The sequence below is a fragment of the Mixophyes fleayi genome, chromosome 5 (assembly GCF_038048845.1).
Source record: "Mixophyes fleayi isolate aMixFle1 chromosome 5, aMixFle1.hap1, whole genome shotgun sequence".
In the NCBI taxonomy this organism is placed as follows: Eukaryota; Metazoa; Chordata; class Amphibia; order Anura; family Limnodynastidae; genus Mixophyes; species Mixophyes fleayi.
Window position 1 is genome coordinate 264,173,089 of NC_134406.1, and position 133,800 is coordinate 264,306,888.

Sequence of the window (133,800 nt, forward strand, 5' to 3'; positions counted from 1 at the left end):
AGAAACAACATTCACTAGTAAAATACATATTGGGTGTCTGGAACGCAAAACGAACGTATTGTGCAGTTTTTAGAAACTCATGTACATCAGGCATACGTACGTGCTTATTCTGCAAGGAGCGGATTTGAAGATAATTCTGTTCATAAATACTGGTCTAGGTGCGCTCTGCTCTAACGGATATTACACTTCAGGATACGTCCAATACTTATGTGGAATATCAAGTCACAAACGAACACACAGAAAAAAAACTATTCAACTAATATAATCTGTTAATAATATAATCATTAATGACAAAACCTAAAACAATTTTTAAAAAGTTTGTTTTTAAAATAAAATACATTTATTAGGGTGTTATGAATGTCTACTGTACATAAAATAAATGTTTACAATTGCTCCTGATTACAAACACGTTATAGCTAGAGATGCTCAGGCTCGGTTCCTCGAGAACCGAACACACCCGAACTTAGGGGATCCGAGTACCAAGCCCAGCTCGGAACTGTTGCGTGCCTTCGGAATTAAAAAAACGAGACAAAACGTCATTGTGACGTCCTTGGATCTCTCGAGTTCTCATTTACTGTTAAAGATCCAACATTACGAAGGGTGGGAGGGCTGATCCCCATTTTTCTTTTCTGCCACTGCTGTGTGCCAATGTGTCCTAGATGTACCAGGAACTGCCGTGTGTTTGTGTCATTGCTGTCTCTTACCATCCAGCCAGGTCGCTGCAGTATTTGTCCGAAAGTGTATGAAAATAATATTGTGATCTGTGAGGTGGTCAAAATTGACTGCAAATGACTTAAATTAATGTTATTGAGGTTAATAATAATGTAGGAACAAAAAAAAAGAGCAAATATATGTGATTTTAGCAATTTTTCTAAAAAATCCAAAACCAAAACACACAAGGGCAGTTTTGCCTGAACCAAAACACGAAGCTAATCCAGATCCAAAACCAGTTCACAGAGGTTAGTGCGCATCTCACAGCTGTCAACACCAGACCTGTAGCTGGTGCAAGGGATACGATAGATAAACATGTACCTGAGAGATGCCCAAAGTTTGTCAGACGCTGCTGCGTGCGCCCGAGCTTGGCACACCCTTACTGTACATTGACTGCGTGCATACGCCCGTTCCCCTCCCCATTCCGCCCCTGAAATTGTCAACTGTCCTTTCCGCTCAAAGATTATTATTATTATTAATTTTTATTTATAAGGTGCCACTAGGTAGCCGTAGCGCCGTACAGGGACAGACAGAAACGCGATACAGGGTGAGACAGCACAGTACAGTTAACAGAAAGCACAGTAACTCTGAAGCTCCATGAACAGCTAGATTAGAGGTGAGAGCCCCCAGCGGGGTAGAGACAGGGGCCAGAGGACCTCACGGAGGAGACAAGGAGCTGGAGAGCAGAGTTAAGGTGGTGGAGAACAGAAGGAGAGGAGGCCCTGCTCGGAGGAGCATACAATCTAAGGGGAGGGTAGGACGGACAGAGACACAATGGTAGGAGGAGGGAATGGGGAGAGCGGAGGCAGAGACAGAGAGGGGGGGGGGGAGAGGGGAATGAAAAGGTGGGAAGAAGGAGGGGGACAGGCGAGGGAGGGGGGTAGGGGGAGACTGGGAGGAGGTCACTGGGTGGGGGAGTGAAGGGCTTTAAGGAAGAGGTGGGTTTTTAGGGCCCATTTGAAGCTGGACAAGTTGGGGGAAGTTCTGATGGAGCGGGTGAGCTGGTTCCAGTGGAGGGGGGCAGCGCGGGAGAAGTCTTGGATGCGAGCATGGGAGGAGGTAACCAGGGGGGAAGAGAGGCGACGGTCGTTAGTCGAACGTAGAGGGCGGGATGGAGCGTGAATGGAGATAAGGTTGGAGATGTAGGGAGCAGTGGAGTTGGAGAGGGCCTTGAAAGTAAGAGTGAGGAGCTTGAACACAATTCTGTAGGGGATGGGGAGCCAGTGGAGGGATTGGTAGAGGGGGGAGACAGAAGAGGAGCGGCGAGAAAGGAAAATGAGCCGAGCGGCTGCATTGAGTACGGAGCGAAGGGGAGCGGGATGAGAGCGGGGGAGGCCAGTAAGGAGGAGGTTACAGTAGTCTAAGCGGGAGATAAGAGAGTGGACAAGGGCTTTAGTGGCATCTTGGGAGAGGAAGGGCCGAATGCGTGCGATGTTGCGCAGCTGGAAGCGGCAGGATTTGGCGAGAGAGAGGAGTCCAGGGTGACGCTGAGGCAGCGAAGTTGAGAAACAGGGGAAATAGAGGAGTTGAGAACGGTGATAGAAAGGTCGGAAGGGGAGGGGGAGTGAGTGGGGGGAAAGACAATAAATTCGGTTTTTGTGAGATTGAGTTTGAGGAATCTAGAGGACATCCAGGAGGAGATGGCGGAGAGGCAGGCGGACACCCTGAAGAGGAGGGAGGGAGAGAGATCGGGAGAGGAAAGGTAGAGTTGGGTGTCATCCGTATAGAGGTGGTACTTGAGACCAAAGGAGCTGATGAGTTCACCGAGGGAACAGGTGTAAAGGGAGAACAGTAGGGGTCCGAGAGCAGAGCCTTGGGGAACCCCTACTGGAAGGGAGGAGGGGGAGGAGATAGATCGGGAGGTGGAGACGGAGAAGGTACGGTCAGCAAGGTAAGAGGTGAACCAGGACAGGGCGGAGCCGGAGAGGCCAAAGGATTGAAGGGTGTGGAGCAAGAGCGGGTGGTCAACGGTGTCGAAGGCCGCTGAGAGATCCAAGAGAATGAAAAGAGAGAAGTGGCCCCTAGCTTTGGCAGAGAGGAGATCGTTGGTGACTATGGCCAGGGCAGTTTCGGTGGAGTGGAGGGGGCGGAAGCCAGATTGGAGAGGATCGAGGAGGGAGTGATCAGAGAGGTAGGTGGAGAGGCGGCTGCAGACGAGCCTCTCAAGTATTTTGGAGGCAAAAGGGAGAAGAGAGATGGGGCGATAGTTGGAGAGAGAGGTGGGGTCGAGATGAGGTTTCTTAAGAATGGGGGATACAAGAGCGTGTTTGAAGGAGGAGGGGAAGATGCCGGTGGAGAGGGAGAGGGAGATAAATTGGATGTTGCTGCGTTCACGGGCGTATGGTCCGTTTCCGGACATGCACGGTGCGGTTTTAAAATACGACACATATCGGCATTTACGCTTTTTAATGAATCGCTCCCTTTGTGTGGAAATTGGTGGCGAAAATAAGTAAATGTCTAAGCTTAAAACGGCTACATACATGCAGTGATTTTTGCAGTTTACCCTTTATTAGTTTCTTACTTTTAAATATGTTTCTTTTATCTTGTTGAAGTTATGTCAAACATTTTGGCCAATCAACTATTGTGTTGCCTATTATCCCATCCGGCCTCAGTTTATGTTGTGTCATTGGTACACGTTCTCGTCTCAGAAATGCCACATTCTTAGATCTTAAATCCTCCAGATTTTAGTCTCCTTTTCTGGAAGTTGCTCAAACTCTGTAGCTTTTCAAGCGAGATGATTTTCTAAATTGGATTAATGTTCTTAAGATATTTCTTGTGTGAACTGAGAGAAAAATATCTTTAGTCTAAAGCTTCCAGCCTACATAACTATGTTGACTTGCAGTCAGATTCTATCATACAGTTATCACTTTTCGTTTGGGGATCATAATTGGGGGAATTGTCAGAAATGTGGTCATCCATATTTGCTAATTTTTTTAGGGTTACTTCAAAACAATTACAATGCTCTGTGCATCGGAAGATTGAGCCATCATAAACGAGCAATTTTCCTTAATGATTCAGCGACTGTTTGGATGCTTTACCCATAATTCTGCTTACTCTGCACTTCAGGTGCTGTGGCGGCTGGATGATTGCGCAGGATGCGTTGCGCACAGGAGGTGTGACTTAGGTGTACATCTCTATGGGTGCACACTGACTTTAAAAGGTTAGGTCTGGGATACACTAGATTTTGTTTACTAAACTTGCATTTAGCTTTTATCTGTCTAGTGCAAGTAAGACAATGAAAGCAAGAGTCTGGTGGCATTTAGATGCAAAATTTGCGCCAAACCGTTCTTGAAGAGCAGGACCACCCAATGATTTTCCCAGAATCCTTTCCTCTTCTCGTGGCAGCAGTCTGGTGCTTAACCGTCTCCCGATGCCACCTCCTTTCCCGATATACGGATCTCCATTGAATGACAAGGACACTTCTCTAGCGGCCTGACATTCACGGTTTTGATTATTCCGCAAGACCATGTTGTCTGATACCAGTTCTAGCTAGAAAATGTACAAAAATGGTATGATTGGTACAGAATTGGGAGAAGGTCAAGTCTAGGGCGAGATCTATGTGAATCACAAGTAGCCATAATCCTACTTTATATACATAAATATAGTGGAATAACATGCATACAATCGGGAAGTCTAAGGCTGGGTACACACTACAGAAAATTTCTCCCGATGTGATATCGTAAATGATTTTAACGACGACAGAAAGTCCCGACCAGCATGCCGATTCCTGTATACACACTATACACGTTTTACGATTTACCATCCGATCTGTGCTCTTCATCTGTCATAACCATCGGCTGAAAAGATTGTGACTGTAAACTCTATGAAGATCTACGGACACTGCTGGTGTACACGCTGCCGAATTTGCCCAACATCTTTCCATCGTTTGTAGAGATTTTTAGTAGGGATGAGGGCACTCGGATTTATGAAATCCGAGCCCACCCGAACGTTGCGGATCCGAGTCGGATCCGAGACAGATCCGGGTATTGGCGCCAAATTCAAAAGTGAAACTGAGGCTCTGACTCATAATCCCGTTGTCGGATCTCGCGATACTCGGATCCTATAAATTCCCCGCTAGTCGCCGCCATCTTCACTCGGGCATTGATCAGGGTAGAGGGAGGGTGTGTTAGGTGGTCCTCTGTGCTGTTTAGTTCTGTGCTGTTTAGTTCTGTGCTGTTTAGTTCTGTGCTGTTTAGTTCTGTGCTGTTTAGTTCTGTGCTGTGCTGTGCTGTGCTGTGCTGTGCTGTGCTGTGCTGTGTTCTGCAGTATCAGTCCAGTGGTGCTGTGTCCTGTGCTCTGTCCTGCTGAGTTCCGTAGTGCTGCTGGGTCCTGTGCCGTGTCCTGTTCAGTCCAGTGGTGCTGTGTCCTGTGCTCTGTGCTTCTAAGGGCATAGTTATTTCCCCACTATATAAAAAAAAATTAAAAATTAAAAAAAAAAAATATATATAATAATTATAACCAAATTTGCAAAACCAATCCAGCAGTATAAGTCCATTGGTACTGCAATATTACCAAGTTCACACATTCTGCAGTATCTTGTGCTACATATAATGGAGACCAAAAATTTGGAGGATAAAGTAGGGAAAGATCAAGACCCACTTCCTCCTAATGCTGAAGCTGCTGCCACTAGTCATGACATAGACGATGAAATGCCATCAACGTCGTCTTCCAAGCCCGATGCCCAATCTCGTAGTACCGGGCATGTAAAATCCAAAAAGCCCAAGTTAAGAAAAAGTAGCAAAAAGAGAAACTTTAAATCATTTGAGGAGAAACGTAAAGTTGCCAATATGCCATTTACGACACGGAGTGGCAAGGAACGGCTTAGGCCCTGGCCCGTGTTCATGACTAGTGGTTCAGCTTCACCCACGGATCTTAGCCCTCCTCCTCCTCCCCCCCCCTACAAAAAATTGAAGAGAGTTATGCTGTCAGCAACAAAACAGCAAACAACTCTGCCTTCTAAAGAGAAATTATCACTAATCCACAAGGCGAGTCCAAGGGTGTTGGTGGTTGTCAAGCCTGACCTTCCCATCACTGTACGGGAAGAGGTGGCTCGGGAGGAGGCTATTGATGATGTAGCTGGCGCTGTGGAGGAACTTGATGATGAGGATGGTGATGTGGTTATTGTAAATGAGGCACCAGGGGGGGGAAACAGCTGATGTCCATGGGATGAAAAAGCCCATCGTCATGCCTGGTCAGAAGACCAAAAAATGCACCTCTTCGGTCTGGAGTTATTTTTATCCAAATCCAGACAACCAATGTATGGCCATATGTAGCTTATGTAAAGCTCAAATAAGCAGGGGTAAGGATCTTGCCCACCTAGGAACATCCTCCCTTATACGTCACCTGAATAACCTTCATAGTTCAGTGGTTAGTTCAGGAACTGGGGCTAGGACCCTCATCGGTACAGGGACACCTAAATCCCGTGGTCCAGTTGGATACACACCAGCAACACCCTCCTCGTCAACTTCCTCCACAATCTCCATCAGATTCAGTCCTGCAGCCCAAGTCAGCAGCCAGACTGAGTCCTCCTCAATACGGGATTCATCCGAGGAATCCTGCAGCGGTACGCCTACTACTGCCACTGCTGCTGTTGCTGCTGTTAGTCGGTCATCTTCCCAGAGGGGAAGTCGTAAGACCGCTAAGTCTTTCACAAAACAATTGACCGTCCAACAGTCGTTTGCCATGACCACAAAATACGATAGTAGTCACCCTATTGCAAAGCGTATAACTGCGGCTGTAACTGCAATGTTGGTGTTAGACGTGCGCCCGGTGTCCGCCATCAGTGGAGTGGGATTTAGAGGGTTGATGGAGGTATTGTGTCCCCGGTACCAAATCCCCTCGAGATTCCACTTCACTAGGCAGGCGATACCAAAAATGTACAGAGAAGTACGATCAAGTGTCCTCAGTGCTCTTAAAAATGCGGTTGTACCCACTGTCCACTTAACCACGGACATGTGGACAAGTGGTTCTGGGCAAACGAAGGACTATATGACTGTGACAGCCCACTGGGTAGATGCATCCCCTTCCGCAGCAACAGCAACAGCTGCATCAGTAGCAGCATCTACAAAATGGCTGCTCATGCAAAGGCAGGCAACATTGTGCATTACAGGCTTTAATAAGAGGCACAACGCTGACAACATATTAGAGAAAATGAGGGAAATTATCTCCCAGTGGCTTACCCCACTTAGACTCTCATGGGGATTTGTGGTGTCAGACAATGCCAGTAACATTGTGCGGGCATTAAATATGGGCAATTTCCAGCACGTCCCATGTTTTGCCCACACCATTAATTTGGTGGTGCAGCATTACCTCAAGAGTGACAGGGGTGTGCAGGAGATGCTTGCGGTGGCGCGCAAAATTGCTGGACACTTTCGGCATTCAGCCAGTGCCTACCGCAGACTAGAGGCACATCAAAAAAGCATGAACCTGCCCTGCCATCACCTCAAACAAGAGGTTGTGACGCGCTGGAACTCCACCCTCTATATGCTGCAGAGGATGGAGGAGCAGCAAAAGGCCATTCAGGCCTACACAGCCACCTACGACATAGGCAAAGGAGTGGGGATGCGCCTCAGTCAAGTGCAGTGGAGACTGATTTCCGTGTTGTGCAAGGTTCTGCAGCCATTTGAACTTGCCACACGAGAAGTCAGTTCCGACACTGCCAGCTTGAGTCAGGTCATTCCCCTGATCAGGCTGTTGCAGAAGCAGCTGGAGAAAGTGAGGGAGGAGCTGGTAAGCCATTGCGATTACACCAAGCATGTAGCTCTTGTGGATGTAGCCCTTCGTACGCTTTGCCAGGATCCGAGGGTGGTCACTCTTTTAAAGTCAGAGGAATACATTCTGGCCACCGTGCTCGATCCTCGGTTTAAAGCGTATGTTGTGTCTCTGTTTCCGGCGGACACAAGTCTACAGCGGTGCAAAGACCTGCTGGTCAGGAGATTGTCCTCTGAAGAGGACCGTGACATGCCAACAGCTCCACCCTCATTTTCTTCCACATCTATGGCTGCGAGGAAAAAGCTCAGTTTTCCCAAAAGAGGCACTGGCGGGGATGCTGATAACATCTGGTCCGGACTGAAGGACCTGCCAACCATTGCAGACATGTCTACTCTCGCTGCATTGGATGCTGTCACAATAGAAAAAATTGTGGATGATTACTTTGCTGACACCATCCAAGTAGACATGTCAGACAGTCCATATTGTTACTGGCAGGAAAAAAAGGCAGTTTGGAAGCCCCTGTACAAACTGGCTCTATTTTACCTGAGTTGTCCCCCCTCCAGTGTGTACTCGGAAAGAGTTTTTAGTGCAGCGGGGAACCTGGTCAGTGAGCGGCGAAGGAGGTTGCTTCCTCACAACGTTGAAAAAATAATGTTTATAAAAATGAATAATCAATTCCTCAATGAAGTACAGCACTGCCCTCCAGATACTACAGAGGGACCTGTGGTTGTGGAGTCCAGCGGGGACGAATTGATAATGTGTGATGAGGAGGAAGTACACACTGTAGGGGGAGAGGAATCAGAGGTTGAGGATGAGGACGACATCTTGCCTCAGTAGAGCCTGTTTAGTCTGTACAGGGAGAGATGAATAGCTTTTTTGGTGTGGGGGCCCAAACAAACCAATCATTTCAGCCAAAGTTGTTTGGTAGGCCCTGTCGCTGAAATGATTGGTTTGTTAAAGTGTGCATGTCCTATTTAAACAACATAAGGGTGGGTGTGAGGGCCCAAGGACAATTCCATCTTGGACCTTTTTTTTTTGCATTATATGACCAATCAACAGTCGTTTGCCATGTTCAAAAAGTAAAACCAAATTTAAAAAAATACAAGAAATTAAACCAAAAGTAAAATGCCGTGTCATAATTTAAAACAAGAGGTATTGACGTGCTCTAAAACTACTGTATTGTTGTTTATATTTTATAAACACTACACTTGACAGCTTGAGTCTTTCAATAAAAAAGTAACTGTCCATTGCACGAATATTTGCAACTGGGATAATTTTAGGGTTAAGAAAGTCAACTAATAACACTTCGACGCTGTCTGTCTTTATAAACACTACACTTGGAAGTTGGAGGAGGTATTGTGGCCCCGGCACCAAATTTACTACCGGGGCCACTCCACTGTGCAGTCCATATTTAGGTGTATCAGATATTAAACAACGGTGACAGTTGATGCCCAATTTTTTAATTATATTGTGGCCTCGGTACCAAATTGTGTACCGGGGCCACCACACTACGCAGTCCAGATACTTGTTTGGTGGAATTCAGACCAGTTGAGGGTTTTATTATTATATTGTGTGGACCACTCTATCTATACCACACTACAACTCTATACCACTCTATTTCATACTTTAATTCTATTTCATACTTTAATTCTATTTCATACTTTAATTCTATTTCATACTTTAATTCTATTTCATACTTTAATTCTATTACTTATTACCATAAAGAGGAACAAAATAAACCAATTTTACCAAAAGTATAATATGACTTAGACTTACAAACACTACACTTGAAAGATCGTGCCTTTAAATGAAAAAGTCAGTCTTCATTGCACGACTATGTGCAACAGGGACAGTTTTTTGGGTTTACAAAGTCAAACAATAACACTTTGACCCTGTCTGTCTGGGATCTCAATGACGAATTGTCTGTACTACGCAGTCCAGATACTTGTTTGGTGGAATTCTGACACGTGGAGGGTTTTTTAATTATATTGTGGCCTCGGTACCAAATTGTGTACCGGGGCCACCACACTACGCAGTCAAGATAGATAGATGCGTATTGCGTATCATAGATAAAGTACATTCAGTGGTGTGGGGCAAATTGAAAAATATTCAAAATGCACTGACATTACCAAAAACAAGAGGTTGTCACACGCTAAAACTCCAACATGTATATGATGGAGAGGATGGAGGAGCAGCCGTATGTGTAGTGTAATGCAGATCTGTTGAAGGTTTTTTATATATTTTATTGTGGTGCCCAGTGCCCACTCCTCTAGGCAGTCCAGGTACATTTATTGGTGCGATTCATAAAAGTTCAGGGTTTTTAATATATTGTGGTGACCCACTCCTCTACACAGTCCAGGTACAATTATTGGTGCGAATCATAAAAGTTCAGGGTTTTTAATATATTGTGGTGACCCACTCCTCTACGCAGTCCAGGTACAATTATTGGTGCGAATCATAAAAGTTCAGGGTTTTTAATATATTGTGGTGACCCACTCCTCTACGCAGTCCAGGTACAATTATTGGTGCGAATCATAAAAGTTCAGGGTTTTTAATATATTGTGGTGACCCACTCCTCTACGCAGTCCAGGTACAATTATTGGTGCGAATCATAAAAGTTCAGGGTTTTTAATATATTGTGGTGACCCACTCCTCTACGCAGTCCAGGTACAATTATTGGTGCGAATCATAAAAGTTCAGGGTTTTTAATATATTGTGGTGACCCACTCCTCTACGCAGTCCAGGTACAATTATTGGTGCGAATCATAAAAGTTCAGGGTTTTTAATATATTGTGGTGACCCACTCCTCTACGCAGTCCAGGTACAATTATTGGTGCGAATCATAAAAGTTCAGGGTTTTTAATATATTGTGGTGACCCACTCCTCTACGCAGTCCAGGTACAATTATTGGTGCGACTCATAAAAGTTCAGGGTTTTTAATATATTGTGGTGACCCACTCCTCTACGCAATCCAGGTACAATTATTGGTGCGAATCATAAAAGTTCAGGGTTTTTAATATATTGTGGTGACCCACTCCTCTACGCAGTCCAGGTACAATTATTGGTGCGAATCATAAAAGTTCGGGGTTTTTAAGATATTGTGGTGACCCACTCCTCTACGCAGTCCAGGTACATTTATTGGTGCGATTCATAAAAGTTCAGGGTTTTTAAGATATTGTGGTGACCCACTCCTCTACGCAGTCCAGGTACATTTATTGGTGCGATTCATAAAAGTTCGGGGTTTTTAAGATATTGTGGTGACCCACTCCTCTACGCAGTCCAGGTACATTTATTGGTGCGAATCATAAAAGTTCAGGGTTTTTAAGATATATTGTGGTGACCCACTCCTCTACGCAGTCCAGGTACATTTATTGGTGCGAATCATAAAAGTTCAGGGTTTTTAATATATATTGTGGTGACCCACTCCTCTACGCAGTCCAGGTACATTTATTGGTGCGAATCATAAAAGTTCAGGGTTTTTAATATATATTGTGGTGACCCACTCCTCTACGCAGTCCAGAAAGATACCTTGTTGCAACGTTTTGGACTAATAACTATATTGTGAGGTGTTCAGAATACACTGTAAATTAGTGGAAATGCTTGTTATTGAATGTTATTGAGGTTAATAATAGCCTAGGAGTGAAAATAAGCCCAAAAACTTGATTTTTAAACTTTTTATGTTTTTTTCAAAAAAAATCCGAATCCAAAACCTTAAATCCGAACCGAGACCTTTCGTCAAGTGTTTTGCGAGACAAATCCGAACCTCAAAAATAACGAAAATCCGGATCCAAAACACAAAACACGAGACCTCAAAAGTCGCCGGTGCACATCCCTAATTTTTAGTCCTGTTATTAAATCAAATCAAACGATACAATGTACTTTGGAACGATAAAACATGATTGTTGGAGTTGTTTATTCTGTGACTGGCGCGATAATTGGGGGAAAATCCTGTAGTGTGTACTCAGCCTAACGCAAGTCTCAAAAAGAGTCACAGGCTCCCTGCTTCTGGGGTGAAGAAATACTGAAAGTGAAGTGTTAATTTATCAGTATTTCTAAACAGATGAAAAGATCCCTCTAGTATTGCTGTAATGTGAAGAATAGCCCAGCCAGTTTGATTGTGTAATGACACAGGCTGTAATATATTTGCCTGGTAAAATTCTAATGGTCCGGACCACGTACTCCCTGCTGTATAAACACAAACTTGGATCGTTCATCCTCCTAATATCATTTTGCAGATCAGCCACCAAAAAATGAAGTTGTGACCGTGAGAACTTTTCCACCCCATAGTGAACGCTAATCTGCTTGGGACTTTGGGAGATGACCAAAGCAATGAGCCAAACTTGCTTTTTCATTATTGAATTGAAAGAATACGTTGTGAGCCCTGCAATGATTCTAAACACAACGCGTCCTTTCTGAAACTACAAGTAATTACTTTTTGTAGAGTTTGCTGTCCGTTTACTATAGCTGGGGGAATTTGCATTCTGCTACCGTTAAACGCTGTGTTTTACATGCTAATTGCACCAAAACGTGACGTATCAAATGTGTAGGAAGATATACAACTTCATCTGTGCAACTATTCTAAGCAAAGCGTTTCCACAGGGCAAACTATGGCTCGCTTGTGACACTACAAGTCCCAGATCTTTCTGTTGTACTCGTTCACCTTTTTGGGTGATATAGACGCTTTGCAATCGTCTAAAAAGTAGGACACATTATTTCAAATGGTGTCGTTTACAGTGGGTCTGGCTTTAGAGGTCAGAAAATGTGATTGATAAAGCTATATAGTAATACTGTACTATGTATATTATAGAATGTTCATCCTCCTTGTTTGGATAGTATAAGGAATGCCCAATCTCATTTTTCAGTTGAGCACTTGGTTCTTGGAGAGAAACCAATATTTTGAAAGGAATGAAAAATATGAAATGTTTCACTTTTTCCTCTCTCTCCTCTCCTCTCCTCTCTCACTCCTCTCTCTCTCTCCTCTCTCCTCTCTCCTCTCTCCTCCTCTCTCACTCCTCTCTCTGTTCTCTTCTCTCCTCTCTCACTCCTCTCTCTATTCTCTCCTCTCTCTCTCCTCTCCTCTCTCTCTTCTCTCCTCTCTCTCTCTCTCCTCTCCTCTCTCACTCCTCTCTCTATTCTCTCCTCTCTCTCCTCTCCTCTCTCTCTTCTCTCCTCTCTCTCTCCTCTCTCCTCTCCTCTCTCACTCCTCTCTCTCTTCTCTCCTCTCTCTCCTCTCCTCTCTCTCTTCTCTCCTCTCTCACTCCTCTCCTCTCTCACTCCTCTCTCTCTTCTCTTCTCTTCTCTTCTCTTCTCTTCTCTTCTCTTCTCTTCTCTTCTCTCCTCTCTCTCTCCTCTCCTCTCTCTCTCTTCTCTCCTCTCTCTCTCCTCTCCTCTCTCTCTCTTCTCTCCTCTCTCTCTCCTCTCCTCTCTCCTCTCCTCTCTCTCTTCTCTTCTCTTCTCTCCTCTCTCCTCTCCTCTCCTCTCCTCTCTCACTCCTCTCTCACTCCTCTCTCTCTTCTCTCCTCTCCTCTCTCTCTCTCCTCTCTCTCTTCTCTTCTCTTCTCTCCTCTCTCCTCTCCTCTCCTCTCTCACTCCTCTCTCACTCCTCTCTCTCTCCTCTCTCTCCTCTCTCTCTTCTCTTCTCTTCTCTCCTCTCTCCTCTCCTCTCTCACTCCTCTCTCTCTTCTCTCCTCTCCTCTCCTCTCTCACTCCTCTCTCTCTCTTCTCTCCTCTCCTCTCTCACTCCTCTCTCTCTCTCTTCTCTTCTCTCCTCTCTCTCTTCTCTCTCTCTCCTCCTCTCTCTTCTCTCTCCCTCTCCTCTCTCTCCCTCTCATCTCCTCTCACTCCTCTCTCTCTCCTCTCTCTCTACTCTCTCTCCCCCCTCTCTCTCTCTCCTCTCTCTCCCCACTCCCTTTCTCTCCCTCCCTCTCACTCCCTCCCTCTCACTCCCTCTCTCTCTTTCTCCTTCTCTCTCTTTCTCTCTCTCTTTCCCCCCCTCTCTCTCTATCTCTCCCCCTCTCTCTCCCTCTCTCTCTCCCCCTCTCCCCAATCTCTCTCCCCCTCCCTTTCTCTCTCTCTCTCTCTCTCTCTCTCTCTCTCTCCCTCCCCCTCCCTTTCTCCCTCTCTCTCCCATCTCTCTCTCTCCCCCTCCCTTTCTCCCTCTCTCTCCCATCTCTCTTCTCTCTCTCCCCCTCCCTTTCTCCCTCTCTCTCCCATCTCTCTCTCTCTCTCCCCCTCCCTTTCTCCCTCTCTCTCCCATCTCTCTTCTCTCTCTCCCCCTCCCTTTCTCTCTCTCTCTCTCTCCACACTCTCTCTATCTCTCTCCCCTCTCTCCCTCTACTTTCTCTCTCATCCCTTTCTCCCTATCTCTCTCTTTCTGCTCTCTCTCTCCCATCCCTTTCTCTCTCTCTCTCTCTCTCTCTCTCTCTCTCTCTCTCTCTCTTTCTCCCCCTCCCCCACATGGTATGATATAATTATATACAGCTGCTAGGTCCAATCTCTCATTCGTTTTAGTCCCCATATAGCAGATATCTCTGTCACTGTGCTGTTGTCTGTAAGCATTTTATTATCTTTCCTTTTTATTATTGACAAAGTAAAAGCATTATTGCATTGATCAGACCTGTCTGTCAGCCAGTATGTACTCAGCCAGGCACTGTCCACCTGCAGAACGTCACTCACTTTGCACGACTTCTGTGGTGGAATGTTTAACAAAATCACCAAAACAAAAGTAATCTAGATATGGGGAATTAGTTACATTGTTTCAATATATAAATCATTTCAATGCTTTCATTACTCAGTGATATCACTACTTCCCAGAGAATTGATATGTTGCACTCTCATTAATATTGCTATATTAATCTATTTATTAATTTCAGTTTTCAAAATGTTTTATTAGGATTCATGCATTTGCTTTCGGACATGAATTGCGTTCATTGATATAAGTCTCTTCTGACACATGCGCAGAGCAAATTCATGCAGGATACAGCACACAAATGGCCTTACAACCAATCTTACTCAATCAGCATGACAGAGTGATCTCCAGCCTTGTCCTCGTCAACACTCTCACCTGTGTTAACGAGAGAATCACCGACCTGATTTCAGCTGGTCCTTTTATTGTATCGGGGGTGAAATTTTGTTTTTGGGATAAAGTTCATTGTCATGACAAAGAGGGACTTTGAAATGAATTGCAGTTCATCTGATCACTCCATGACATTCTGCAGTATATGCAAATTGCCATCATAAAAACTGAGGCAGCAGACTTTGTGAAAAATATTTGTGTCATTCTCAAAACATTTGGCCATGGCTGTATATATAAAACTTAACTTGCTCTTCTCTTACGCAAGGAAAATATTGGAGTATAGTATTAAGTGTAGGGGCGAGCGTACTGGTTATTCAATCCTACGTCTCAATTTATAGTGGGGCGGTATTAGATGAAAGACTTTAGAGAAGAGGTTAAGATCAGGAGCTGTGAATGAAAAAGGTTGAGCTAGGAGGGGTAGAGGAGGCTGAGGAATCTCAAATCGAAAAATGGATGGGGAAGAAAAGTGCATTTGGAAAAGGTGCAGTTTTAATCGCCATCCAAAATACAATCCTCTATCACAGACCTAAAGAGGGACCACATTTACTGGATTTTCCCTATGAGCAGCACGGTGGCTTAGTGGTAAGCTCTTCTGCCTCACAGTACTGGGGTCATGAGTTCAATTCCCGTCCATGGCCTTATCTGTGTGGAGTTTGTATGTTCTCCCAGTGTTTGAGTGGGTTTCCTCCAGGTGCTCTGGTTTCCTCCTACACTCCAAAAACATATTATTAGCTTAATTGACTGCTATTAAATTGACCTCAGTCTCTCTCAATCTGTGTGTAAGGAATTTTGACTGTAAGCCCCAATTGTGCAGGGACTGATATGAATGAGTTCTCTGTACAGCGCTGCGGAATTAGCGGCGCTATATAAATAGCTGATGAAGATGGTTCCAATGTAAATTATAATATACCGAAACTGGTTTCAATATTCTTATAGTCAATTATAATCATTTATTTTCTTTTGTTTTGATTTTAATCCTTTTCAGTTTTTTGTTAATGAATGATATGAATGTATTACTGTATCAAGCTGTTTTTCTGCCTCGGTCCTGACTATCATTTAATATTCATTTAATAAACAACATTGGGTATCCTGGGATTATTACAGCCACTTTACTGATGTTGACATTGGGATGAGATCCAAGCTTGTGACCTATAAAACATGATTTCAGATGCTTTGAATAATGCCCTTTTCTGCTTACATTACACAGACTGTGCTGTAGATTATACAGGATGTTTATTAGGCTGAAATAACCAAAACAAATAATATACAACATTTTGAGGATCTTGTGTCTTACTCATAACTGAGCTGTGTTGATAGGCAACATGTGAAAGGTCTGCGTTTCATCTTTGAACCTCCAAATATTTTTTTTCTTCATGAGTTAAAGGAGCACTAAAGCCTAATATTATACTTTATACCCTGGAGTCAGGAAGGTATATATACAGTGGTACTGGTAAGTTTGTGAATGATTTAGAATTTTCAGAATTTCTGCATAAATGTTTTTAGATCTTCATCGAAGTCATACAATTATATAAAGCTAACCCAATAAATCAAACAACAGAAAAGGATATACCTTTTCATTCCTTTATTGATCAAAATGATCCAACATTAAATTTCTATGTCGGGAAAAAGTATGTCAAGCTATGCTCTCTGGTGTGAGCCCCTTAAGAAGCAACTCTCAACGTTAACGGTAATTGTTGAATGTTATGAATCGCTGTGTAACTGAACATTTGAAGCAGGAATCAAAATTAAGTGAAATAATAATGAAGTTTATTATAATAAACATGTGATGACAGGCTTTGCAGAGTCCTTTGGGCTGGAGATGGAACAAATAGCGGTGCACAACAAGTAGTCCAAGATTTGGAATAAAAATAATAACCGCCACAATTACATAGAATCTAATGTCACTGGGGTGCAGATAAACACAAAATTTAAATAATAATATGGAGAACCAGGCTTACAGGATAAAAAGCTGGAAGTGGCTTCCTCCTTGCAGACCTTTCTTGTTCAGTGTTTTCCTGATGGTGGACTCATGAACATTGACATTAGCCAGTTAAGCGAGGCCTGCATACCCTTTGACAATATTAGGGATCTTTGTGAGCTCCTGGGATATTCTATGCTTTGCTCTTGGAGTGATTTTTGTTGGACGACTGCTCCAATGAATTGGTGAAGCCCAAAGTCTTTAAAAATTGTTTTATTGGCCTTTTGCAGCTTGATGGGCATCAACAAGTCTGTTTTTTGAAGTCCTCAGAAAGCTCGTTTTTATAGAGGCATGGCGTAGCTGTGTGGCAGGGCCACCCAAACTCACTCCTGATTGTCATCCCACCGATTGACACTCCAGACTCTTATTATCTGAACTGATATATCCTTTTGCTTGTTATGTGATTCATCGGGTTATCTGTATCTATTTATATGACTTAGATGAAGATCTGAACACATAGTTATGCAGAAATTCAGAACATTCTAAACTCTCTAGCACCACCGTATACAGGATTATTGAGACCAGCTCTGTCCTAATCCCCTGTCCTAATATTTTATGATTATGTTTATAATAATGTGTGGATTTATCTTTGATTGATCCACACTTAAAATAGTTCTGTAGTCTGATAAATAGAAAAAGACAGAGGCGCCAATCATAGTGTAAGTCTGAAAACCATAAAGTGAGTTACAATTCCATAGAAGTGGCCGCGTTCCAAAAATTAGTGAATTAGGAGCTTATTTTATTAGGTTCCCAGTTCTTCCTCAGTAATTTCTGAGCAGACCATTAATCCAATAGCATACTGAAACTCAAGGAAAAAGAATTGCCATAGCATAACACGTTTCTAGACCAGCACAAACCTCTCAATATATCATTTAAAAATATTTTATTACACAGTAAACAGTTAATTCAAGCAATTATTGCCTGTACATTATTTAAAAAATCAATAGCTTATCTGAAAGCAATTTTTCTCAGTCAGATGACTTGTGGAAGGAAACTCTCTGGCCAAGAAAGCAGTCTCCAACTTATGCTGAGTGCACTGTCAACTCCAGATGATCCCTTGACGCGTTTCGCCTAATGACTTCTTCAAAAGGGTTATATCCACAAATGAGAGGTCCTCCCAGGTAGAGGGGTTTACATCTAGAAAGGGCTGGCTGATTATGTTTATAATAATGTATAATAATAATGTGTGGATTTATCTTTGTTTGATGCATACCTTAAATAGTTCTGTAGTCTTGGCTTTCCTCTTTAAACAAATTGCTGTTTCCTTTAATAGTTCTTATTGAATGTTTGATTTAACTCAAGTTGATGTGCTCAGTTGTGGCTGCTTACGTTTAAGAACACTCACTATACACGTTTTCCTACTGCCTGAGGGAGACACCACTGTGATTTTAAGTATCACCTCTGTTTACTAGTATGGGATCGCAGCAGATTGATATCTGCTGTGGTCCCACTGTTATCGTACTTAATAACAGTCCCCATAGGCTGTCTCAGTATGTGAGTATTTTTTAACATTTATATATATATATTTTTTAAGTTTTACTATACTGAGACTTAGTTTGAATATGCTAGTGAGTCGTTTCTTAGCATCAATGTCTTGATGGGTACATATGGATTTAAAACCCTTGGATTTAAGAAACATCCATAGCTCTGAAGAAACCACAAGCTCAAAGTAGAGAAATGCGCCAGTATTCAGATAATTTGCTAATTAAACTGAGAATTTAATTTGGTGCTTGTTTGGCATTAAAGACACTTTGTTACAAGATGAACCAATCTCTGATTGAGTGCTTTCTATGAATGATTCCAACATTATCAACGGTTGTTTGTCTCAGCCGCATCAAATGATACAATAAGCTATTCACGGGGAAGTGATTTTTGTAGACCCTGTGACCTGTTGTGGCCTGTTTTTATGACCTACTCGTAGCATGCTTTAATATGTTTAATATGTTTATATAATTGTCAGTGTCCACATGCAACGTGAACTAAGTTTATGTTATTTTTTTTTATGACTGATCACAATGAAGTAAAATCTATTATCACAATGAAGTTTGCAACAAGGATTTTGAGTGATGTCCATGTGACACTGAACAGCTAAAAATAAGTTTGCTGGTTTCATATGAAAGACAGAGTCACATAGACCATAAATAAGTGATTCACTAAACTACTGTGATGTGCGACACGACTGAGTCCAGGTCGCATCTGAGGCTTCGTGAAGATTTACTCTTTGAATTGCGGATTTTCTTATATTTCAACTGGCAATACAGTGGAGTAGAACTTGTCTTTTGTTTACCATAGTATAACTAAAAGGATATATTTTCACTTAGAATTTGATTAATTTTTAGTTTTGTTGCCATATTTGCTAACTAAATGGGATTCTACTCATTTTTTTTTTAAAGTTTTATTTTTACAAGGTCATGATAACAACAAAGAACGATTGACAGTTTGCAAAAATAGACAAAGAGTAACAAGGTCCACGACCAGCGTAGAACATATGAAACGCTGAGTCAACCGATCTTTTAATTTTAGTAGTAACTAAGGACCCAAAGTTTTTATAAAGAAGAGGAAAGATGAATATATAGTGTATAAAAGAAGAAAAGAACAAGAGAAGTTGGAATAAAGAAAGGAGGGTAAGAGGTGACTAGATCCATTGTAAGGGGAGAGAAGTCCAAGAAGGAGATAAGGTTTTAGAATTGGTTTACGTAAAGAGTGGGCACGCCTGAAAGAAGGATAACCATGGATCCCAAACCTTGGTGAAAGCACGCGAGGAGTTCCGAATAATACTGGTCATATACTCCATCCCTTGAGTCTGCCAGACTCTATTAACTATGGCCTGCATGGAGGGAGGGGATTGCATACGCCAATCTGCCGCAATTTGGCAAGTAGCTGCTGAGACAATGTGCCTGATCAATTTATTCTGATGTTGGGATGCCGAGGGAGTAGAAAGAATTTGGGCTCCAGGGGAATGTCCACCTGGAGGATTGAATTAATCAGGCCTCTAATCTCAACCCAGAAGCCTGACAGTTTAGGGCACGACCACCATATGTGGAGGAATGTGTCTTCCTGGGAGCACCCTCGCCAGCACCAATCAGATGAGTCCTGGAGAATTCTGCAGAGGCGCGAAGGCACATAATACTAACGGTATAGTACCTTGTAGACGTTCTCTTTAGTTCTAACACAAATGGAGCTAGAGGCGGCATTTTCGTATATCTCGTTCCCAGGATAGTTCATGGGGGGCTCTAAGAGTTGAGGAGGAGGGAGCAAGTTCATAGTAAAGCGTTGATATATGCCCTTTAGTTGAAGATTGGCGTAGACAAAGGGCTTCAAAGGTGGACAGAGGTCGAGACAAAAGGCGATCTTTAACAGCGCTATGAAAGTGACTCATTTTTTTTATTAGCATTATTCTTTATTCTCATCTTATTAATGGTATGTATTAACATATGTATTAATTTGTGTTTATTTTCTTATAAATGTGTTTTTATTATTTCAATAGTGCAAACAAATAAATAAAGTGGTGACTAGCCGCGCACAATAAATCTCATCAAGGGTTCCACCCAATTACCCTTCATATAAACATACAATACATAAATAAGATAGGGCAACACGGCGCTGATCTCTTGCACAGAGAGATTATACCAATAGTAGAATGTCTTCAAGATATGTCTATCATGCTTCTTCATAACTAAAAGTGACTATACATATTAATGTCTCACAGATGACACTACTTCAAATCTTCCAAGTAGTTAACTGCTATGCTTGATGTTGCTAGATGATAGCTTGAATGGTGTTAAGACTCGGGTAAATATCCTCAAATATAAAGGAAAAAATTATGGTGCAGTATATCCAGATATATTTACATTCACCTTGTGTCAAATATCCTTTCACTATTCAAACACCAAAAGTGTGTAGAATATCCAAGCCCCCAAGACACTGAACGCCACAAAGTACAATATAAAGTGACTCAAAAGTACAAATTAAAATAAAAAAGTAGATTTCTTTCACCTTTGATTCAAAGGCCCTTTTGAAAATGGATTTGCACAAATGCAAATTAAATAGACATCTAAGCTGTTCCAATATTGAAATCCACACCGCATTCCTTAAGCTCCTCTTCTCAATTATATCAGGATGTTGAAATACTCCATATATATTCATAAGATGTGGAAAAAGGAGAGGGAAGGGAATAGCATTGTGCTTCATCCTTTATTATAAAATGTATAGAAACAGCTAAAATCATAAAACAAAATTAAAATAACAGAGCATATATCGGAGCGGCAAGGCCGCCTACTAGAGTCCAATATAGAAAACAGCGTGTAGCATGCAAATCCACACCGACCTCCTCCTGCACAGATGATGACTTGTGCCCGGGACCACGGTAATCACCTTCTACCACTCACAGCTACAAACGCGTTTCGACCCCTATATAATAGGGCTTTCTCAAGGCTTTACTATATATGCACTATTAACATCCTTATATATCATAATCGTTACCAGGCATCACGGTACTTCCGCATGTTCTATTCCAAGTCTCGATTTCAAAACGAGGTCTGGATTTCAAACATAATTTTATGAAGCACATTCAACCCGCGCTACAGTACTTCCGCCTAGCATCAGATCCAAGCCTCAATGCCAAAAGGAGGCTTGATACTCAAACACATTCTTATAGGTAAAATATTCCTATAAACAAGCATCGGAATTACTTCTATGTTACACTATCCAGGTCCTCGCTTTAATATTGTGGCTTATTACTAAAACCTATCATATTAAATAAAATATTCTAAATAGAGGCTCTGGGACAAATATTTCCATATTTACAGAGAACCGATGACATATAATGAATGAAGTCAAAATTATTATTGAGAACGATCAATAATAATAATAGATTGTATCTTTCTGTATTAGGAAAACAAATAGAAATAAATCTTATGAAAAATAGTGATCTATACCCTAAGCCTCAATTTAGAATACTCTTTCCAGCATCCTGTGTCAATTTACATCATAAGGCTTATACAACATTGTTCCTCAAAACAATATTTATGTAAGAATAAACTTGAATGGAGATCAATACATGTTAAAAGCCTTCCTTATATTTATATGTAATCTATCCCAACAGATTAAGTAATAGTTTAATTCAAAAACCATTTTAGTTCGAACTCCAGGTTCAAACCATCTAGAGATAAGGTATGTAGCTTGTGAATCCATTTCATCTCTGCTTGGGCTAATCGAGAAGAAGTATCAGTTATCCACCAGTTTGATTTAATATGTTGAATTCCCCAAAAGTTCTTTATATGCAATTCAGAACACTGGTGTACCTTTTTAAAGTGATCGGGGATGGAATGACTCTCTTATCCCTTATTAATCTTTCTTATATGCTCTGACAGTCTCGCCTTAAGAGGTCTAGAGGTCCGACCCACATAAAAGCATACGAGCAAATAAACCACATTTTTTGTGTGGCATGTGATGAAATCAAGAATTTTATATCCCTGATTACCGACCTGAAAATGAGTATATTTACTACATCCCTTCCTACAGGTTCTACAGGTAATACAGGTTCCACATCTGAAGAATAGTAAAGTTTTAATCTGGCCTTTTTTTAATAGGACTAGAAAGGGCCTAACTAATTTATTTCTCAAGAATGGAGCTTTACGATACACAGATGTTGGTCGTGATGGTAAGACTTCTTTGAGAACAGGGTCTTTCAGAAGGATATACCAATATTTCTTAATTACATTTGTACGGTTACAACTATATTGAGTGATGAAAGCCCAATTATATCTATTTTCATCTTGAGTTGTCCTAGTTTCATTTAACTTCTTATCCAACCCAATACCGGTTTTTAACATCGCTACTTTAGTTGCCGGCATCTGAATTTTTTCATTATCATATCCCTTCTGAAGAAATTGTACTTTAATATCCTTCAATTGATTTTCATATGCATTCTTATCTGAACAATTTTATTTCAATCTTCTAAACTGGCTATAGGGAATACCTCCAATCCATTTACAATGATGTTCACTATCGGCGTGTATATAACAATTAGAATCAGTGTGTTTGAAGTATGTTTTAGTACATATAGACCCATTTTCAATATATACGGTTAGATCTAAAAAGTTGACTTGTATAGTACTAACATCGAAAACCAGGGAAATATTGAAAAAGATTGTTATTTAGATATCCACAAAATAGTTCCAAAGATTCTTTAGGACCCTTCCATATAAACAGATGCCGTCTATATATCGATACCAGGATACCAGATTCACCCCGTCTGGATGGCCACTCCATACTTGTTGTTTCTCTCAAAATGCCATAAATAAATTTGCATAAATTGGGGCGAATCTGGTGCCCATTGCTGTGCCGAAATGCTGCATATAAAACAGCCCCTTAAAGCAATAATACTTGTTGTTCAAAATTAATGCTATACTCTCCATTATCAGATTTTTAAGTTGTTCTTCAAATTCACTATAATCTATATATATATATGTGTATATATATATATATATATATATATATATATATATATATATATATATATGATAATTGTGTAGAGCGAGCTAACATCTGCAGTCATGCAGTCCCCAATATCATATTATTGTTCCATTCCACTCTCAGGTACAATTTGTTCTTGACCGTAATTGGCTGGAGATGGTAATCGACAAATTCAGAAATATTCCTTGTAATTGATCCAATACCCGCTTTAGCAAACTTCATTTCAGCTGATACCTTACAGAACGGATGTATGGAACCAATGTCTTATCTTCAATCTAATAAGCTTTATTGAGAAACCTTTATAAGCCTGTATGTGACCCCTCATTGAGCACGCCTGTCTCTGTAAACACCCATGATCCATGTTTAAAATAAAATTTGTATTTATTTGATCTTTGTAAAGAGAACTTTATTGCCATAACACTAAAAAACAACAATATGCAGTAAGATATAGTAAAAAAAAATGAAAAAAAGTTTCTCAACTTCTATACTCTTATTTCAAGTACTCTACCTCTGCTTGACGGAGGCTTTTGGGAGCTATAGTTACACAAGAGCTGGAGTGTTAAAGTTATTATTATTAATTTTTATTTATAGGGCACCACTAGGTGTCCGTAGCGCCATACAGGGACAAACGAGATTACAATACGAGGTGAGACAGCACAGTACAGTAAACAATAATCACAGTAACTCAGTGAGCTCAAAGCACCGCTAGAGGGGCGGAGGAGGGGAGAGGGGAAGGTCCACCAACGACGGAGTCCAAGAGGGAAGGCACGGATGACAGGGAGACCCCTAGAGGGGAGAGGAGGGTGCGAGAGGGGACGCGGGAAAGAGGGTCCTCAAGGAGGAGGGCTAAGTAGCTGGAGAGCAGAGTTAACAGTGGTGAAGACAGGAGGAGAGAATACCCTGTTCAAAGGAGCGTACAATCTAAGGGGTGGGGTAGACAGACAGAGAGACACGGTTGTTTGGTTTAACTATAGACACAGCTTCCAGGTCCTGAGGTCTCATTATACACAGCTGCTATCCAGATGATAACACAGATATATAAGCATGTTTAGCATCTGTGGGCTTAGATTAAGAGTTTACAGGTCTGTGTGTGAAAACTTAGCATTACTTCCCTTCTCTTATTAATTAAAGGAGGTCCTGCACACATTTTCAAGGATTGTAACAATATTCTAAATAATTTTTTGCCTGGAAGATAGCCTTAGTAATAGCATTAAGAATGTGTTACTATGATCTCTGGACCTATCCCAGAGGCTGTAAGACTAAATCTGTCATCTCTTTGGCTGCTGGGGAGAGGTCGACTGTTTTTCGCCTTCCACAATTTATTTTAATTGCATAAGATGACAAATGTGGATCTGCACAGACAGCTTGCCATCAAATCATCCTATTTAGTTTTTCGTATGCGTTTGTGCCAAGTGAGTCTGACTTTCTTATGTACTCTATAAACAGGCCCTGCCCACTTGTGTCACATGACTCATCTTCAGAGTCTTCTATGATGGAGTGCATAACACCCATGGAACACAAAATGCATCACTCAGTAACTTGTTGTATTCACTTTTTGTTGTACATATTTAAACAAAATCTTATCCAAAGTGATAATTATGATTATTCTATTTTATTTATATACCACAAATCTGTTCAACAGAGAAGTTCAGAGTAATGAAATCAAGAGCTAGCAATACAAAGGTAATGGTAAGAATTAAAGACACAAGGTTTGGGGACAAATAATGGATATTAGACAGGTGCTCCCGATGACTAAGGAGGTACATAAGGAAGGGTTCTTCCTTATGTACCAGTGGACCCCAAACTCTCAGTTCGAGGCACCCTTAGGGTCTATATAATTTTTTCTAACCACCCTTAAGCCAAAATAATTACCAAGTAGTCCCCTGCCTTGCTTACCACTGGCCCTGTCCGTAGCACCCCTGTGACATCGCCGTGGCATTTGTGTCCCATCTGAAATCACAACCTGGCCAGAGGAAGTTATTTTATTCCCCCTGACCCACTTGTGTATTTTCTGATCTAAACAACGCAGACAGCCAGAGACTCATTTTTGGCAAACACAAAAAAAGGAAGCAGAGGCGTTTGTATTTAATTACCATTGCATAAGTCCCTAATAAGTTTTTTTTCCAAAACTATTCTCTGTCTGGAGCTGCATTCTGCCCATTTAGATCCATATAGGAGACGGTCTGTCACGGGCACTAGGAGTCTTTACCCAGGGATCACCAGATGGTAGGCTTACCAGAGCAATGTAGATGGTAATCGAATACTCTGGTAGCTAGGTGATCACGGAACATGAAATGATGGCCGATGAGATGCTCAGGAAAGTCTATGACTAGCAACACTGGTAATAATGAGGTAATAATACACAAGGAACTGTATGGACAAGGACACGTGAAGATAGTCAGTGGTCTGCGATAGCAAGTTGTACCACTGCTATAGGGAGGAGGAATGTCCAACAGAAACAAGGAGGTGATGAGAGTCAGCGGTCTGCGGGTAGCAAGTTGTACCGCTGTCTGAGTGAAGGAATGGAATCCAAGTGGAGGTATCCGGGTAGTCAGTGGTCTGCGGCAGCAAGTTGTACCACTGCTATGTGAGAGGATGATGGAACAGGTGATACCGGAAACAGGGATCAGTGGTCTGACATCAGCAAGTTGTACCACTGAATATATATGTGAGGAGGTGCACAGGGGAAGACTGCAACACAGGATATACACAGGCACCTTATACACGATCCACAGTAATATGCACAATATAGATATACATATAGATATAAATGACTGAGCAGGTCTGCAATCTAGAAAGTCTCTTGAAGTAGTCCAGCACAATTATAACACAGACAATGATGGCAATAGACTCAGCGGATAGCAGACTCCAGAGAGAACCAAACACAGTCCAGCAAGATATGCAATACACAGCACAGTCAATGATGGCAATAGACTCAGCGGATAGCAGACTCCAGAGAGAACCAAACACAGTCCAGCAAGATATGCAATACACAGCACAGTCAATGAGAAGTATGCATACCGTGGTTCAGCAGTAGCAGTCAGATGGGATAGCAGCGGTACCTGAGCGGCGGGAGGCCGCCTGGATAGGAAGTCCCTGGATAGGTGAGGCAGCGGTCTAGCAGGTGCAGCGCACAGGTGAGTAGACCAACAGGGACACGAATTCACAGGAGTCAGCAACACGTGGAACTGGACTCATAGGAGACCCAGGAGAATGGAGATGATCCAGCAGAGGGTAGTAGATGAGATACAAATCAAATGCTGACAGGAGGGTAGAGACCAGTGGAACACGTGAAGGCGTGGAGAGTGGATCAGCAGGAGATGGAGGATAGCGCTGACCACAGCAGCAGGACTCAGCGGCACACGGAGGTAACCAGTAGCAACCACAGGAACCAACAGCGATGGGAAACAGGAGTGCAGCGCAGGGCAGGAGCTGTTGATCACGAAGTGTAGCAGATGGTAATGAAAGCGGCAGGCTCGAGGAAGTCACAGCAAAGATGAGATGAGACTGTAGTGCACGGAGGCAGCGGATAGGAATCAGCAAACAGACTAGATGAGAAGCAGGTGAGTGAAGTAAAAGCTGGAGTGCACGGAGGCAGCGGATAGCAATGAGCAAACAGTCACATAGATGTAAAATAACGTAGAAGTGGTTTAGAAGACTGTAGTGCACGGAGGCAGCGGATAGGAATCAGCAAACAGTCATGATGATACAGTTGATGGTAGAAGTGGTATGGAACCACAGTAGTAGAAGTGGTTTGGAAACCACAGGAATCAGCAGCGCTGAATACACGAGAAATACAGGAACACCTTCAGAGACTCATGAGGAATGAGACTCCAAGATCAGGCAACGTGGTGTTGACCACAGGTGCTTAATATAGGGAGTGTTGCCTGATCTGCCAATTGAGTTAAAGGGGTATACACTGAAGTATAGAAAAGGGCTGCGCATGCGCAGACCCTCAGGATGGTGGACGGCCACGGTTCCTAAATGTCCGGGAAGAGGCACTCACGGTCCGGTGAGTGACACGGTCCCTTAGTGAAATTTTGACCAGGTTTTGGAGAAGATGGTTGTCAGTGCTCCCAGCACTATCTCTGGCTTGTCTTGTTTTGTTTTATTTTGTTTTAAATAGGGACAGCTTGGCTCCCCATTGCATGTGCTATAACTAGTCCCAGCGCTAAATGGCCATTGCTGATTTTACTAGAACAGGGAAACCACAAGCAGTTGTAGTGACCACCTGCTACGGGGCTTGACAGCTCTTTTACATGGGTGGAGGCGATTCCCCCCCCCCTCCTAGAGGCTAACAGCCCAGCGCTGAAGGTCAGTGAGAATCTGGTTAATAAGACACTACCACACGTAGCATCCTCATTAGTGGTCCCTAAGTTCCATGTTCATTATACCTAAACTGTAAAGTAAAAAATAGAGACAAACTCAACTTTTACAAAATAAATATCTACTTGAACTTCATACACACTACTCCACAACCTTGTTTAAAAAACATCTTTGTTTAAAAAAGTCTGTTTGTTTCGTCTGTTGAAGTCCGAGCACTGGCTCTGCTTTTCCATCAGAGCCTTATTCTTCACTCTTCTGTTTTGATCTGACAAAGTCCAATGGAAGGGCATGGATTTGTGGGTCAAGATGGGGGCATCAGCTTGGGAGCTAAATTTGCAATCTTCTGGTGGGTGGAGATTGTTGAATTGAGAGCGTTTCTTGCAGAGTGGAGGCTAGGTGCATGAAACTAAATCCTGTTTTTGCAAGTGGGTGCATAACAAGGTGCTTGTTATGCACCCACTTGCAAAAACAGGATTTAGTTTTGCAGGAAACAATTTTTTAAATGAGATCCAAAGGGCTGGAAAAGGGCATTTAGAAGGGCATTCAATGTTTTGTGGAGGACAGCACAACATTTTCCTCCCAGTTACAGGACTTGATTATATGGGTACTCAGGAGGCCAGTAACCAGGAGTCATCTTATACTTTCAGTGGCCCACCTTTTGAGCCTTCCAGGTACACTTTTATCGCAAAATGTATTTAGACCTATATAGTAACAGTCAAACGCACAAAAGTGAAACATGCAATAAAGACAGTGGAAATGACTAAACTTAGCAGTATTTTAGAAGATACCAGAAAAGTTGAACTGAATGAAGTGGGTGATCCTAAGGTGAATGTGCATGTTGTTCTTTGAAGTGAGGTTTCAGTCTTTCCACCAAGGTCGAAGTCGACTCCATCTTTTAGTGTGCTAGGCAGATATCCAGCTGCATGATTGAAAATAGAAAAGTTTGTTATATTGTGCAATTTCATAAACTACCTTTAGTCCATCTTTCTCATCACTTACTGGCTGCTGTATTTCTATAGTAGATTTGACATAATTTTGGCTTCCACTTTCAGCCTTGAATTCTGCGGAAAATAAACTTTTATGTTCCTTTATGGTAATCGTCTTAGAAATAATTATATAAAAACAAGTCATTGACCAATGTTGTTGGGCTCTTTTGATCAAGCAACGATGCCTCCGATACAACATTGATCCATAGGTACCGTAATTAAATGCGTTAGAAAAAGATTCCAGCTAGAATTATGTATTTTTGATAGATATGTTTGTTTATATCATGCCATAGCAATACCTATTTTTGTTCAATTCTATAAAATAGTTCAAAATATATTGAACTGCATCGTGAAGACTTGACAATAGTGCTCCTTTAAAGCCTCCATTGTACTTTCACTATCTTCTTTTTTGGCACTTTGCAGGAGCTGTCCTCAACCTGGCTCACTCTTAACACTTCCGTAGGCTCAGGATTGCTGATTGAGATAACCTCTTAGTTGGTTATTAAAGTAACTCTAGGCTTCCATATGGCCTCAGAATCAGCAAAAAAATATTAAAAAAATAAAACATATTAAAAAAAATATGTGGGAGGAGCTTTTGTCAATGACTTGGAAGATATTTATTTCAGGGATAAACTTCAGGGGTTTTCCATTGCCCACAAATACCCCCATCATACACACACAGTTGAATTATGATTTTTCAGTTGATGCCTGCATTATAATCTATAACACTATATCTGCATTATAAGACTCATTTTTGTGGAAATCTGGCTTCAACAAAATGGCCACTGTTTTTGATCTTTCATATGTTTTGCCTCTAGCGTTTTTCTGTGACCTTAGGAAAAAAATGAAAAGCAGTAAAAGTAAGACACATAAAACTGCTGAGAGTAATGTAAAGCACAGGTTGAGTAACTGTAACACTAATAGTAGTAATAGTAATTTTTTAAAATGTATTTTAATTAGATGTAAAGGGAGACTAGTATTAATTTTGTCGAGTTGTATTAATTTGCAAAGTATTTTATTCATTTGGTAAGATGGTTAAGATGTATTTAGGTAAACAAGGGTAATATTAATGCAGGTCTTTTACATTAAAGTACAGATTAATTTATGCCTCATTCTTTTTTTTTATTTTTTTTTATTTAACATAATATATTACATTTAATTACATTGTACTTATCTAATTCTATTCTATTATCATTATTGTGCAAAGTGTTATTTTTGTTGCTTAATTCCGATTCATTTGAAATCTCGCATTAACTTCTGACTTTTACTTTTAAAAAGACCTTGGGCTAGATTTACTAAGCTGCGGGTTTGAAAAAGTGGGGATGTTGCCTATAGCAACCAATCAGATTCTAGCTGTCATTTTGTAGAAGGTACTAAATAAATGAAAGCTAGAATCTGATTGGTTGCTATAGGCAACATCCCCACTTTTTTAAATCCGCAGCTTAGTAAATCTAGCCCCTTCTGTGGAATGTCAGGTACCCTGAAAAATGTATTTTACCTTCATGGTTCATATCTAAAAATGTAAATTTAGGTTTTTTTTTGGCCCTTTAAATGAATTAAAATATGTGCAAATTATGCTACGCGAAAGAATACAAATAAATAATACAAATAAGGTAAAAACAACCCATATAAATGAGTTAATCATACAGTACAGCTATGGGAGCGCAGCTGTTCACATAATGTAAATAATGCTCAATGCATCCGGATGTCTTTGCAAATGGGAAGTTTTTACTAAAAATCTGTGAAGACACAAATTAAAAACAGATACATACGGCTGTAATATTCTAAACACCTGAACAATGCTGCTCTTACAGTAATCCGAGTTCAAACATGCACTAAATACAGCGTTACGGTATCTACTATAGGTCTTCTCGCCACTTCCCATTGCCTCACGGGAATCCAGACTGGTAACACTAAAGCAAGTTAAGTTACTCCTCAAGAGCTAAACAACACAGCCACATAGCGGATTGATAACTTCCAAGACCTCCAAGGGCAAAATACTGAATCTCTGTTGCCAAATTGTATCAGATCTATTATAGTGCTAGTAAGTCTGCTTGCAAAGCTCAGCATTCTGCGCAGTTACCATTATTTCCTCTCTCTTCCCATAATTTCTTTAACTCAACCCAGTGCTCTCCTTTCAAACTTATTGATGTCTAAAAATCCTCTCACAATGCAACAGCATCTTGGCAACATTTTAACATAATTGTTCATGGGCGTATTGATACTGAGCAGAAAAGAATGAACCAAAGTGGAAGGGGGAGAAGAAAAGCAGAGAGAAGAAGTGTGAACCAACAGAATAGTAATAGTAACTTTTTCTTAGAATCTCTCTCCCTTTGAAAAGTTTGTTGTGCAGCGCAGAACTCCCCGGTCTAGCAACGCCGAAATGAGGCGAGATGATTTTTCGAACATTTGCACTACATCCATGTATTGACTAGATGTTTTGGACAGAGATACACCAATATTTAATTTAAAAAAGGGAAGGATCAGAGGCCCCTGTTTTTTGTTTTCGTTTTTGCAGGCCAAACTGATTGATTGGTCCCCTACTACAAAACGGCAACATTAGTTGGACACAACGTGGGAGGAGAATACGCAGTCCAATGTAAAACTACAAGCGTAGAGATGCGGTTTCTTGTTGGTCCACATTGAGCACCATCGCTGTTGGTTCATATTGAGCGCCATCGCTGTTGGTTCATATTGAGCGCCATCGCTGATGGTTCACATTGAGCGCCATCGCTGTTGGTTCACATTGAGCACCATCGCTGATGGTTCACATTGAGCGCCATCGCTGCTGGTTCACATTGAGCACCATCGCTGTTGGTTCACATTGAGCACCATCGCTGCTGGTTCACATTGAGCGCCATCGCTGATGGTTCACGTTGAGCGCCATCGCTGATGGTTCACATTGAGCGCCATCGCTGCTGGTTCACATTGAGCGCCATCGCTGCTGGTTCACATTGAGCGCCATCGCTGCTGGTTCACGTTGAGCGCCATCGCTGATGGTTCACATTGAGCGCCATCGCTGTTGGTTCACATTGAGCGCCATCGCTGATGGTTCACATTGAGCGCCATCGCTGCTGGTTCACATTGAGCGCCATCGCTGATGGTTCACATTGAGCGCCATCGCTGTTGGTTCACATTGAGCGCCATCGCTGCTGGTTCACATTGAGCGCCATCGCTGATGGTTCACATTGAGCGCCATCGCTGATGGTTCACATTGAGCGCCATCGCTGCTGGTTCACATTGAGCACCATCGCTGATGGTTCACATTGAGCGCCATCGCTGATGGTTCACATTGAGCGCCATCGCTGATGGTTCACATTGAGCGCCATCGCTGCTGGTTCACATTGAGCGCCATCGCTGTTGGTTCACATTGAGCGCCATCGCTGATGGTTCACATTGAGCGCCATCGCTGCTGGTTCACATTGAGCGCCATCGCTGATGGTTCACATTGAGCGCCATCGCTGTTGGTTCACATTGAGCGCCATCGCTGCTGGTTCACATTGAGCGCCATCGCTGCTGGTTCACATTGAGCGCCATCGCTGATGGTTCACATTGAGCGCCATCGCTGCTGGTTCACATTGAGCGCCATCGCTGATGGTTCACATTGAGCGCCATCGCTGATGGTTCACATTGAGCGCCATCGCTGCTGGTTCACATTGAGCGCCATCGCTGATGGTTCACATTGAGCGCCATCGCTGATGGTTCACATTGAGCGCCATCGCTGATGGTTCACATTGAGCGCCATCGCTGCTGGTTCACATTGAGCGCCATCGCTGTTGGTTCATATTGAGGGCCATCGCTGATAGTTCACGTTGAGCGCCATCGCTGCTGGTTCACATTGAGCGCCATCGCTGATGGTTCACATTGAGCGCCATCGCTGATGGTTCACATTGAGCGCCATCGCTGATGGTTCACATTGAGCGCCATCGCTGCTGGTTCACGTTGAGCGCCATCGCTGCTGGTTCACATTGAGCACCATCGCTGCTGGTTCACGTTGAGCGCCATCGCTGCTGGTTCACGTTGAGCGCCATCGCTGATGGTTCACGTTGAGCGCCATCGCTGCTGGTTCACATTGAGCGCCATCGCTGCTGGTTCACATTGAGCGCCATCGCTGCTGGTTCACATTGAGCGCCATCGCTGATGGTTCACATTGAGCGCCATCGCTGATGGTTCACGTTGAGCGCCATCGCTGCTGGTTCACGCTGAGCGCCATCGCTGCTGGTTCACATTGAGCGCCATCGCTGATGGTTCACGTTGAGCGCCATCGCTGATGGTTCACGCTGAGCGCCATCGCTGCTGGTTCACATTGAGCGCCATCGCTGATGGTTCACATTGAGCGCCATCGCTGCTGGTTCACGCTGAGCGCCATCGCTGTTGGTTCACATTGAGCGCCATCGCTGCTGGTTCACATTGAGCGCCATCGCTGCTGGTTCACGCTGAGCGCCATCGCTGCTGGTTCACATTGAGCGCCATCGCTGATGGTTCACATTGAGCGCCATCGCTGCTGGTTCACGCTGAGCGCCATCGCTGCTGGTTCACATTGAGCGCCATCGCTGATGGTTCACGTTGAGCGCCATCGCTGCTGGTTCACGTTGAGCGCCATCGCTGCTGGTTCACATTGAGCGCCATCACTGATGGTTCACATTGAGCGCCATCGCTGCTGGTTCACCTTGAGCACCATCGCTGCTGGTTCACGTTGAGCACCATCGCTGATGGTTCACATTGAGCGCCATCGCTGCTGGTTCACATTGAGCGCCATCGCTGCTGGTTCACATTGAGCGCCATCGCTGCTGGTTCACGTTGAGCGCCATCGCTGCTGGTTCACATTGAGCGCCATCGCTGCTGGTTCACATTGAGCGCCATCGCTGATGGTTCACGTTGAGCGCCATCGCTGATGGTTCACATTGAGCGCCATCGCTGACCCGCCCCCAGTATCCTTCTGCTTCCCACACTCTCTGCTTGTAATCAAACAATGGTCGGGACATGAATGCAACAGCGTTCAGGACCCCTCCTAAGAACTGGACCATCTTTGATGCTTAATAGAAGTGCGTACCATGGAGAACGTGTATTATATAATGTAATTTGCTCCATATCATCTCATACGCCCCTGAAGAGGACAGCTGGAAGGAAAGGAAAACTTTTTTTAGGACCTTTTGCAGCACCCGCTTTGTGAGGGACAAGTCCTAATCTTAAATGATATTGCATGCAAGCTAAAAGGATATGAGTACCTTTATCCTTTGGGTGTAATCTTCCTTATTGCATTTCTATTTGCTGCCTGGACAGGAAAACATAGATACCAACCTTCCCACTGCTGTAGAAAGGCAGGAGTAATCCCAGCGATATAAGAGAGATACCACCGATCCCACCACCATAGAGAGAGTGAGGAGTTATCTAAATGATAGAGAGATACCACCCATCCAACCACCATAGATAGGCAGGAGTCATCCCAACGATAAAGAGAGATACCACCCATCCCACCACCATAGATAGGCAGGAGTCATCCCAACGATAAAGAGAGATACCACCGATCCCACCACCATAGAGAGGCAGGAGTCATCCCAACGATAAAGGGAGATACCACCCATCCCACCACCATAGAGAGGCAGGAGTCATCCCAACGATAAAGGGAGATACCACCCATCCCACCACCATAGAGAGGCAGGAGTCATCCCAACGATAAAGAGAGATACCACCCATCCCACCACCATAGAGAGGCAGGAGTCATCCCAACGATAAAGGGAGATACCACCCATCCCACCACCATAGAGAGGCAGGAGTCATCCCAACGATAAAGGGAGATACCACCCATCCCACCACCATAGAGAGGCAGGAGTCATCCCAGCAATAAAGAGAGATACCACCGATCCCACCACCATAGAGGGCCAGGAGTCATCCCAGCGATAAAGAGAGATACCACCCATCCCACCACCATAGATAGGCAGGAGTCATCCTAACAATAAAGAGAGATACCACCCATCCCACCACCATAGAGAGGCAGGAGTCATCCCAGCAATAAAGAGAGATACCACCCATCCCACCACCATAGAGAGGCAGGAGTCATCCTAACAATAAAGAGAGATACCACCCATCCCACCACCATAGAGAGGCAGGAGTCATCCCAGCAATAAAGAGAGATACCACCCATCCCACCACCATAGAGAGGCAGGAGTCATCCCAGCGATAAAGAGAGATACCACCGATCCCACCACCATAGAGAGGCAGGAGTCATCCCAGCGATAAAGAGAGATACCACCCATCCAACCACCATAGATAGGCAGGAGTCATCCCAGCAATAAAGAGAGATCCCACCGATCCCACCACCATAGAGAGGCAGGAGTCATCCCAGCGATAAAGAAAGATACCACCCATCCCACCACCATAGAGAGGCAGGAGTCATCCCAACGATAAAGAAAGATACCACCCATCCCACCACCATAGAGAGGCAGGAGTCATCCCAGCGATAAAGAGAGATACCACCCATCCCACCACCATAGAGAGGCAGGAGTCATCCCAGCGATAAAGAGAGATACCACCGAACCCACCACCATAGAGAGGCAGAAGTCACTCCAGCGATAAAGAGAGATACCACCCATCCCACCACCATAGAGAGGCAGAAGTCACTCCAGCGATATAAGAGAGAGAGATACCACCCATCCCACCACCATAGAGAGGCAGGAGTCATCCCAGCAATAAAGAGAGATACCACCCATCCCACCACCATAGAGAGGCAGGAGTCATCCCAACGATAAAGGGAGATACCACCCATCCCACCACCATAGAGAGACAAGTCTCCCCCATGCTAGAAGAGAGATGCCACCACCATAGATAGGGAGGAGTCACTTCAGCGATATAAGAGAGAGAGATACCACTCATCCCACCATTGTAGATAGGGAAGAGTCAATTCAGTGATAAAAGAGAGAGATACCACCCATCCCACCACTGCAGAGAAGCAGGAGTCATCCCAGAGATATAAAATAAATATACCACCCTTCCCAACACCATAGAGAGGGAGGAATCCCCCCAGTGATATAACATTTATCCCACCACCATAGAGAGGCAGAAGTCACTCCAGCGATATAAGAGAGAGAGATACCACCCATCCCACCATCATAGAGAGGGAGGAGTCACCCCAGCTATATAAAAATATAGGGAGTATAATATTATTTGCCAAACTATGTTATGAGCTTATATGTATGTTAGTAAATAAATTATATTATTAATATATTACATAGTGTAACCCACTAAAGAACTATTATATATATATAATATAAATACATTTCCTTACATCACCAAATGAGTTATTTAATTGCCCAAATAATTATTAATTACCAATATTTACCAATTACTGTGATCCACAGGAGCAAATACCTTTATTCCACAAACTGTGAAGGGAATCGATTGAAAGGTAGCAACGTTTTCTCAGTGATACGGTGTTTAGATGCACATAACGGTCTCCACCTGTGAATATAAATGAGGATTCGGACCACACACAGCTTCTCTTGGGGTTAGGACCAGACTAGGGAAGGCAGCTGTTATTTACAAACTAGCGGGTTGGCTTTGGGTGCAGGGTTAGGGTAGGAGTGAAGATGGAGCTAATTTAACCTTTCCAAATCCTGACTCAAACCCTAGCAACTTTATTTAACTTCTATTTCATACTATAAACGCTGCCTGAACTTACTCTTCTATTCTGTGACAGATACATGTTAATGTTAATCCGCTGCTTAACGTCGGTCAATTCTAGAACTTAAACACTATATATTATGTTCACATTTGGTGTTTGCAGTGACTGTAAGCAAAACTTGGCACATCAACAGCCGCTTAATTTGCAGTCCAGCCTCCGGGCTGTAGTAAATTTAGTCAGACTTTGGCCACGTTTTGCAGTGGTAGCTTATAATATAATCATATACATTTCCTGTTTTCACCACAGTCTAGACACAACCCTATCACTGAAACAGAGCATTACATGAAAGAATGAAAACATAAGACGATACCTTGATTATATTTTCAGGAATTAACTGAAAAAACGCAGGACAGTTTTAAAATGGATAAAAGGACGTTCAGAATTTTATTTATATGCTATAAAGATGACCATGGATAATGTCAATAATATCCAAACAATCTTTGATTCCCCTGGATAATTCAGTAAATGGTATGGGATGATTTTCTGTAATAGAGATGAATGTAATGGTTGGGGATGATAATTTTAACATATCAAAGGCCATTTAGAAGTACTGTTGTAAAAGCATTGTATAGCTTCTATGAATTTGTTGTACTCGCATCCGAATGACTCGTCTGTGTGTACCTAATGACTGACCCTGGCTGTTTGTGCCCCTATTTTATATTTCAAGGCTTATACATACAGGGTGCGTACACAGCTTAAAGCAAACTGCTATTAATGATTTATAATTCTGCACGGTGTCATGTGGCTACCATGGCAACCACAGTCACTTGGTACAGGATGTAGTGAGCAGAGAGGCCTTGGAATGCCCCTCTGAGCTCAGCATGGAGAATATAAAATCCTCCCCCTCCTTCCCCCCCCCCCCCCCCTCTGTCATCACATGACATGCTGAGAGTCTGTAAATGTGACGGGCAGCCATACTTGGCTACCCTTCAGAGAGAGTTTAAAAAGGAGATGATTTGTAGGAGGTCAGCAAAGAAGTATGACTATCAGATGCATGATTAAAATGTACTTAAGTTGCTATTTAAAAACAAGAATACATCTATGTGGGATGCTGGACGGACATGAAATGTCTTGGATCGATGTTCCATGGTGACATGTATTATCAATATTTTCTTCATAGAATTCAATTAACCCTGTCTGTAATGCTGGTTAAAATACATGTTCTAAGGGATCAGGGCTTCCTTCCTTCCTGTATCCCTTGATGTCCTCAAAAAAACTTTAAATTTCTGTCATATCATAATTCCTCTCTAAACTTGCCCATTAGTTGTGTATGTTTGACCAATTTCTTCTAATTTTCTAGAAAGTCTATATTCTACCTCATTCACTGGGCCAAGTCTCATCTGATGAAACGCGTTGGTCGATTGGTCCTATGAGGCTCCTATATTGCACTAACAGGAAGTGAGCTGTGCATTCCATGTGTGTTTGGACACGAAGTACATTTTGACAGAGGAGAGAGTTTTGCACATGTTAGAAGTCCTAGCGGTAAGTCCATCTAGTAAGACCTTTCAAGGGAAGATTCAAACACTTTTCTAAATGGAAACAAGTCTAGCTCGGGACTTTGGATATTTGCTGGACAATTGCTGCTCCTTCATAGCAGGATTTTATCAGTATAATTAGGAGCACCCTGACTGGTTTGGGTAGATTTCGATGTGGGATATTCTTAGGATTCTTTCCTGAGTAGTACCTTTTTATCTGAAAATGTACATTGTTTAGCGCATTCATATTTTACTTCCTTTTTTCTAATAAACCTGTGTTTTTATCATGTCAGACAGAAGCTGATTCTAAATTGGGTTAATATATAATGAACTTGCTTCCCTAGAAACCAAACAGACCGTTTTGGTTACACATCGCTGACAGCTATAAGTGGTCCTTTCACCTCACCCCACGTCAGGGGCTGGCTAGCAAATTTTGTCCCGGGGAGGCGAGACGCAGCCTATTAGGAACATTTTAACAAAAATAAAATAAAATAATGCAGTTAGACCAATGACCCAGCCCAATGTAGCCCACAATGGTACCAGCCCTGGGAACAGATTCCCCCCAACCCAGCCAGCCCCTGCCGTAAGTCTTTTCTCCTTCAAAGCCCCATCAGTGCCAAATAGATATCTGATAAGAAAATAAATGGTTTCTAACTGCGGAAGAGAAGGGAAAGCCTTTCTGTTATATATATATATATCATATGGGGAAGTGTGATAAAAACAGTTACAATGCCTGCAATTAGTGAACACAAATGTTCCTAATTATTATTGTAGCTTTAAAAGGCGCTACAGTGCTCCGCAGCGCCAAACAGCACTCTTGGAGATAGTGGATCTGTCTAGGGCCCTGATTGGGGTTTGGTTCATCAAAGACTGTATGTGGTACCTGGAGCTGCATTGTCTACGGCTGAAGTGAGCGTTGTGTTATAGAAAGAGGCGGTCTGATTAGGACAGGACAATGCAGTCAAAGGAGAAATATTTATTTTAGTGTAGATGAGAAGTGAATTGGGTTAAGAGTACTTAGATGTCACTGTGTACATGTAGATTTGAGTGCGGGGGGGGGAGGGTATAAGGTTAGGTGAGGCTGAAGGAAAGGAGGTTGTTTTCGGAGAGTGGGAATGCTATGTTGGAGGAACTAGAGATGGAGCAGTACCGGGAGAAGACACGATCAAGGGAGTGTCCATCATAGTGGGTGGGCGATGAGGGCAACTGGGAGAGCCCAAAGGAGAGATTAACTGAAAGGAGTTTAGTGGCAGAAGAGACAGTGAGATTATCAATGGGAATGTTGAAATCGCCTAGTGGGAGAGTAGGGAGGTCAAGGTATAAGAAGTAAGTGATCCCCTTTATGACAGTTCTGTGAACAATTGTAAAATATAAAGTTTCAGGTATGTTACATTTATAGTTCCAGTTAAAGAATGTATTGTTCTTTTTTAACCAAATTGACGTATTCCCAACACTCCACAGGGACTGCACCGACTAAGGTGATCATTGATTTGATCATGGCTAAATCTGAAGGCAACTACTGGCTTCTCTTGGACCTCTCTGCTGCACTTAACTGTTGACATCTAACTTCTCATAGAATCGTTGGCTATCTTGTACACATACACTGTCCTACCGTGGTTCTCAACCTACTTCAGTGTTGGGTTCCCTGGATCCACCTCATTTCCACTTCCTCAGTTCGTGTACCACAAGTCTTGGTCCTAGGACTCCTGCTCTTCTTGATTTATACCACCTTTCTTAGAAAGCTAATGAAATCCTTTCAATTTCAGTATCACCTGCGATGAGGATACCTAAATTCATCTATCATCTCCAGATCACACACCATTGATATTGGCCCAAGTGGTCATCCTGGGTGACCTGTCACCACCTCAAACTCAATCAAAAAAAGCAAATATTCTTCCCAGAATTCAACAGAAGCATGACCCCAGTGCTATGAGTCAGAAGTGCTAACCACTGAGCCACCATGCTGCCCATATAAGAAACATTTCCACAATATGCATGCATCTCACACAAGACACTGCAAAAGCTCTAATTCATGCACTCATCTTCTGCTTTGCATTTCCCTCCTTACTGGTCTTCCCCTAACTAGACTTTCACTCCTACAATATATTTTGAATGCAGCAGCTAGACTTTTTTCACACTGTTCTTTTACTGCGACTCTATCAGTCCCTACTATTTGTTGCCTGTACTTAGCCAAATTCAATAGAAAATACCTCTACTAAAATACAAAGCTATTTACACCACCAACATACATCTCTTCAGTTGACCCCTCCACTTTGCCCAAGATCTGCATCTCTCTTCCACATGGTTTACATTCTCAAATTCCTGGTTATAGGACTTCTTACTCTGTGGAATGCCCTCCATTGTACAAAAAGGCTTTCTCCTATCCTCCAAAATTTCTTTGAAAACTTACCTCTTTTGGCAAACTTATCAGATTTCCAAACCATCTTCTTAACCTCCTTCGCCTATTCATCCGGACCACTACCAGTCTACACAAACTTGTATTTATTCTCCTTCTATGCCCAAACTACCCCCTTAGCTCCACTAAGCACTTTTTCCCATTGCAGTCTGGCTGGACCAATAAGCAATATGTGGCATTTAACCTCATGTATCAAACTCCTATTTTCTTGTAGATTGTAAGCTTGTGAGCAGGGCCCTCTTACCTTTCTGTCTGTCTGAGAATATCCATATAAAGTGGATAGAATATGCAGCTACAACCCACCTTACTTGAATGCATCACTTTCTCCTTCTTGGGTTTAGAAAGATAATAAACATGTTCTGGTGAAGCTTTGATCTCTGTATCTGCAGTTCTGTTGTCTCTTTATTCCTCCTCCTCTTTACTGTGTTCTTTCACTGCTGTCCATAATACTTAAACCCCATATTAGCCAACACCACTGCAAGGGTTTCCTTATTTATCTACAGATCATAAGGGGCCGCACAGTGGCTCAGTGGTTAGCATTCCTGCTTCACAGCACTGGGGTCATGAGTTTGATTCCAGACCATCTGTGTGGAGTTTGTATGTTCTCCCCGTGTTTGCGTGGGTTTCCTCCGGGTGCTCCAGTTTTCTCCCACACTCCAAAAACATACCAGTAGGTTAATTGGCTGCTACTAAATTGCCCTTAGTCTCTGTGTGTATGTTAGGGGATTTAGACTGTAAGCCTCAATGGGGCAGGGACTGATGTGAGCGAGTTCTCTGTACAGTGCTGCAGAATTAGTGGCGCTATATAAATAAATGAGGAGGAAACTCTGTACAGACCTTGGGGTGTATTTATAGTTCAACACATGTATTTTTTGTGATACTCCTTTCCGAAGTGCACCAATAAGGCATTTGTCCGTATTTAGTTTATCCTTACACTCGGAGAGGTGGCATGGGGCTGGGCAAGCGTAGTCTGAGTAAGATCATTAGGGTCCAAGAGTCACCTTTTGGTAGGTGAATAGATTGTGGGTACAACACAAGACAACGATGATCAATGCTATCTAGCCGTTTCGGATCGGTTGATTGCTTATGGACTTCAACTGATAAGTGACATAGTACGCGGCTATTGTATTATGTATCGCTATATATGAAGTGGTGGCCGTCTATTCGCCGGAATGGATGTTTCCATTTGGACTAATCCATTAGATATTTGAAATAGGGAACAATTAAATAAAAAGGTTTGTATTTAATTACATTTCATATTGAAAATGTAACTTTCACGTTTATCACCAACAATGTTAAGACAATATTCTCTCTCGGGCAGATGGTGACACTTCTTTATAATATTATGTTGTGTTTAATGCCATCGCTAGGCCATCACAGGACGCGAGTATACAAACTGTTTATGCCCAACGTACATCTGACGCAAACGCTACATTTTGAGCTCAACACATCTTGAGGTGAACATATGTGGGTAAAAACTTTTCTAGATGAACCAACTCATGTTTACATACAAGTTTGCTGATACTAAGCAGAGCCTGCACACTAGCAGCGCTACGAGAGAGCCTGACATAACCAGACATGCAAAGTTAGTGTTTAATTCTGGAAGTACTTTCTAGATAGTCAATAGAAAAGTCATAGTAAACAGGACAATAAATGGACTATCAAACGGACTACAGCAGAAAATAAATGAAAGAGCAATGGAAGATTTGTCATAATGTCACTTTTATTGCAGTGTATGAATTGCATACAGTAAAAATTTCACAGGTCATGGCGAGTCAACAGTTTTATGGTCCTTCTCATTATCATAACTACACAGCAGTAAACCATCTTCCCACACAACAGTTATCTGCCACTTACTAGAACGTGAGGAAACAAGGCCATGGTTAATAAAAAGAACCAAGTCCTTCTGCTTGTCCTCATTAACACGGTCACGCTTCCATAATATGTACAGATCTACTCCTATGAGCCAACGCGTTTTGTAGCATTCATAAATAGATACATGTAAAAGTTTTACATTTGAAAATGCAAGTGCGGCTTTTCACAAAGTGGGAGAATCCCTTTATCACTCGCTGCCCAGCTCCAATGGTAAATTCTTTTTTGAAACCTTTACAAAGTAAATATTTTACAAAGTGCACAGACGAAAAGAGAAATTGCAACAAATGGAAGCAGATCTTCTGAAATACTGTTAAAAATAAGTTTTCACTTTTAAAAAAAAAAAGGGAAAGATTTTTTTTTTAATTTAGGTTCACTAAAATGAACTTGAAACTGATAAACTAAATAAAGTTCACTAGCATGTCATTCTGCCAGTAAGGGCTCGTACACACCTATCCACTTTCTACGCATTCATAAATGCGTAAAAAGCTAATTAAAAATAGGACATAAGAGTTAAATATTTCCTACCATTTCTAAAATTTCAGAATGCAATACAACCCAATTCTCATTCGCTAATATGTTCTACCAGTACAATAGGTTGTTTTGGTTAAAATGGAAAAAACACATCACTAAAGTGCATGTTAGTTTTCATGGGATTTTCCCAGCACGTACTAGTGAAGGAGCCCCAGGGGTAAAGTGTGACATCAGGTCATAGAAAATCTGAACAAAAAAGAAAACAAAACAAAAAAAAAAATTAATCTCGTCAGGTGACACCTATAGAGAGATGAGTAAGAGCCATTCCTGGAGAATGACCTTTAAAAGCACAGAAAAGAATACAAATTTGAATACTGTCACATTCTTTGCTGTTACTGTACCATAATTAAATGTAGTGTAGCAACATATCACAAGGAGAATAAAAAAAAAAAAAAAAAGTACATCACAAACACTCAACACAACATAACAAGTCAATCGATATAATGCTATGTTCACAGAGGAGGAACATAACTATGACATGCAAGGTCAGCAGTGGCCATAAATTTATTTCAAATTCTTCCCTATGTACTGTGTAAGAGATAGCGCTCAACACCCTCCAATCATTATGCAGATGTATCTTAGTCTCTTATCTATGGGTTTGATCCCCAATGGAAGTCATCGCCAGCCCGTGGGCACACAACACTACAGCAGAGGTTATGTCTGCTGACATTGTCGCTTTAGCTGGCACAATCGTTGAGATCAAACACTGATCTACTCATGCCAGGACCCCTGTCCTGGCAATATATGTCCATTCGGGCTGCTCGAAATTGGGACTATCCCACAAAAATCAGGACGGTTGGCCGGCGAGATCCACTGGTCTAGAACATATCAGGTTAGAGACTATATTTCAGGAGAACGCATCCAAGCAGTTCACTAGAAACCGGTGACTAGAAAGGCTGCACTTTGTGGCTCATGCCTCCGTGAGGATGGGCTGCATTCCCGTGAATACCAATTCAGCTGGCAAAACGGCTGCCTTTAGTGTGTACGGGTACCTGCCCGGCTGCCCACCTAGAGCAACTAGTCAACATTGTCAATTCAATTAAAACACAAACACATTAGACTGCAGTATAGACAATTCATATCTCTCAACAGCACCAGGAATTGGGACAGGAAAGTGTCCATCTCGTGTTGGGGGTGTAGTCACATCATGATGGGGGCATGTCAAATCCCTTTTGAAACATTAGTTGTCCCTTTACCCCCCCCCACCCTAATCAGCTATTATTTTCCCCATGCACCAGTGGCAGTTGCGTACGGCATCCATTCACTGGTGCGGCGAACGGGAGATGGCTCCCAACATTGTGCCCCACGGGCCAAAGCTGTCTAGTCCGCATAATGCAACAGTACTCAACGCAAGGTAGTTGGATAAATTAGTGTTGTCTTGATCAAAGTTTCAAAACTTAAGTAACCAATTTAACAAATATTGGTATTTAGAGTCCTAATAAAAGTACCAAACAAAACCACACAGATGCAGATCTGTAATTACATTTCCCAGCAGGGCTGCTATAGGCTGTACTGAGACTTCAGCCATCAGCCAGTGAACCACAGCTTGCTTGACCCCCATTTAAGGGTTAAACCAACCAATAAGTGCTTTTTTTGGAATATACTTTAACTACGTTAAGTTTTATAAACTCTCTTTATAAAAGAGGGATCCCTTCCCACAAATCCGGTTATGGACAGTTCTACTACAATCCCATAGATTGTATGGTTCTATAAGAAAGATTGTCCCTTCATCTCCTAGACCAGGCCTGGCCACCCTGGGGTGCTCCAGATGTTGTGAAACTACAACCCCCAGAATGCTTTGACATTAGCCAGACAGCTAATAAGCTGCAGGGCATGCTGGGAGTTGTAATTTCACAACACCTGGAAAGCCACAGGTTAGCCAGGCCTCTCCTAGTCGTACAAGTGTCATTCAGCAATTCCTAGATTAACATAAGTAGCATGTTGTCCTAAAATCACATCTACCAGAAGCAGGCGATACATTGCAGGTACACAGTCTACAACCAGCAGCTTAGACTCTTATATTGTAAAATGTACAGAAATCTGCATGTTACCTGCCCAATATACAACAGATATATATATATATTAAAAAACAAAAAAGTGCATTTGTGTGAATATATACATACTATTTGTGCCAAAAGTGCTCTGTAAGTTCTCTGTATGGAAATGAAGCATCCCCTTTAAACAGGATAAGACACGGAGAAAAGGTTTACTGCTAAAACTCTATATTAAAAGACCACCTCCAAACCATGGATCAATAAACACAATGCAAGAACAGAAAACAGCCACACACAAAAAAAATAAAATAGATTACATAGTGTAACACATCCAAATAATTCACTTTCAGAATCATTTTCTCATATCACGACATTAAATACAAGTTTGAAGTTTTTTGAAATGTATCTTTTCATCACCTTCCGCAAAGCCTAACAAAATTATTTACCCTTTTTTTTTTTATTTCCTTCACACAAGACTGGTCAGTGCTTCGTCATTTAGGAAGTGGGCGACATCCGGTGGTTTAAGGTGAAGGATTATTAAGAGGTAGCGGGACGTGTGGTGTATAAGCAGTTCTACGGATGGCGTGCTAAAGAATAGCACAGTTTGCAGTAAAAATAACGAAAACAGCTCTTCTGGAGCAGTTTCCAATTAAGGTAAGACTTGTGACATTCACGTGTGCCCAAATTCTTACAAGCCGTTAATGGAAGATATCCTGGGAAAAATCCAGCCTCTCGTTTCCAGATCCATTCACTCTGCTCCGACCACTTTCTCCAGTCTTCCCAAGGTTCTCTTGTGAAACCGTATCACAGAAATTGTCATAGTTCACACCAGCATTTCCACAGGCTGAAATCAGTGGCTAAAAGTCATTTGAGAAATTTACAATATTTACAGGTTAAGTTCAGCCACGAAAATGTCTAAATCAGTCCGTAACGTTCGTTTAGCAGGTTCAGAACCGGAACAAGTTGATAAAGTCTTGTGGCGATAGAGAGACCAGGCAACTCTCTGGGTTGTTTGCTGTGCAGGGGTGCACTGTGCCCTGGGGTGAGAAATCGGGAGTTAGGTTTTGGTAGGAAATCAGAGTTAAAAAGAAATGGAACACATCAGTTAAGTCTAGTTATTGAGTCTGAAATCCTATGAAGCTTAGTCTTTGTTTTAAATTAAAAATAAACTTTTACTATGCAAACCACCGCTAGCCTATGTCCAATTGTTTGCTAGATACAGTTTAGCAGCGTGTATCTAGCACTTATCTGTTCTGCAGATTTTTCATTGTGATGGTCTAGGACAGGCAACCTGCGGCTCTCCAGGTGTTGTGAAACTACAAGTCCCAGCATGCTTTGCCAGTAGATATCCAGCAGATAGGTGGCAAGGCATGCTGGGATTTGTAGTTTCACAACACCTGGATAGCCGCAGGTTGCCTACCTCTGGTCTAGGGAAATGCAGTTCTGTCTAAGCCCATCCCTCCACACCCCCAATCAAGCATCACACACCAGATGCCATCAGGTTTGAACAGAGTAGTGTTAGTCTGGCCAACCCATGCTCTTCAGGTGTTGTGAAACTACAAGCCCCAGCATGCTTTGCCAGTAGATGGCTAGACAATAACTGGCAAGGTATGCTGGGACTTGTAGTTTCACAACACCTGAAGAGCCACTGGTTGCCAAAGTCCAGACAAGTGCAAATAGTGATTTTTTTCCAAGTTGGTAATACCCTTTTATAGCCAGCAGGTGTCACTCTTACTATTAAAAAATAAAACTGGAAGTGTTGCCCATAGCAACCAGATTCTAGCTATCATGTATCGAATACATTCTGTGATATGATAACTAGAATCAGATTGGTTGCTATAGGCAACACATCCACTTTTCCTGTTTACAAGCTTAATCAAATCTACCCTTTAGTTTTCGACAATGTTCCCCATAAAAGTCATTAATATAATATATTTCAATTGTGTTTACTTTTATACAACATCAAGGGGGAACATTCCATTATCCCATTGACACACTGCCCAGAAGTTGTCAGTGGAGCTTAAGCTGCCTGAAACGGGGATGGAAAATAAATTTTCCTTTACAGAGCTGCAGTGAAAGGTCAGCTTTACGTTCATGGTTCATATAGGATATAGTTCAACAATCTAAACTGAGTGCAGCAACATTGTTGCAACAAAGGTAAAAATAACAATCTTACAATAACGACTAGTTAGTCCTGGATGCCGGCCAAGTAGTATTGTCGTGAACAAGGAACAGAGGAGAATCTACACCACTGTCCTCTCAAACTCACTGCATACCTTGACTGAAATCTCTAGCTCACAAGTACATATGTTACAAACAACCTTAATATATGCTTCTTTTTTTTTTTTTTTACCCAGAAAGCAGCATAAATAGCTATAGTTTTTTTTATTTCTTTTTTAAAAAAGCTTATTTAAAAATAGGTGATATAAAGAACTGTCCCCCCCTCCCCCTAAAAAAAATAAAAATATTTTAGGATACTCGGAATATAAAGACATAAATTTGTACGGTAATAAGCTCCGGGCCATAAGACGACAGTACAAGTTGCTTCTCACCTTCCAGGACAGAATATGACAATGTCGGCAGAACTGTAGCGTATCCCCATACTGCTCTCTCCTGGGGTAACAGCGGATCAGTTTGAAGTACATTTTCTTCCAGTCCAGTTGCCCCTTATCTGATAAGATAAGCCTCTTGCGAATCTAAAAGTAAAAACATCAAAAAATATATATAAAAAAAGAGTATTGCATGTAAAAATTTGATCATTAGAACCACACAAAATGTAGTTACATTATTATTTGTGCTCAGAAAACCCAAGACGAATGGTCATTGTTTTAAAAGGCGGCCTAGAGCGAATGCCCCTTCCGTCCTCGCCTGAAACTAGTCCAGCTTAGTTTGCAGAGCTGACATTTCTCTTACAGCGCAGGAATTGAGGGTAATAGGTTTACGTATATTTAGACTTTTAGAGTGTCTACGTTTCAATTGTAGATTTTTAATAGGTGTATTTATTTAATAAAGGGGGAAACTAGCGTGTTAAAGTCACACAGACATCTGTCAAAGCAGGAGAGTAGAGATTGCACCCAGATTACACTTGTATTTTAAAATACTTCTATGTATCAGTTTGAAAGGGGGACACAATCCTGTCTATAGAGTGTTTTTTGAGAAAACATCTTTGATTTGTTGAGGACGAGTTTTTTTTACACTGCAGGAGATACTATGGTGCAACTCCCCGAATCATCTTTAATTGGATTTAATCCCAGGATGAGCACAGCCAGTAAATCTGCAATAATTGCTTCCAAAGAAGTCTGAAAATGTTGTTTTATGAAGCACTAATGAGAACACACTGTACAGAGCAGATCTGGTAATGTACTAAGAGCTACAGAGGACAGGCCAGGCTTTGTCATGTCTGACGTAACGCCGTGAGATGCCGTGTGTGTGTGGTTACCTGTCGCTCTGTAAAGTGATAGTGGCACAGTTCTTTCCACAACAGACGGTCTTCGCTCAGTCCTTGCAAATCCGAGGACACTTGGCCCAAGCACACGATGTCCCTCCCATCTGCAAACCGCTGCATGATGTTGAGTTGCAGACACAAGGGCAGATCGGTTAAGGTCATTCCCTTAACGGCCGGCTAAAGATAGAAGAGACAATGTGTTAAGCTCAGAAGAATGCAGAGAACTGCCCAACACGACACTGGAGATTTCCAGCACAAAACACTGAAGCATCATATCAGAAATATAGAACAGATTTTTAACACTTCTGAGGGGTTAGGCTGTCTCAATCCTCCCCCTCCCCCCCCTTTACACCCTTGAATTGCCTTTGCACCCCCCCTCCGAATTGGGACAAACGTGCCAGGCTTTAGGTCATGTTTATAAACACGTTATTATTAATAAGCTTAAAAAAAAAACAAAAAAAAAAACACAAACTTGAATTCTTCTTAACATCTAAAAACAAACAAACACTAAAAACACAACTACAAGAACCAAACAAGATCTCTGGTTGATCTCCACATAAGGATCATTTTACACGTAACCTGGTTCCATCTTACCCTGGTGATCTGGATGTTGTTCAGCTGGTGCTGCCAATCAACAATCGTTTCCATCCGGTAAACCCAGAAGTTGATGTTGCCCACCAGGACGGACTTGCCCACCCCTTGGACCAGCGTGCACAGCGACGTGTAGAGGTTCTGCAGCAATTCCTTGATCAGGCGAATGTTCTGCTGATCTTCAAGAACTGACAGGAGAAAGGAAGAGGGGACACAGTGATTAAGTCATTAAGACTAAGTGCATCCGTCACATATACAAACAGGACCAATATTCACACAGTCTATCGGTTCTCTAGGAACGAGGTATGAGGCACACATTGCCTTATGGCTCAATGAGATCACTAGCAATAAACTAGTAGGTAAGCTGCAGCCACCGTTACAAACAAGCTTTTATACCAGTGATGGGCAATACGCTGCCCTAGATCCACCTGTGGCCCTCTGAGTCTTCTCCTGTGGCCCCCAGCTCCTTCAGATGTGTATTATACCTTGTATAAAATGTTATTACAGACGGGTGTCGCTTTCTTTGATTAAATGTATTTATTTTAACATATTACTGAAATTAAGGGTAATGTGTGGCCCTTTGAAGGTTAGAGGGCCACGCAGGAGGCCCCTAAAGTGTATCAGGTTTGTCTATTGCTGCTTTATAAAATGATGCGGCAAGAATTGTGCCCGAGTCTGAGCGATGATTCTTTCTGAAGTGAGAAACAAAAGACATCTTGGAGCTCGTCGCTGTAAACGTGTGTTCCAGATTTTCTACCATCAGTTGCTTTCATATCTCCAATTCCCAAATATAAGTGAACGTCAAGCCTGGCTGTGTTATTCCTGGCAGCGGGAGAACGTCTGTAACATTTCAGGTGACTGTTTATATATAAAGCTTTTCCCAAGGTAAATATTTATTTAGCCCAATTCGGGGCGGTTGGATTCCAACCAGTGAAAACATCCTAAACACAACATTGCTGCAGAGACATTCATAGCCGGGGGGGGGGGGGGGGGAGGGGATTGTAGCGGACGCTGTACCTTTCTGGACGACCTTTTCCAATATATTCATGTAATTTTTCTGGGCAATGCCACTCAGGGACGTGAGCTGGGACTTTGCAATCAACTCCAGAAGCTGAGGAGAGAAAAATAAATAAATCCCAAAATGAATTATGTACATAGTCATACAAGCGAGTGCTGTAACCCATAGCAACCAGATATTGTCAAATAAAGGAGAAGAACTGTCTGATCGGTTGCTGTGGGATACAGAATATTTCAGTCATGTCCACCAGGTTATCAAATATGTTTTAAGTTGGATCCATAACTAACACAATACAAACTAATGTACATGAAAAGGCAGCTTATAAATAATCACTAGGAAAGAGATATTAGCGAGACACAGAGTTCAGCACACAAGGCCTGGCCAACCGGTTGCTCTCCAGGTACTGAAAAACTACAATCCCAGCATGCCCTGCCAGCTACAGGCTGACTATCTACTGGCAAAGCATGCTGGGGTTTGTAGTCTCAACACCTGGAGAGCCATAGGTAGGCCAGGTCTGATGTAAACAGGTCTACAACTCCCTTGTAACATACAAAAACCCAAGAGGGGGAGAGGTCAATAGAAAGTCCATCTTCAGGGAAGGAAGTGAAGCCTCTGAATGTGGAATACAGAGACTAACCAAATTCCTGCCGATATGGCCTTTTCGTTGTGCGGAAGCTGCTATTCTCTGATCCCTCAATATCGGCTGCAGTTTACTGGACTGGAATAGTCTTTATTGTTACACGAAACCCTCTATACTATTGCAAATTATTTTATTGCATACACACCGGTCTAACGGAGACAGGAGATAGCAGCTGAGTGAGTAACAGGCAGATCGTTGGCACAAGGTTATGTCACATGGAAAATAGTTTTATAATAACTGAAACCCCTGCGCCACCTGGCAGCGCCGTCCTCTGGTGACTCACACCTGCCCCTGTCACTCACACCTGCCCCTGTCACTCACACCTGCTCCATGTGTCTTGGTCCAAAGCATCATGACTCAGTGGTCGATCACCTTCCTTTCCACTACTTGAGCCAACACAAGTCTACACCAGGGGTCCTCTGAGAGAGCGAGGACACAAAGGTCACCAATCACTACCCGACTGCTGGGCTGGAGAACAGCCAGCCACCTAACACCACAAGGATGAGGCTGCATTCGGAATGCAAAGAGTCATTCTTTCAGTAATATATCTCCTTTTTTATCAAACTCCAGGAGAAAAAAAACAAAAACAACAAAAAACACAACAACAACATCTAGTTATGTATTAACTATATGCTGCCGTAGCATAGATGCACAACAGTCCCTTATTCCTGGCAGTGACTCTGCACTGACACAGGCAATAACATTCCAGCAACGATTCAAGTTACATGTTGTCAGCGGCCCGGTTTATAGATCATGTGACTTGAACTCTAGAACACAAACACAACCTGTTGTGTAATCACATGACCCCGCATGGAGCAATGTATTGATCCATCTACAGCCTGATGTCCACCGCAAAACTGAATGTGTCATCCCCAGCTGTCCCACCTAAGTGGACAAATGCCACTTGTGTATTCAGTGTACTGTGTGGGCTAAAGAAGAAAGGTCTGGCAGATATTTCAGAGATAGACTAGTTAGAGAAATATGTTGTTAGGAACACGTTAAATGATAATATGAGATTATTATGTGTAAAAATTGAAGGAGCGAAACTAAATCACAAACTTCAGATAGAACGAGAGGAAATGGTTTAAAACTTCTAATAAAAATAATTTAAGATCACATACAAAGAGACTTACAATTCAATATTTGCAACCTTTAACTATTCAAGTAGAGAAACACTATATAAAAGTGTTGCTACAAAGACAAAGAGTAGATATAGTATATATAAAAAAAAAAAAAATTGTTTAACTACATCTAATATTTCCTTAGGTAAATATATCCCAATTTTGTCCTGTGTGGGTGGATTCCTATCTCTTGGGAGAAGGGAGGATTATCCTGCTTTGTACTATGGGACCCGGTCAACACTACAGTATCTTAATGGGCAAAATACAGAATCTAAAACACAGTCCATCATCCCACCAATAGCTAAAACTAGAACTCCTGGGGGTAAATGTATCAAAATTCCGGCAGGCTTGAAAAGTGGAGATGTTGCCTATAGCAACCAGATTCTAGTCATTTATTTAGTACATTCTACAAGATGATAGTTAGAATCTGATTGGTTGCTATAGGCAACGTCTCCACTATTCAAACCCGCCGGACACTCGCAGCGCGATACATTTACCCCTGAGAATCGATTCTTCATTATCAATGATTCATAGTAATACTTGTGTGATCTGCACAAGCAAAAACAAATCATTTACCATCATAAATATGTTAGAAATTATATTTTAATGGATTTCTTATTAAAAGTTTAAAAAATGGCCATGGTGCTAAAACAAAATAGTTATGCGTAGAATATATCCAAGGCTTGATTAGGTTTTGGATAAGCCAATGATTTATTTAAGCAAGTGTATTCCCGGGAAGTGTTATTGGATTCATTTTGGCTTAAATATTAATGGTGTGAATCATTTAGAAGTTCTCAGGCATTGCTGAGTATTGATCAGTTAAGCAGCATTTCATTATTTGGCGTTTATCTGCCACACACACACCAGATGTTTTCCCCAAGTGCCGTGGATCAGAGAGGAGGGGATCCAGCATAGTGCTGGACTCCTAACCCATTTACTGTGCCTTATGGCTGAAATAAAGCATCTGTAGGTGCTGTAATAAATCTGCAAGTGGATCAAGCTGAAAACAACAGTCAATATCGACAAACTGTTTTGCACCGACCGCCCTCATTCGTGCTCAGTGTAGAATGCAGATAAACCCTTATTGCTGGAAAAAAAAAAAAAGTGGCAGCCGTTGCTTGTAGTCAGCATTGCTGTATTCCACCCACAGAAGAGACTTCCAATTAATTTCTTTATTTTTGTTAATGAGGGATATAGGTTTATTTTTTGGTGGGCGATTACATTCAGTGTCTGTTTATCTCCTCTATAATTACATTCCTCACGTTTATCTTCTCCCCACTGAATAACAGAAAAATGGCTTCAAACAGCTTAACAAAAAATAAAAAATGGGAACAGAAGTTCTGTATGTAGAAGGTTGACTAACAAAAGGTTTAATCCTCAGTGTTCCAGGTTATTGCAACAAAAGAAAGGAGCGTGTGAGAGAATGACATCACCTAGGGTGACTCACTGAGTGTTGGATCATGTGACACGTGGGGCAGAGATTATCCTTAGGCTGCATCATTTCTCTGTTCTTAGTGTTCCATGTGCACATTGTGAGCGCTACATGTGTTTGTCCTATTCATAAATGTTGTCGTTCAGCACAGAGGCCACATTCCATACACGTTCGCTCCCCAAAGACGACAACACTCTAGTGACTAAACAGGAGGACAGTTTTGCAAACGTTATCGTGCATCAGGAATTTACAACAAAGGTTGCAAAATACACAGAAAAGAGAAATAATATTGCTTTCAATTATTTCAGTGGTCAGGGAACAGGGGTAAATTACCCCAAATGGGGTAAAAATGAAATTCCTGGGGGTAATGCTGCCGATTCACATGCTGTCAGTTGGATTGTAGACCCCTTTAAATGTGAAATTGCTGTTGTACCAGAAGAGCCTCAAGGGTTGGCAGAGGCACTTCTTGATCTTCGATGCAATAATGAAGCACGTGTTGCATTTGAAAACAAAGCAGATCTGTCATATTTTTGGATGTCAACAGCTGCAAAGGCATCAGAATTGCACATGAGGAGGCAGTCAAAAAGTTGCTGCCTTTGCAACAACCTACCTTTGTGAACAAGGATTTTCCACTCTAACGAACATAAAAAAAACAAAGCAGAGAAATGGATTGGACTCTGAAGACTGTATCCACATTGCTCTGACATCAAAATGCCCCAATATTGATGCTCTCGTATCAAAAATGAAGCAACATCATTTCTCCAAAACCTGAAGTTTTGAAGCTGAAGCTTTCAAAGAAATCTTGAATATAGTCAATAAAATTTTTAATTCCAATAATTAATAATATATGATTCCCTTCCTTTCAAATCAAGGGGGTAACGTCGGTGTATCTAAATATATTTTGGGGTAAAAAGTAAAAAAAGTTTCCTGACCCCCGACTTATTTTCTACCAACTGATCGCTAGTGTCGTGCTGCCCTCTCTATCCCTACATGACCTAAACGCCACCATGTCTCAAACTGTGTGAATAAGATACATTTATTTTACAGATAAAGACTTTCCACGCCCAGGTCTGAATAAGGTCTATATACCTAGTATGCAACACAAGAACTCCAACTTTGATACATCAAAACTTTTAAAAAGGAAGAGTGAAGGTGTTGCCCATAACAACCAATCAGATTCTAGCTATCATTTATTCAGAACATGATTAGCTACAATCTGATTGGTTGCTATGGGCAACATCTCCAGTAACCAGACAATTTGTCTTATTGGTTTTGTTAGTAACTAACCAGAAGAAAGATTTTTTTGGGGAAACTGAGCATTCTTTGGGGAAAAGATCATCTTGTTTAGCACAAATTTATCCCAGATTTATCCAGAGCGGCCTGTTCTCAAGGGAGGCATCCAGAAGGACTACAAGGAAGGACGAAGCCTGAAGTGACCCATCACATTGTGTCATGTTAGTGGCGCTGCCGGAGTCTCGTTGTATTGCTGGTTTTGAAACTAATACAAAAAGCGTCTGGATAATCCTGTGCGATTACACAGACGCTGCCAGGATGGCAAGACGACAACTGTAAATTACATTTTAGTCATCTCTGCCAAGAGCAAGGTAAATATTATGGAGAAAAGTCCTAGAGCAAAATAGATCTTGTCCTATGTGCAAGTCTGACTGGAGGTCACAATAGAACATTAGGGATCATAAGTGTCCCTGATACTGTCTACATTGAGAGAATAGGTGTCATTTCATACAGAATTACGTCTTAAAACAACCCCAAACACAATAAACTTTACCTAAATGCTCAAAAGATTTAAGTGCTGGGACGTAAACTTTATATCAACCCCCACCCAGAGAAAATACATCATGGTGGTTCATCGACTACAGCAGAATATTCTTACAATACAGAAAGCATAATTAGGTGTCAAAGCATAAGAATCATTTTTGCTGTAAAAACAAACAAACCACAAGCACAAAACTTGTCCCAACATCCCACACCAAGTTATGCCGACTGAGGCGAGGTGTCTTGCGGCTTGGTAGAAAATGCCCCGCATAGCGATATAAATTATAGATACTCACTCTCACAACGTAGTTGAATCTTCGGGAGTCCAGGATGGCGCTGGAAAAATCCAAGCGGTTGAAGGCCTCGCCTAGCGTGCAATAGCCGTGACGCTGGAAGTGAAGAACATTACAATGACTTTTATTTGTATTTTTGGAAACAAATTCTGCAGTTAAAAGGGAACTCCACCGTCACAGAAATCTACTGTGCAGGCATATTTGCTAATTTCCATTGCCCTAGGTGCCAGAGAGGGGCGGCAGTTGGCCTAGTGACCTAGCCCAGTGTAGCCCACCACGGGGCTGGCCTGGGGGATGGGCCGGCCCCTCCTGCCCCTGCTAGGTGAATACAACAGATCTGCTGTGTAGATACAGCGATATCTAATACACGTATCTCTTATTTGTTGATCTATCCAATATGAATACAAATAAAGTAATCTGCCCGATACTAGAATTCACTGGAGGTGGAGATCTCCTTAAATAGTTTTTTTTTTTTTTTTCTTAACTTTGTTGCAAATACTTTACATTATTCTAAAAAACGAATACAGTAGCTGCATTTGAAGTCTGTGGTAATAACACTTCAGTAGGGGAGTAACAGTGTTGTGGCCGTAACAAGGCCCAGTACACACAATCTGTGGGGTGATGTCACCACCAGTATCACCAATAACCAGCAGAAGACACGGACTGTAGGGCCAACCTGTGCACCTCAAAGTGTTGTAAAACTACATGTCCCAGCATGCTTTGCTAGTAGATAGTCAGCCGATATCTTGCAAGGCATGATGGGACTTGGAGTTTCACAACATCCTGAGAGCTACAAGTTGATCAGGCCTGTTCTAGGTGGTATATTTACTAAACTGCTGGTCAGATTCTACCTGTCATTTTGTAGAATGTACTAAATAAATGATAACTAGAATCTGATTGGTTGCTATAGGCAACATCTCCACTTTTTCAAACCCGTAGTTTAGTAACTATACCCCATAGGACTTATTCACTAGCATTGAATTTAGGAGAAACATTTGCACTGAACCACAGCAACCAATCAGGAATCAGCTTTTATCTTTGAAGATTAAGTTAGACACTAAAAGCTAGAGTCTGATTGGTTGCTACCCCAAATATTGTAAATCAGTCCCAAAGTCTGTGAACAGATAAAGAAGGAACTGCTGATACCCATAGGCTCGCTGGAACGTGTAGTCTTAAAAAAAACTGAGCTTGTTATGGCAAAAAACAAATGTTGCACTGAACAGCAGATTCACAGAAGAGCTATGTTGGCCAGAGCTCTTATTAGATCAACACATATTTTCAGATTTTCCCATTTTAGACATATAATGTTGGAGAAAGTGAGGATCATGGTGGAGTCACTGCACCCCTTACTCTATGGAAGGCCCCCCCACTACTGGTTAACATAATTGTTTACAAAAATAAACAATGTAGAAGAGTTTCTCACCTCTTTGGTGCTCCCCTTGTGCACATAGATCCACTTCTCCTGATGAGAGTCTGTTAAGACATCAAAAGTTAGATGTAAGAGTTTCTTACATAAGTAGGAAAATTAATATTTTCATCAGTCAAACAAACCAAACATTATAACCGGACCGTCGCTCACAGCGCTCAGATACCCCCAATGTCCACACGCCTCATACAGACCCCAGTGTGTGACAAGGACAGCATCAGCCACTTACATTGTGTCTTTGTATTGTTGTTCAGATAATCCTTCTTTCTCTTCTTAGCAGCGACATCGTAATTTAGATTTTTGAACAGATTCTCCTTATTGTTCTCCACGTTGCAATAACTGTAAGTGACAACGAGGATAAGAATTACAACCGTATATTAAAATACACACTATATGTAGGGATTTCACTTGATTCTTATATTAATTGCCATATACTGTATATAAAAGAACTTAATACAAGATACAACCCTCAGATTGCAATAAAACAGCGCCCCCCAGTGGCCAAGTTACCATGAACAAACAGGATAATTGTCTGAAGCATTGCCAAGACAGTTACCCACACACTATAAATATATATATATATATATATATATATATATATATATATATATATATATATATATATATATATATATATATATATATATATATATACACACTCTAGTTAAACATATTAGCAGCTTGTTGTATGAAAATAATTTAACAGTCTTTATATTATTATATTTCCCTGCAGAAAGGCTGGTTTTGCATTCAAGAAATGCAGTAATGTTTTCTTCCAATAACTGGTAATGACTAAGTAAAGGCAGTGATCCTATGTAGCTGCATGTGGACAAGTCACAACATGTCAAACCATTATACACTGGCTTTCACTTGGTTCTCCATCAGTAATATTATTGAAACATTGCTGACCTCTAAAACAATCTGTCACCTCTAAATAGACCATTTGGATTAGCATTAATAAGACTGACGCCGAGTATCTCAGTATCGTTAGGTAGAAACGCCAACTATTTTTAATGTACTTTTTTTTGGCTTGTTTATATATTTTCTCCAAAGAGCCTATATATTCATTAGTAATTCAGGATATGGGCAACAGAGCACGCAGAACGTTTATAAACATACTGTAAAGAATGTTTTACCAGGAGCAAAGCAGCAAAAAAAATAAATAAATATATATATATATATATATATATAGTACACATTAACAGGTAGATGGCACGAGTAGGGTTAGAACCAATTGTAACCAGTCAGAGCACTATAATGTTAGCAGCAGCACAGAGTATTTCTGCTCAGCCAACTCTTGCGTATACTTGTGTACGCAATTTTGAAGTGGGAGGGGCTAGAGCAACACGTAGCCATCTAAATGTTCAGAGCAGTGATGTGAGGCTCCTGTCAAACTGCTGGTAGAAGATTGTGTTATCCAACATAACTCTGTATGAAAACAAAGTTCGTTTGCCGGGCCCATACTTGAGTTACACAGACAGTGCTAGAATGTTTACAAATAACAAAGTAACTGTTAGTAATCAGACTAACTGTATGACTCCGGGCAGTGATACATAATACAAACATCACAGCTGTCGTGTACAAGTCCTCTACTGACCAATGAAGCAAGTATTCGGCTGTCTAACCCAACATAGAACAGAATGCAGCCAATCCCTTTACCAGGGACTAGTGGCATCACTGGGCACGAGCACGGTGGGCAATACTGTGTACAGGGGAGACGTACAAGTTAACGGTGCCGGTTTGTGCTTGTTGAAGGATTGGAATAAAGAGTGTCAGGAGCCTGTGTTGCATTCATGAAAAGAGCCAACACGAAGAACAGCATGTAAAAGCCTGCTCTGTGGGTGAATGGTCTCCTCTGTTATGCCAAACGTTGCCCAACAATAGCTTACGTAACACAGCAAATTAACAGTAATATGTCAGAGCCAGACGCGTTTCACATCCAAAAAACATAATGCACCTTCTGTAGTGTGTACAGTCTGCTCCAGGAACCAGGAGGGGCTGCCAGGCCGCTGCTCCTGGTGTTTAAATTGTTTTTTTTTTATCCCCCCCACATACTTATAAGAGGTCCAAGGAAGATCTATATGATCACACAGCAGAGGAGTCACCTCCTGGTGTAAGAGTCGTCTCCGGTCAGTCCAGGCAGGATTAACAGATTTAGAATATTTTGTGGCACTGTAAGGAGACCACTAAGGTCAGAGGGGGGGGGGGGGGGGATCCAACTAAAACATTACACCCACATGGAAAAACTAAACGCAACTCACATCTCATATATATTATACAGGCATTACCTTAAGAACTCCACTTTACAACATTGTATAGCTGGTTAATGTCAGATTAAAAGAGAACACATAATTCAGGTTTCTGAACATATCCATGAAATCTAGAAGCATATATCTTTCAGGAATATGAAAAGCAATATTAGGCATACTTGCCAACTCTCCCGGAATGTCCGGGAGACTCCCGCATTTTGCGAGAGTCTCCCGGACTCCCGGGAGAGAGTGTGGCAATCTCCCTGATCTGCCCACTTCACTGGGCAGAATTCGGTTCAAACGCCACGATTCACCAGGAATCGCAGCAATTTCGGCGCCCCGCCCCCTGCACGCCCACGTCCCCGTCGGCATCTCCCGGAAGCTGAAACAAAAATGTTGGCAAGTATGATATTAGGCAACAGCCGACCCTCCAAGCCTCCACCTGTGGCCCCCCCGAGCCTCCACCTGTGGCCCCAGCTCCGTCCTGCTCTAAATTCAGATTTGTTTGTAATCACTTAGAACATTTATTTATCTTACTTTAAAGTGTCTGTATATTAATATGTTGTTATCACAGATAGGTGTCTCTTTCTTTGATTAAATATGTTTTAAGTCATCGCTATGATTAAGGATAACGTGCGGACTTGCTGGAGGTTAGAGGGCCCTCCCATGTGGCCCCTGATGTGTATCAGGTTGCCTATCATTGTAGAGAGCCCCAGAGACTCTGTACAGGTTCCTGTTAGGGCTCCTATCCTGATGAACGGTTATTAGGTAAGTAAGGACACATGTTTAAACTTACACATTTACAATGAATCACCTCTTGCATTATAAATGTCCTGTGACAATTCTCTGACACACACATCGCGCTTTACAAAACATCTGTCAATAATACACTGACGGCCTAAACTGCCTGGCACAAAGGACTCCTTTACGTCTATAAATAGTGTGTTGTTCTGCCAGAAAGACATACAAAGGCCAACTAACATGATCTGGCTCCTCGTTACAGCCTCAAGTGAAGTAGAGAACAGACACAGCAGGAAAAATACAGAAAATAGTTGAAAACAGCGATTCAGCACCAGTAAAATACACAGTATTCTAATCTATTGTTATTTTAGTTATAAAGCACCAATATAATCTATGGAGCTGCACAATGGAGAGAAAAAACTACCAACTGATATATATTATTATTGCACCATTCATATTATTTGTCTATATGTTCAACACAGATTAGAAGATCATGTACAATCATGCAATGGATTTAGAGCAAAATCCTACTTGCATTCATTAAACTAATCATTTGCAAAATGTCAGATCATACAGGGTTTATTAGGAGACATAAACCTCTGTGTTTCTGCACAATCACATCGTGCTGGGTATACATTGGCACACAGTATACAGTGCAGGATCAGCTGCCAAGGATTTGGGGCAATGCCATCCAGCCCATGATCTGCTTGACATATTCCAGGACCATTGCCAACAATGAGTGTAGCGCCATCTACAGGGGGGTCGGGGGTATGACAGGTCACATGCTTTCCTAAGAGTAACAAAAACAATCTGCTCTCCAAAAGCTTTTACAGCCAGCTCAGATCACGGGCAAAGGGGATCCAGATCTCTAGAAGGCTCCATGGCACTGTTTACATTGCCTTATTCTAAGCCTCACACAGGAAGCAGCCTTGGATTGTAGAAGTGCTGCATCACTGCCTATGCATAAGATCATCACTACAGGCACAAGGTTATAGCATAGTCCAAAGGAAAGCAATCCAAGACTCTCCAGCTGTTGTGGAACTACAAGTCCCATCATGCCCCACCAGCTGAGACTTGTAGTTCCACAGACAACCTGTCTTGCACACAATGCAAATATCCTTCTTCCAAAACAATATTGCTTCTTAATGTAATACAAAAAGACCAGACTTATTGCCAGAAACACAATGATAATACACGGATAGCAAAATCTGCTTTGTAAATCATGCTGATAGTATCAAAAACAAACCAGCTGTTACTAGATTCAAAGACAAAAAGGTTTAACAGAACACCGTGGACATCCCTTTGGTTTCTACCCATTTCGATTGTAAGCTCTTGGGGCACTGTCATTTTCACAAACGCATTCTTGATCCTTTGCATGATTGAATACAACCAAAATTAAATCTATGGGGTTGTGGTTTATAAACAGAAGGGCATTTTGTGACACAAAGTAGCATTGTTTATTATTATTATTATTATTTAGTTATTATTTTGTTGTTCAGGACTCACCTGTTGATGTCAGTGACAAAGTTGCTGTGTTCCTTCAAAAACCTTTTCCAGCCATCCTGAGTCTTCACCCAGTTCTGCCCTGGGGACCTCCAGTCCTGTCCTAGGAAAGGCATTGTCTGAGCTATTGTCTTGTGCCAGCTGATGGCTGCGCTGCTGTCAGCTGCTGCAATGTTTTCTATCTACTGTTCCCAGGACTGTGCTGTGATATTTATAGTCCAGGCTTTGTTGCCGGAAGCCCCAGGCCCGGCCCCATGTACTGACACGTGGCTTTGTTTATACCTCAGCTTTGTTATTGCAAAACTGGAAACTCAATCTGCAGATTCTGTGCAGAGAGCAACAGCTGCAGCTGGGTCACATTGTATCTTCCTCATCACAGGACACCCCCTCTTCCCTCCCCCCTTTTGCAGGTGAAACCCCCCCCCTTGTCCCCCTTCCCCTCAGATTGTGCTATAAACACTGCTGGGTTTAATGAGAATGCAACTGTAACTCTTGTGCAGCTGATCTGTCTTGTATACAGCGATATAATGACAGTATCACATGCATAGATCTCTGACAGCAGAGGGTGGTGTCATTTGTATGCTCTCAGTGTGTTGCAACAAGGGGTCATTAAGCTGTAAGTTGGTTGTGTCCAAGGAAAATAGAAATACATTTAGTGCATTAGATTAAGACGTTCGTTGAACAATGATTCAGAAAGGTTGTTTCCTCTCTCACCATTTGTGTCATGTGTTTTAGACCAGAGGTGGGTCGGGCCCCAAATGAGGTACTAGAATTTGCTTTTGGGGGCCCTTGTTTGATCTTGATGGTCAGATACACAATGCATTCTGTTGGAAAACACCTCTTTTGGATTTTTGAGAATAATGGCACATAGGCACTTGTGGTCACAGCTAGAATCTTGTTTTTAAATGATAATGGACAAGAGGATGGCACAGTGGTTAGCATTGCTGCCCCACAGTACTGAGGTCATGGGTTTGATTCCAACCAGGGCACTATCTGTGTGGAAAAAATACTAAAAATGTCACAAATTGCCCTATAAGTTAAGTTATCAGAACTTGTTGTTGACGAGAGCTTCCCCTTTAGCAGCCCCCTTTCCCATGGATCCAGATATGTTCACCAGTACTCAGTTGTCTCTACAGGCCCGGCGCTCCCATTAGGCAACGTTAGGCAGTTGCCTAGGGCGCTGGGCTCTGAAGGGCGCCACAGGATTAAAAAGCAGATATACTTTATATTGTAAAACTGTGGGGCGACCGCGGACATACCTTCCACGGCCGCCGCACAGCTATGGATCACCATCGCCCAAAACCGCCCCCTCCAACAGCACCTCCATCTCCTTCACTCCCCCTCCCCTCACTGACTGTCGGGCGTGACATCATCAGGGCCCGACAGTGTCAGTCAGTGAGGGACGGGACCCTGCAGAGAGGAGCAGCGTTATAGAGTTTAAGGTAAGGAAAGTCCTGGGGGCGGATATTTTGGGGGGGGGGGTGGATTTATTTTTGGGGGGGGCGGATATTCTGGGGGTGGGTGGCGGATTTATTTGGGGGGGGGCGGATTTCAAAATTGCGCCTAGCGCGCCGGGGATCCTAGCACCGGGCCTGTGTCCCTAGGACTTAATCTCGAGTAGTGATAACGTAACTCAGGTAGGCGGGCACCACACAGGACTAGGCAGCAGGATGCTGAGCAGAGATCTCTATGACAAGAAGGATACAGGATGCACCTGGACCAGAATATATACTGAGCTGCAATAGGATGTAGTACCAAGCTCCACCAGTATAACAGTTTGGCAGTGTAGAGTAGAGAATGGAGCTAGAGAGCAACACAGTGCAAGGGAAGGAGCAGGAGCAAGATCGAGCTGTCAATCTGGAAACACGAGTGCATCTAGATAGCATCTAGATAGCAATATACATAGTCAGGGAGCACAAGCAAAAGATCTATCCAGGTCTATCCCTGTATCTAATTATTTAGCGTTGATAACCAAACAAACTTATCTAGTATGTGAATCCTTTAAGAACAGAAAGACAGAACTTTAGTAAATGAGGTTTAATGTGATGAAAAATGACACAGTGCTTAAGGTATACAAAGGATCAAAAATATACATAAATTAATATATGGCAAAACAGTTTCTTAAAATAAATAAAAGTAGTCACGTCACAGGCAGAGGTCAAAACCGAACCTCAGACAAGAGCAGCATATACTCACTACCATGCACACAAAGAAGCAACCATGTGATCACTATAACATCAGTGAACCTGACAGGTATATAAACCAGTAGTAGCCAATCAGGGCTGGTGTCAGATTGAGCTGCAGGTGAGTAGAGTTCATGTGATCACACCCAGGCTGACAACAACACTGCAGCAGCCAAAATTAAAACAGTTACCTGCTGTTTCTAACATAAAATCCCCCAAAATGCTATGCCACCTTCTACCACCGCCAGGATTTGTTTCTAGAGCTGCCATTCTTACATGATGTCTTCTGTTACCCCCAGACGTATCTCAAACTAGAACACAAATTAAATTAATCAGAGTTATTGTAAACTAACAGTTCCCTGTATCTAATTATTTAGCGTTGATAACTAAACGAAGTTATCTAGTTTGTGATACCTTTAAGAACAGAAAGACAGAACTTTAGTAAATGAGGTTTAATGTGATGAAAAATGGCACAGTGCTTAAGGTATACAAAGGATCAAAAATGTACATAAATTAATATATGGCAAAACAGTTTCTTAAAATAAATAAAAGTGACAGCAGAAAACTATAATACATACTGTATATTCATGTAATCTGTTGGCCTGGGGGATGGCAAGAATGCAGACAGTTTCCCCAAAAGACTGACAACCTTAACATCCATTCTATTACACTGTAAGAATTCTTATTCTGCTCATCTCCCCCCTTCACTGTGAGGCCACTAGAAGAAGTCCGTGTCTATGGGCCTGATTCATTAAGGAACTTAGGCAAGAAATTTCTTACTTAAGTCTCCTGGACAAAACCATGTCAAAATTCAAGGGGTGAAAATTAGTTTTCTATTTTGCAGATAAGTTAAATACTGTCTGTTTTTCCATGTAGCACACATATATTAACTTTAAATTTTAGTGTACAAATAAGCTATCAAGTATTTGTGTGCTACATGAAAAAACAGCCAGTATTTAACTCATGTACAAAACAGAAAACTAATTTTCACCCCTTGAATTCAAACATAGTTTTGTCCAGTAGACGTAAGTAAGAAATTTCTTGCCTAAGTTCCTTAATGAATCAGGCTATGTTACTTGAGATTTATGACTCAAATTCAAAGCGCCATTCTATCCAGGAATTCTTCGAAATTATATGGGGGGTATTCAATTGTTGCCGTTAACGCGCTAAAACAAAAAAAAAAACGAGCGCTCTAAAAATATTAGCGTTAATACGTTAATATGCGCGTAAATACCGTTAATACGGTAGTTTACTCGCTGGATTTCGAGATAAAATTTAGCGAGTAATTACCGTATTAACGCTAATATTTTTAGAGCGCTCGTTTTTTTTTGTTTTAGCGCGTTAACGGCAACAATTAAATACCCCCCTTAATGTTTTAAACAGAACATCATAGAAACATAATAACACTTTCAATCAACTGAGTACATATACGCCCCTCTCCCGGATATAACTTGTCAAAGGTGCGCAAGTGTGAGATTAACCCATTCTTTACTTGCATTCTGTGAGTTCACAAATTACAACAATTCAACATTTATTTTCTTAACCCCTCATTATTCAGGACAGGTAGGGAATATAGACCATTAGGGACTTATGCAAATGATGAAATTCTCTGTAAAGGAATGGGTAGGCATTATATAAATTACTGTTAAAAATAAATAATACAGGCTAGTGTAAAAGGAAGAAGAAAGGAATCTGTATCTATGCCTTAATGTACTGTGGGCTTAAACAATGACCGTAGCTAAATATTACCAAACTCGTTATCTCCCGCGCTGCATAGTATAAGAGGGGGGCTGGGGGCGATCTATTAGAGACACTCTGATAGCTGATAGATTTCTGTATATTCTATACAAAATATGCAACAATTTTCTTTGTTTTTATTTCTATTTTTTTTTAAGTCACAAATGTGTTATACCATCGATAAGATAAATAATTCTTCCAGAAGAGACATTACGTTCTCTGGGCCTGATGCATGTTGGGACATATGTATGTTTGTGTAGTTTATTATGTGTGAAATAGCTCTGATCATGTTCAGAAATGAAATTACGCCAATGAATGCGGTTACATAAAAATCATGTCCGAATGCAAATGACATTTACTTCCTACAACTTGAGAGACAGAACAGGGCAGAGGGAAAGGGGCGGACTCAGAGAGACCATGTAGAATCAGGGTAGTCAAACTTCCACCGCAGGAGCGGCCGATTCCACTCCTGTGTTTGCCGTAAGTACACTTGTTTTCAGACATACACTATATGGACAAAAGTATTCGGACACTTGACCATTACACCAACAGGGACTGTAATGACATTGTATTCTAATACTTTAATATGGAGTTGGTCCTCCTCTTGCAGCGATAACAGCTTCCACTCTTCTTGGAAGGCTTTCCACAAGATGTTGGAGTGTTTCTGTTGGAATTTGTGCTAAGTCATTCTGTAGATCATTTATGAGGAGAGGCTCTGATGTTGGACGAGAAGGCCTGGCTCGCAATCTATGTTCCAATTCACCCCAAAGGTGTTCGATGGGGTTGAGGTCAGGGCTCTGTGAGGGCCAATCAAGTTCTTCCACACCGAACTTATCAAACCATGTCTTTGTAGGCCTTGCTTTGTGCACTGGGGCCCAGTCATATTGGAATAGAAAAGGGCCTTCCCCAAACCCTTGCCACAAAGTTGGAAGCATAGCATTGTCCAAAATGACTTGGTAGGCTGAAGCATTAAGATTGCCCATCACTGGAGATAAGGGGCCTAGCCCAAACCCTGATAAACAGCCCCATACCATTATCCCTCCTCCACTAAACTTCACAGTTGGCATAATGCAGTCAGGCAGGTAATGTTCTCCCAGCATCCGCCAAATCCAGACTCACCCATCTGCCAAACAGAGAAGCGTGATTCATCACTCCAGAGAACACGTTTCCACTGCTCCACAGTCCAGTGTCGGTGTGCTTTACACCACTCCATCTGACGCTTGCCATTGGTCTTGGTGATGTGAGACTTGTATGCAGCTGCTCGGTCAGGGAAACCCATTCCATTAAGCTCCCGCCGCACAGTTTTTGTGCTTACATTAATGCCAGTGGAAATTCGGAACTCTTCAGCTATGGAATCCGCAGTGCGTTGGTGACTTTTACGCACCATGCGCCTTAGCAGTCGTTGACACCGCTCTGTGATTTCATGTGGTCTTCCGCTTTGTGGCTGAGTTGCTGTTGTTCCTAAACATTTCCACTTTCTAATAATATCACATTTGACAGTGGAATATCCAGCAGGGATGAAATTTCATGAACCGTCTTATTGCAAAGGTGACATCCTATCATAGTACCACGTGTGAAGTCACTGAGCTCTTCAGAACGATCCATTTTGTATCACAAATGTTTGCAAATAGAGACTGCATGGCTAGGTGCTTGATGTTATACACCTCTAGCAACGGGTCTGATTGAAACACCTCAATTCAATAATTAACAGGTGTGGCCAAATACTTTTGTCCATATAGTGTATCTTTTTCATTCACTACAGGTCAGGTGTAAATGCCGACTGATAGTGATGACCAACATGGCATCGTCTTTGAATTAAAAAGTACACATATGTGTCATTAACTAGCACAGGACAACTGTATGCAAATAAGATGTAGTATAAAAACACATTGTATGTACAGTATGCAATGAAAGCATCTTTATGTAAACAGTCTGTAAATAGTGTGTCTAGCCAACTTTTTATATGTCACTATGTTTATTTATTATATGAATAAAATATTTTTATTTTACCGTAAAAGTTATGGCAGCGCTGGTGATAACCAAGCAGCTTCTGATTGAAATTCCTGCCACACTGCTTGATAAATAATAAGATCCCTGATGCAGAAGCATGGTGGCCCATTAGCTTGTGATGATGAGGTGACTAAATAGAGCAGAGCAAAAAAAAATCCCTATCGCTGCGTAAACGGTGTATTGCATTGATAAGGCTCGATTAACTATAATAAATCTCTTTATCAAACTAGCAAATACACATTATGCTGGCGGCCATTTTTTCGTGGTCCACATGTTCTGCAGGTAGGGCATGAAGATGAAACACAGACTCTCACTCTCCTCATTTCTATCCCTAGAATTTCTCTGGGAAAGTAAAAAAAAAGATGGATATTAAACAAGGACACTGCATTTAAGCAAATAATGCAGAGGAGTGGCAGCCATTTTTTTGTGGTCCAGCCACAGCCATTTTCTTGGGGTCCAGTTCATTTCTATGTAAAATCATTAATAAATCTTCAACTCTGGCAAATCATTGTAAGCTCTACATATATATTATTTAAATGGTATTAGCAGCAATTTTTTTCATCTAAAAAGTGGTATTCTAGGTGGGAAGGAATTAATTCAGAGGCTGGTTCACACTTGTGAGCGGAAGAAAGCGTCATAGTCTAACATCACTTCACATCTCCTTTATTCATTCACCTCTGACTTAATACTAATCTAAGATTAATCCCCAGGACACAATATGTATAAATAGCTCTCTGTCTTGCTACTATGAACTTGGAGTTAGTGTGAAAGTCATACGTAGCACACACATCACCTGGTCCACACATTATTTTACAGCACACTCTCTATTTTCTATTCATATTCTCCTTTTCTATTAGAGATGCTCTGGCTCAGTTCCCCAAGAACCGAACATACCTGAACTTAGCAGATCCGCTTAGTTCGGCAGATACTTTCGCGCTTTTTCGGAATCTAAAACGAGTCTAAATGTCATTGTTACGTCGTCGGATCTCAGATCTTGCGATTTTTGGATTCCTTTTTAAGATCCAACATCACGAAGGGTGGGAGGGAGGGTGGACCCGCATTTTTGTTTTCTGTCACTGCTGTGTGCCAATATGTCCTAGATGGGCTAGGAACTGAAGGGTGTTTGTGTCATTGCTCTGTCGCTTACCATCCAGCCAGGTCGCTGCAGTATTTGTCCGAAAGTGTATGAAAATAATATTGTAATCTGTGAGGTGGTCTAAATTGACTGCAAATGACTTGAAATTAGTGTTATAGAGGTTAGTAATAATGTAGTAAGAAAAAAGAGCACAATTATGAGATTTTAGCATATTTAGGATTTTTTCCATAAAAACCAAAACCAAAGTCAAAATACACGATGGTGGTTTTGCCAAAACCAAAACACAAAGCTAATCCAGATCCAAAACCAAAACCAAAACCGGTTCACGGGGGTCAGTGAGCATCTCTAATTTTCTATATGACTAATAGAACTGCTGTGTCTGACAACCGTTTACTAACAGCGGTTGTCAGTGTGTGCACCATTTGCTTATTGTAATCCCCTTTTGAAGTCTATGGGCTTTTTTTTTTTCTGTACTGCTGACCTAACGAAAAGATTTACTGTAAGGAACGGTCACAGAGATTCAGCATTCCCCCTCTTCACTCTGCTGAAGATGAGTCATACCTTTAACAGTCAAAGGATTAAGAAAATATTCAGCAAACAGTGCGGCTGTAGACATTAAAGGCATTGTAACCTCAAAAATGTTCTTTGCTTAATTGTGTCTAGCAGAGGAGACTACATATACTAGACAAAGGCTTGTTTTATATCTGTGGAGGCTATGAGCCAAGTTCTTGGTCCTGTGTGCCCTGCCCTCGGTGATGGTGCCCCCAACATCCCCCACTGCCCAGGGGCAAACGCAGGATTTGTAGAGGAGGGTTTCCACACCACGCCACCAGTGGGTGTGACCAGCATGCATGGGGGCGTGGCTATAATATGAGACAGTGCTTGGCTGCTCTCCAACTCTTCCTATCCCCATAATATACATGGGCAATGCTGCATGCACTACTGTTAGGTGCACGAAGCTCTCCCTTTTCAAGCAGAGCTGTGTGAAGCAGGGGAAGGGTCCAGCCCCTCAATTATACAGTGTCCCAGGATTGGAGGGGGGTTTCCAGGCATTAGGAAACCCCCCCCCCCCTCCTCGGTTTGCCAATGGTGGTGGGTTGGATCCTCCAGAATTATGTCCCCTGTCTTCTTTTGTGCTGCTGTTTAAAGGTCCAATTGCACCATGTGCATAAGGCTATTGGAGTTGGTAATATCCCGCGCTATCATAGGTTACAAAGACTCTGGCTACCTCCCATTCAGCCAATCACAGCTCACTGAATGAGGAGCAGAGAGCTGGCAATCTATGGTATATGTCTAGCTACACTAGACACCGTGCCTGCTACAGGCAGGAGTGGTTGGGTAATACTGGATTTGAACCCGCAGCTAGGCATTTAAAGTTGTTGCGTAATGTACTGAGATTATATGGATTAAACCTTTGATACTGAATGCTGGATAATTGAGCTTTATAATGTTGGGCTGTGAAAATGTTTTATTATACATAATAACCTGTGTATTTGCTTTTCATAGAAAAAAATCTTGTGAGTTCCCAGATAATTTTTCTTCACTGCAATATATTTATTTTCAGACCAATCTATTCACAGCCAAAAAAAATGTATCCTTACCATCACCCAAGGAACATACCTGCCCCAGCAATGACTACAATTAGTTCATTCATATACTGGCCTGGTAGATTCATATTCCAAACACTTGTAAATAACAGTTATCTAAATCCACTGCTTGTTACAGTTTCCATGTTAAAACAACCATCTGATTTAAAGTATCAAATACCCCAGTATTTGAACCGAAAATCCCAGCCCCGTTTCCCCCACAACCCATCTCTCTACCAGTCCCAATTCTGTATCTTCGACCTAAATCAACCCCAAACTTTCGAAGACATCTAGATGCCAAGATGGGACTGAAAACTGGGGCACCACAAGTTACCCTGCCTCTGTCAGAAAGAAGAAACGTCTTCATGGGCATAAAGTAGCATCAGTGACGCAAAGGAGAAATCAAAACAAACCAATAAAATAATATTTAAAAGTTTATTTATAATGAAATACATACAGGTCCTGATTCATTAAGGAATGTAAATGACGATACGTGCCATATTTTGAGTTAAATTGCTCTTTTCATGCACAGAAACGGACTATACGCCACTGAGCGCAACTATTTGCAATTAATCTTGGAGTGCAAAATGAAAACTAGAATCTGATTGGTTGCTCCACTTTTCACTTATAGAAAAAAATCTCTCCTCTGTAGTTTTCCTCTTCGGAAGTACCCCCGACTATCTGTACCCTAACAGTGTTCTGTTTGGCAATTTGTTTATGATGCTCTGTTGTTAATTTGTGATAATACAATTTAAGGTTTGGCAACAGCCAGTTGACCGAGTTGCCTTCGACATTATCCACGTCATTTGCATATTGGTAACATTATCCAGACACTAAGGACAAGATATGTACCAAAAACACGCAAAGGGTCAAAATATCAACTTCCCCGAGTGACCTGTCACCAGCATCTGCTGCATAGATCACGTTTTATGAAGTTTCCATGACACATGACCTCTCTCAGTCAGATCATTGTTGGAATCACATGCACTATATAAGTGAGGTTGTGTTTGCAAAGAGAGCTGCATGAATATACAAATATTGTTTACAAATGGACCCAATGGGGCCATAATCCACCCCTTCCCTTAGATTGTACGCTCCTCTGAGCAGGGCCATCTCTCCTCCTGTTTCCACCACTTCTAACTCTGCTCTCCAGCTACTTTGCCCTCCTCCTCGAGGACCCTCCTCCCCCCGTCCCCTCTGGGGGTCTCCCTGTCTTCCGCGCCCTCCTTCTTGGGCTCCGTTGTTTGCCGATCCTCCCTCCCCCTTTCCCCGCCCTCTCTAGCTGTGCATTGAGCTTACTGAGTTACTGTGCTTACTGTTTACTGTACTGTGCTGTCTCACCTTGTATTGTAATTTGTTTTGTCCCTGTACGGCGCCACGGACACCTTGTGGCGCCCTATAAATAAAAATTAATAATAATAAAATAATAATAATACAAATGAGCTCAAGCTCATTGGTGGCGGCATCCCAAATCCAGGACAGGAAAGCTTTATTAGAAGAAAACAAAACACATCAGCCGGTGACACAGATCACGGACATCAGTCTAGATAAATAATCCACAAATGCTAAGAATGTTATATAATGACCTCTCTATTACAACGTGACATAAACTGCTATAAAAATATGAAATGTCTCAGCCCGTAGTGATTGCCGCCTCCATTCTGGTTACTCTACAATAGCCAAGTTTTGTATTAAATTAACAAAAAACATGTGTTATTAATATAGTATTATTTTTACCCCTGAACCTTTTGACAGTCCATTTTTTTTTACATTTGTGTTCTTTTAAGTTAATTGCAACATTGTATTACACTATAACTTAAATGGTATATAGAAACATAATCTGGCTGTACTAGGAAGGAAGCGGCCCATGTATTATGCTTCTTTTACCCTGTTTGTTTATTTATTGGGTTATTTTTGGTTTGGGGGATGACTGATTAATCTATCGGTGTAAGTAACCTTGAAAGGCATCAACAATCAACAACAGGTCGGGGGTCTACAGCCAACCTGTAGCCAGAGCTTCAGAGAAATAGATCCTTCACAAGGTTGGATCAACTTGTAGCCAATCAGAGCATTAGAACATGCACAGAGATAGATCATCCTATAACCAATCAGTGTGTTGGAACAAACAGAGAATTGGAATGTTCTCAATGTTTGAGCTAATCTTGTGGGAAGCAGTAACCTGTACATTCATGTAATTATGTTGCTGCATGTGACAGGGGAAATTATATTATGTGAGGAGGGGAATGGAGGCAGCAGGAAGCCACAGACTGAGAGTTATATAGTGGAACGAGCAGGGTCCCCTAGCAGCACAGAGTATATCAGGAGATGAGTGATGTGTTAGTGAGGATTGTGCTGCATGTGACAGGGGCAGTGACATGATGTGGGGAGGGGAATGGAGGCAGCAGGAAGCCACAGACTGAGAGTTATATAATGGAATGAGCAGGGTCCCCCAGCAGCACAGAGTATATCAGGAGATGAGTGATATGTTAGTGAGGACAGGGCTGCATGTGACAGGGGCAGTGACATGATGTGAGGAGGGAATGGAGGCAGTAGGAAGCCACAGACTGAGAGTTATATAATGGAAGGAGCAGGGTCCCCCAGCAGCACAGAGTATATCAGGAGATGAGTGATGTGTTAGTGAGGACAGGGCTGTATGTGACAGGGGCAGTGACATAATGTGAGGAGGGGAATGGAGTCAGCAGGAAGTCACAGACTGAGAGTTATATAGTGGAAGGAGCAGGGTCCCCAGCAGCACAGAGTATATCAGGAGATGAGTGATGTGTTAGTGAGGACAGGGTTGTATGTGACAGGGGCAGTGACATGATGTGAGGAGGGGAATGGAGTCAGCAGGAAGTCACAGACTGAGAGTTATATAATGGAAGGAGCAGGGTCCACCAGCAGCACAGAGTATATCAGGAGATGAGTGATGTGTTAGTGAGGACAGGGCTGTATGTGACAGGGGCAGGGACATGATGTGAGGAGGGGAATGGAGTCAGCAGGAAGTCACAGACTGAGAGTTATATAGTGGAAGGAGCAGGGTCCCCCAGCAGCACAGAGTATATCAGGAGATGAGTGATGTGTTAGTGAGGACAGGGCTGCATGTGACAGGGGCAGTGTTGTAAGATGCTACAGACAGCTAGTGGGAGGATCTGGTACCCCAAAGTACTGAGTATTAATTTGAAGCTTCCGTCACAATGATGCAGGAAAATTGTGCACATAAGTCTCTCCCTTATCAGCTGGGAGACCATGCCACGTATTGATTACTCTTTTTGTAAAATTTGCTTTAAGTTTTCTTCCCTGTAACTTCAGGTCATATCTTGTTCTAACAAATTTATTTTCTTTCAATTAAAAAAAGTAGATAAAATCAACAACAACATAAACAATATCCTCCTGTCCTACGCACTCTGCAGATCAACTCTTGTCAGTCACATGGTCTCTCTTATCAACCAGATGCATCAGAGTAAAGGGGGCACAGATATTTAGCACAGGGGGCACTTGCACCCAGGCCCAGCAGGTAGTTGAAGTTGCTGCATTCACTGGGCCAGGAGTAAAAAAAAGTGCAAATTAAAGGTGTAGATGAGCAGTTATATCTCTCTATAGAGAAGTAATATTCGGGAATTAATGCTGAGTGCTGCTACTGAGGGTTATTGTCTGCAGTGCTATTTACTTACTGCAGGGGGGAGCAACGGCTACGTAACCCAGAGATGAGCAGGGGCCCGTAGGCGCTGCACTCCGTCCAATGATGGTAGTTCAGCCGCTCCTGCATTCACTACAATGTCAGTGCAAATGCAACAAAGCTCAAACAAGGCTTCTCTGTGTGTCCACTTGCAGCGGGAGGGTAGACTGCATCGCCCCCCAGCCTTCCCCCCTGCAATGTTTGCTATGGGGCCCAACAAAATAGTGTTCTGCCCTGGGATAATCACTTGGTACCACCATAGCAACATCTTTTGGGGTCCCCGACAATGCTTCTCCATCCCCTCCGTAGACCCCCTGTCTGCTCTTCTCTAGTTACAGTTTTAATTAACTTTATTCTTTTAAATTTATTATTGTACACCTGACATCTTAACTCCAAGTAACAGAACAATGTTGCTTAATAAAGCCTGTTGCTGTGCACAACATCCAGTGTTCTGGACATGTGAGCCGGTATTGACCAATAATTCTCACTAGACGTATTTGTGGAAAGTCGGTCTATAAATAAGGAACAGTTTGTAACATCTGAGAACCCTGAACCTGCGAATAGATAGATCACGCAGCTGCCGGAACAGCTGAATTATTAACCCACAATCCTCGGTAACTGAACACTGCAGGGAAAACATTGTAAATTTAGTTACCTTGATTTGAGATGATGATTAAAAGAGTCCAAAATACACATAAATAAAAAAAGTATTTTATGGTAATCTCTTTATGAAATGCATAATATATCTACTAGTTAATCGGATACGTATGTTATACCACTTTAAGCTACGTTCATCAGCTAGGCTAATAATTTTCCTAAACTATGCAACCAACTGCCAAGCCAACTGATTTTAGTTAATCATTGCCAAAAAGTTGCTGTATAAAAAGAAGTGTATTGTATACACAATAAAGCAATTATAAATAGAATTATGTACATGCTCAGACATTTCTTCAGGCTAATTTTAACTAATGCGTATGTTCCAAAATCTTTAAAAACAAAAACAAAAAACCCCACACACAGACAGTCTGCAAACCTGTAAGATAATATGTATTATAATTGTAAGTTGTTTTTTTTACGAGATCTAAAGATAACCAAAAGACTCTAAAATACAAATTGACAAGTATTTTATCTTAATGTGCTCTTGTGTTCTTCCAGAGAGTTTGCCTGAAGGGCATTTAAGGAGATAAATACCAAATGTTTGGCATAAATCAACTCCATCTGTAATCTGTATTTTTCCCTGTGTTCATTCTGCCATTGCTGAAGGAAGATGTTACATTGCTTCTTAGATTGTATTCCTTATACTGTTTGGTTATTAAACCAGAGAGAATTTAACTATGGAGGTTGCACAACCTGTCTCAACCTATTTACATCACATTAAACACCCTAGTTATCTGAGGGCAAATGTCATATACATTTTACCCCAAAGAAGACTTGTGTCCCCTGCCACATGAATGTTTACTTATGGGATCTCTACAACTCATGTTATGATGGAGAGGGGACTGGGAAAACAGGGGGAGAATGGGAGGGGGCTGGTAGGAGAAAATGGGAAGGGGGGGAGGGGGGAGAGGGTTACATGCAGAAATCCCCATGAGTTACATAATATTCATTTAAAGGAACTTGAGATTTGAGCAGCCATTTCTTTTTTTTAGTATTTGCCCACTATTTGGCTCCCTCCTATTGCTCTATATTAGTATAATTAATTATACATCTGCAGAACACATTAACACATAAATAAGGTTATCTAATTGACATATATGTAGTATATGTGGGCAAGAGTGCATGTGAGAATAAAGCTGTTTTTACAGTGGGGCATGTTTGAGGAAAAACTGGTGGGCAGTGGAACATGTGTGAAAAAGCTGGCAAGGGAGCCTAGGGCAGGGGAGAATATAATTGAAAAGCTAGTGGGCAGGGAGGTATGTGAGAAAAGCTGGTGGAGTGGGGGTAGCATGTATGACAAGAGCTGATGGGTACGGCTGGCATGTGTGACAAGAGCTGTTGGGTACGGGTGGTATGTGTGACAATCGTTGGGCAGGAGGCAAGTAAAGCTGGTGGACAACGGGGGGACATGTCAGTGTATAACAGGTGAGTGATGTCAAGTTTTTTTGCTTTGTTCTGAAATGTAACATTTAATCATCATCCAACAATTGGAGGCCCCCCCCTCCAGATATCCTGAGTTTGCTCCTGGGCAGCAGTGAAGCCTGGACAGCATTCTGCGCAGACATCAGTGTATCTGGACATCAGTGCATCTGGACATCAGTGCATCTGGACATCAGTGCATATGGACATCAGTACTTCTGGACATCAGTATATCTGGACATCAGTACATCTGGACGTCATTGTATCTGGACATCAGTGCATCTGCACATCAGTGCATCTGGATGTCAGTGCATCTGGATGTCAGTGTATCTGGACATCAGTGCATCTGGACATCAGTGTATCTGGACATCAGTGCATCTGGACATCAGTGTATCTGGACATCAGTGCATCTGCACATCAGTACATCAGGACATCAGTGTATCTGGACATCAGTGCATCTGGACATCAGTGTATCTGGACATCAGTGCATCTGCACATCAGTATATCAGGACATCAGTGTATCTGGACATCAGTGCATCTGGACATCAGTGCATCTGGCTATCAGTTCATCTGGACATCAGTGCATCTGGACATCAGTGCATCTGGACGTCATTGTATATGGACATCAGTACATCTGGACATCAGTGTATCTGGACATCAGTGCATATGGACATCAGTGCATCTGGACTTCATTCTATCTGGACATCAGTACATCACTGTATCTGGACATCAGTGCATCTGGACATCAGTGCATCTGGATATCATTGCATCTGGACGTCAATGCATCTGGACATCAGTGTATCTGGACATCAGTACATCTGGACATCAGTGTATCTGGACATCAGTACATCTGGACATCAGTGTATCTGGACATCAGTGCATCTGGACGTCATTGTATCGACGTCAGTGTATCTGGACGTCAGTGTATCTGGACGTCAGTGCATCTGGACATCAGTGTATCTGGACATCAGTACATCTGGACATCAGTGTATCTGGACATCAGTCCATCTGGACATCAGTACATCTGGACATCAGTGCATCTAGACTGCAGCCTTACCAGCCAGCCAGGAAGAGATAATAGTTACTATTTTTTTTATTTTTTTTATGTTAAGTATATGAGGAGCTAGAAAGTGGGAATTTGGGAGGGAAGTGGGTAGAGTGAAGCTTTGCCAAGGGCGCCGAGAAACCTTGCATCAGCCCTGAACGCAGCCTTTCCAATCTGGTTCTCCAGATGAAGTGTTAAATTGAACATTCTCTACCATAGAACCCTGTGCTTCATCCGTGGGCCCCCCTTCTCTTCCAGTCACTGTTCTTTATATGCCAGTGATGGCTAACCTGTGACACTCCAGTTGTTGTGAAACTACAAGTCCCAGCATGCTCTGCCAGCTATCAGCTAGTTATCTACTGGTAAAGCATGCTGGGGCTTGTAGTTTCCCAACACCTGCAGTGTAACAGGTTAGCCATCACTGTTATATGCAAACGTAAGTTGAACCTATCTTCACGACAGACAAAATATATATGTATCTCTCTGGACATTTGGAGCTATCACTGGCAAACTTCTATAGTCTATTGTTGATTGTCTGTCTCTAGCCCCTCAGGAGCTATTCACTGATTTCTCTGAAAGTGTCCAAAGACTAACGCGTTTTGGGAGAGCTGCCATTGTATTTCTCCGTACTGTCACTCAGGAATGTGCTACAGAAATCACAGATACTAAAGACTCCAGTTAGGAGTACTGTGCTTAATTCTTTATACTCAAAATACCTTACAGAAGCCTCAATCGCTTCCAACAACCCTAACTCCGGAATGTGTCAGTTACTGAAAACTAAGAACTCCTGTTAGTGGTAAAATTACTCTGTTTAAGGTGCTATACTTAATGGGGCATCTCCCCCGTGATACATTTGTTTCCTATTGAACTGGTACATTGGTATATATTGTAACAAAAGGAGGCATTTAGCTGGCAATATGCAGAGAAAGCAGGGAAGTAGAGTAAAACATTTGTGCAGTAATGCACCTAGATTGAATGTAAAGACCTATGTATGAAAAGCAATAGTTTAAATTTGGTTTAACTTACATGACTTGAAATCCTTTCTCTCAGCAAACAGACAGGGTGTGTCTGTTTGAATTACAGAGCCAGTGATGGGCGTTTCCTTTTAAAGAGAAGGTGGTTGTGTCACCTGTCCATCAAGCTAAGGCTGGGGGAGGAGTATCAGGTATAAAAGCTTGTTTATATCATTTGTGCACGGAGATCAACGCTGGGTAAGCTGGCTGGTCTTGAGAGAGCTGAGCTATGTCTAGCTAGCATTTAGGGTCTCCAAGTATTGCTGTGAAATCTGTACAGTGTCAAAACATTTACCATCCTGACAATAAAACTACATAAAAAGGAAGAAGTTGTTCGCGTGTGCTTCAGCAGTAGCGGGCTCTTGCCACAAAATATATATATATATATATATATATATATATATATACACACATATATATATATATATATATACACATATATATGTATGTCTTTTTATTTGTAGCAGTCACTTTAAGAACTCTCTTTGCTGAATTATAATGCTTTCACTTTACTGAAATACAAAGCCAAGTTGTATTAGGTATACATCTTATTGTCTTACTACTTTATGCATATCCTACTGACTGTCTTTTACCTGAACCCAAATATATTTTATTTTTCCTGTCTGTGCCAGGTGTACTGTTGTACTCTTACATCTATTGTCCATTTGTCTGTATAGAAATGTATTGTGTTTGTGTAATGCAGTAAATGAGCGTACTCATTTGTGTTCGGCCTGTATAAAGAATTTGATTGGGTGATTTAAACAATAATCCGTATTTCTTGTCAAATATATATATGTTTTTTAAATAAAAAGTCATTTACACAAATTTAGACAATAAGACACACTGAATGATCATATTAGACAACATACTATTATAACATGTATAATTTCCTCTCTTAGCAAATGTAAAGATTGACCTTGATGTTTAGCAACGTGGGCAGCTTGTATTAATTTTGAACATAATTTTGATCCCTCCTAAATGTAAATATAAATGAGAGCCCCCAATGATTTACCAGGCTCAATTATTTGCCAACATTAGTGAACGTAGGATTTAATTGAAGGAGAAAATGCTTTAAAATTGGAAACAAAAACTTGGATCAGTAGGTTTATTTTTAAAGGGTTTAGGTCTCTGAGTTTTCCTGAAAGTATCAGATAAAATATAAGAGAGATATTCATTTTCCTTAAACCTCTTTGTCATTAATTCAATTTAATTTGAACATTAACTGGGTTCACTACGGATGTCATGCGATGGTATTGACTGATTGTTAATCCCCTTAGTACATGTTGCGGTTGATGACTATTGTATCAATTCATATCAGTACTGTTATGGTAAGGTTTAACTTGTAGATAAGTGTCAGTTCTTGAGATATGTACTTCTAAGAAGTGAATCTCATTAGTATACCATTCAGGATTGAAGACAAGTCATGAAGATAATTTATATCTTTGATGAAATCCATTAGGATTGACTCCAGGTATGAATAAACAGCATCTCAAAATGTACTGTTACAAATGTTTAAATGTTTTGATCAAAATATGAACTAATATCTCATGTTTTCATTTTGCTAGACACACACAGATGTGCAGTGTAAAGGATAAGCGCTGACAACTGTCTTTTGTTTTGTATACATATATGGGCATTTATATTACCACGCAGCTGGTACCACATACAATGTGGGATATACCGAGCGCGTTGTTTTTTCTCTGGTACTGTTACAAATATGCTTTTATAGAATGGGGGGAGAAAGAAGCATTTCAGCCGGGAGACAGATGCAAAACTACCGATATAGCAATCAATGCAGCTGTATCGGAAGCAGTATATAGGATTTTCCATAAAACTTGTTGTCTGTGGACTTGCTAGGCATGGTCTATTGGACTGTCAAAGATGAGTAATATGGTGCTAAACTAAGCTAGCACCGTATTAATCTAATAGTGATGGTTAGAGATAAATAAACTTGGTAATTCTGTTGGTTTTTAAATTCGGGGTAGACAGCACTAAGCAATCACTTGCAGCCTTAAACCTACTCAGAAATCAGGAACTCACTATCTGGACCATCTCTCCTCCATCGTGTGCCAGAAAACATCAAGGTATTGTTAAAATGCTGGGCAGCCAGAGCAACTTTTAGGCAGCTACAACGGATGCCACCTCCCTATGCATGTATATAGAAAATATTAACTTCATAGAACAAGTCTTCATATCTCATGTTGTGATAACTCAGTGTGCCACTGATAATGCCAGAAAACACATAAGGTGCGTGAAGTATAGAGATCTTTTGGAATGATATTTAATAATGTTATATCTCCAGCATATTCGATATGTAAATGAGTGTGAGGTTATGACTGGTTTATTGAAGGGGGGATTATGTCTCTGTGATATGTCTGAGAAAAGTTATGAAAAGGCAAAGATTTTAGACTATTATTGACAAAGAATAATTGATGCCAAGGGAACATTTCTTCCCCCACATTTCCATATATACTGCGCCTTTGAATGCCCTTCCAGAGAAACTCGCTTGAACACCCTGTGTATGAGAGGGAAAATTGTCAGCTCTTAGGGACAGTCCATTCCATTCTGCCTTGTCCCAGGCATACAGATTATTATACATAATTGATTATTCTCTGTAATTATATCCAATTTGTTATTTGTTATTATATGTTCTTTTTTATTGTTTTCAAATGCCCTGTACCTTTGCATATTAAATCTAAAATTTAACACGTTTTGTCCTTGATACTCCATTAGCCTTTTATGAAGAATATTGCTTGAACATATTAACCCTTTGAATGCTGATGTGTGAATTGTTAATCCATTTGACTAAGATGCCTAGCGTGTGCCAACGTGTACATTTGTGTAACACGGTTGTGACGTGTTAACACTTTGGTTGCTGGTGTGTACATTATTGACCCGTGTGTAACCAAGAGCATAGTGTGTGCCGGCAGGAACTTTTGTGTGACAGTACCTTGGGGTCCTATTGCCCTGATTCAGTAGGTGGTGGCAGATCATAGGTGCATATGGGTGTGAGAGTGCTGTTGGGGGATAGGTGAGTGCCAGATTGAGCGCTTGAATCAAGTGTAGCCCCATACAGTAAATATCTGAGTCAGAGCACGCTCTTGTCTTACATAAGTCAGAACAAACACCTGAGAAATTGTTTATTGCTGGCAGTAATACAGAGACACATTACATCATCATCATGTGACGGGAGATTCCTGGACCTGCTGAGTCAGTAGATGACAAGCAGCGTAGCGTAATACTGCTGCATTACGTTGTAAGAGCACACAGGCATTTTTATATTTTCAAAACAGATACGCAAAATATTCATTCTGCAGAATTTGGCCTCAAGGGTTCCCAGTCGTACCTCACCACGCCCCAGAGCAGAATTAATGGAAAGGCATAGTCCAAGCTCTCTATTCGTAGACAGAAAATGCCACAAACACAGTGTGAAATATCTTTCCACGGAATCATGAAGCAAAAGTGGAACTTTGGACTTTGTCTCTGGATCTTTTGTGAAATGATCCGTTCCGCAGCGAAACTCAATTTGCATTAACTTTTACCTCAACTCTACATTTTGGTTATCGGAATATTAATCATCATCAGCCCTCACTGACTGTCATCATTGGTAGCATAAAACATACAGTGTTAGCGATCTTTAGTATTATTAACATTATTGTTGTTGGTTTGTAAGGTGGCACAGCAGGAGCTGACTGGGCAGGGGGGCAAGAGGGCATCTGCCCCCTGGGCCAGTCCCATAATGGGCTGCCTTGAGCTGGGTCACTGGGCTACCTGCAGTTTTTTTCCTTTAAAATGTTCCTATTAGGCTGCTGAGCCCAGTCTTGGTCCCCGGGCTAATAATTGCCAGCCAGCCTCTGCGCCACAGTGCTCCTCAGTGCCGTAACGTGGGAAAAGCAGATCATGTATAAAATAGGGAAATACACGGTAAGCAATTCAGACATGAAAATAGAGGGTAGGGAAAGCCATACTCTTAGGAGAGCTAGTGGGAGAGTTCAGAGCAGAGACAAGAGGAGCAAGTGTGCCTTAGAGTGGAGATTGGGACAACGGTGAAGATGAACCAGTGGGAGTAGTATCGGTGGGAGTAGGGTAGACTCTGATAAAGAGATGGGTGTTCGGAGGGATTGGGTACGTTTGACCGTTGAGGAAAAATCCGACATCGACAAGCCCTACATATAAAATCCGAATTTCTGCAAAGCCGATCCGAAAATAAACAGACTTACCTTGAAGCCGACGCTGGAGATCTCCGATTGGATCACCATACTGACAGCAAGTTTTTCTAATTGGAGAAGTGTTCGGCACTGCAGCTTGACGTCATCACGACGTCTGTCAATAAAAATTTAAAGCGGCAATGTGGGGACCCCTAAGGTTAAGTGTTTAAACACTTGACCCGACATTGCCGCTTTAAATTTCTATTGACAGACGTCGCGATGACATCAAGCTGCAGTGCCGAACACTTGTCCAATCGGAATAGCTTGCTGTCAGCATGGTGATCCAATCGGAGATACAGGATACAGGATAACGTGTCATGTCCTTAACCCACACAAACAATGTGCATCTATTTCAGGTGAAACTACCTCCCTTTTTCAAACAAAAATATTTTCAATGTCAAAATCAAAACTGCTGCTGAAAATTCAGGACTGAAAAACACATCACATAATTCTTTTTTAAGACAACATATTTATTAAGGAAATTAAAATATGTAGGGTTTGGCTTAACAAGAATTTCATCAGGTTTTTGGATAAAGACAGTCAATTTATTCATGAAAATTTCAATATGTTGGGGTTTAGTATAACCAATATTTAACTGGACATGTAACAGATTTTGATATCTATTTATAATCATAATGAAAATTGCGGTGAAAAGTGGATTTTTTTATCGCTGCGAAAAAGACCTATCACTGAGGCTTAATCATTACTTTATATCAACGTGGTTTAGTGATACTTATCTGCCACAACGAAAAATATCCAGAGTATTAATAATTTGTTGTTATACTAAACCCCAAAATCTAGTCATTTTCGGAATGAATTTTGCTGCGCTGAAAACAAAGGGCTCTGTTTATCAAAGGCTGAAAAGTCCAATTGCCGTAAAAACTAGAGTTTCTTCTTAGATTATTAAACTAGTGCTTATCGCTCTCCCTCATACATTAGAAATGTTGTACCAGTGTCATCATTGTGCTGTTGTAGTGTGACTGCAATATTCCCACCTGCTGCTGTCAATCTCTGGGATTTACACAATCCTCTCGTCTCTCCAAGACATTTCTTGTGTTGACCTGCTGTCTCCGGCTCTGTACAACTTTGTCACACTGAAGACATGTGGAATCTTAAATAAAACCCATCTCCAGACATGATGATCACCAGAAGGTTAATAAATAAAAATGTTACTAACTCTTAATTTTTGGCGGCATCTACGCATCTTTTGGGGTTCCCAGCTGACCACCTGTGATCGCTGCGCTTCTGAATATGTCATTGCTGGGTGAGCAATGGATATTAATGTTTTCCTGCCTGCCCTGGACTTCCTGTAATCTTGCAGCCTTATTACTGTGCTATACTATAGAGGGCACCTGTTCTTGTCAGACCCAAGGCAGTGCTCATACCCCGTCATTCAACAGCTAGCAATCTCCAACACTAGCTGGGCACAGAGCTAGCTGTCACGGTTCAATGCAGGAATAAAGCTAGGAGCCACGAATATGGTGTAAAACACTCAGGGCTGGATTTACTAAACTGCGGGTTTGAGAGAGTGGAGATGTTGCCTATAGCAACCAATCAGATTCTAGTTATCATTTATTTAGTACAATCTACAAAATAACAGCTAGAATCTGATTGGTTGCTATAGGCAACATCTCCACTCTCTCAAACCCGCAGTTTAGTAAATACACCCCTTAATGTTTATTTGCTGAAGAGTACAAACAGAAGGTAATCATAAGCTTGCAGTAAAGACCAGGTACATGGCTGATGCAGGTAAGCAGGAGGTAATATGAGCTTGCAGTAAATACCAGGTACACAGCTGATGCACAGTAAATACCAGGTACACGGCTGATGCAGGAAAGCAGGAGGTATGGAGAGATCCCAAGCAGCAAGTAAACCAGAAGGAAGCAACAACAAAGTAACAACAGAATGTAACAACAATAACCAGCAATGTATGCTGGGAGTGACAGGTATAAGTAGGGGAACACCAGGTGCAAAGGATAATTAAGGAGAAGGTTAACCCCTAGTACACACAAGGAAGGCACAATAGCAGCACCTCTGGTGAATAGAGGTACTGCCACAAAATATGTATAACACAATAATAAAGTCCAAAGGCAGGAGCTGCCAGGCAAAGCAGCATGCACTGCAAAGGCTTGCGGGTACACACTACAGACAATTTCTCCCGATGCGATATCCTTAACGATTTTACCAATGACTTGATAAAAAAAAAGTCCCGATTAGTAGCCGATTCATGTGTACACACTATACACGTTTTACACGATTTACGTTCAGATCTGTGCTCTTCATCTGTCATAACCATCGGCTGAAAAGACCGTGATTCTGCACACTCCATAGAGATCTATGGACACTGCTGGTGGTGAGTGTGTACAGAATGCAGGATTGTACCGACATCGTTCCATTGTTGAACGAGATTTTTAGTTCCATTTAAAAATCGAATAAAACAATATCTTGTGCTTCGGAATGATAATTGTTCATCGTTGGAGCGTACACACTGATGTGATATCAGGCCGAATGGTCGTTTATCATTTGATTGGCCCTATAATCGTGTGAAAACCCTGTAGTGTGTACCCAGCCTTATTCTGTGTCCCTCATTCCCAGTGACCTGACACTTTCTGCTATGCAGCAAACACCAGGCAGTTAGTATTATCATTAATTAACTGATACTGTAATCTCGAGCCTAAATGGTCTGGGGCCAGCCAGGTACATGGGTGAATGGAGCAAGAGAGGCCATAACGTGAGACCAGGCTTCTCTTGTAGAAACAGAGTGGATCTGAACATACAGCACCTTATTTACAAGGCGCTCTGAATGTGCAGCTAATAGTAATTTTCAGTATCATAAGAGACCAACTCAGATCTGGTGAAAAACTCAAGTCCTTTTGCAGAGCAGCAATGTCTGTGCCCAGAGCAGTAACTTAACATGTCAGCGCCTGGGGCGAGAAAGAAAAACCTTATCAGATATCAGGTCTCATGCATCTAAAATAAAAATATAAGAGATTTGGGACGACATCCTACTCCTGATTAACCAGGTTACTACAACTAATGTGCCTGAAGATCCTCTATCTATGCTCTTACGTCAACCTATTAGGGGGGTTCCCAAATCATCTGACAAGCTTATCCGCCACATAAATAACGCAGCTCAGCTTCAGACTGGAAGACAGCCTTGCCACCCTTCCGAATGACTATTATAAAAAGAATCTGGCACACGGCCTCTATGGAATACGTGACAAGCCTCCTCCATGACACTGTTACTGCTTTTCATAAAGATGGGTACCCCTGGTACTCCTACAATGGGAGTAGCATGTGTGGCACTCTCTAAATCCCCCTGTGTTCCCTTTATTTATCTCTACCTTTTGTTTTCCATCCTTTGACTATTCTCACTACTTTTGCGTATCGCTTCCCTTTTACTCTAAACTATGTACTTTATACACTCCTCTAATCCTCCCCTTACTGAACATTTGCCCTACTATCTCATCGGGGAACGGCAGCCCCCCTGTTTGGGGGTCTTGCTTCCCTAGTACAAGCTTCCACCTCCCACTCGCCCCTGATCCCCCTTCAAACCCACCCCCCCAAAAAGAAAAAAAAAAACCAGTAGTCTTTCTCACCTCCCTTGTGTCTCTAACTCTACACGGTCTCTCTACTTTGTTTTTTTTTGTTTTTTTTATTTCTTTACTATATGAAAATGCTGGGTCATGATCACCTAGCATTCACTAGAAATTTATATTGTTGTTATTTTATTCTTAGCATTATAAACAATATATGCTTTGTCCATGTTCTTTCCTTGTCAATCATATTTAACATTTCCAATAACCTGTATTGTTACTGCCTGCTGTCATAAAGAAAAAGTTTAAAAAATAAATAAATAGAAGAGATTATAATGAACTGGTTGCGCTGGGTTACTGTACATCCGGGCTCTTTACATCTTATTAAATAAACTTTCATATGGAACCTAAAATCAAACCAGTCTTTTTACAAACAGCGAACAATGGTGACGGCAGAAGTAATCAGCCCACTTGCAGGATAGAACAGACGTCACAGATAGCACATAAAATTCCTGTTTTGGAAAATTTAAGCAAATTAAGACACACCCTTAATCTCTCCCCAAACCATACACATTTTTAGCAAGGTCATGCCCTTTGACCTCTAAAACTCTAGCACAAAATACAGGACTATTGGGAAGTGGGCTCTGCACGCCGTACAGCACACGTTGGGTACAGGTTCATTCATATTTGGCACAAGGACACCGGTTCACACTTGTGCTCTAAGTTTACATTGGTTCACACTAATTGAGCTTCTGTTGATTGCTTTGTCTTGTGGCATCAATCATATCCCTGGAAAGGATTCCAAGCAGCAGACATGAGCAATAGTTTAACTGCTGTTTACTGATGGGACAAGTCTTGTGCTTGCAGCATCTAAAAATAAATTAAAGGAACATTAATTCATTCACTGGCTGTCAACACTGAATTGCAAGTTCATCTGAACGGGTTACTCAGGAGTACGAGGACCTGGATATCTTACTTGTGTCTCAACTTAACAATAACACTCAATGATAAATACACAACTATGTACTTGGGACGCTAGAAGCAACGTAAATGTGCCCAGCGGCTTTAAATTAATATTATTTCTGAATTATGTCACCCAGGTGAGTATTTCGATGTGCAGTGTATTCAGTCGCATTACTGAGTCAATCAAAGTGCAACTAACCTCTAAACTCTTCTTCTGTTTTGTAACTTAATAGCAGCCTATAAAGCTGGTGTCGTTTGTACTTTATGTAAAAAGGTCTCTGGATGTGTGTCATATATTACTACATATTATTATTATCGCTACTTGTTTTGCTATGGCCAAAGCTAGTCCATCCACTATAATACTAATGGATTATATAGTTCCTTTAATTATGCCAATAACTAATTGCTAAATGAAGATGGTTTATTCACCAACAAGAAAAAGATGTATTATAAGGAGTGTAGTAACTGGTTACTTTATATAATAAATGGTAGAGGTGTCTAATTTAAAATAATACAAAAGGGACAATAAGTCCCTAATAAGTCAGTTGTTAAGGATAGGACAGTGAAGTTTGGGCACATCTGACCCAAATAATAGATGGAAAGACAGCAAGATATACCTAAGATGAGGTGCTGATTAGATTCTTAGCAATGTACCAACAAGTTACTCCAGATTATTCGCCAAGGCGCTCTGTGCTGTTGCAACATAACAGATTTTGCTTTGTACCCCATAGGGGGGAATTCAATTGGCCACGTTACTGCCGAAAGTAACGCGGCCTGCGCACTATTACCAATATTATGGTAATAGTGCGCACTATCTTTAACGTTGGTTTTTGCTCACAGCTCAGGGAGCAGCGAGCAGAAATCAGGGTTAAAATGACCATATTAATAGTAATAAAATTAACGCTGCGTTGAGTGCGGCCGAATTGAATTCCCCCCAATGAGGTGCGCAGGAATCTGCGGTTTTGGGATACCGCAGTACCTGGATATGTGCACTGACGGACCTCACGCGGAGGTCTGACGGCACAGCGTTACGAGTTGATCCGGCCCCAGAGTTTTCCCAACCAGGTACATTGCCCAACTTTACTTAGTCCAATAGACCACACCCCTTTACCCAGGAGAAACTGGGGCTGGATCTAACAACAAATTGGACAATTTGGGGCCACGCTCAGCAGCTCTTACTAACTGGTTTGGTTGGGTAAATCGCAAATACAAACACAAAAAGAAAAAGATGAAAGTTGATGTGAGACAGCAGTTTCTTTACTGCCCCCCTGTGCAGTGTTGCCCAAAATAAGACTACTTTGAACTCTTTCCTGCTTGAAGCTGTGCTGTTCATATTGTAGTTCTCTTTGTGTCCTCCCGTGCAACTCCAATGTCTGTAATCTGCTCTCTTCTCAAGTCACCAATTCCTGTGTTGACAATTTTCTTCCCAGATCTTGACATCTTTACACTGAAAATAATAGTGGAGTAACAACATGAAAGCTTTACTCTCGACAGCGGTACATGAATCACGTGCCGGCCTATTGCATCATTTCTTAGAACCCAATGCAACAGTTGTCAGGCTGTATAAACACTGGTAGTTTCTTCATTCTCCTAAACTAAACAACTTGTGTTGATTCGGTCCATGTAATGATGTATTATTGCAGAGAGGAGACACAGGGACCAGTGTTTGCAAAAGTCTGTTTTGTGAAGGATTATTAGTGTTATTATTTCTCCGGGTGAAATTCAGAGATATAGTTGCAATGTGGACTGTGAAAATGTCTACACCAAATATGTCAACAGTCATAAGGTCGACACAGTTAAAAGATCGACAGTCAGAAAGTGTACATGTTCATAATGTCTACATATCTAAATGGTTGACATGTAAAATGTAAACAGGGTTGCAAAGTCCAACCCTAGTGCTGGTACTAGCAAAATCGGGGGGACAAAAAGCATGCGGTCCCCCAGATTTTACTATTACCAACATGATTTTACTATTACTGAACCCGAAGCGTGGAGTCCCCCTGCCATAATGCTGATCCTCCTGGGGGGAATCAGGTAAAGCTAGCTGTCATTCTACAAAATGACAGCTAGAATCTGATTGGTCGCTATAGGCAACATCTCCACTTTTTCAAACCCGTAGTTTAGTAAATATACCCCCTGGTGTGTTTAAATTGTTTCACAATTATTGAACCTTACATAGACTGCTAATTCCACACCTTATTGGTGCAGTATACAGTGCAGATGACACATAACTTGTCAATAAATTGGCAAATTCAGCATATACACACCACCAATGTATTTACATAATTCTGTTCACATAAGTTTTAAATTAGTATCTGTAACACTGAAAGCAACAGTTATTATCCCGCTACCTTATGTGTCAAGTGCACCCCATACTTCTAGAATTTGATGGCAGATAAGAACCACTTACCCCATCTAGTCTGCCCCTTTTTTAACCTCAAACCCTATTTAATTCTTATTTATATTTAAGGATATCCTTATGTCTACCCCAAGCATGTTTAAATTGCTCTACTGTATTAGCCTTGTGTTCTAATACTTCTCTTCCTTTGTAAAATGTTTCTCTCCTGCACCTTGTTATAGCCCTTGATATATCTGAAAGTTTCTATCATGCCCCTCCGTTCCCTTCTCTGCTCCAACCTATACATATTAATATATTTTAGTCTTATTTGGACAATCTCTAATGTATTATATGGACAGCATGGTGGCTCAGTAGTTAGCACTTCTGCCTCACAGCACTGGGGTCATGATTTCAATTCCCAACCATGGCCTTATCTGTGTGGAGTTTGTATGTTCTCCCCGTGTTTGCGTGGGTTTCCTCCCATACTCCAAAAAAAACATACTGGTAAGTTAATTGGCTACTTTCAAATTTACCCTAGTCTGTGTGTGTGTGTGTGTGTGTGTGTGTGAGTGTGTGTGTGTGTGTGTGAGTGTGTGTGTTAGGGAATTTAGACTGTAAGTCCCAATGGGGGTGTAACGGACTTACCTGATCCCGCCGCTCCATCCGGAAGCCGCACTTCCGCATCCAGGACCACGTGACCGCACCCGGAGGCGGTCACATGACCTCAACCTAGAGGCGGGGATTTTGAATCCCTGTCAGGATAAAAACCTCACTCTGACACTCGCTGAGTGTCAGAGCAACACTTACCTGTCCCTGGCTCCGGCTCTTCGTGGATTGCTGTGTCTTCCTGTCTCCAGTGTCTCCTGTGTGCTGATCTCTGCCTGCTTGACTACCCTGGCTCTCCTATCCTTGTGTACCGACCCGGCTTGCTGACCATTCTTCTGTTCTTGTGACCCGTGTACCGAACCTGGCTTGTTGACTCCGAGTTGCCTTCTGATTCTGCCTGACTCCATTCCTGTGTACCGAACCGGCTTGTCTGACTCCGCTACCTCTGCTCCACTCTGCTGTACTACATCTTGAGGCGAACCTGAGGACCGCGACCTGCGACTCCTGGCAGCGAAGCCCACTCCGCCTTGCGGCGGTTCTTGGCGAACACCGGGGAGATCGTTAGACTCCGCACCTCAGGTAAGCCAGCGCTAATCAAGATTAGTAGTAGAATCTGTTACAGGGGGCAGGGACTGATGTGAGTTCTCTGTACAGTGCTGCGGAATTAGTGGCACTATATAAATAAATGATGATGATGATCCTAATGGGGATATGATCTTTGACCATAAACTTATTTAGGTAAGGCCATCTATAGGCAAACCGAGGGAGGGTTTCCTAGTGCCTGGAAACCCCCTCCCAGCCTGGGGTCAGGGCCGGATTAAGGGAATGGAGGCCCCTGGGCTAAGGGGCCCTCCATTCCCCACGAGGCCCCCAATGTGAGCCGTCCGCCGCCCCCCACCCCCCGCGAGGACCCCCCCAAGCACTTACCTGTCAGTGCAGTCCTCCGTCCCGGCACGCTGTAAGCTCCTTACTGAGGAGATCTCGCGAGAGTTCATGAACTCTCGCGAGATCTCCTCAGTAAGGAGCTTACAGCGCGCCGGGACGGAGGACTGCACTGACAGTACTCAGCAGCATCGATCGGGCCGGGGGCGCCCCCGCCCCCGACCGATCAATAATGCTGCTGAGGAGTTTGAAGGGCCCCCTGGATGCCCGAGGCCCCTGGGCTATAGCCCAGTTAGACCTCGGGTTAATCCGGCCCTGCCTGGGGTACTGTATGCTTGAGGTGGCTGGACCCTGCCCCGGGACCAGCCACTGTGCAGCTTCTGTACAGATCGTTTCTGTCTGCACTGCTCACAGCCATCTCTCCCCAACAAGTATTGAAAGCAGCAAGAACAGGTAGGAGAGAGCAGGACAGTCTGTCAACTGTTCTGACACACACAATCAGGACTTTGTCCTGAGTGTAGGGACAGTTGTGAGGTATGTCCCGCTTCACACGGCTCTGAAAAAAAAGGGAGACCTGCGTGCACCTAACAGTAGTGCATGCAGCATTGCCTGTGTATATGATGGGGATAGGAAGAGTTGGAGAGCAGCCAAGCACTGTCTAATATTATAGCCACGCCCCTAAGCATGCTGGCCACGCCCACTGGCGATGTGACATGGAAACCCCCCTCTACAAATCCTGCGTTTGCCCCTGACATCTTTACCTTCAGTATCATGTAATTGTACGTCATTTGTTTGTACCATGATCTCCTCAATGCACAGTGCTGAGTAATATGTTGATTCTTAATAAATAAAAGATGTTAATAACATTAATACATATTATAGACTAGAGTGTGTGTCTGTAACACATGTGATGACTTTTATCTACACATCGCAATAGAACAACTTACTGACGCCGGTGGTCAGTCATTCATTGGAGATTATGTTCAAATGATTCTGTCTATTCAGCCAATATAACTCGTGGTCGGTTTGGTTGCATAAATCTTGGATAACAAAGTGACATTAATTGTTGTAGGATAGGAGAAAATCTCCAGTAATCCTGACAAATCTAATTTGAGTTTCTTACTTGAACCATTGTTAAGAATCCACAGAACGGTTTCTTACAATTATCACTTCCGTACATCCATTAAACATTTCCCTGCAAAGTATATATATGACCAACAGGAGAATTTCACAGAGACGTGAGTAATATTGTTTCTAAGTGTTTTACTGAATTTAATTGACATTTTCCATTATATGATATTAAAATGCGGATTTTTACTTACAATGTTTCTTTTAACTTTATTTCAGGACAATATGGATTTGCTATTAGAAGGAACCATATTATAGAAAACATTTGCTCATGTCTAGTAATTGGTTTCATTGGTCAAGTTAGACTTCAGAGCATTTGTCATGGACCATGTATATCAAACCTTATTACAGGCAAACCGAGGGGGGTTTCCTAGTGCCCGGAATCCCCCCTCCAAGCCTGGGGCACTGTATAATTGAGTTGGCTGGATCCAGCCCCCACTTCACACGGCTCTGCTTGAAAAGGGAGAGCTGTGTGCACCTAACAGTAGTGCACGCAGCATTGCCCATGTATATTATGGGTATAGGAAGAGTTGGAGAGCAGCCAAGCACTGTCTAAAAGTATAGCCACGCCCCCATGCATGCTGGTCACACCCACTGGCGGCGTGTTGCGGAAACCCCCCTCTACAAATCCTGCATTTGCCCCTGCTTATAGCAACAATTTTAGGAAAGAGGAGAAAAAACAAAAAGTACGGTCAAGCTAAACCCAAGCTAAACCCAACAGTGACATTCCTCTCCTCTTATCCATGGAGATACATGTTATTCCCCTCAAAAGACACCTTGACTGTTAACCATATCCTCTTGAAGAATCAAAATAGAGTTGTTAGGTGAAGGATGTATCGGCTCGTGCCCAGGCCACATTTTAGAAAGGAAGGTTCCAAAAAGAGTGGTACTGTCACTGTTATATGAAGAAGAACATGAGATGCATTTCTTGTTGAATTGTTCAATAGCATCTGTGATTCAACTTCTCATAGGTTGTTTCCAACCTATACTGTAAGACGTAATCAGTGCTTCTCAGACATTTCAGAGAGTCCTCTTTTAATCAATTTACACTGGTAAATGTGTATAGTGTTAGGAAGGAAGGATGATTGGGGACCCACGTTTTTGATCTGCCATAACAGAGGCAATGTACAGTCATGGCCAAAGGTTTTGAGAATGACACAAATAATTTTTTGCACAAAGTCTGCTGCCTCAGATTTTATGATGGCAATTTGCATATACTCCAGAATGTCATGAAGAGTGATCAGATGAATTGCAATTGCAGTCCCTCTTTGCCATGACAATGAACTTTATCCCAAAAACAACATTTCCACTGCATTTCAGCCCTGCCACAAAAGGACCAACTGACATCAGGTCAGTGATTCTCTCGTTAACACAGGTGAGAGTGTTGATGACGACAAGGCTGGAGATCACTCTGTCATGCTGATTGAATTAGAATAACAGATTGGAAGCTTTAAAAAGAGGGTAGTGCTTGAAATCATTGTTCTTCCTCTGTTAACCATGGTTAGCTGCAAGGAAACACATGCAGTCATCATTGCTTTGCACAAAAAGGACTTCACAGACAAGGATATTGCTGCTAGCAAGATTGCACCTAAATCAAACATTTATCAGATCATCAAGAACTTCAAGGAGAGAGGTTCAATAGTTGTGAAGAAGGCTACAGGGCACCCAAGAACGTCCAGCAAGCGCCAGGACCATCTCCTAAAGCTGATTCAGCTGTCGGATCGGGGCACCACCAGTGCAGAGCTTGCTCAGGAATGGCAGCAGGCAGGTGTGAGTGCATCTGCACACACAGTGAGGCGAAGACTTTTAGAGGATGGTATAGTGTCAAGAAGACCAGCAAAGAAGCCACTTCTCTCCAGGAAAAACATCAGGGACAGACTGATATTCTGCAAAAGGTACAGGGATTGGACTGCTGTGGACTGGGGTAAAGTCAATTTCTCTGACGAATATCCTTTCAGATGTTTGGGGCATCTGGAAAAACGCTTGTCCAGAGAAGGAAAGGTGAGCGCTACCATCAGTCCTGTGTCATGACAACAGTAAAGCATCCTGAGACCATTCATGTGTGGGGTTGCTTCTCACCCAAGGGAGTGGGCTCACTCACAATTTTGCCTAAGAACACAGCCATGAATAAAGAATGGTACCAAAACATCCTCCAAGAGCAACTTCTCCCAACCACCCAAGAACAGTTTGGTGATAAACAATGCCTTTTCCAGCATGATGGAGCACCTTGCCATAAGGCAAAAGTGATAACTAAGTGGATCGGGGATCAGAACATCAAAAGTTTGGGTCCATGGCCAGGAAACAGCCCAGACCTTATTCCCATTGAGAATTTGTGGTCAGTCCTCAAGAGATGGGTGAACAAACAAAACCCCACAAATTCTGACAAACTCCAAGCATTGATTAGGTAAGAATGGGCGGCCATCAGTCAGTATGTGGCCCAGAAGTTGATTGAAAGCATACCAGGGCGAATTGCAGAGGTCTTCAATAAGAAGGGTTAAAGAGAGTGTAGTGGACGTTGGTGAGTTTATTGAAAGCAGGGCAAGAAGACTGGCAGAGTCTGTGCGGCCCATTGCTTACAAAGTTTGAGTGTTCCAACCTGTTCACTAATACTATCAAATTTCTGTGCCTTTAATCATAGCCAGTAAAAGTTAAGCACTTAATTATCTGTAGAAGGACATGCACGCCCATATGTAAGGTCAACATTTAGCATTTCCAGTGGCTCAAGACTAGAGCAATAAGACACAATACAGAGATCCAGCTTCCATAGACCAGGCCTCACATCGGGCCTGATTCAAAGCACTTATTCTGAGAGCAATCCGCATTTAGCATTATACACAAGTATTTAGGCTTTGCATACTCCCAAATGCATCAAAGCACGGACCTCAAGGTACATATGATTTTGAAATCAGGGCAGGTCTGCTGTGCTACACAAGATGCTGCAGAATACATCCAATACTTATGTAGGTTATAAATTCACAAAATTATGCACAGAAAAATAAAAAAAAATCTAGAATTAATGTCACCTGTTAATAATAAAGGCATTAATGATAAAACAGATAAACAAAGAAAAACAGAAAAACTATTTTTTCCCCAATGAAATACATTTATTAGAATGTTGTTAATGTCTACTGAATATAAAATACATTTTTACAGTTGCTCCTGATTGCAAACACATGTTATAGCATGCATAGAGACTGTCATCACTACTGAGCAGGACTTAGACTAGCCCTGTAGCTGGAGCAGGAGATAAGGCGCTGGTTACGGACGCGGCTGCGTGGGGTTGAGTTTAGCACGTCCTTACCGTACTTTGACTACGTGGAAACGCCCCTTTGCCATCCCATTCACTCTCCCAAGTTGTAGGATATAGTAAGTGTCCTTTGCACTCGAAGGCAGAGCAGACAGGGCTGCGTTTACTGGCGTATGTCCCTGTTCTGGGTATCTGCAGAGTGATTTGTGTATGATACGCTCAAAATCAAAATCCCGTTAGTATTTAATGTGCACTTAAAATGTGGATGTTGTAAAGTCTTCACATGTATGTGCAACCTCTTGTGGCCTGCGGGAATCCATGCTGTCAGGTCACATTTTGTCAAAATATACATTTAAATGAAACCCTGGGCTGTTTCTCTAGAAGCTATTTAGGCAAAGTACATAAGATTCCTTCTGAAAGTACAAATCATCGCAGCCGCAGCCTCCTCCAAGAATGGATCTGTTTGGAACATCCTGGACTCAGACATTTCGGGAAATCTTCCAGATCTTTAATCAGTCTGTTTTCATAATAAATCTAACTTCTTAAACAACATAAGAAGGGAGCCCGGCTCCTCTCAATAAACCAGGGAAAACAAAAGCCAAAGAACTGTTATTGTGCAAATGCAGAAAAACAGAAGGATTTAAAAGAATAGTCCATATATATTTCAGTGGTGCATAGACTTATGTGCATTGCTGTAATAATAATTATATTGATATAATAATAATAATGACAACTTTGTAACTCTTTTCACCTTGTGCATTTCCAGTCAGTCCTGCAATCTGCACAAGTAAGATCGATTTTACGGAGTCATATTCCAACCACTGGAACATGTATGTAGCTGTTTATGTCAGGTGGAGAAATAGACACATTTATCAGCCTCAGGTATCTGCATTATTTTCACTTTTCTATCTGATCTTTTAATGAAAGTACATGTGTGATTGGTGCTATATAGCACTGTTATACTTTGTAAGGATATAAACCTTATTATGAATAAAATGATGTATATTGTCCAAAAGATTCTCCGCAATGTAGGGCTTCACAGAATAGCAGATCAAAACAAATTAACATAGAATTGTCTTTGCCCAGCACTGCATCACCTGCACTGAGAAAGATTAATAGTCAGGAAATACTGAGCATAGGCAAACCGAGGGGGGGTTTCCTAGTGCCTGTAACCCCCCCCCCCCCCCCCAAGCCTGGGGCACTGTATAATTGAGGTGGAAGAACCCTGACCCACTTCACATGACTCTGCTTGAAAAGCAAGAGCTGTGTGCACCTAACAGTAGTGCATGCAGCATTGCCCATGTATATTATAGGGATAGGAAGAGTTTGAGAGCAGCCAAGCACTGTCTAATATTATAGCCACACCCACATGCATGCTGGTCACACCCACTGGTGGCGTGGTGTGGAAACCCCCCTCTACAAATCCTGCGTTTGCCCCTGCTGAGATTGACAGGCATGCCTCTACATGCTATTCCTCATGGATGTATGTAACGTGCATTCTACACAGATGCATATATATATATATATATATATATATATATATATATATATATATGGCATTGTACATGGAGTTCTGGTTAGATACTTAAGTACATGGTATTCTACTTGGATGCATGTGATGTTCTACATGGATACATTTGGATACATTATACATGGCTTTGTACATGTATGACTATGACACATTTGGATACAGTGTAATATTTGAAGCCGGAGTATTCAGTACTAATAAGGATTGTATTTGTGTGTCGTGTACCAGAGAACATGTTTACAATAAGTCAGAATTGCATTGAACAGACCCATCAGGGAAAGATTTAAAATCCAAACAAATGTTCTGCCCTCTCCTCAAGGTTACTCAGTAAGAAGAATAGCTGCCATAATATTGGATAGTAAACAACTTGGTCTCAATATTCTTTATTTAAATAAGCTTCAATGTTCCTGTTTTACAGTAAATAAGAATGGAGCAGAATTCTACAAGAATCCTTCTGCTGAGTCCTTACTCACTGTATACTGTAGTATCACTGAGGGGAAGAGTGAATGTACACACACGCCTGACACACACACACACACACACACACACACACACACACACACACACACACCTGACACACACACACACACACACACACACACACACCTGATACACACACACACACACACCTGACACACACACACACACCTGATACACACACACACACACACCTGACACACACACACACACACACCTGACACACACACACACACACACACACACACACACCTGATACACACACACACACCTGACACACACACACACACACACACACACACACCTGACACACACATATCTGGCACACACACACATTTGTCACACACACGTATCTGACACACACACACCTAACACACACACACCTGTGACACACACATATCTGGCACACACACCTGTGAAACACACACACCTGTCACACACACACATATCTGACACGCACACACACACACACACCTGGCCCACACACATATCAGACGTAAATTATATATCTGCCCATATATGGTGAGATCTGGTCTGCCAGCTAGATTTTTTACCAACCAGTCCCATCAATACAGCTTAATCAGATTTTGTTTTGTTATAACCTGCATTATCAAAGTCTTATCAGTTGACAATAACATGCCCATTTGTATATGTTTAATCTGATTGTTCAGCATCCAATCACAACAACCAGATCTGTACAATCATGCCTACATGTGTGTCTCCAGTTTGAAAGACTAGACCGGTGAGGCTGACGGAGTTTTCAGTTTCGGATAAAATTTTGGAAGTTATAGCTCATCCCAAAAAAGTACTTAGTGGAGTTTGATGTTCACAGGGATTGGCCAGTCCCCTGACGTCACGTAAGTGCCCGCCACCGCTCTACAGCCTCCTGGTGATAGGGTGAGTGCAACACAAGGGCATTTGTTCTATCATAGGAGAAGTTAATAAGCTGGGCATATTCTCAGCTGCATAACCAACACGTTTTGCAAGGTTTCATTAAGACTTCCTGTGATTACAATAGTCACAAGTCACAGAGAATGAAAATTATTGTCCAATCATTAAGCCTTTTCAGAATTTTTTTATTTTTTGCTTTCCAGATTGAGAAACATGCCCTACTATCTTAGTGTGTACACAGACCGCCAACTATTAACAAACAAACCAGAAAGGGACTTGAACATCCAAGAATAATTTCACGTATAGAACAGCTATTAGCTTAGTATGCAATTGTCAAAATGTAATACAATTATTAGCAACCATTCCAATGTGCATTAAGATTACAGTGATTAAACATGAAACAATATGTTACATAAAAACAGTAGATTGCAATTTATTGCATCACCTGTACAGATAAATTACATATGTAAGTTTGTAGTCACAACTAGATTTTGTACATGTAATTGTTTTTCTTCAGCAATTCTGCATACAGTTATAACCATATTTTCAATATCAGCTATATTATCATGCAAGTGGTTGAGGCTGCTTTCTATGATAGGTGCATATATCTACAGCACAGGTGTAAAATTGACAAACCATTTTAATGGTAGAAACACATTAAAACGTTAGAATTAAATTGTCAGTTAAATGTTTTAGACTTGGCTGGACAAACCCCTTTCTGTAAATGTCACTCGGTTACAGGGGCTGGCGGGCAGACTTTAGCCCAGGGGGCAAGCACACAACACTGACCTATAAGTAGCTGCCCAACCATAAAAGGTGTTTTTCGGTACAATATATATTTAGCAATATAAAAAGAGGCTATTTTAGTGTTGTTTAACCCAGTGATACTTTATTATTATAAATGGTAAATCTTAACTAAAATAAATAATGCAAGAAAAAACAAACCTCACTTTATATTGCATTTTAGTTTATATGTTCCTTATCCCTACAGCACTTTTATGTTTTCTTTTAACCACATAGCTGTCTGATTATAATGGGATTTATCAAAATGCAAAAAGGCCATTTGCTTTAAAAACCTGATGTTTTTGCTAACAAAGGGCCTGCTATTGGTTGGCCCTATATAATAATAGGGTTATTATTTATTTTAGGGTTAACCTAAAACAAATAATATGAGGGGTGGTACTGGGAGGAGGAGCAGAGCACTAGGTGTCAATCTGACACTCTGACCCAGAGCTGGATTAAGGCTCTGGGGGGCCCGTGCCACTTTAGACAGGGGGGCCACTATGATGTAATGTAGGGCCTGATTCATTAAGGATCTTAAGTGAAGAGGATTCTTATTTCAGTCTCCTGGACAAAACCATGTTACAATGCAAGGGGTGCAAATGAGTGTTCTGTTTTGCACATAAGTTAAATACTGACTGTTTTTTCCTGTAGCACACAAATATTTGATAGCTTATTTGTACACTGAAATTTAAAGTTGATATGTGTGTGCTACATGAAAAAACAGTCAGTATTTAACTTATGTGCAAAACAGAATACTCATTTGCACCCCTTGCATTGTAACATGGTTTTGTCCAGGAGACTGAAATAAGAATCCTCTTCATTTAAGATCATTAATGAATCAGGCCCATGGTTATTATTTTAGACAAATTTTATACAATACACAGGCAATACCATGTGCACTACTGTTAGGTGCATGCAGCTCTGCCTTCAAGAACAGTACAGTATGAAGCAGGACATATCTCCCAACTGTCCCTGCAGTCAGACCAAATCCTGACTAAGTGAGACAGTCACTCAAATCCAGGACAGTTGGCAGACTGTCCTGCTCTCTCCTACCTGTTCTTGTCACTTTCACCACCTGTAGCTGCTGGTGTCTATCTCAGTTCCTGCTTAACTTGATCCTGGAATGTTGGATGCCCTATATAACATTCACATTTGCTAAATAGATCTATTTCCCCCCAACTAGCCCTGACATTAATATAATAGCAAACACATTTAATAAATAGACCTATTTCCGTCCAACCAGCCCCAAAATGAATTTAATAGTAATCCCATTTAATATATAAACCTATTTCCCTCCCTCCAAACAGCCCAAGCAATAAATTAAATAGCATTTACTTTTAATAAATATAACCATTTCCCAAAACCATCCACGGCATTAAATAATTCATATTCAGATTTAATAAATAGCCCCCAAAATCAGCCCCATATTCAATTTATAGCCCCACCCCAGCATTAACCTAAATGTCCCGTCACCTCATCATTATCATCTATTTGTTTATATAGCGCCACTAATTCTGCAGTGCTGTACAGAGAACTGATTCACATCAGCCCCTGTCCCATTGAAGCTTACAATCTAAATACCCTAATACACACAGACCGAGAGAGACTAGGGTCAATTTTATAGCAGCCAAATAACCTACCAGTATGTTTTTGGAGTGTGGGAGGAAACCGGAGCACCCGTAAGAAACCCACGCAAACACGGGGAGAACATACAAACTCCACACAGATAAGTCCATGTTTGGGAATCGAACCCAGCGCTGTGGGGCAGAAGTGCTAACCACTAAGACCCTGTGCTGCCCGTCACCTCACCTTAAATTAATAGGCCCCACTATTAAATGAAATTGCCCCACTATCACCCCACAAATAAAATAGCACCCATGAAAAAATTAGCCCCCACCTGCACTCCACCATTAAATAGCCTACCTTACACACTATATTAGGACCCCCCCTTCCCTCACATATTAACATACTGTGCCCACACACCCTATGTTAACAGACTGTGCCCACACCAGGGGAGGGCTTGCAAATTTTAGCCCACTATGGGACCGGCCTGGGGGGCAGATGTCCCCCTGCCCAGCCTGCCCCTGCCAGCAAAACACTAAGTAGCCATTTGTACAGCTGTGATTCTTCTATATCCTCTTTTAATATAGAATTGCATTCATATAACAAGAATATACTGACATTGTTTTGCTTCACTCAGTTATTACAAAGATCTCTTGTACTTTCTATTACAGCCGCGACAATCCTCTGCAGGGTGTAGAATGATTCGCAATACTGTGACCATGGCACGGTTTTTGCTGAATGGATTTACAAATCTACCTAACAAAACGTCACCTTATTGGAAAAAACGAATTTGTTTTATAAATTTGTTAAATTTTCTCATTTTTGCTTTTTTTTAAAAGATACATTTGTTTAATTTTTTTGTAGCTCGACCTTGGCAAAGTGATTAGTGATAATTTCGCTCATCACTGTTCCCTACTAAAGATAGAAATAGAATATAGATAACTAATTCATTATGGAGGTGACACTAATCAGGAGCTTATGGAGGTCAAATCAGTTTCTAAAGCTGTAAGGATTGTACAGACAGACTGAATATTAAGATTCACTGCTAATTTATTGTATTTACATAGGTGAATGCTCTGCATACTTAAGACATTAAAGCCTTCATTGCTACTGTAAGAGCTAAGTAATGTAACGTATATATTATCCTCACTTAACCTTTTCTGCTTAGACATGTGCCTTGTCTATCTCCAGCTGTCCTCAGTCTCTACACATTTATTTTACCATGATTTGTTTTTATAAAAGTATTTGATCATTCTTAAATGTAGCAGTGAGTGATCCCGCTGTGATTTGGTTTGGTTCGAAGCGTGACCACAAATTTCTCAGTTTGGTAACTTAAAATAGAAGTTTGTCGGAATCTCTTATTGCAAATTTTATTTTGCCCTAGGGCAGTGGTTCCCAAACTTTTGCAGTTTGCGGCACCCTTAGAGTCTCCATAATTTTTTCAAGGCACCCCTCCAAAATAATTACCGAGCAGTCCCATTTTATAAGTAGTTGGGTCAAAAAACGTAATAAGTATTTAGGTGACAGGTCAGGACAGAAATACTTATTTAGTTGTATGCAAAGATAATATACATAAATCCAAGGGAGAATAATATTTTTATATATTTTTTTCAATTATATTTCTGTCAAAGAATAATTTACAGCTAACTCTCTGTGCCCCCTCTGCATCCACACTCTCTGTGCCCCCTCTGCATCCACACTCTCTGTGCCCCCTCTGCATCCACACACTCTGTGCCCCCTCTGCATCCACACTCTCTGTGCCCCCTCTGCATCCACACTCTCTGTGCTCCTCTGCATCCACACTCTCTGTGCCCCCTCTGCATCCACACTCTCTGTGCCCCCTCTGCATCCACACTCTCTGTGCCCCCTCTGCATCCACACTCTCTGTGCCCCCTCTGCATCCACACTCTCTGTGCCCCCTCTGCTTCCACACTCTCTGTGCCCCCTCTGCATCCACGCTCTCTGTGCCCCCTCTGCATCCACACTCTCTGTGCCCCCCATCCTCACCCTGCCCCCTCCTTCATTCTTTTGCCCCTCCATTGCCGTTTCCTATTACTATTCCCCTCCGTTTCTTTACTTACCATACTTGACCTTATTTCTTCTGTCTTATCTTCTTAACAATTCGGTGGTGCCTGCGACCCAGCATCCTCTCTCCTGCTGCTTGTCACTGAATGTTGGGCGTGAGGACGTCACGCCCGACATTCAATGAGAAGCGAGGAGGATGCTAGGTCCTGGGCGCCGCCGGAATTGGTAAGCTGTATTTTTTTTTTGTCTCCTGGCCACGGCACCCCTGTGACAGTGCCGCGGCACCCCTGGGAGCCGTGGCGCACACTTTGGGAACATAGGCCCTAGGGAATTATGATGGCCAGTTAGCAACAGTAAGTTACCACCTTGTGAATTAGGCATTAAATTTACCAATTAGTGCCCCTAGGCTGAGAAGGTGAAATAATGTTTATCTCCTGACTCCCCTGCATGTGAGACTGGTAGCATGCACCAGCCGACTCATCAATGGCTGATGCCGGATCTACATACTGGTATGCATACGCCCAGCTGATCGAATTATTTTGGAAAGCCTGCAGGTAGCAATTGTGTCCCTGAACTGAAGAATTGAAATGCGACTAATATCAGACTAGACATGAACCGAATACCAAAATTTTACTATTTAAAATATAAAAACTGGTCATGGAATAGAGTGGACTAGTAGATAAAGTTGCAATATAACATTACAAAGTGAACTGAATGAAAGGAGTTTAATTACATTCCTTGGTGAATTTGGTAGACATCAACGTGGTACAAATACTACATCATCCTACATATTTAGCTAAGCTAACCCTTAGATATACCCTCTTGCCCATTTTTAGGACTTAAAGTCTTCTGCAAGTAATAAAATTTCTGAAACACCATTATGAAGGGGAAGGGTCATATATAAAGATGGCGTGGTGTGGAAACCCTCCTCTACAAATCCTGCTTTTGCCCCTGGGCTCCCTGGAGTTGTTGGCAGCCGTCTATTTAAGATATGTATTAAAGTCAATTCTGCTTTCCTGGATGAGAAACCAACAGATAATAGTGAAGCTATGTTACATGTAACCCAATTAAAGTCAAAGATGTAGGGAGCTATTGCTAACCCAACCATCACAGTCCCCTGGAACAGCTGAGCTTCCATTAGAATCTTAGGAACCACTTGTGATTTCAGTGGCTAGATTCAATATGGAAAACATCTCTTAGGTCTATCTTGTCACAATAATAACCTCTCCCTAACACGACAAACCTTTTATGTGTAAATATATAATAGCAGAGGCCAAAATAATATCCATTTGTCCTGAGTAATCTTTTCCCAGGCTTGGTAAACCTACTGGTGACCAGCATTGATGACCCTGAGATTTAGAAGCTAGGTCTCCTTAACCAGCTCATGAGAGTCATCTGGACTTCCGTATATTAGTTACAGTATAAAATGACTAGCCTATAATTATAACAGCCCTACTAATGGTCTTTAAGGGGGCTAGAATCCAAAAGAGCATCCCATGAAGAGGAAATATATTCCTCTCTCTGCTATGTCTAGAAAGAAAGGCAAAGAGACCACAATGGGTTACCAGAAGAGCCATCCTTATTTGCGTCTAGACATTGGTCTGGAAACTGGTAACCCAGTGTGGTTTCTTAAATCTAAGTCTCTGACTAATACCCCATTCATACTCAGCCCAAAACCCGGGTTTTTGTAGGAGCAAGCCCAGACGACCCGGGTGGAGGCACAGTATGAATGGTGTCAGGTCTAATTCCTGGGTCAATATACCCTGGAATTAGACCCGGGACCTTAGGTGGGGTAATTCCTGGGTCCGCCTGCACTATGAATGGTGAAACCTGGGTTTTTCAACCTGGGTCTCACCAAACACTATTAAAAAGCACAAAGAAAAAAACCCCAAAACACATCACAAGAGGAGCCAATCAGAGCTCCTTTTGTGATGTTGCCATGGAGACCCGGGCAGACCTGTGTTCAGTATGAACAGGGCCTACCCGGGAATTTCTCTCCGTGGGAGCCTCTGTCCCCGGGCAACATCCTGGGTTCAAATACCCGGGATATTGCCGGGGCGGACGTATAAAAGCAGTATAAGTGGACTGGTAAAGCAGCTTTACAAAATGAATTACCTGAATTAGAGCCAATATCCCAGAGAGGACAGTACATTTGAAGGGGATGGGAGTGTCCCCACCTTACCCACTCTGGATATTTGTAACTGGCACCTCTTGTCAAAGAGGCAGATAACCTAATTACCTCCTATGGGCACCAGTTTACATCCAGAGAGGTCTGTATTGTCCACACCATGGCATAAGTCGGTGGCTACCATTAGCCTTTTCAAAATGGCCACTAGGGAGTGATCATGTATGTCCAAAGTGGGCATTATTATTATATCGTCTTTGGCCTCAAACTGACAGCTCCGACAGAACCAAGAAATGGAGAACTGTGGATTGAAAGAGCCTCAGTGGTGAAATGTTTTGCCTTTACTGGAATCTTTTTACTTGTTTGTGTTTCTCCCTCACCTTTGAACAGGGGTGGTCGAGATAATCACAGTCAGAACAGAAAATCTCCTCATTTTCAGGGGATGAAGTGTCAAGCACTACTGACGCATTTTGCATTTGTTTTTTCTTTCTGAATCGCTCCTGAACGTGTGTGATGTCTGGCATAATCCTGTCACAATAGAAGTTCTCCTCAGATTCTGGAGATGAGGTGTCAATCACTATTCTGTCAGAGTTTTCATTTATTTTCCTTCCAAGCACTGATTCCGCTTGAAGAGAAGAATTAACAATAAGGAACACTGTTCTCTTTGGGGTCTCATCCAATTTCTACTGGGTCTGTCGGACGGGGACTACAAAGGATCCGTAGCAGAAACTCACATTGTGTTCTCCATCTTGAGTGATCAGACAAAAGCAATCTGATTAGCCGGGCACATCCACACCAATATGTACATCTCACATCATCGAAATAATTTGACATCGTCTTTATGTATATGGCACAAGTGTTCAAAAAGACCCACTTGTAATTGGTTGCCTTTTAGATACAAAATTCCAGTTTTGGGAGGAGTTCAATAAGTTATACTATAATACTGAGTGCTACGTACCTAGGGCAGCACGTTGGCTTAGTGGTTAGCACTTCTGTCTGAAAATTATTGTATTATTATATCATGGGGACACTATGTAGTGCTACATGTGTGCATCATAAATAATTATTGCCCCATTATCAATCAACTAGTATTGCCCTGTTAATATACTTATTTATTCATATTTCTCCCATAACATAATATAGTAATATTGTCTCCTTAATATAATGAAAAATAAAATTTGACCCACAAGTTAATTATAAATTCATTTTGCCCCGTAATCAATAAATAATTGATTGCCCCCATAATTTATATGTCAATGGTGCTTCCTCTGTTCTGAATGGCAATATAGCTCACAGAATCCCACCTCTCACAACCATTTCTTTTTTCTGGTGGTTTGTTAAACAGCAGCTTAGTAAATCTAGCGGGCTTGTATTTTGATCGTGTTAAAATTCGGGATGGAGAAGTGGTGGTTTGTAAAACGCTGGCTGTCAGCCTTTTAACTAGCGTTTTGGCCCAGAGTAAATCCGGCTGTTTTAAAACTACCGGACACTGGCGGTTTCATCAATCCGCCCTTTAGTAAATCTATCTCTAGGACTGTCTTGGCTTTAATGCTATTATCCCAACACCTAAATCCCATTTCAAAAATTAGAAGTGAAGTAACTTGTAATTTACTGTTTCAAACCTCCCTTTAAAGAGCAGTGACAGAGGCCAACTTCCTATTTAAGCTGCTTGTATACTGCTGAATCTGTCTTCTATCTGCTTTGAATAGAGATAATATTTGGCTGAAAAGGCCAACAGTATAGGAAGACGACGATTTAAGTAAAAAGGCATACATAACATGCTGGATATATTGGTAGCTTTTCATAGTCTCCCAAACTGTCAAATGATGCTTAATGATGACAGGTGAACTTTAAGATTTAAAAACATAGTTTGGTAATTTATGCTGGGTTCATTACGTAAACACTGTGACACAGCGCGTTTCTGAAGGCGCACTGTCTTTATGGCTGTGTTATGGTACTCTATGTACAGATAAAATACGCACATGTAATCACAGTACAGTAGTAAAACATTGGTGATTCAGCAGCACACTGCATTATTTATGACAGTGCTTATGAGTGAACGCTGCTTGTAAATATATTGATGTTGTTAATGACCTTGTAAATACGTAGAGGAATAACTCTGAAACCTGTATTCAGAAATGTGACATGACTCACAGGTTACACAACTGTAGATAATAACTCACACTCATTTCACTTGTTTACAAGACAAAAATAAGAACGCAATTGAAAGGAGGTCGTTATATAGCATCTATCTGTGTGTTAGTGTGCGAGGTAGACAGTGAAAGCAGCAGTGTCATTGGTTGCTATGGGTTACAGCACATTTACACTTTGTTAGCAACTGTCCTCCACTGTCAACATATTAACATGTTTTTTTGTTACAATGTCATATATCTGTGATTGAATTTGTATGTTGTTACAGTGTCTTGTGTGTATGACTGTACTTGTGTGTTGTTACAATGTATTACATCTATGACTATACTTGTGTGTTGTTACAATGTATTACATCTATGACTGTACTTGTATGTTGTTACAATGTATTACATCTATGACTGTACTTGTGTGTTGTTACAATGTATTACATCTATGACTGTACTTGTGTGTTGTTACAATGTATTACATCTATGACTGTACTTGTGTGTTGTTACAATGTATTACATCTATGACTATACTTGTGTGTAGTTACAATGTATTACATCTATGACTGTACTTGTGTGTTGTTACAATGTATTACATCTATGACTGTACTTGTATGTTGTTACAATGTATTACATCTATGACTGTACTTGTGTGTTGTTACAATGTATTACATCTATGACTGTACTTGTGTGTTGTTACAATGTATTATTACATCTATGACTGTACTTGTGTGTAGTTACAATGTATTACATCTATGACTGTACTTGTGTGTTGTTACAATGTATTACATCTATGACTGTACTTGTGTGTTGTTACAATGTATTACATCTATGACTATACTTGTGTGTTGTTACAATGTATTACATCTATGACTGTACTTGTATGTTGTTACAATGTATTACATCTATGACTGTACTTGTGTGTTGTTACAATGTATTACATCTATGACTATACTTGTGTGTAGTTACAATGTATTACATATATGACTGTACTTGTGTGTTGTTACAATGTATTATTACATCTATGACTGTACTTGTATGTTGTTACAATGTATTACATCTATGACTGTACTTGTGTGTTGTTACAATGTATTACATCTATGACTGTACTTGTATGTTGTTACAATGTATTACATCTATGACTGTACTTGTGTGTTGTTACAATGTATTACATATATGACTGTACTTGTGTGTTGTTACAATGTATTATTACATCTATGACTGTACTTGTATGTTGTTACAATGTATTACATCTATGACTGTACTTGTGTGTTGTTACAATGTATTACATCTATGACTGTACTTGTATGTTGTTACAATGTATTACATCTATGACTGTACTTGTGTGTTGTTACAATGTATTACATATATGACTGTACTTGTATGTTGTTACAATGTATTACATCTATGACTGTACTTGTGTGTTGTTACAATGTATTACATCTATGACTGTACTTGTGTGTTGTTACAATGTATTACATCTATGACTGTACTTGTGTGTTGTTACAATGTATTACATCTATGACTGTACTTGTGTGTTGTTACAATGTATTACATCTATGACTGTACTTGTGTGTTGTTAAAATGTATTACATATATGACTGTACTTGTGTGTTGTTACAAGGTTGTGAACTGTATCTATGACTGTAATCTGTAGGGACAGTGGTACCTTGTAGCACACTAGTGGTCTCTCAGGGGGTGGGGGGCTGCACATTAATAAGACATTTGAAAATATGAGAGCTACTCTGCAAGTAGAAGACTGGTTACTCTAGCCACACGAACACACACAAACCAGTTCTATCATGTATGTGTTTGGAGTGCGGGAGGAAACTAGAGCACCTGGAGGAAATCCAAGCAAACACGGGGAGGACATACAAACTCCACACAAATATGACCCCGGTTGGACAATCTGTGTCTCTCCAGGTGCTGTAAAACTACAAGCTCCAGCATGCTTTGCCAGCCAAGAGCAAGCTGATAGCTGGCAGGGCATGCTGGGACTTGTAGTTTCACAGCACCTTGAGAGCCACAAGTTGTCCAGACCTGTTCTAGATGATAAAAGCTAAATGGCTTCCTTGTTTTCTATAGAACATGGAGCATGAGTGTTGTTCTCCTGCACTCTGGTTTGCATTGTACATAGCCTGGCACAGCAGGACAGAATATTTCCATACATTTGAAGAACTATGTTATGTGTGGACCAAATCTTTGTTTCTACCTATGACAGACTTACAGCACTTTCACTTGATGTCTTCTTAGTCCATAAAACACCCAGTGCTTACTTTTGGGTGGAAAATTCCATGAAACAACGACGCAAGTCTGTGTCTATTAATATTCTTGATCCAGATGTATCAGGAAAGTGAAAGTGAAATCTTCTTTGATTAAATGTATTGTTTTAACTTATTACTGAGATTAAGGGTAATGTTGGGCCTTTTGTCCGCCCATGAAGCCCCTGAAGGGTATCACTGGTTTAGTGACACCAGTAGAGAGGAAACATCATACTTGCCAACTCTCCCAGAATGTCCGGGAGACTCCCGAAATTCGGGTAGGTCTCCCGGGCTCCCGAGAGAGCAGGCAAATATCCCACATATGGCATCTTGTTCCTCAAAATGACGCGATTTGCGGTGAATCGCGCAGTAATTCGCGTCATTTTGGCCCCGTCCCAGTTGACAAAACCGGAATTTTGTCGCGGGGCGGAGCTAAAATGATGCGAATTACTGCGCCACGCCCCTCCCGCCCTCCAACCACGCCCCCCTGTCTGGGCTCTCTCGGAATTAACTTACCAAAGCTTGGTAAGTATGGGAATCATTAAACAGATATTTGAACAAACAACATATATATATATATATATATATATATATATATATATATACATATATATATATATATGTGTGTGGTTATGATTACCCGGGTTCAGACCCCAAGGAAGTGAGTTGGACCACGAAGTCATGAAAAGCTTTTATTAGGAAAGGCATTGTAAGGGAAGGATGTAGAAACAAGCAGACACACTGTTACATTTTTCAATACATTATTCTAAAAAAAGAAATCTCCATATACATATTAGTTTCTTTACCATTATATACATTACTTTGGAAACAATAATATTAGTGCTCTCACAGTAAGTATTATTCAAGTTATTTCTTCTTATTAAATACATACAAGAAGCTTCTAGTCAAACAAAACACACTGGGCCTGATTTATTAAGGAAAGTAAAGGAAACAAATGAGTAACTTTGCACCTTGGTAAAACCATGTTGTAGCACACAAATAATCTATAGCTTCATTTTTACTCTAACATTAAAAGTTGATCTAGGACATGCCCTACCCCAACTATAAATCTGCCATCACATTTTAAATGTACCTCCCCCTCCAATGCAACATGGTTAGCAAAAGGTTCAAAATTACTCATTTTTTTTGCTTTACTTTCCTTAATGACTCAGGCCCACTTTTTTCATTTAAAAACCTTAGGTCAGAAATTGTATTAAATTTTACTAATAATTCTCTATAGTTCCCTAACCATTATGTTTCAGCCTTTTGTTTCTTAAAGTCTGTTCAGTTTTATTTGATGTTTTAGGGTGGCTACTGTTTAAAGGTGATTCACCTGGTCACTGGATATTATGTTTATACTGTTTTGTGGTTTTAATGAATAGACCTTTAAGTGGTTCCACTGATCTGAACAAGTGGAAAGCATTGGTTTGTTCTCTGTATCCTGTTCCATGTGGGCTGGTCTTTTATGAGAATAAAACATTTTTCAACTGGATTTTTTTTGTAAAATAATTATATTTACCTGTTTTTTTTGTTTTTTTTCTGAACCCAAGTGGAACTGAAAGTCCAGGGGGTAAATGTATCAAGCTGAGAGTTTTCTGGCAGATTTGATAAGTGGAGATGTTGCCTATAGCAACCAATTAGATTCTAGCTGTCATTTTGTAGAATGTACTAAATAAATGATAGCTAGAATCTGATTGGTTTTTGAAACCTGCTGGAAAACTCTCAGCTTGATACATTTACCTCCAAGACTGGGTTTTGAGTTCAACTGCACATGCGTGGACAGGCTAACCCAGTCACGCATGTGCAGATGCTTGGTCAGCATCGCTCGGGAACTGAGTATCACATTTTATTAGTAACTGATGATGACAGGAGGTTCCATTGCTGCAATAAGCGGAGATAGAAAACCAGCCCTATTTGCAAATAGACACTTCATTAAACATTCATATGTAATTAATAATGCCTATTCTATCATTTTTATTCACTTAAACTTGTTTGTAGGGCAAATACACATAAACGTGTTACATTGATTGTTTATTACAGTAATATTGTTTCGGCTTTATTATCCTTTGTCTGCATTATCCAACTTCTGGGCAGGGACAAATATGGACAAATATGTATATTAATTAATTATTAAATTTGTGTATTAATTCACGAAGATGTCAGCTGAAGTGTCCTCCACACCTCACCACAGTCTCATGGGCTGGTAGGACAACAGTTACATTCTTGTATTCTTCTTAAATGTTTCTCTCCTTCCGTACACATGTGGTAAGTTAGACGAAGCAAAGCTTTACATTGTATCACAATAGTTGTAGAGTTAGTGAGATTTAAAAAGTCCAAAAAATATCCGACCAGTTTTAATTTCTAGCTGTGTTGATCCAGAAGAAGAAAAAACATTCCCTAACCTCCCTAGTGAGGCAGCTGCCAATTTTAGCTCCAATGGAAAAATTCATTGCTGGTAATTTGATTAATTGCCTGAATTAATTAACTACGACTGGGGGTAAATTTTACTAAACGGCAGGTTTGAAAAAGTGGAGATATTGCCTATAGCAACCAATCAGATTCTAGTTACCATTTATTTAGTACATTCTACAAAATGACAGCTAGAATCTGATTGGTTGAAATGGGCAACATCTCCACTTCTTCAAACCCGCAGCTTGATACATTTACCCCCTTGAGTACTGCTCAGCCTAAATGTGTCGGAATACACTGCAGAGTTAGACACCCGTGGTCAAACAATGTAGTCGGCAGTTTTCCTTTCGAGGTCCATTTATCTGTGTCGGGGTCGTAGCAGTCAAAGGAATCCGAGTCCTCGATAGTGTTGTCCACGTTCAGACATCGGCCGCCCGTCACGTAAATTTTATTTTGGAGAACTGTGGCGCCGTGATGCATCCTTCTGTCCTTCATGTCTGCACATTTGATAAATGCGTTTTTTGTCAGATCATACGCAATTATTCTTCTAGTGTAACCTGTAACATAATAATCGCAAGGGACTTTTTGCATTAAAACTGCTTAGTTTACACCCAGTGGATATACTGTAACAGCTTGAACAACGCGTTTCGGGGACTACAATTTTTACAACACCAATGATGGGATCATTGTGAATACTATATGCATATGTGTGATAACGCCACCGTGGGAACTCACCTCCTATAATTATGATCTTGTCTCCAACGACCACTGCCGGGGCGCACACATTTTTTACCATCCTGGTCTCCATCCTAAACCACATGTTTCTGGCAATGTTGTAAACCTGGAATATAAAGTGCAATTATTTACATTTTCATATTAATACATTGTGAATACATTGTGTCAACATTTAAGTTTTTCGTCCTACAGCTGCACTGTATATTGCACTGTTCTGTATGCAGGGTGCAAATCTAAAGTATCTGATCTTAGTGAAGGGTCCTAGCTGCAGGTCTGACAGTAGCAGGGGTGGTTCTAGAGGAGGGCGATTGGGGCAATCGCCCCCCCCCCCAGCACTTCACATACCTATAAGTTGCAGCCGAGAGGGCCGATCAAAGTGAAGTAGGGGCAAGGCCAAATGGGGCCACCCAATGAGAGTGTAGAAGGGGTGTGGTTATGCTAAATCCCCCCTCCCAAGAAAACGTCTAGGACCGCCATTGGACAATAGTGGGTCCAGGGTAAAGATTATATTAGTGGGCCCCTTCCCAGAAGAAAAACAGGAGGAATAGCTTGAACTATTGTGTATCAGATTTTTGAAGAGACGAATTTAAGTGGTTAACATCCATTTTTACATCTTTTGTATATAATCCAGGAGACCTTTTGGTCATGTTGGAAACGCAACGCAATTGAAAGTGCAGACTCCCGTATTTAAAACAAAGGGTCTCTTATCTCTCTAAAACACCGGGGGTTTGAGTTAAAAAATCATCACGTAGAAAGTCTAATGTTGGGCCTTGGCCAAATGCCCTATTTTGCCCCGTTTTAAAATAGCCCATGTCCAGCTAGCTCTTACCCCAGTGTTATGCAGCAGCGCAGTTTCTCTTGCAATGTTTGATGTAATTCTCATTATCTACTCATATTCTGGTAGTATGTACCGTTGCACAGTCCCGCTCCTCTTGCCATGTAAGCTGCTTGTAACTGTCAGTATGGATTCTTATTCTATAACAAAGCACCAGATAGAGGTAATGTTTTATGCTGCAGTTGTTCCTAGATTACAGCTTACTTTAACTGTCTAATTTTTTGTCACATACTGTAAACTCCTGGAAAGATTAATGACATCAGTTTCCTTATATATCAAATAGACCTCTCTAATAATGATCAGATTACAGATATTCTTGTAGTTTGGGATTAAAAGCAGCCAATACCCTGGCTAGGAAAGATGGGTAGGTCACCCAACTGCTTCTGTCGTGCTATTAGTCTGAAGAGGGTTAAGTTGCCATTGGAACATGACAGATTGGCCTATCTACAACTTTATTCTACCGAGCAGCCAGCAGAGGTCAGTGTTTCCGAGCTGTCATTGTCAGAGGCAGGGGGACCTAACTTGTTTGTGCTGAGTTGCACCCTGCACTCCCAAAATGTAATTGGAGTTTTATTTCACTTGCAATAATTTGACCCGTTTTAATTAAAAGACGGAAGTAGGTGGCAGCTGGATAGAATCTCGGATCTTGCCTCAACAAGGAGACAATAGTTATTTATTTCCTACCATTTAAAACTGCTATTTTATTTTCCAAGAAAAGCCAAAACATCCATGCACACATCGTACTAATACTACACTGCTTGAGGCACAACGCCCACGTAAAATATAAAGCCGGGGCTCAGTTTAGTTGGAACTCTAGTGTAAAGCATTCTTTGTTTGCATGATTCATTAAAGATTATTTAGGCCTTAAAGTGAAACAGCAAAAATCTAACATGTTGTTCTCTCTATCGTTGAAGTATCGTGCAAGAATATGTCAATTTGGTGTTTGACCGAGTGCAGAATCATACTGCTGCTTACTGTTGCTATTGCTGTCTATGGCAAGCTTGTGGTAACTAAATATCTCTTCACGCAGTATAAAGTGAAAGCACTACGGAATATGTTGGCGCTATATAAATAAATGATGATGATGATGAAGGTTAATGTATGATCATTAGTCACCCTATTATGTCAAATGTAGATGGCTAGGAATATGAAGAGTAACCTTGTAGGACTTCTAAAGGAAAGAGTTTAAAAGTCATAATAAGAAACCTAAAGAGAGTAAGGCTGGGCACACACTACAGTGTTTTCAGCTGATTATTGGGCCAATCACTCGATAAACGAGTATTATATCGCATTAGTATGTACGCTCCATCGATAAATGCGTGTTCGACCCGATATCGCATTAGTGTGTGAGCTCCATCGATGAATGAGGTTCGTTCCGAAGCACATCGTATCCTTTCATTTGATTTTTAAACCAGACTAAAAATCTCGTTCATTGATTGAACAATGTTTTTCTAATTCCGCAGTGTGTCTACCCTCACGATCAGGATCTCCATGTTTTTAGAGTCATGACCTTTTCAGCCAATGGTTATGACAGATGAAGAGCACAGATCTGAAGGCAAGTCGTGTAAAACGCGTATAGTGTGTACACATGAATGGGCTGCTGATCGGGACCTTCAGTTGTTGGTACAATCGTTGTAGATAGGAAATTTCTGTAGTGTGTAACCAGCCTAACAGACTTGCCCTGACCATAAACAACTCTTGTTTGACTGTCATAATAAATTACCTGTATAAGCCGGACAGGATTCTGCATCTCATCCTCTCCACCAAAAAGGTATATTCTTTGGTCTTTGGCAGCTACCGCTGGGTGAAGGACGGCAACTGGCATACTGGACATGGTCTCCCAGGAATTATAGATGCTATCGAACCTCTCCACCGAACTCAAAATTTCCTGTTTTTCACCAATTCCTCCTATTGCGAACACATAGTTTCTGTATCCTATACTCCGGTGAGAATATCGTGGAACCAGCATGGGTTCTCCTTTGCACCATTGATTTAATTTGAGAGATAAGATATATACACTTGAGGTGACTATATTTCCCTTTTTGTTAATGGACAATCCACCCAGGACATACACACTACCATGTAACCCAACAGCCGAAGCCTTGTGTAGACGTAGAGGGAGCTTAGCAAGCCTCAACCACTGGTTGGTTTTTTCATTGTACAACAAAACATCTCTGCTGGTCTGCTGGCTGTCTTTTCGACCTCCGACATTAATGAGGAATTCCTGGTGGGAAAAGCGACGTGGGACATGCCACATGGGCTTAATACCCGGAGAAACAGTTGTGTTGAGAGAAAATAATACTGTGCATGCATGTTCCAACATGGTTCTGCAAGACCTGGAAGACTGAATGAGAGGGTCGCTGGCTATGAAATGGAAGAGGAAAGTCGGATGGACATACTGAAGTCGGACCTTCTCAAATAATTCTTGCATGTAGCACTTTCGACCTTCAACGTCATGTCGGATCCACGTCATCAGGGTCTCAAATACTTGTTCCTCTTCACCACAAAGGTCATCATCTCCCAGGTAGTCCAGCAATTCCGAGACGCAAAGATCCTTCAGGTCTTCAGAAATGGACACTTCTTTGAAACACTGCAGAGCAATTTGCCTGGCTTTCTCCTTGAGGTTCTCACAGCTAAAAAAATCGGAAAGACGGATCATACTTAAGCAGTTTTGAGGGGTCATTTGGTCCTGGAGGAATTTAAAGCAGGTCCCCAATAATTTTTCATACTGTAGCAGCGACGCACCTTGAATGAGTTGAAAAACGTTATGCAGCGTTATGAGCATCTCTCCGGTGTAAACATAGATAATCAACTGGCGAAGTGTGTCGGAATCAATGCCCATCAAGGTCACCCTTCCCTGGCCACTCTCTCGAAAATTGTTGCAGAACATCGCCCTGAAGTAAGGGCTGCTGGAGGCCAGGACGTTCCGGTGACAAGGAAAGTCACAGTCATCTGTGCAAATGATAACATCAGTCAGTAAACAGGCTTCTCTCAGCTCGTTCAGTTTCCTGAGTAAGTCACAGGAGAGATCTTCATCATGAAAGAGAAAGACCTCACAGGCTTCACCATCCATGGCGAGCCTCCTGGTTTACTGCTTTAAATCCGCTAGTAGCTAAATCCCAGCACTGAATGACTTTTACAGGGAATAATAGAAGTACCAGAAGCCATTACAGAGTTGTATCCCCGGTGCCTTCATCCGTCCTAGAAAAACAACATAAAAATTAGCTGTCCACATTCTTTGTGTGCAATAATTTGTGGTTTATGAACTTAACGTAAACACAGATATGTCATAAAAAGGATTTTATGCCTGTCCACACTTCCGTGTTATGTTCCTAGCACGGCGTTAGCATCTGTAAAGCGAAAATCCAATTTGTCAGGTTCCTGTTCACTTGGCTTTATAAGTGCAGTAAAATTTTTACAAGGCAATTTACAAAAAAAAATGTTTGTGACCCTTGACATTAAAACTGTGGATGAACTTCGGTTTTCGCCTTCAACATTTAGCTAATGGCCTAGTCATGCCTCTGATATAACTGTGGGGGTTCTGTGAATGGTTGTAGAGTGCTCACATGACAATATGTACATTACTTGCTATGTATTTAGAATTAGTCTAATATTGTCCAGGTTATAAGAATATTTCACATAAGGGAACCAGGCAGGCACTTTAATTGTTCCCTTTTCCATTATCTTTATAGAGTTCGCACAATGTCTAGGATGCTCCGACTGTAGTATGTGTTGCTCTGGCATATAAAATGACTATCTGTACAGCTGTTGTAGTATTACTTGATAGAGAACCAAACCACTACTCTGGTTCCTATTAACTTAATAGCAAACTATTTTGAATTTACTAAAACTTCTAAACAAGAAAACTTGAGGTGTTGCCCATAGCAACCAATCAGATTCCAGTTATCATTTTATAGACTATACTAGATAACGGATACCTATAATCTGATTGGTTGCTATGGGCAACATCTCCACTTTTCCTTTTTAGAATATTTATTAAATCTACCCCTAGGTCTAACAGAATATTTGATGTTGGTATTGATATGTTTACACATCTGTATTGTAGACATACAAGTGAACGCAGGCTGTCCTTGAGCAATTGTTACATAGTAGATGCTGTAATTGTCCTTGTCGACGCACTGCGTGAAATTACTCCACTCTGATACTGTACTTTCTAAATGGGCCAATGATAAATGAGCTGGATATTTTGTATTGTCTCTCTCTCAAAATGTTATAATATAGTTTATTTTTAATCAATATAAATTAAATGATGCTAAAGAGATTGTTCATTATTAAATTACTTCAATTTATCAGCTTGTACACGTAGTCCTGCAAAACCATGCCCATTTCGGATGTGGCTGTATCCCTTAGTATGACAAATATCGGGACTGTTGCCAAGTGTGGTGTAGAGCTTTGGGACATGGTTACCCAGTATGATCCTGATTTTTATTACAGCTTAATAGTATAGATGAATAGATACGTTAGAGATGGGATACAACCGTGTAACTGTTGGGCTGCGTTTGGCACCTGAAGAAAGCCGGGGGATAACGGGAGCATGAACAGACTCCCTGTCACATGTTTGTTCTAGTTTCTGTTTTAGAATTTTTTTAATCTGTTGCAGAATTGGTGGCGCTATATAAATAAACGGTGATTATAAACAGGTAAATGCGCCATTTTTAAGGTATGCATTTTAGGTCAGCGTTTTGGACGCAAATATGTCCAACTCTACATGTACGTTCTAGAGTCCCAATGGAGAGACACACACAATACGTGTAGAGATAAATGAAAAGTTCCCATCAAGCAAGAGAAATAGAACCTAACGTTCTGGTTGACTTATTGACAAGGCCAAGGGGTAAATGTATCAAGCTGAGAGTTTTGCGGGTTTGAAAAACCAATCAGATTCTAGTTATCATTTATTTAGTACATTCTACAAAATGATAGCTAAACTCTGATTGGTTGCTATAGGCAACATCTCCACTTTTCAAACTCGCTGGAAGACTCTCAGCTTGATACATTTACCCCCAAGTGTATAAAAGTTCTAGTTTTCCCTGATGATTAAGATTAAAATATTTAAGGATCAGTTGAACAATACAAAACCTTTACTATTCCCAAAAAAGTAATTGTGGTTATCTTCTGGTTTTCAGAGGCTAATAAATAACATTAGGGCAGCACGGTGGCTCAGTGGTTAGCACTTCACAGCACCGGGGTCATGAGTTCAATTCCCGACCATGGCCTTATCTGTGTGGAGTTTGTATGTTCTCCCCATGTTTGCGTGGGTTTCCTCCGGGTGCTCCGGTTTCCTCCCACACTCAAAAACATACTGGTAGGCTAATTGGCTGCTATTAAATTGACCCTAGTCTCTCTCTCTCTCTCTGTCTGTGTATGTATATTAGGGAATTTAGACTGTAAGCTCCAATGGGACAGGGACTGATGTGAATGAGTTCTCTGTACAGCGCTGCGGAATTAGTGGCGCTATATGAATAAATGATGATGATGTGTGAACAAATACCTTCTGATTTAAGAAGGCTTTAACTGTCCTTTATATGCAGTGGAGGGTTTTATAATATCTTTTTTGCTCACCTCAGCCTAAGCTTTATCTGTGTATACCATCAGTCGCGGAGCTCAGCCCCAGTGTGACAGCTTTTTTGGGCTCCCCTTGAGGCGATGGATGCACGTGGACCTAAAGGAAACCAGGACTTTGCACAGGGTGGCTCTGCATACCTAGCTTTCTCTATTTCATTAAATAAATGGTCCTAAATCCAGATAAAGCACCATGTAGGGGCTTGTGCTGAGTTGAATGTATTTTTTCCATACTGTGTATGTGCACCAAAGACACTCCCGCATACGTTCAAATGCAGATTACGCTTACAGCGGGTTAGGCGAAAGGCGGGCAAACGTAGGCTAAGTAGGGGGAGTTAGCGTAAATGCAATTGAAGTTGATTCAGTCAGGTCAATCAATGATGATGATGACAATCAGCAGCTTTAGCTAGTTTCCTCCTAGACAAACCATGTTACAATACAAGGGGTGCAAATTAGTTTATTATTTTCCACATAAGTTAAATACTGGCTGTTTTGTCATGCAGCACACAAAAACTTGATAGCTTTATTTTTACACTGAAATTTAAAGTTGATCTAGGATATGACCTACCCCAATTATAAATCTGTCCCCACATTTTAAATTAACCTCCCCCTCCAATACAGCATGGTTTTGCCAAGGTGCAAAGTTACTTCTTTTTTTTGCTTTCCTTAATGAATGAGGCCCAAAGTGCAAATATTCAAACTTGTTGAATTTACAGAAGATTAATCGAAACTACCCGCCTGACTGGATGGGCACCACAGTGGCTCAGTGGTTAGCACTTCTACCTCACAGCGCTGGGGTCATGTATTCAATTCCCGACCATGTCCTTATCTGTGTGGAGTTTGTATGTTCTCCCTGTGTTTGCGTGGGTTTCCTCCGGGTGCTCCGTTTTCCTCCCACATACTGGTAGGTTAATTGGCTGCTATCAAACATTGACCCTATTCTGTGTCTGTCTCTCTCTCTCTCTGTGTGTTAGGGAATTTAGACTGTAAGCTCCAATGGGGCAGGGACTGATGTGAGTGAGTTCTCTGTACAGCGCTGCGGAATCAGTGGCACTATATAAATAAATGGTGATGATGATGATGACTGGATGCTCTGCATTACTGCACATTCCACTCTTTTAGTAAAAAGCCGCCGTTATTTGACACAATATATTTCAAAACACTTCCAAAGCGCAGTTATCTTATTCTTACAATCACTGTATTACAGAACATAATTAATGATACATTTAAACTATTCATGACCTCAACATTTCTATTAGTGCAGATTATTACTTTTTGTATCCAATTATAACTTAACACCATAAATCCTTGCTAAAATGTATTGAAGACTAGAAGACAGGTAACTGGAAAACATACTGTAACCCTCAGTGACCACTTCTGTTTCTTTAGTGCATTATAGAAAACAGAGCCAAAGATCTGACTGGTTGCTATGGGTTACACTACTGTGTATAGACAATTTCCTGTACACCAGTTTTCATAACTGTCTCCTCAATATATAAAGCACTGGAAGAGCTTCAGGAGTAACAAGCAATTCTGCAAAGCTTATCTAATATACCTCAATAAACGTCTCCTCTGGCAGCCTTATTGACTTCCCCGCATCAGTCGAGACGGCCAGACGCCATGTTAGAGTCTGTAGAGTAGGACTTGTCTTTTAGGTCCTGTTTTCTAACTTTATTTACTCTGAAGTCAGTTTCAAAGCTTATTCCAAGCAGCAATGACAGCGGTGCAGAGGCTAATATTAGCTGCATGTGTTATCCTCCGTGTTGTCACATGTGACCACTGGCAGTGAGGTGAGAGGGGCTGGATGTAATACAGTATCCTACAGCCTTGTTTATCCAGCAACTGTTTATAGATAACCCATGGCCTGAGAGGAAGATTTAGTGCTGCAAGAGAAGGCGTAGTGACCTACAATGATTGGAATATGAGCTGTATGTAAACAGTCTGTAATTATGTCAACCACCGAAGAGCTGTTTTTTTATTTATTAATAGACCATTTTATCTTTGGCGATGGTTGTGAAATGATTTCTAGGGACTCTGCAAGTGAGCAGGTGCATCTGAGGATGTCAAAGTCATGCCTCCACCTGGTGCACTACAATGCCCATCATACCATCACCATCAATTTATATAGCGCCACTGATTCCGCAGCGCTGTACAGAGAACTCACTCACATCAGTCCCTGCCCCATTGGAGCTTACAGTCTAAATTCCCTAACACACACACACACACACACACACACAGAGACCAGGGTCAATTTTGATAGCAGTCAATTAACCTACCAGTCTGTTTTTGGAGTGTGGGAGGAAACCGGAGCACCCGGAGGAAACCCACGCAAACACGGGGAGAACATACAAACTCCACACAGATAAGGCCATGGTCGGGAATTGAACTGATGACCACAGTGCTGTGAGGCAGAAGTGCTAACCACTGAGCCACCGCGTTGAGTGGTTAATGTCACTTTTCAAATATTAAATGGTGATCTTCAATAAATATAAAGTTATACAGAGCAGAGAACAGCAAACAAACAGAAGTGAATGAATTATCCAGTATAAGAAGAGTAGTACTGGAACTGAAAAATAGGGACACTTTTTTGGCCAAAAATTTCGACACATTTTTGAAACGTTGACAGTCCCTAAAAACGAGGGTCAGTTGGCATTTACGCACCATTACAATATCCAGAATTATATTAAACTGATTTTTACTCAGTGGACTGAAGGAACACAGCAGCTTTGGATCTTAAAACTGTATGTTATTAATACAGGGGCAGAAGGGCATTACTGCCTTCCAATGCTTTTCCAACCAAGGTTGCGTTTATACGTTCTCTCTGTGTTGTCATCGGATTCCTTCAGGTTCTCCAAAAGCACAGTGGAAGATTCATTGGCTTCTGGCTAAATGGTTCTTGATAGTAGATTTCTTAAACCTTCTTAAAAGGAAAAGTATAAGAACTGAGATCTGCATAGGACCGAAGGATAATAAAAGCTTTGCTGTATCTTTAACTGAGCTATTCTCTGGAGTGTTAACAGTTAATCTTTGGGTACGCCCATCTGGTGTCATAGGGGAGGGGTTTAGGACTATAAGTTGGATGGGCGGAGTTTGCTCAGTCCTTGGCAGTTTGGAAGTTGCAGCGTGCAGACGTGGATCCTGATAAGTATCTCATTCCCCCTCTCTGTCTCCTGTTTTTTCCTGCTTGTACTCCCCTTTTTTCTCTTGCTTTTCCCACTAGCGTGTTTGTCATTCTCTCCTAATTTGCTCAACCCTCTGTTTCTTTTTCTTTTACGAAATTTAACCCTCTCCTTTTTCCCCCTTCTCTACTATCCCCCCCCTTACCCCCCCCCCCCTCTCCCGCTAACCCCCCCACCCCCCCCTCCCGTTTTTGGTGGGGTTGCAATTTGGCCCAATTTCCCTTCCAATTCCCCGGGTGTATTCCCCAGCGGTAATGGCGGGTGTTGGTCCCCTTCCTTCCTCCGCTAGGCCCAGCGGTTCCCCTCCCTCACCTGCACGGAGATTCAGTGGCAGGCTGAGGGTTCCTCCTTCCCGGGCATCCGCCGAGGGTTATGGTGGCGTTAGCGGGGGTCGCAGAACCGGAAGTGACGGCCGTCACTTCCGGTCGAGGTCAGCTCACGCGGCGGTTCCTCCGGTGGCTGGCGGGCTTGTTATTCCCGGGCAGAGGGCATCCAGAAGAGACAGGTGGTCCTCGGGGGGTAGTATAGCGGCGGCGGGCCCTCCACCCGCTGCTGGTAGAGTTCAGCAGTCCCGCGGGCAGCGGGTTCATGTCGGCCATGTTAGGGCGGGCGGGCATCCTGGTCCTGAGGGGGGGCGACCCCCCTCCTCTCCAATTATCCCGGGTTCCAGCGGCAGATAGCTCCTCAACGGGCATAGTGGGAGCCAGTTCAGTCATCAGGGGTAGCAGGAGTAGTTTGGGCCCGGTAAGGGGGCAGAATGCAGAGGCAGATCGTGCCTCAGCAGGTTCAGCGGCACATAGGGTTCATAGCAGGGGCAACAGTGTGGTTCGGGGGGAGGCATCAGTGGCCCCTGTGGGTCCTGGTGTTAGGGGCATCCCGGTGGGAAGAGGGGGGTCCTGTCACTCAGTCTCCGGGGAACATAGGGGTCAGGTGCGGGGTTCTTCGGGGTCTCAGGTCATGGGTAGGAGCCCAGGGCAACGGTCCTGGTCTGGGCATAGGAGAGGCACGCACGGCTCGGACGAGCGGCGCGAGTCACACGATGGGGGTGTTTCTGTGAGTGAGTCCCTGGGGGCGGAGAATTATAGGGAAGTGTCGGGCTGGGAGCTGGGTCAGGGGGTGAGTTCAGATCATGGCAGAGAGCATAGAGCAACGTCCCGTGGTTCCCAGTCTCAAGCTTCTGGTAGTAACATTTCTTTCTCAGCAGTGGCCGGTGGGTATGAGGAGGAGCGTTTCGTTGGAGTGGAGCAAGTCGGCCATCACCAGGCATGGTCCGGGGACGAAGGCTGGACGCAGGGTTCTGAGACTGGTTCGGTGTTGGCAGGTGAGCGTGATTTGTCTGATGTACCTGATGTGCAATCCGTGTGGTCCGATTGTTATAGCTCTAGTACGGGTTCAGATATGTCTGGGTCTTCCTCCAAGAAACTGATTAAGAAATTGCGCAAGCATTTTGTACCGCGCGCTGGGGCTAGGCCGGCTGACGGGCGTTTAAGGCAGGCAAGAGGTTCCCGTCTTACAGGTGACGAGGAGCTGCGCTGTGCTAGTACCGGGATACTGCAAGGGGTTAGAATGGTAGTCAGAGACAGAATTCGTAAAGGCCGACTCATTGACATGTTCGCTATGACCAATAAGGGGAAAAAAGCGGTAGCCCAAGCCCTCACACGGGGTGGCGCTGGGGAGACGAGTTATAGGTCATACAAGAACTGGCTTACGGGGGCCTACCTTTTTGCGGCGTGTTATTTAGAAACGCGCCCTACAGAGTGGATGGACATGTTGAAATATTTACACATGATCCACGAGATGTATGCATCATCACGTCCCGGAGTATGGCTGGCCTATGATGAAGCGTTTCGGGAGAAATATGATGGACATGCGAGCCTCATGTTGGGATTCAAGGATGTGGAGGTATGGTTACAGGTGTCCCAAGATGGCGGGAGAGAGTCTTCACAGGGTTCAGGTTGGCGGCGGCCTTCGGGGCGCGGCAGGGGTGCTGCGCCCTTTGAGGGTAGGGGCCGCTGTTTCCCTTTTAACAAGTCCGGTTGCCTGCGCGGAGCGGCGTGTAGGTTCTCACACACCTGCACCCGCTGCGGTGGAGGTCACCCAGCTAAGACTTGTGACAGGCAGAGTCGAGGAGGGGGTGGCGACGGAAGTCGAACGGCTTCCGGACCTGCGGAAAGCCGCGTCGCCAATTAACGTGGTCAATCTCGGCCGCTGGCTGGACCGCTACCCAATAAGATGGGCTGCGGAATTTTTACGGGAGGGTTTTAGGCATGGTTTTTGGTTACCTATCGAAGGGTCTGTCGAGATCGCCTCGATGGTTAACCTAAAATCTGCGAAGGTGTTCCCCGAAATCTTGGCGGAGAAGGTGCGTAAAGAGGTGGCGCTTGGGCGGATGGTTGGGCCTTTTGCGAACCCTCCTTATCGGAACCTGGTAGTGTCACCGGTAGGGGTGGTTCCTAAAAAGGCTGCGGGGAAGTTTCGCCTAATTCAGCACCTCTCTTTCCCAAAGGGTGCATCGGTTAATGATGCCATCCCGGAAAAATTTTGCAGGGTAGTGTATCAGTCTTTTGAGGAGGCGCTGGAGATGGTGAGATCTTTTGGGCCCGGGGCTTTGATGGCGAAGGTCGACATCGAGTCGGCTTTTCGGCTTCTTCCATTGCACCCGGACTCGTTCCCTTTCATGGGTTTCCATCTGAGCGATGGTTACTATGTGGATAAATGCCTCCCTATGGGGTGCGCAGTTTCATGCTCCTTCTTCGAGTGTTTTAGCACGTTTCTACACTGGTGCGTTTGTGCCGGAACCGGTCACCAGGGCGTGGCACACTATCTGGATGACTTCCTTGTAGTGGGCCCAAGCCAGGGACCCACCTGTGGGGATGTTTTGTTTTCACTTAGGGCTCTTTTTCAGTCACTTGGTGTCCCGGTCGCGCATGATAAAACTGAGGGTCCTACTACCCGTTTAGCGTATTTAGGCATCGAGATCGATACGGTCTTGGGTCTTTGTAGGCTTCCAATTGAGAAGGTAGTGAAACTGCGGGAGCTTATAGGGGTGGCGCTTGGGTCTGAAGGGATGTCATTGAAAAGGACTCAGTCTATACTGGGACTTTTTAACTTCGCCTGTCGGGTAATTCCTATGGGTCGTGTGTTCTGTCGGAAGCTGGAAAGGGCAACGTCAGGGCGTAAGGGACCTCACTGTCGAGTACTGCTATCTGCCGAAATCCGGACGGATTTGGCAGTTTGGGATCTTTTCCTGCGGGATTTTAACGGGGTTAGGTTGTGGCCTTCTCTCCCTGTGTCTAGTAAGGAGCTGGAGCTACATACTGATGCGGCAGGGGGTGTGGGCTTCGGGGCATATTTCGCAGGTGACTGGTGCGCTGAGCGGTGGCCAGAAGAATGGGTGCAGGCCGGCTGGACTGCTAACCTGTTGCTGTTAGAAATCTTCCCGATCATAGTCGCCCTTGAATTGTGGGCCCCCAGATTAGTAGGGAAACAGATAGTTTTCAGGTGTGACAATTTGGGTGTCGTGCAAGTAATCAACCGGCAGAAGGCCACCTCTCAGCCGGTCATCACACTTTTGAGGAGATTAGTATGGAGGTGTTTAGTCGATGACATTAGCTTCAGGGCGCAACATGTTCCTGGGGTGGATAATGCGCTGGCGGATTCATTATCTGGGGGGAATGGGAGAAATTTCGAGCCTTGGCACCTCAGGCATCCCTGTCGGGTTCACCTTGTCCCACTTATATCTGGCAGATTGTCAAGCCGGAGTAGAGGGTCTGGCTGAATCATCATTGGCACCCGCTACCAGGGAGAAGTATCGGTCGGCTTGGCATGACTGGTGTGCGTTCCGGGACCAGGGGTGCGAGTCAGTGGCCTCAGGGCATCAGCTAATGCTAGCGTATATTTGGGCAGGTTTCAAGTCCGGTAAGTCCAAAGTGGCAATGTCAGGGGCTTTGGCCGGGATATCCTTTTTTACCAGGCTTAGGAATGAGGTCGATTACACGAAAAGTTTCATTATAGCCAAAGCATTAAAGGGTTGGGCGAGGGAGCGCCCTGCGCTTCCGGATGGAAGACGGCCCATCGGTGAGGCTTTGTTGACGGAATTGCTGGGGGCTATTAAGGAAGTAGCACGTGATGCATTTGAGACAGCCTTATTTCGCGCAGCATTTGTCATGCTTTATTTTGGAGCGTTTAGAGTAAGTGAAGTAGTGGCCTCTTCTAAGTCTTGTCCTTTGTCAGGAATGTTGGCGCAGCATGTTATTATTTCCCATTCCTCAGTATGTTGTAAAATTAGGAGATCAAAGTCTGACCAGTTAGGTAGAGGGCAGTGGGTTACATTGGCCCCACAGGTGGGTTTCTTAGTTTGCCCTGTTGTTATTATGAACGAATTTGCTGTTATTCGTCCTGTGTCTGCAATTCCGTGGCTGGTGCATGGTGATGGTACCCCCCTCACCCGGTACCAGTTTACGGCAGTGTTTAAGCGTACATTGTCTAAGCTGGGCTTGGACGGATCCCAGTTCGGCACTCATTCATTCAGAATTGGTGCTGCCACGTCTGCAGCTTTGGCTGGGACATCAGAACGGGCCATACAGGGTGTTGGCAGGTGGAAAACCAAGGTATATAAGCGTTATGTTCGTCCTGCTCTCCTTACCCAAATCTTCCTATCTTTTACCTATCTATCTCCTGCGGTGGTGGCACAGGTCTTAGACTTGCTCGGGCCTTTGGAGGTCGGGCTCGAAGGGCTTTCTCCATTTTTTTCCCACTGGGTTTTATGGTTTCACCTTCGTCTGTGCCTCCGCCCAAAACCTTTTTCCTTCTTTTGTCGGTGTGGGCGTGTTCTTGGGTGTTTGTGTCTGGTGTGCTGAGCATTTGTTAGCTCTTGTGCTTTCTGTGGTTTTGTCAAGTTCAAATTTTCAACATCATAGGGGCTCTCTGAGTTCCGTTTTCTGGATGTATGAACACGTATGGTTGCTGATGACTAATGTTTGGTTTTCTCCACCCTACAGACCATCGGACCCCGCTGCGCATCTGGGTGCTGGGACACTCTTATATTCACTGGGCTCGATTGCACAGGGCAGCTAAGGATACTTCTCTGTTTAAGGGGGCAATGGTAGTGCAGTGGATAGGTCGTAGAGGTCTTAGATGGTCTGGTTTTCGGCATCTCCTGAGTAGTTATGTTGTCGTTCAAGGGGTACCCCAGGTCCTAGTTATTCATCTGGGTGGTAATGACATAGGAGGGTGCAAGTCGGTGGATTTGATTTTGCGTATCCAGGAGGACTTGGCTTGGGTGCAAGCATCTTGGCCTTCCCTTGTCATTTGCTGGTCGGATATTGTGCCAAGGATGGCTTGGCGTGCGTTTCCTGAAGGGCGTGTTGCTGATGGAGTAAGGAGGAAAATTAATTCGGTTGTGTCACGGTTTTTACGTTCCATGGGTGGTTGGCGGATTGTACACCCGAGTATTCGTTATCAGAGCCCCTCGCTATATAGGGAGGACGGAGTTCATTTGAGCGATGAAGGCATGGTTATTTTTGTTCAGGATATTTATATGTTTTTAGCATCAGAAGGTTTTAGTATGGTGGCGGGCCGCGGATCCTAGGGATCCGGGCGTGGCCGGAAAAGCAGTACAGTCGACGGCCAGTGGTTTGGGCCCACATTACGGTATTGGGCATGGTGAACCCGCCTCCCTTCGAGTGAATCGGCTATTAGTCTCGGTTTCAGGCACCGCCCTTGTGGGCTGCCCTGTGGTTGCTTCCAGTATAGCCCAGAGGAGGGGCGGGTTCGGTAGATTCAGGACGTGGTGCCCCGTCCAGGTAGATATGTGCGCCCGGGGTTTGATTGGTTGGTCCCCCACTTGAACCCAGGGGTTTGGTTGTTCCCCAGTTTGTAGTCCTAAGGATATGCTAGGACAGTTGGGTTTTGCCTGGCACACGTCGGACTGACTGCTTATTTCACCTCCACCATGTTTATGAATAAATCATTTATTTGTGCCCTATTTCAGGTCTCGTGTCATTAATTCAGGTTATAAGTGATAAGATGAAGGAGGTAAAGAGGTTAAGGTATCAGACATAAGACTTTTATAGGTGTTACCCAAAGCAACCAATCAGATTCTAGCTATCATATTCTATAATGTACTAGATAAACAATAGCTAGAATCTGATTGGTTGCTATAGGCAACACTTCCTCTTTTCCTTTTAAGAAGCTTTGAGAAATCTACTTCTTGGTGTCAGAGCTGGATTAAGGCTTCGGGGGGCCCGGGGCACTTAATACAGGGGGGCCCCTAAGATCTAAAATTAAGGGCATAGTGACACATCCTGCATTACATCACCTACAGCCCACAGTATGACACTTACTGCTCTCCCAGAGGGCTCGGTTAGGTTGTCTGCATAAGAAAAATCATTGCTTCCACAAACTAAAATACTGTACATTAAAACAATCATCAAAACACCACATTAAAATGGGTATTGACACCACACATTAAAACTAGCAATAATATCACACATTAAAAATACCATTGATAACGTACACTAAAACTAGCAATGATACCGCACGCTAAAACTAGCAATGATACTGCACTTTAAAAATAAAATTTATAATGCACATTAAAACTAGCAATGATACCGCAAATTAAAATACCATTGATAATGCATCATTGGGCATGGCCAGGCCACCCTCCTACAGACAAAAAAAACTGCATTGTTGTGTACACCATTGAACAGTCACCAAAAATTGGGATTGTCTCACAACATTTCACAGACTTTGCTGCTCTCTCCTACCTGTTCTTCTCACTTTCACCACCTGTGCTGCAGGTTTCTTTAGTTGCGGCTTGTCTGGATCCTGGAATGTTAGGGGCCTTATTTGAAAAAAAAAAAATGGGTACATTTAGAAAATTACAGCCACCCCTGGCGTTAAATCAGTACCACCCATGATTAATAATTAGGCCTTTCTCCAGCCCCAACATTAAAATAATAGTATTCACATTTAATAAATAAACCTATTTCCCTCCCTACAAACAGCCCCAGCAATAAATTAATAGTATTTACATTTCAGAAATATACCTATTTCCCGCAACCGTCACTGCCATTAAATAATTCATAGGCACATTTAATAAAGTGACCTCATTCTCCCCAAACCACCCCATCTTAAATTATTTGTCCCCACTATTGTGTCTCCCCCCCCTTTTTCCTCATGCTGTGTCTCTCACCCTTTTTTCTTATACTGTGCCTTTCTCCCCCCTTTTTTCTCATGCTGTGCCTCTCCCCCTTTTTCCTTACTGTGCCTCTCTTCTCCCCCTTTTTCCTCCATACTGTGCCTCTCTTCTCCCCCTTTTTCCTCCATACTGTGCCTCTCTTCTCCCCCTTTTTCCTCCATACTGTGCCTCTCTTCTCCCCCTTTTTCCTCCATACTGTGCCTCTCTTCTCCCCCTTTTTCCTCCATACTGTCCCTCTCTTCTCCCCCTTTTTCCTCCATACTGTGCCTCTCTTCTCCCCCTTTTACCTCCATACTGTCCCTCTCTTCTCCCCCTTTTTCCTCCATACTGTGCCTCTCTGCTCCCCCTTTTACCTCCATACTGTGCCTCTCTTCTCCCCCTTTTTCCTCCATACTGTGCCTCTCTTCTCCCCCTTTTACCTCCATACTGTGCCTCTCTTCTCCCCTTTTTCCTCCATACTGTCCCTCTCTTCTCCCCCTTTTACCTCCATACTGTGCCTCACTTCTCCCCCTTTTACCTCCATACTGTCCCTCTCTTCTCCCCCTTTTACCTCCATACTGTGCCTCTCTTCTCCCCCTTTTACCTCCATACTGTGCCTCTCTTCTCCCCCTTTTACCTCCATACTGTGCCTATCTTCTCCCTCTTTTTCCTCCATACTGTGCCTCTCTGCTCCCCCTTTTATCTCCATACTGTGCCTCTCTTCTCCCCCTTTTTCCTCCATACTGTGCCTCTCTTCTCCCCTTTTATCTCAATACTGTGTCTCTCTTCTCCCCTTTTACCTCCACACTGTGCCTCTCTTCTCCCCTTTTTCCTCCATACTGTCCCTCTCTTCTCCCCCTTTTACCTCCATACTGTGCCTCTCTTCTCCCCCTTTTACCTCCATACTGTCCCTCTCTTCTCCCCCTTTTACCTCCATACTGTGCCTCTCTTCTCCCCCTTTTACCTCCATACTGTCCCTCTCTTCTCCCCCTTTTACCTCCACACTGTGCCTCTCTTCTCCCCCTTTTACCTCCATACTGTGCCTCTCTGCTCCCCCTTTTATCTCCATACTGTGCCTCTCTTCTCCCCCTTTTTCCTCCATACTGTCCCTCTCTTCTCCCCCTTTTTCCTCCATACTGTGCCTCTCTTCTCCCCCTTTTTCCTCCATACTGTGCCTCTCTTCTCCCTCTTTTTCCTCCATACTGTGCCTCTCTTCTCCCCCTTTTTCCTCCATACTGTGCCTCTCTTCTCCCCCTTTTACCTCCATACTGTGCCTCTCTTCTCCCCTTTTACCTCCACACTGTGCCTCTCTTCTCCCCCTTTTTCCTCCATACTGTGCCTCTCTTCTCCCCTTTTTACCTCCATACTGTCCCTCTCTTCTCCCCTTTTTACCTCCATACTGTGCCTCTCTTCTCCCCCTTTTTCCTCCATACTGTGCCTCTCTTCTCCCCCTTTCACCTCCATACTGTGCCTCTCTTCTCCCCCTTTAACCTCCATACTGTCCCTCTCTTCTCCCCCTTTTACCTCCATACTGTCCCTCTCTTCTCCCCCTTTTTCCTCCATACTGTGCCTCTCTGCTCCCCCTTTTACCTCCATACTGTGCCTCTCTTCTCCCCCTTTTTCCTCCATACTGTGCCTCTCTGCTCCCCCTTTTACCTCCATACTGTGCCTCTCTTCTCCCCCTTTTTCCTCCATACTGTGCCTCTCTTCTCCCCCTTTCACCTCCATACTGTGCCTCTCTTCTCCCCCTTTAACCTCCATACTGTGCCTTTCTGCATTATTCCCTTTTTTTTTTTTAACTTACCTTTCTTTTAGCTTCTTTCTTCTCTTCTGTCTTCTTGTTTCTTTCTTGGTCCTCTCCGCGCTGCTCCTCACTGAATGACAGGCGTGACTTGATGACGTCACGCCTGTCATTCAGTGTTGACAGTGCAGAGAGGAGGGAGGAGGAGGGACGCCAGCGCCGCGGTGAGGTGAGTAGTGTATCTTTTTTTTTTTTACTACCCGGCTCCCCCCACCAACGAAGGGAGCCCTGAACCCCCCCGCCCCCCGCCAACGCCGCCGCCGGCGCCATTAAAAAAAAAAAGAATAAAAAAAAAATCAGTAGAAGTCATGCGCGCGGCGGCGGGGGGCCCTCGGAGAGAGGGGGGCCCGGGGCACGTGCCCCCTGTGCCCCCCCCTTAATCTGGCTATGCTTGGTGTGCATGTGATATGGAACTAAGATTGCACAGTTCACTGGGGCTGGGACTGATGTGCCTGAATAAAGTTCTCTGAGGTGTTGAATATGTTGGTTCTGTACACATTAAATACAATATTAATGATATATACCTACAAACATTTCAGTTATTGGGACATGGGTGAGGGTGGGGGCCATTTGACGTTCACCAGCCTAAAATTTTAGTTTTCCACTTCCAAGCCGATCCTTTATTATTGGAGTTAGCCCAGCTGAAAGCAGGCGCACACTTAGGGTTGGGGTGGAGGGGTGGTTTACAGTTGCCTGGAAACCCCCCAAAACGGCCCGTACCCAATACTTCCTTTCTGTGTCTCCTTCTTTCACACTGCCCCCGGGACTGACTGCAGGAGGCATTAGGCTGAGTGGATGCCATTGTCAAAGGTATTTTTGGATGAAGCCATTAAATATATATACATTGCTTTACCTTATTTTACTATGATTTTATGTGATGTGGTATTTTTTACTGCATTTATATTTGTACAAGTTAACCCGTGCATGATACTCATGCATTTTTTTGTCAAATAATGTCAGTATACCAAATTTCAGGTCATTCGGATGAGCCCTTTCTGAGAAAATAGTTTTTTTCCACAGACACACACACACTAACACACGCCGCTACACATGCAGGGGCGGATCTAGAAAATGTTTGTTCCCCGGGGGGATGTTAGGGCGGGGTGATTTAGGCCTCACCCCCTTTCCGACTTGTGAGGCTGCCGGGGGCTGCACAGTATGTGCAGGTTCCGCTCGGCAGTGACAGGCAGGGACAGTGTGTTTAAAACACAATCAGAGCAGCCGGGCAGCCCACTGTCACTGCCAAACGGACCTGCACATACTGTGCAGCCGTCGGCAGCAAACCCCTGCTAGGGGGGGGGGGGGGCGATTGCCCCAATCGCACTCCCTTGGATCCGCCACTGTACACATGCGTGTTCATGAGGTAAAATTACCTCACGAAAATGAGTTTGACCCCTCAACTCGTCAATAATGTCAGTATACCAAATTTCAGCCCTTTTTGAGTTTTTTTCCCCACACACACTAAGAATTTAGTAGGTCAGTTAACCCCGTGCATGATACTCATGCATTCTAGTCAAATCAAGCTACTTAAGGTGTTAAAAACTCCCCACTGTCACCCCCGGCAACCACCAACCACTCCCAACTGTCACTTCTCCTTCAAGAAATATATAGGTCAGTGTATAACTCTGCCCAGCAGGTGGCGCTGCAGCTTGGTGTTTTTTTTTTTTCACACACACACACAGACAGACTAACACACGCCACTAGACATTTATATTATAGATGAGCTGAGGAGAGAGATGTGAGCAGCAGTGGAAAGGTTAATTCTAAGAGCAGATGTTCCTAATCATTATTCCTCACTTCTTAACCCTTATATACTACTTCAACTAATTGTAATATGACAGTTAAATTGTAACACAGCATTCAGTTCATCGTTTATAAAAGCAAATGTTCTGTTTGTAAAAACAGAATTGCAAACATTTAATGACAATATTATCACAACAGAAGCTTTTATTTTGTTAATAAAATTTTTTATACATTTTTCTTAAAGTTCCTTTGTTGCAGAAATTCAATTATTGCTCTTTTTCACCATGTGCCCATCGGAAGACAGAGCGGAAGTGTTGTGATGTTTGCACTGTGAGTAGTGTTGATATGAGGGTGGCAGGGCCGGATTAACCATAAGGCTAACCTCGGCTACAGCCCAGGGGCCTATGGCATCCAGGGGGCCCTTGAAAGTGCTCGGGGGCGGGGGCACGATCAGTGCTGCTGAGCACTTTCACTGCGGTCCTTCTCCGGCGCGCTGTAGTCTCCTTACTGAGGAGATCTCGTGAGTCTCACTCTCATGAGATCTCCTCAGTAAAGAGCGTACAGCGCGCCGGAGAAGGAGGTAAGTGCCGGGGGAGGGGGGGGGGGGGCGCGGGCAGCTCGGGCAGCTCCGATCACAGGGGGGGGGGGGGCGCGGGCAGCTCCGATCACAGGGGGGGGGAGGGGCCTCCATTCCCTTAAGCCGGCCCTGGATGGTGGTGACACCGGGCAGGAGTCACAGATTAGGGAGCTGCAGGTCTATCTTGCTTAATGTCGATGTTCTGATATCGGTCATATTTAATAGGGCACTGGGCAGCCAGATGGAGACTATGATCAGTTTTCTGAACAGCTGCTGTGGAAAATGCAGTCTAGTGTTGATTTTCTGCAGTTTTCAGACACTCCACACTGGAGAACTGAAAAATGGATTTTTCACATCCATGGGATTTGGCCTAAATTGCATGCGGTTTAGGGTATTGCCTCCGCCACACTAGGGTATTGCCTCCGCCACACTAGGGTATTGCCTCCGCCACACTAGGGTATTGCCTCCGCCACACTAGGGTATTGCCTCCTCCACACTAGGGTATTGCCTCCGCCACACTAGGGTATTGCCTCCGCCACACTAGGGTATTGCCTCCGCCACACTAGGGTATTGCCTCCGCCACACTTCGGATGTTGTTTGAGGTTTCACCCGGCAAACTGCAGGATCTGAGAACTGCGTCAGGAGTGCGGCGGTTTTGCAATCTGCACAATAAACCTCATTTTAATGCAACCTGCCCTAATTCTCCATATTAATTATAAAGACAATACATGTATTTTTAGTAGGGCAGTGCTATGTAGATTTCCTGAGACAATGATAGAGGAAGCAAAGGAAGATTCCTTGGGTAAATATAAACCCAGCATTACCACCACGGGGCCATTGCTCAAATTGTGCAATTTTTTAGGACGACCTTTACTAATTTTCTAAATGACGTCTCTGTGTAAAGTTGGCCGCGCCCCCTACGATTTCGCAGCCAATGTTGGAATTTGTGCCGATAGCGCCACATATGTCTCCTCAAAGCAATGAGAATGCCAGATCCTGTCAAAATCATTCAGCTTCTGACCACATTAACAGGCCACAATGATTGCGATTTGGCCACTTATGTGACTCTTTGGTCGAGCAGCAGGAGCAGCTGTATGACCACGTTACGCTCCTGAAGCGGGCAAGACTACTAACAACCTGCAGCCAATCAGATCATTCCAATATTAACAAGGCTATACAAACCTGTAACCAATCAAAGTGTTAGAACACTAAGGCAACACCAACCAGTAACCAATTCAAACGACTTTCCCAACCTGTAGGCAATAAGAGCATTAGACAATGAGAACATTAGAACGTTCTGCGAGCTCAACCAACATGCAAACAGTCAGAGGGTTAGGACATTTACAAAAAGAAAAGAGTTAAGAAAGCCAAGCACAACCGAAACAGCAGCAAGATACACCTTTAGCCACTGACAAGAGAAATGAATAACATTGATTATCTCGTTACAATGGCACCTGTCAAGTGGTGGGATATATTAGGCAGCAAGTGAGCAATTCTTGAAGTTGATATGTTGGAAGCAGGAAAAATGGGCAAGTGTAAGGATCTGAATGATTTTGACAAGGGCCAAATTATGATGGCTAGACAACTGGGTCAGAGCATCTCTAAAACGACAGGTCTTGTGGGGTGTTCCCAGTATGCAGTGGTAAGTACCTACCAAAAGTGGTTCAAGGAAGGGTAATCGGTGAACTCGTGACAGGGTTATGGGTGCCCAAGGCTCGTTGATGGCTATGATAGAAAAGTTTCAGAATACAGTACATCACAGCTTGCTGCATATGGGGCTGCGTAGTTGCAGACCAGTCAGAGTGCCCATACTGACGCCTACAATGGGCACTTCAGTGACAGAACTAGACCATGGAGCAATAGATGAAGGTGGCCTGGTCTGATGAATCACATTTTCTTTTACATCATGTGGACGGCCAGATGCATGTGTATCATTTACCTGGGGAAGAGATGGCACCAGAATGCACTATGGGAAGAAGGCAGCCAACGAAGGCAGTATGATGTTCTGGACAATGTTCTGCTGGGAAACCTTGGGTCCTGGCACTCATGGGGATGTTACATTGACACGTATCACCTACCTAAACATTGTTGCAGACCAAGTACACCACTTCATGGCAATGGTATTCCCTGACAGCAGTGGCCTCTTTCAGCAGAATAATGCGCCCTGCTCCACTG

The 133,800-nt window shown here is 42.4% G+C and overlaps 2 protein-coding genes across 3 annotated transcripts; both read right to left on the minus strand.

The window, feature by feature from the left end:
- Positions 1-41,541: 41,541 nt before the first annotated feature.
- On the minus strand, positions 41,542-60,662 carry FBXO32 (F-box protein 32). The gene is made up of 9 exons (XM_075214031.1): positions 60,472-60,662; positions 56,205-56,314; positions 55,973-56,022; positions 54,553-54,645; positions 49,290-49,383; positions 48,276-48,460; positions 47,676-47,858; positions 46,789-46,932; positions 41,542-45,273 (listed from the first exon to the last, which is right to left on the minus strand). The coding sequence occupies exons 1-9, from the start codon at positions 60,582-60,584 to the stop codon at positions 45,184-45,186; spliced, it is 1,062 nt and encodes a 353-aa protein (XP_075070132.1). The 5' UTR covers positions 60,585-60,662; the 3' UTR covers positions 41,542-45,183.
- Positions 60,663-61,975: 1,313 nt separating this feature from the next.
- KLHL38 (kelch like family member 38) lies at positions 61,976-118,895 on the minus strand. Of its 2 annotated transcripts, XR_012692935.1 has the most exons (5): positions 118,701-118,895; positions 113,289-114,766; positions 110,731-110,836; positions 109,766-110,552; positions 61,976-62,068 (listed from the first exon to the last, which is right to left on the minus strand). XR_012692935.1 is itself a non-coding variant. In XM_075214038.1 (4 exons), the coding sequence occupies exons 2-4, from the start codon at positions 114,636-114,638 to the stop codon at positions 110,269-110,271; spliced, it is 1,740 nt and encodes a 579-aa protein (XP_075070139.1). In that variant the 5' UTR covers positions 114,639-114,766; positions 118,701-118,895; the 3' UTR covers positions 108,372-110,268. The 2 variants fall into 2 exon arrangements, 1 of the variants encoding a protein (XP_075070139.1); XM_075214038.1 differs by lacking the exon at positions 61,976-62,068 and having other exon boundaries at positions 108,372-110,552.
- Between the last annotated feature and the right edge of the window lie 14,905 nt (positions 118,896-133,800).

Coding starts and splice junctions, on each gene's coding strand:
- KLHL38 (XM_075214038.1), bottom strand. CDS start 114,638: ATGGATGGTGAAGCCTGTGAGGTCTTTCTCTTTCATGATGAAGATCTC. Junction 110,837..113,288: donor ATCCTGTCCGGCTTATACAG/GTAATTTATTAT, acceptor TTTATATTCCAG/GTTTACAACATTGCCAGAAA. Junction 110,553..110,730: donor CAAGATCATAATTATAGGAG/GTGAGTTCCCAC, acceptor ATTATGTTACAG/GTTACACTAGAAGAATAATT.
- FBXO32 (XM_075214031.1), bottom strand. CDS start 60,584: ATGCCTTTCCTAGGACAGGACTGGAGGTCCCCAGGGCAGAACTGGGTG. Junction 47,859..48,275: donor ACAACATCCAGATCACCAGG/GTAAGATGGAAC, acceptor TTCTATCTTTAG/CCGGCCGTTAAGGGAATGAC. Junction 46,933..47,675: donor ATCACTTTACAGAGCGACAG/GTAACCACACAC, acceptor TTTTACTTTTAG/ATTCGCAAGAGGCTTATCTT.